At 32.6% G+C, this 121,644-nt stretch overlaps 5 protein-coding genes across 8 annotated transcripts; 3 read left to right on the top strand and 2 right to left on the bottom strand.

Annotated features, from left to right (window-relative positions):
- The first annotated feature begins 22,475 nt into the window (after positions 1 to 22,475).
- On the top strand, positions 22,476 to 25,191 carry LOC143054347 (uncharacterized). Its single transcript, XM_076227340.1, has 2 exons — positions 22,476 to 23,480; positions 24,087 to 25,191. The coding sequence occupies exons 1-2, from the start codon at positions 22,820 to 22,822 to the stop codon at positions 24,287 to 24,289; spliced, it is 864 nt and encodes a 287-aa protein (XP_076083455.1). The 5' UTR covers positions 22,476 to 22,819; the 3' UTR covers positions 24,290 to 25,191.
- Positions 25,192 to 28,952: 3,761 nt separating this feature from the next.
- On the top strand, positions 28,953 to 36,355 carry LOC143054348 (acireductone dioxygenase-like). Its single transcript, XM_076227342.1, has 4 exons — positions 28,953 to 29,115; positions 30,527 to 30,637; positions 32,971 to 33,150; positions 36,093 to 36,355. Exons 1-4 carry the CDS (start codon positions 28,996 to 28,998, stop codon positions 36,210 to 36,212), a joined length of 531 nt encoding a protein of 176 aa, XP_076083457.1. The 5' UTR covers positions 28,953 to 28,995; the 3' UTR covers positions 36,213 to 36,355.
- An 801-nt stretch (positions 36,356 to 37,156) lies between these two features.
- LOC143054346 (uncharacterized) lies at positions 37,157 to 72,058 on the bottom strand. 3 transcript variants are annotated; one of them, XM_076227337.1, is made up of 5 exons: positions 70,617 to 72,058; positions 51,043 to 51,109; positions 44,117 to 44,263; positions 39,921 to 40,172; positions 37,157 to 39,140 (listed from the first exon to the last, which is right to left on the bottom strand). In XM_076227337.1, exons 1-5 carry the CDS (start codon positions 70,692 to 70,694, stop codon positions 37,198 to 37,200), a joined length of 2,487 nt encoding a protein of 828 aa, XP_076083452.1. In that variant the 5' UTR covers positions 70,695 to 72,058; the 3' UTR covers positions 37,157 to 37,197. The 3 variants fall into 3 exon arrangements, with proteins under 3 accessions (XP_076083452.1, XP_076083454.1, XP_076083453.1); XM_076227339.1 differs by lacking the exon at positions 70,617 to 72,058 and adding an exon at positions 64,901 to 65,633; XM_076227338.1 differs by lacking the exon at positions 70,617 to 72,058 and adding an exon at positions 59,988 to 60,091.
- Positions 72,059 to 75,483: 3,425 nt separating this feature from the next.
- LOC143055589 (uncharacterized) lies at positions 75,484 to 83,546 on the top strand. The gene is made up of 5 exons (XM_076228747.1): positions 75,484 to 75,579; positions 76,061 to 76,767; positions 77,331 to 77,404; positions 82,759 to 82,978; positions 83,321 to 83,546. The coding sequence occupies exons 2-5, from the start codon at positions 76,068 to 76,070 to the stop codon at positions 83,503 to 83,505; spliced, it is 1,179 nt and encodes a 392-aa protein (XP_076084862.1). The 5' UTR covers positions 75,484 to 75,579; positions 76,061 to 76,067; the 3' UTR covers positions 83,506 to 83,546.
- Positions 83,547 to 92,519: 8,973 nt separating this feature from the next.
- LOC143054345 (uncharacterized) lies at positions 92,520 to 111,800 on the bottom strand. Of its 2 annotated transcripts, none has more exons than XM_076227335.1 (5): positions 111,672 to 111,800; positions 109,844 to 110,391; positions 102,461 to 102,619; positions 101,676 to 101,754; positions 92,520 to 94,008 (listed from the first exon to the last, which is right to left on the bottom strand). In XM_076227335.1, exons 2-5 carry the CDS (start codon positions 110,327 to 110,329, stop codon positions 92,654 to 92,656), a joined length of 2,079 nt encoding a protein of 692 aa, XP_076083450.1. In that variant the 5' UTR covers positions 110,330 to 110,391; positions 111,672 to 111,800; the 3' UTR covers positions 92,520 to 92,653. The 2 variants fall into 2 exon arrangements, with proteins under 2 accessions (XP_076083450.1, XP_076083451.1); XM_076227336.1 differs by lacking the exon at positions 92,520 to 94,008 and adding an exon at positions 98,891 to 100,270.
- Between the last annotated feature and the right edge of the window lie 9,844 nt (positions 111,801 to 121,644).

Raw genomic sequence — 121,644 nt, 5'->3', positions numbered from 1 at the left:
ATAGTATCTTAGAAACGGACTTGACAACAAAAGCTTCACCTTGATGACTGATGCATGACATGATTGGAGTGTTATGTCTCACTTTCTATGACTTAGGTCACAGGTGAGACAAAAATAAATGTTTTCTAACAGCTATAATGTCAGTGTGCCGTCTGTACAAACGGACTTGACAACGGAAGCTTTACCTTGATGACTGATGCATGACATGATTGGAGTGTTATGTCTCACTTTCTATGACTAAGGTCACAGGTTAGACAAAAATAAATGTTTTCTAACAGCTATTTTGTCAGTGTGTCGTCTACAAACGGACTTGACAACGGAAGCTTTACCTTGATGACTGATGCATGACATGATTGGAGTGTTATGTCTCACTTTCTATGACTAAGGTCACAGGTGAGACAAAAATAATTGTTTTCTAACAGCTATTATGTCAGCGTGTCGTCTGTACAATGGCTACCTTTTTTCTTGGGGAAATAATTCAAGCAAAGTAGAATATTGCTTGTAATTGCAAAGTACGAATAAACATGTATTATAGCATCGTATAGAAGACCATATATTTGATGGTACTTGCTATGATGTCATGTATTTCATATATATATTGGAAAGCTGCTAACGATATCGCTCCAAGTTATCTTTTATAGTGATTAATCTCATCAATACATTACAGTTAACTGCATGATGTCGTATAAAAAAAAACATGTTGTTATTCTGCAATTCCTAGAGTAATAGTAAACTAATGATGAAATAAAGTTTAAGAAAATTACCTTCTATCCCTAGTCCAGCAGTCACGCCTGAAGATTTCTCTGACATGACAGTCTGAAAAATTAGGAATATGCACTATGAATATATCTTTACTCATGTCACTTGTTGCACTATAAAAATTCTAAAATATATCAACCCCCCAAAATATACTTTATAAAACAAATGTTTCACATTATATACTATTTATATCGAACAAATTTTCATATTTTTCAGGAAAATGTGTGGCCTAGAGTAATAGATATATATATATAGTTTACAGTGTAAAGGTGGTTTTTGAATTTGGAACATTCCCTTGTAGACATAAACTTGCTTCATGTTGATTTCCAAATGCATTTTGAATGCACCTTTAAATGGAAAATTGTTCCATCTGTGGAATATTCTAATATTCCGCAGTGATCTCACACTTGTTATCATTTGTCTTGATACAATGTATCCAGTCAATTTTGGATAACCTCCATTTTAAGCATACGTAAAATCGAGTAAATCAAGTATCCATGATATGTACAATCGTATAAAAAAATGTCCTTCAAGGTACGTAGTATTTAGGGTATAAACAAGCTAGAGGCTCGACGTTGCCTTGATATCGCTCAAACTTTAACCTGAAGCGTGAAACAAATGGATGAACGAACGTACGGATGGACGTATGTACAGACGGACAAGGCTAAAACTTAAAGGGCAAAATAAAGTACAAAGTTGAAAAGTATGGAGGACCCAAAATTCCGAGAGTTTTTGCCAAATACAGCTAAAACTATATTCCTGTGGTAGAAAATTCTTAGTATTCATAAAAACTGAAGTTTTGTGAACAGTTAATTTGTAATTATGACCATAATCATAATATCAATAATAATTCATGTCAACACATGAGTGCTTGCTAATCACTTGGCTTCCGTCGTGATAAACTTACAGCTATACATAATCTACAAATATGTCAATATGACAAAAAGCAATAAACAACAGGAGTTATTGACCTTTAAAAATGACAAATTTTTACTTATAATTGTGTTTATCTGTCTGTGTGTCGGTTCGTTCGTTTGTCCATCCGTTCATTTGTCCATCTGTTCATTCGTCCATCCGTCCGTCAGTCCGTCCTTTGGTCCACCTGTACATCCCAAATTTGCTTTCCGGCCTCAACCAAATGTTATAAAACTTATACACAATGCTTATTATCACAAAATATATACAGATCAAGTTTGAATTTTGGAGGCATCACTTTAAGAGTTATACCCTTTACAAATGGAATAAAATGCTTCGCTGAGCGCAGCCTAATACGACCCCAGAGGTCAAAAACTGAACAATTGTTGCAAGTTTGGACACAATATTCAAGCTTGATATTGTCTGAATTTGGATTGTGATCAAATTTTTGACATAATATAGGTTTCTGACACAAAATAAATGTGGTGAATTATCTAAAAAAAATTAAATGGGTTAAAAAATTTGTATTAAATTTCAATTGAAGATATCTTTCTATTGCGCAATATTCTGCATAAGAAGATTTCTTGCTATTGCCCAATACTGTGTACAATTGAATATTTCTTGCAATTGCGGAATATTGTGCGATTCAATATTTCTTGCTACTGCCCAATACTGTGAAATTGAAGATTTCTTGCTATTGCGCAATAGTGTGCTATTGGATATTTTTTGCTATTGCGCAATACTGTGCAATTGAAGATTTTTTGCTATTGTGCAATACTGTGCAATTGAAGATTTCTTGCTATTGCGAAATACTGTGCAATTGAAAATTTCTTGCTATTGCACAATACTTAATACAATAATGTACACATACTGTTTGGTGTGTATCTTCTGCCATACCATTATTATTTGCTTTTATATATAAATCAGAAATAACCAACTTAAAATGGAAAATTTTTAAGAAAAAAAAAGAGGAAAAAAGGGGGAAAAAGTCCCCCCCTATTTTTTGAACCCCTTATGATTCATCACGCCAAAACTCAATCCCAACCTTCCCTTTGTGGTATGGTACCTTGCAGGACAATTTTAGAGAGATCCATACACTTGAACACAAGTTATTGTTTTGAAACTAGAAAAATCCTTATTTTTGCCCCTTTTGGGCCCTACTTCCTAACATTTTGAGGCAATTACCCCAAAATCAATCCCAGTCTTCCCTTTGTGGTATGGTACCTTGCAGTATAATTTCAGAGAGATCCATACACTTGAACACAAGTATTTGTCTGGAAACTAGAAAAATGCTTATTTTTAGCCCCCTTTTGGTCCCTTCTTCCTCAATGTTTCGGGCAACTACCCCCAAACTCAGTTCCAGCTTTACATTTGTAATATGGAACCTTGTAGTACAATTTCAGAAAGATCCATACACTTACACACAAGTTATTGTCATATAACTAGAAAAAAATCTTGTTTTTGGGACCCTAATTTCTAAAATTTTGATGCAATTACCCCCAAAATCAATCCCAGCATTCCCTTTGTGATATGGAACCTTGTGGTACAATGTCAGAGAGATCCATACACTAACACACAAGTTATTGTCTGGAAGTTACAAAAATGCTTATTTTTGGCCTCTTATTCCTTAACTGTTGGTACCATAACCCCTAAAACCAATCCGCATGGATTTTTCTAGCATTCCACTGAGTCCGGTATTCGGACCCATTCCCAATGGCAAAACCCCTATATTTTTCCCTATTTCAGGTGTAAAAATTCCCAAACGTAGTCAAAAAGTCCGGATTGAAATCTGCAATTTAACCTTTCCAAAACTACGCTCTTCATTTTAAAGGTAAAAAAAGCGGGAAATCCTTGTCACATGTGCGCTTTAAGAAGCCCCGAATTTTGATAATAAAATAAAATATTTTTTAACTTCTTTCCTTTTGTAAACATGTCGTCTCACAATAGTAAATACTATGTGAAGAAATTGAAAAACACCGACCGCAACAAATCCCGTAAAATCTTTTCTTTTTTTCAAACCAAGAGCTGTTATTGACGATGCCGCAACTGCATGTAATGAGTCAGAGGCAGCATTATCTGAGACTGAATCAATTGAAAATGTTACCGATGTTGTTGATGTTTCTTCCAATGACAATTTAATTTCAAATGATGATCAAAGTCAAACCAATACCGATTCGCTACTGATACAACCTGAGGAAACGATCCACGGTACCCGTAAAGCGAGTAGTTTCCCGAAGACTAGTGTTCTTGAAATTCGAAAAGAAAAAGGATTATGTTATAAATATTCTATAGGAGAAAGGAGAACAAAGAACGCAAAAAGGAGTAAGGAGAACAAAGAACGCAGAAAGAAGTACAGAGAAAGAATTACGGAGAAAGGAGAATCGATAAAGGAAAATGAAGAAAGGAGACAGGAGAATAGAGATGGAGCATTTAAAACGGAGAAAGGAGAACAAAGAACGGAGACAGGAGAATCGATAAAGGAAAATGGAGAAAGGAAACAGGAAAATGGAAATGGGGCATGCAGAACGGAGAAAGGAGAAAGAAGTACGCAGAATGGAGAACGTAGAAATATGGAACATTACGGAGCTTAATTTTGACATTGATTCTGAACAGTTAAATTTAAAATGAACTATATTGTTGCATTTTTTGTGTATATATTGTATATATGTTCTATGGTTAAAAATTGAGTGTTAAATAGCAAGTAAGTTAAAGTTAATGTTAAAAATAGATAGAATAGCAAATAAGTTTAAGTTAACTAAAAGTTAGAATAAATTAAATAATGAGTAGGTAAAAAACTAGAGGCTCTAAAGAGCCTGTGTCGCTCACCTTGGTCTATGTGCATATTAAACAAAGGACACAAATGGATTCATGACAAAATTGTATTTTGGTGATGGTGATGTGTTTGAAGTTCTTACTTTACTGAACGATTTTGCTTCTTACAATTATATCTATAATGAACTTTGCCCATTAGTAACAGAGAACTATATTTGGTAAAAATTTACATAAATTTACCAAATTAATGAAAATTGTTAAAAATTGACTATAAAGGGCAATAACTCCTAAACAGGTCAACTGACCATTTTGGTCATGTTGACTTATTTGTAGATCTTACTTTGCTGAACATTATTGCTGTTTACAGTTTATCTCTATCTATAATAATATTCAAGATAATAACCAAAAACAGCAAAATTTCCTCAAAATTACCAATTCAGGGGCAGCAACCCAACAACCGATTGACCGATTCATCTGAAAATTTCAGGGCAGATAGATCTTGACCTGATAAACATTTTTATCCCACGTCAGATTTCCTCAAAATGCTTTGGTTTTTGAGTTATAAGCCAAAAACTGCATTTTACCCCTTTGTTCTATTTTTAGCCGTGGCGGCCATCTTGGTTGGTTGACCAGGTCACGCCACACATTTTTTAAACTAGATACCCCAAAGATGATTGTGGCCAAGTTTGGATTAATTTGGCCCAGTAGTTTCAGAGGAGAAGATTTTTGTAAAAGATTACTTTAATTAACGAAAAATGGTTAAAAATTGACTATAAAGGGCAATAACTCCTAAACGGGTCAACTGACCATTTTGGTCATGTTGACTTATTTGTAGATCTTACTTTGCTGAACATTATTGCTGTTACAGTTTATCTCTATCTATAATAATATTCAAGATAATAACCAAAAACAGCAAAATTTCCTCAAAATTACCAATTCAGGGGCAGCAACCCAACAACCGATTGACCGATTCATCTGAAAATCTTAGAGCAGATAGATCTTGACCTGATAAAACAATTTTACTCCAATGTCAGATTTGCTCTAAATGCTTTGGTTACAGAGATATAAGCCAAAAACTGCATTTTACCCCTATGTTCTATTTTTAGCCTTGGCGGCCATCTTGGTCGGTTGACCGGGTCACGCCACACATTTTTTAAACTAGATACCCCAATGATGATTGTGGCCAAGTTTGGTTTGATTTGGCCCAGTAGTTTCAGAGGAGAAGATTTTTGTAAAAGTTAACGACGACGGACGACGGACGACGACGACGGACGCCGGACGCCAAGTGATGAGAAAAGCTCACTTGGCCCTTCGGGCCAGGTGAGCTAAAAAAAACATACTGCCCTTGAATGAAGGTTTTAGGGTGATTAACGTACTCGGTGAAAAAATATCAACCGCGACTTCGTCTTGGGTGATATTTTTTCCCCCTAGTTAGTTAATCTACCCCAACACCTTCATCCAAGGGCAGTATGTTTATAATATCAGAACGCATTTACAACAGAAAATTTAACCAGAAAGTGGACCACTTTGCAGGAATTCAAGATATGACTTCTATTTCCTCATTAAATTAAAAGCTTTCAAAATCTAATAAACATATTTTTTTGGTAAATTAAGTGATATAGTTTTATATTTTATCAATATGTCTGAAAAAGAAAATTGAAAAGTAAAAAAAAAATGGATATTTGTTCTGTATGTGATTAACCCCACCTAACCCAGGGGCGGGTTCAGGTGAGGGCGTAATGGGCGTACGTCCCCCTCCCCCTTCAAAAAACAACAAAAAACGATCGTAATCTACTAATATTGTAAAGAATATGGCAATTTATCAATTTTTAGCAAAAAAAAGTCCAATTTTTTTCATTCTAGAGGCCCCTCATGGGGGGTCCTAGTAATCACATAATCACCATTTTTTGCCAATATAATCACATAATCATTAAATATTTGCTTATTTTTAGTAATCAAATAATCATAAACTAAAAATACAGTCCTAGGTAATCAAATAATCATGAAATATTTGGCTTAATAATCAAATAATCATTAAAAAAACGGCCAAGTAATCACATAATCAAAAACCCCATGAGGGCCCTCATTCTACGCCCCCTCTTTCAAATATCTTAGAAACGCCCAGTGGTGTTACAGCTCAACATTATAGTAGAAACTGTAAACACCAGGTGGAAAGGGTTTGTCTTGTCCACACAGGATTTTATCGCATTACTGCGACAGTTAATTTCTTCTATCGCCTTTTTACAAGCCTTTTCATGATTTTTCATCTGGTCTTTCATCAGCAAAAGTGAATTACGACTTCCCTCATGTATCTCTTTCGAATAACTCTCTAATTTTTCCGACACTTCGACTTGCAATTCTGATATTTTGGCAATGTTTATATCCTCCAATTCGTGACCTTTATGGTTCTCAATTATGCATGTCTTACATGCGAGTGAATTACATTTCTCACAGTATAAAATATATCCCAGATTATGTTGGTCACACAAGTTTAATTTAACTTCCTCATGATCTACATTTTTAAAAGTATGATTTCGCGATATTTTCATCCTTAGGTGCATCAACTTGCAATGATTGCAAAATGTTTGTTCGCATTCCTCACAAAAATCAATACCCAATGCTTGGTTGCATATTTCGCATGTTTCTACAACAGATTGAGCCATCATTTCTGTACGTTTGTAAAGAGCAGTTTACCTTTAATTTATCAATACCTTTATCGTACAACGGATATACGTCAGTTCATGTGACCACATTATCTATAAGGTTTTAAGCGTAATTTTCGAATAAATACAAACATTAAGATAACTATATTTAAAAAGAATCTTTGGGCCATGCCAATGCCAAAATATCCTACATATGTCTAAGGACGTTATTAGTGATTGTCTTAGGACGCGTCTGAGACATGCCTTAAGATGTAAAAAGCAAAATAACAAAAATATCAAAGTCCGAGGAAAATGCTAAACGAAAAGTCCGTAGTCACGTGTACTTTGATTGGTCAATGAATATTAAACTTGTTTCCAATATAATATTTATTGTCCAATCAACTTTTTTTTTATATAATATACAAACTGTTACTCCGCCTCTCCGTTGAATTTAGGTGTCAATCTTAATTACAATGCATGAGCAAACAACCAAACAAAGTTGGTAAGCAAGGCATTTAAACTCTTGGATTGCATGCTTTAATATTTTAACTGTAAAAGTTCTGCAATATAGTTGCTTAATGATATGATTCGTGTTTATATCCAGTTTCTCCTATACCATTATTCTCATTGGTATTTATAACAACATTTCTATTGTTGCACATTTAAGTGGCTAGCTCAGTTATTTCAAAGTACAAATGTAGTTGTTTCCAAATCACAAATTGTGTGCAAAAACGATCCCATTTCTAGTTTAAACATATTTATTTATTGTGGATTGGGAAACACGTTTTGCAACTTATATTAATCCATTTCCCCTTTGCGGGTGCGAGTGCTGCCTTGTAGCGGCATTAGCATGCTCTTTTTCGAAATCTATAAGGGTGTCTTTAACGTGCAAGAGATATGGCTCTCTCTTAACATGGGTCAGCCATTTATTGTCCCCTTACGACGGACTATCATCTTTTCCTCCAGACCATACTCGCAAATGGTGTCAAGGGAGATTTCAGTCCCTGAAATGTTCATCCCGGAACGGGAATCGAACCAAGAACCTTTGTGTTAGTAGTCCGATGCCCTAACCACTACACCACGGCTGTCATATCTTTACTTAATGAATGTCGAAGCGGATTGTGTTAAATATGAAGAGTCAACAATTAATGTTATGGTTCAATAAATTATTGCCATTCATTATCAACGAATTTCTATCAAAAATAAGGCTTACAGAACTTTTCATATTGTTTATATTAACCATTACAACGTACATACATGTTGGCGTATGAATACACCATGTCAGAGTGAGAGTAAAAGTACGCGTGTCGCCATAAAATTGACAATATGGAAAATAAAAGTAATACTATTAACGAATCAGAAGTTAAAAAGGCCAAATAAAGTACGAAGTTGAAGAGCATTGTATTACAGTCTAAAAATAATTTTTTGTTATTTTGTTTATCAAATTATTTTTAAGTATTTATCCATTTGAACATTTTGCAAAATGCCAGTCATAATCTTGTCACAACAGGCAGTAAATGATTAAATTGAATTATGTTAATAAAAGTACTTGGTTCTTACTATATATTGAAGCATATCTGAAGAGCAAATCTTTCCGTCATTTTTTTATAACAAAATTGTAAAAAAAACAAACTCCGAGAAAAATTCAAAACTGAAAAAAGAGACAAAATGTACAGGTAAGTTTTCATAAGGCAAGCAGAATTTGTATCATAATCTGAAACCTGCCACAGGGACATTCACAACAATCCTCATTCTATACTAACCACCTGAATCAAAGTGATTTTTTGTTCAACTTGTACAGACATAATTCGCCTTTTCAGAATCTAAAGGACTATGGGTAATCTCATTGTTCGTACACCAAAATCAAAATAGTGATTAGATAACGCATTTGCATTTCAAGTATAGGAAAGACACAATCGTTTTGAAAGTGTTGTTCCTTTTAAAAGGTAGTGTATGCTTACTCTATGCTTTACAGAACAGTGTGAATGTTAACATTTCTGGACACTCAACTGCCTATAAAAATTAAGTTAAATGATCGGGCTGCTTTCAATGTGGAACACACATTATAAGAATTTATTTGCATGTGTAATAGAACTAGACGCATTTTTACAGTTTTTTTTTTTTAGATGTTTCATACTTGAGACTGTCGTACAAGTGAGAGGTTTAGCGCTATAAAACCAGGCTCAATCCCCCATTTTCTACATTTGAAAATGCCTGGACTTTTCCTCTGAGTTCAGTATTTTTTTCTCATACAGCTCCCAAGAGCATCCCAACTTTTTGTCTGAATTGTTTTCTCTCAAGACCATAGAGAAAGCTAGATCTCTTTGTAATGACATATGTGGAAGAATAAAGCTGGTGAAAAAATATTCAAATTTCTGTCTCTATGAAAGCCTTTTTGATATCTTGACTTATATTGTTTACATAAACTTTAAGTATATTGTGTTGTATAACGCAATAATAACTATCGAAAACAAAATACTAATATGTGGTTTAAATAATTAGCCAAATTGTATGATAGAAACATACGTTTTTGAATTTTTTTAAATACTAAGGCTTTTCTACCTCAGGCATAGATTACCTTAGCTGTCTTTGGCAAAACTTTTAGGAAGTTTGGTCCTCATTGCTCTTCAACTTCGTACTTTATTTGGCCTTTTTAACTTTTTTGGATTCGAGCGCACTGATGAGTCTTTTGTAGACGAAACGCGCGTCTGGCGTAATTTAGTCCTGGTATCTATGATGAGTTTTATTTATATACGTACAATAAATGTGGTCTGTTAATATTAGATTACTTGATTTATAATGATTTAAAAATACGAAAACGTCAGTAAAAACACATTGTGATTGTTTGCATTTTATTTAAATGGATATTATGAGAACACCGAACAATTATATGTTTTTGTCAGGATTGATTTATCAAATTTAAAGTTCACAGGTGAAATACTATAAATATCCATATCAGTAGTGACATAATCAGGAAGTTTAAGGTACAGGAGTATAATATATATAGCCGTATCAAAACGTTTTGGTTTATTTTTGTTATCCAGTGTGGTCTAAACCGCTAACATCGTCCAATGAACTGCCATCATTACATAAATTGTGTGAGCAATGTTTTAACGAATTTTGTCTACAGTTCGGAACAAGGACATTTTACAAAAGGATTTCGATTGTCTCGTGCGTAAAATAGTGTTCAAACCAAAGATGTTGAAGCTAAACTAGTACAAGGGTTCCATCGCTATTTGATAACTATATCATTGACACCGCGTTAACCATGGATAATGGCAATGATAAATCATTTCAATGCAATCCTTGCAAGAGACATGAACAAAAATCCGAGGCGAAATTCTGGTGTGAACAGTGTTCTGAGGCTTTTTGTGAGAAATGCAATTCAATGCATAGTTGGATGAAACTTCTAATGACTCATGATGTTGTTTCTATTGAGGACGTTGGGTGTAAAACAGATGGGTTAGATCTAAGGGAAGTTTCAGAATACTGCCGTATGCATCCATTGAAAATGGTCGAAGTTTTTTGTTTTCAACATAAAACTCCATGTTGCGGGTTATGTGCAGGCATTGATCATAGAAAATGCGATAATGTGAAGCAAATCGAAGAAATTGTTCACAGTAGCGAAATGTATACCGGTAACTCATTGCTTGGATCACTAAATGATATTAAAGAGTCAACGAAAACTGTTTTGCAGGCAAAAGAACAGGAAATGGCCAATATCAATGTAATAGCAGAAAACACAGAAGAGGATGCAACAAATTTTATCCATGGGATAAGATCTAAGTTGGATATTTGCTTTGAAGTATTTAAGAAACAATTAACAGTGTTTCGTGATGAACAAAATACTAGACTAAACAAGCGTATACGGTTACTAGAACAACTTATTCAAAGCATCGAACAATGGATTAAAGTTATCGAAGTTGTCCAAACATCGGGTAGCATAATACAACTTTTCGTACATGTGGAAACAGTTAAACAACAAATCGAGGCAAGCGTCAAAGAGATGGAACATCTATGCAGCAGTGACACCGACATTCTTGTTCATTTCAAGAAAAACGAGACACTTCAGAAGTTGGAGAGTGTTGATCAAATTGGTTCTTTCAGTATAGAAGAAAAGGAAATAGAGATTAATCAGCTTGGTGACGTTTTTAAAATGTGCTCAAAAATAGGGATATGCGTCCCCAAATTTGAAGACATAAGCATTCAGCATAGCAGAACAATGCACTTCCCTCGGTCAAAATTAACGTGTGGCGTATGTATCGCTGATAAATTCATTTTGTTGGGTGACGCTACTACCAACCAAAAAATGCTTCATTTGGTTGACAGAACAACAGGTTTGACCATAAGTAAAACAGGGATAACTGGAGATGTTAAACGACTATATTTCGATAAAGACCTCAATCGAATTTTTATATCATGCTATAGTAAGGGACTATTTTATGCTGATTTGAAAGGCGAAACCATTGCTAAGATAATTAAAATGTCGTTCAACACGGATTTTGTCGGAGCTTTATGTAGATTCGACAAGCATATCTATATAACGGTAAATAATGCAATAAAGAAATTCATTCCATCAGATTCACCCAAGGAAATGACGAAATGTTTTCTGACCAACACCAATTCAACAGAACTGAATGGTGTGACCATTTGGAAGGAGAAAGTATTTTACACTACAGTTGATAAAGAAATAAAATGTGCTTCCTTGGATGGCCGTGAAATATTCACATATAAGAGTGACAAGATGAGACAACCAGTTAGTATTGCTATGTTGTCTGCCGACGTGCTCTTAATTCTTGACAGAAATTGTACTTTACATGCTTTATCTAGCGATGGAAAGAAACATTCTATTCTATTGCAAAAATTCCAAAAGGTGGCTGATCCTTGTGATATGTGGATTAATATTGACGATAACACAGTGTATATAGCTGGGGGAGAGCATATAGATGTATATAAGATAGAACTAAATGTGAAATTCTAAAACAATAATTCGAACTTTTAAAAGAGTTTGTCCATTCTTTTGTCAAAGTTATCTGATTATAAGATGAGTTATCTGATTATAAGATGAGTTATCTGACTATAAGATGAGTTATCTGATTATAAGATGAGTTATCTGTTATTATAACCATTTGAGTCAAGTCTTTGAGATAGGATCTCTTGCTCTATAACTGTACAATATATATGTTACAGGTCTTTTCGTAATTTATGCACTTTGAAAACTGACTAAATTTTCGTCCAAAATTATAAAAATGCTGAACCTTTACAATCATTATTAAAATGTGTAAAATACCTTGTCATTACTTTCGTTTTAATGAAACTATATTACGAATTTCCCCATTGTATTACAGATAGTAATTGTATAATGATATAAATGACAGAAAGAATTGAAACAATATTCTTGAAAAGAACAAAATTGACAAACCAATTTTTCAAATATCAGATTAAAAATATAAGTGTGTAATATGAAGCAGAGATAGAAGACTTTCTTTTTTGTTTGACTTATTATTGATTGTTTACGTTTAGTATCGCAACATCATGCATAACTAGGACAGGAAAAAAATGATAACAAATCAAAAAGGAATATTCTGCAGTTGATCGACCCGGCTAAAGGACAGTAGTTTCAACCGTCGTTTGAATGAAGGTATGTAGGGTATGGATAGAAAGGTTACCTAGCGGCGGAGTTTTAGAAGCACACAACAATACGTACAGTAAAACTAAGTTTAAAAGACGTATTGTCTTAATTATATTGTAAAAGTAAATTTACAAAACAATTCCCAGTTTAAGTTTTAAAAAGGCAGTAAACATTGCACCAAGGTCATGACAATATCCAATAGATGCATACATTTGTGTGTAAAAGTACTTAAAACTAATGAACATTATGAACCTGATGTTCATTAGTTGTCGTTTGTGGATGTGGTTCATAAGCATTTCTCGTTGATATATATATATATATAATAGATCGTTGGTTTTCCCGTTGTAATGGATTTACACTAGTCATTTTGTGGACCTTTATTATAGCTTGCTGTTCGATGTGCGCCAAGGCTCCTTGCTGAAGACCGAAATTTGATCTATAATGGCTTTCTTTTACAAATTGTGACTTGGATTGAGAGTTGTCTAATTGGCATTCATGCGGTAGTCATACCACATCTTCTTATATATACTAAATATACAGCAAGAATATCTCTCATGAATTTAAAGTCAAATGGTACTTCAAATTTAAAAAAAAAAAGGAAGATGTTGTACATACTTGAAAGTCATTAGATACATTGGACAATTTTATTAAAAAGTAGATGTTTTTGTACGCTTAATAGTTATATGATACTTTAAATTTAAGGAGGATGACTATGTTTTAGATACTTGAATGGCTAAGTGTAACCATAAAACACGTGTACAACGACTTTCTTTTTAAAGAAACTTATTTTTCATCACAATCTTCAGAAATATACTGCTTTTGAATTGTTGTCTTCCGTACTCAAATTTACCAACAGATTCTTCGTATGCAGTGACCTTAACCATGATACCTTAGAAATTCGACCATCTCAGCGCAAGTGCGAAGGGGAAATGCAAAGGAAGAAAGAGTTAGTAATCGTAGAAGAAATTTAGTACTATCCGATAAGACAGAATTTAGAACAAGGACTTAACATTTGACCTTTACCTCATTTTCAAAGTAAGGACCCATGGACCTCTATTATAAATCCCCATGTCTATACGGCTTAACATACCGACAATTAAAGTAGTTAATTTAATTAATAAATTTTATTAAATATATTAAATATAGGATTAAGACTGGTATTATCCTTAAACTTTTAAAGGGGTTGGTAAAGGGTATACAAATATTGTTCTCACTGGTTTTTGTCTGCCGGTAGTATTGTATTCTAGAATGACAGCTTATGGTCAAACTAAATAAAAAAAAATCCATAGTTAGGTCTGTAATGACTTCTAATAAATAGAAAACACTAATAACACTATGAATTTAATTCGTTGATTATCTCGCTTTAAATAATATATGATTTTCTCTCAGTGGTTAATTGTATTGGTTCATAAAATTACATGCATAAGATTTAACGTCCCCATCAAAACTGATCATGATTATGTAGTTATACACCTGGAACAAACAAGTTGACGGTCTTCTTTCCCTTGGGGTTTACAATACAGAATACGAAGTATCATGAGAACCTGCAAGTTCATTAATCGGCTCTGAGTGTCCGTATTGTACAAAGAAGAGTTTGTAATCAGAGGTAAATAGACGCACCTTGTGAATCAATATTATGCAGATATCCAAACGGTTATTTAATTTATAATACGAATTTTTAATCAAAAGTGCTCTGGTGAATTTCTATAAATATCCATATATTAATAGTGGATGACACAAACAGGAAGTGATATGAACAAGCGTACAATGGCTTTATCAAAAAGTTCTGATTCATTTTCTTGTCCAGTCTGTTCAGAAACGTTAAAATCGCCAAAAATATTGCCATGCTTACATGTAAACAGTGCTATGAAGCTTTTTGTGAGAAATGCATTTCAATGCATAATAGGATGACACTTCTCATGACACACGATGTTGTTCCCATTGAAGACGTTGGGTGTAAAACAGGTTGGTTAGACCTTAGGGCAGTTTCAGAATACTGAAAATGGTCGAAGTGTTTTGTTTTCATCATAAAACTCCATGTTGCGGGTTATGTGCAGGCATCAATCATAGAAAATGCGATAATGTGAATTCAATCGAAAAAATTGTTCACAGCAGTGGAATTTATAAGACACTACTTGAAAAACTTAATGATATAAGGGAATCAACAACAACGCTTTTGCAGGCAAAACAACAGGAAAAGGCCAATATCAAAGTGATAGCAGAAAACACAGAAGAGAATGCTACAAATTTCATCCAAGGGATTAGATCTAAGTTAGATATTTGCTTCGAACCATTCAAGAAACGATTGACAGTGTTTCATGATGAACAAAATACCAGACTCAACATACGAATACGGTTATTAGAACAACTGATTCAAAGCATCGAACACTGGGCAAGAGTAACCGAAGTTGTTCAAACATCAGGAAGCATAACACAGCTTTTCTTACACGTGGAAACAGTTAAAAAACAAATCGAGAACAGCACCACAGAGCTAGAACAAATTTGCGGTAGTGATATCGACATTTACCTAAGTTTCAAGAAAAATGAGACACTTCAGAAGGTTGAGAGTGTTGATCAAATTGGATCTTTAAGTATTGAAGAAAGAGAGAAAGATACTAATCAGATGGGTGATCTATTCAAAATGTGTTCGAACTTTGAGATATGTATCCCGAGATTTGAAGGCATAAGAATTGAGTATATAAGAACAATGCACATGCCTGGGACAAATTTAATATGTGGCGTATGCATTGCTGATAAATACATTTTGCTGGGTGACACTTCTACTAACCCAAAAATACTTCATTTTGTTGACAAAACAACAGGGTTGACGATAAATAAAACAGTGATAACAGGAAATGAAAAACGGCTATATTTCGATAAAGACCTCAGTCGAATTTTTATATCCTGCTTTACTAAAGAACTATTTTCTGCTGATTTCAAAGACCCAATCCTTGCTCAGATAAATAGATTATCATTCAATACGGACTATGTCGGAGCTTTATGTAGATTCGATAAATATATCTATATAATAGTCGATGATTCAGTAAATAAATTCATTCCATCTGATCCGCCAATGGAAATGGCAAGAAGTTTTCCGACCAACACCAATTCCAGAGGACTGAATGGTATGACCATTTCCAAGGAGAAAATATTTTACACTACAGTTGATCAAGAAATAAAATGTTCCTCCCTTGATGGTCAACATATATTCACACACAAGAATGACAAGATAAGAGATCCAGTTAGTATTGCTATGTTGTCCGTCAATGTCCTCATAATTCTTGACAGGAACGGCGCTTTACATGCTTTATCTAACGATGGCAAAAAGCAAGCTACTCTGTTGAAAAAGTTCGAAAAAGTCGTTGATCCTTGGGACATGTGGGTTAGCACTGACGACAACACAGTGTATATAGCTGGAGGAGAGTATATTGATGTTTTTAAAATAAAATTTGACTAAAAGTGAATCTTTAAAACAATAATTCGAACTATTGTCAGAAAGTATCCAGTTTTCTGTCAAAGTGATCTGATAACAATATGAGTAATTATACGAGTCAAGTCTTTGAGATAAGATTTTCTACTCTAAAACTGTACAGTCTATGTGTACCTTTTGCAGGGGCGGTCCAGGTAAGGGCGTAATGGGCGTACGCCCCCCCCCCCTTTAAAAAAAAAAAAAAAAAAAAAAAAAAAATATCGTTATAATCTGCTAGTATTGTATTGAATGATGGCAATTTATCATATTCATTAATTAAACACATACTCTGATTTCTTTTTATATTTACCCAATTTGATGGGTGATCATCAACCGTAAAATTTCGTTTCTCGGAGTCCGGCGTGTTCGACTCTGCGATTAGTATCCATTGTTGTTGATGTGATAAAGAATTCGCAAAGATGTCGATGTCAAAAACAAAACGTCAAAAGACCTTAAAATCGTATCAAGGTGTCTGGGACACCTTTTTTAAACAACCAAAACGGTAAGTAAATCAGTATAATACATGAATTTAAAACCCGAACTTAATCAAAAATAGAGGGATTACTTCATAATTTGATGCTAAATTGTTGAAATTCAGGAGCTTCTGAGCTTCCCCATGGACCCTCAACCGTAATCACGCCTCTCGTTCATAAAATTCTGGCCTAGGTATTGAAATGTTAAGTTACTCCTTATACCCTTGAGTTTTGAATTTCTCGTTATTGGTCTACTGCTGTTAAGATCCATCCAATCATTTTAATATACCATAGACAATTAATGAAGAAAACTCGGCATAAAAAATGTCACACCCTGACTCTTTAACTATAAAATATACATGCTCCAAGTCAGGAACCGTTACATTAGTGCAATTCTCTATTATTTTATTTTTTTGAGCCAAAAAAGGTCCAAAAATTTTTTCGCATCGCTTCGCTCGGCGAATTATTTTATTCTACGCCCCCCCCCCTTTCAAATATCCTGGACACGCCCCTGTTTTGTAATTATTTGTACTCTGTAAAATAATTGAACTTTCGTGCAATTTATAAAATGCTTAACCTTGAAAAGCATTTATAAAATTATAAAAATACTAGTCACTGCTTCATTTCATATAGTTATTGCATGATATTCTTGTCATAATAACAGAAAAACGAAATGTTCTTGATTTTTACAAATTTACAACCCAAATTTTTCAAATATCTTGATTCGTAAGTTAAATGTATTATGAGGCAGAGATAGAGGATGACGTTGTTTTTTTTGTTGTTTTTTTTTGCTTAACATGTTGTTGTTTGTTTGCGTTCAGTCGTAAAAATGTCATGCATACTAAGAACTAGAAACAATTATAACATATCAAAAAGGTATGTTCTGCAATCGATTCACCCAGATAAAGGATATGAGTTTCAAATGCCGCTTGAATGTAGGTATGTTGGAAATGGATAGAAAGGTTGCCTTCCAACAAGCTTCCTACGGAACTGTCAAAGGGGTCTGACCGTGCAGTGACCGTGGCTGTCTCCTTTAGCGAGGCATTACATCTAGACAATAGAAGGTTTTTCACCATACAGAAGTTTTTCACTGACTCAAGAGAATTCTTTTGTTCATTTAATCTGATACATTAAGGCAATAGTAGTTATAAAATGGAGAATGTTTCAAAGAGACAGCAAACCAGACCAACAAACAGACACCAACCGAAGACAACCAATGAGTCTTTAACATAGCAAGAAAATTCCGCAACCGGAGGCGGCCTTTTGTAGTACCTAAACAACAATGTGTACTAGTGCAGTGAAAATGGATGTCAAATAAACTCCAAAACATAAATGAACTCAAACTTAAAATCATACAAGACTAACAAAGGAAAAAGGCTTCTGACTTGGGATAGGCACAACAATGTGGCTGGGTTAAACATGTTTACTGAGATTTCAACCCTCCCTCTATACCTCTAACCAATATAGTAAAACAAACACAAAGCAACACACACAGTAAAACTCAGTTTAAAATAATTCCGATTCCGATGTCAGAATATGTACCAAAAGAAACTTCTGTAAATTGAAAAATATTTTGATATGAGCGTCACTGATGAGCCTTCTCTATACGAAACGCGCGTCTGGCGTACTACAATATAATCCTGATACCTTTGATAACTATTCTTATTGCTATTTTGTAATTTTTTACTTAAATGCGGTTTTAATTTTTTCGACATTTAGAGACAATCCTGTTTGATTCATATAAAAATTATAACCCTGTCGCATTTTTCGCAATAATAAAACATTGTAATAATTTCTGCATTTACAGTAAGCAAAATGACTATGTTACTAATACATAACATAACTAATTAACAAAGGACAACTAGCAGTAAACTTTCAAAATATGGAGAACCGATTAAAGAAAATAAATCAAGGTATGATAATTATGTATGATGGTATCGCACTAACATTACACGAAAAAAGACCGGGTGTATAAACATGGAAAGTGCTTCATGCATTGTATGCACCATCCGCGTTACGTAGATCTGTGTCAGGCAACATGCATACATTCAAGCGGCGGAATGAACAAATATACAGCAATACGCACAGTAAATAGAACAGTAGTATACCGCTGTTCAATAGTAAAAAAAAATCCGGGTCAAAAACCAAAACTGAGTTTTAAACCGATTATAAAAATCTGGGAAATCGATCAAGAAAACACAAATCAAGGTGAAACTTTTGAGTGAACTTAAGAGAATATCATGAACTCCATGAGATCCAAGACCACGTGCGTTGAAAGGATTGGCGTCTCTTGCAATGCATGCATTGCTTGCCCTGCGAAGATCTGAATCAGGCATCATACCTTCAATTGAGCGGCGGAATAAACTAGCATACAGCAATAAACACTATAAAACTCTGTTTAAAAAAAGTATTGTGTTTATTTCATTGAAAACGTACATTTAAATTTGCAAAACAATTCTATATTTAAGTAAAAACAACACCAGTTAACATTGCAGCAAGGTCAGCGTAAGGACAGTATCCAATAGACGTATGTAAAAGTTTAAGTATTCAAATGTATAACAAGAATATTTTACATTCAATTTAGATTTAAAGTCATTAGATATTTAAAATTTCATATATAAAAGAGGAAAATGTTGTATATACTTGAAAGTAACTTGATATAAATTGAATTAAAAAAAAAGAAGGAATATGATACCTTAAATCAAAGAAGGATGAATATGTTTTAGATACTTATTAAACACTTGAACAAAATATTTTTCTGGAAAATCGGTAATTTTATCGAAATCTTTAGAAAAGAATTTGCTCTTGAATTATTGTCTTCCCGAATTCAAATTCACCAACAGGTTTTCCGAATGCAGTGTCCTTAACCATGCCACCTTAGAAATCTGAAGAACCTTTTGAATTTATACACATGGAAAAAAGTATTGCAACACCTTGATTTGTTAAAACTTGAAAAATCAGCCTCTTTTTTTGGATGAAATATCATAAAATATGTGTATAATATTATTGAAACATAGTTTATGATAACATTGGCATTGAAACGAACAAAAAATGTTTGAAAAAAAAAGATTTATATAACCACAATTTTAATAACAAAATGAAGTGTTTTTTGTACAAAAAAAATGCATTTTACAACTTTTACTGTAGTCGAACTTTACAATGTCAGACATTTCAAAATTAATTTTCAGATGACTGTTCACATCATGGTTGATCGTTATATGCCAAAGAATTAATACTTTGTGCGCAGCCTCCATTCAAACGGATAACCGCATCTTAACATCTTCTGATTCCTGCCATAAATCGTCTAATTTGTTGCTAAGGAAGCAGCAACCATTTATGATGAAGGGCATTGTTTATTTCATGATGTGTTTGAACTGGGGTGTCCTTTCGCGCACTTTCCGCCAAATAGTGGCCCATATAGGCTCGATATGGTTCAAAGTCGGGCTACGATCGGGCCAAGGAAGATGAACCAAATTCCATTTGAACATTGGATCTTCCTCCACGATGCTAATTTCCAACCTCTGCACTACATTAGATACGGAAAACTGTGTGTCTGTTCGTTAGCAAAGGTCTCCAAAATGGTCTTATCGCACGATAACCAGTAGCGATGAGTTGATCTCGAACAGGTCTTGTTAAAAGGCTCCTGTATGGCCACCACTCTTTTTTTTAGGATTGTCTTGTATGCAATGGGTTACCTTCTGACCAACATTATGCTTAATTTTCTCTAGCAAATGGTATAGGGGGTCTTCATTATCTCGGAAGGTCTTTAACAGCGTTTATTGCCTGATTTTTATTCTCAAAAAGACTTATAGTGGAATGGTGATGACCAACAATACGCGCAGTTGTTACAGCGACATCCCTGCTTCTCTTATGCTGATAATCTGCCATCTTGCTGCAGTTAAGAGTTGTCAGGGACTCATTACAAGGTGTCAATCACATAACTTTAAAAACTTGGTTATTTAAAGTGTTGAAAACGGATACATGTCCACTCGTACTTTCGGCAACTCGTACTCAGCCAACTCGTACTTTCGGCAACTCGTACTTCTACCAACTCGTACTTCTACTAAGTCGTACCCTATATTTTTTTAGCATTATAATACATGTTTTCTACGTTTATATCCGTAGATATGAATATTTTAACTCCCTGAAGCAGAGACATATATACACATATGTGTATATATGTCTCTGCCTGAAGTATCCCAATGCATCCTGAGGTAGATCCATATAGAATATGAAAAGGATATTTTTTAGTGAACATTGCGTTGAACATGTCTTAGTTTTTTCGTGTAAGTAGTAAATAATTATCTCTTCTTCCTGTTGTACTAGCTGATTATACAACTCTTTATAAATGCCTATAAGAATTAAAATGTATTGGTTTAATTTTTTATAATTATGATAGATAATTTTATTTCATAATTCAATTTACTTACAATTCTATGCAAAGGCACTTGACATCACGTATATTTAAACATTATTGATAATTTTTTAACCTATAAGAAATCACAAGTAATATGTGACACTTTAATAAACAAATTATGTATTGCAGTTCGCGTGCCGGTGATTCATTGATCATTGTTTCACACCTGAAGCATGTCGATTACCAGTAAATCGGCCCTTATTCACACACGAAGTGTGCCATTAATTAACCGTTATCAAAACAACTTCATGTCTGATCTAATCTTTCTGCATGAACGTTTGCACAATATTTTAATATGTATATTTCATCACAATACTACTATCATTTATATACGTATTGACATCAATTATACAGTAGCACATTTGGCTTGTAAAAGTATAAAAGTTAAAACAAAAATTAAGCCAATATTAAGAAGAATTATGAGAGACGTATTAAAAAAAAACTACTAGTATCACTAATATTTACACACACATTGTAAGAGTTTTATCATAAAACATTTTTACAAAGCTTTGTTGTTATATTAATAATAGTAATATGGGTTTCTCAAAACTTGGTTTTTTCAACGTTTAAGCCATGCATTTTCTTTTCGGTGAGGATGGTGATTGTTTAAGTATAACTCAACGGTCTTTGATGTTCATAGTGCCGCACTTATACCGATTTTTTGTTTTCATTTACTTCTCTCTGTTTATTCGACTTTTAACAAATCCATTCTATTTTTGTAAGTATGTTATCCACTAATGACCACTGATTAGCATATTGTGTAGTCATAATTATTTTAATGTGCATATCAAATAAATTGCCGTCCAAACAATTTCAAACAATCGATTTTAAGGAATACTAATGATTTTAACGATTAGCATTACATAAGCTTATTTAAAACAATTATAATTGCATTTTATTAACATTGAAAGTTGTTTATTCATTTGTATTTTGCTATATAATGATATACGAAAGAAAGTTACAATAACTATGCATATAAACTAGATAAATAATATCAAATAAAACATGGTTACGAGTTGGTAAAAATAGGGTACGAGTTGGTTGAGTACGACTTGCCGAAAGTACGAGTTGTCGTGTACCCTTGAAAACAATGAGGGTAAAAACATCTGTTTTGCTGTTTACGGGTACAGTAGCTGCATGTGCAGATAAAAACTTATCGAGTCGATATTTATTGATTAAACTCAGGTGATACTTAAATAATGTTTAACTAGTTCTATTTTACCAAATTATATCACAAAAAAATAAAGAGTGTTTTTTTAATTTCAATTTCAATTTGGTGTTGCAATACTTTTTTCCATGTGTATATATATTGCAAGACTTACTTTTCATTCCAAAATGTACAAACGATCAACTAGGATTTACGATCCTGAAAATAACTAAAAAAAAAAGCATTCAATTCTTGTAATCACATTTATGTTATATGCAATTAAAATTTATATCAAGCTTTTCTTCTATTATTACTAGACTCTTGTGCTAAAAAGAATTCATCTTATTGGAAATCTTTGAACATGTTTGTGTGGGTTTAATCCAATTCATTGAATGGTTAAAACGTTATCTTAAATAGGTAAAAAGATTCAATATACCACTATACATTTAAATTGTTTAAATGTGTAATGGCTTGATCGATAAAATCAATAGTATATTGTGTATAATTTGAGTACGTATAAACAAATTGGAAGGGAGATAACTATAAAAACTTTAAAAGGAGTTTTCTGTTTGTCAGACATATTCAATACAAACATGAAGCGTGTTAAAACTCTTCCATTTATTGTAAGCTCACAACCAATAAAAGTTGAAATTCGTTGTTGTGGATGCAAATCCTTTATCAATTCAGATCAACTCCGACTTGGTGTACGGGAATATAAATCTAGTTCCTGGTTTCATTATGTTTGTTTCTGGACAAATTGTTACTATAGAAACCATTTGCGGGGTGTTGATGGAAATACACTTGCTGAACTAGTGGACGGTTTCATTGGTATTTCTCCGAGTGATAAAAGTAGACTTCTCACCGATGCCAGCTCGGCACCCTCCATTGGTCGACGAAAATCTGGATCTAAATTAGAAATTCCTTATGAGGGTTCAGAAGCGGATGGTGATTATGAACTTGATGACAACACTTTCGATTTGACGAATTTAGTGTGTTGCTCTGTAACCAAAGTGCAGACGAACCTGCACGTGAGCATCCGGAAGTACTTTATTCCTAGAGGACGCACATGCGCGAAACCAACGAAGTACGGAATCAGTCTAAACTGTGAACAATGGAATAAATTAGAATTACAGGTAGCTGATATCAATAGTGCCATTGCTACTACACAGAAAACATTGAAAGATAAAGAAAAGGAGAAAGATAAAAAAGATTGCAAAGATAAAAATAAATTACCGGGAAAAGAAGAATTTCCAGGTAATGATTTTGTTTGTCGTGCTTACTTCTAATTGTACTGAATATGCTCACCCTTACTGCCTATAAGTTTTTAATTTAACAAAAAGTAAAATAAAAAACCTCAAAAAATAAAATATAAAATGCGAAAAAAACAAACAAACATTACTCAAAATTCAATGGAAGAACCATTCCAGTTCTAGGCAACAGAAGATGAATCAGTGACGCTTGAACCAAAAAAGTTTAAACGACCAAATTAAGTACGAATTAAGAGACTATTGAGAACCCAAAATTCCAAAAGGTTTTGCCAAATACAGCTAAGTTTCATCTATACCTTAGTATTTCGAAAAAATCGTAGTTTTGGATACAGATAATATATTATAATTATTGTAACTAATGATAATTCATGTCAACATTGAAGTATTTGTTGTCTTTTTACAGTTTTCTATATATTTAGTGTTTGTTGTCTTTTTACAGTTTTCTATATATTTAGTGTTTGTTGTCTTTTTACAGTTTTTTTTATATATTTAGTGTTTGTTGTCTTTTTACAGTCTAAATATTTCAAAGTAACGTTCATGGTTTAAAGTATATTTTCTCTGATTATAAAAGTTTCTTTTTTCTTTTTTGTAGACTGGATATTGTTTTCACTGTCATGGAAACGTCGTGTTGGTGTCTTCGCCTCCGGAGAAGTTGTGGTCGTTGATATTCGCGAGTTTTCGGAAGAAAAAGCCTTTTCCGAGTCGGACCGAGGTATTAGACTTAAACCAGATCAATGGAAACAACTACAGGAAAATATAAACAATATAAACAAGTCATTACGCAAGTTGTCTTGATGGTAAAAAACTTCGACACTATTTAAACGTAATTGATTAATGACGACTGATGCTATCGTCATCTGAATGTAAAGTGTGGATTTTATGCTTGAATCGGGAACTTTGTTTGTTTAGAAAGCCCAGGACAGCTTTGAATCGAGATACGCTATTAGCACTGTAGCTAAATGTCTTTACCAATAGACCACACTAACCGTTGGACCATCGAACCGTAGGACAAAAAAATCGTCGGACTATCGTCGGACTATTTAACCGTCGGACTATCGAACCGTTGGACCATTGAACCGTCATACTATTGAAACGTCGGACTACCACTACGTCCCACCATTATACAATGTACTTAACATTTATGACAGTCACGATCACCGTTACTTCGAATTCCTGGTAGTGTGACCGGATTCTTATAAGACAATGTATAAAAAAGAAGATGTGGTATGATTGCCAATGAGACAACTATCAACAAAAGACCAAAATGACACAGACATTAACAACTATAGGTCACCGTACGGCCTTCAACAATGAGCAAAGCCCGTACCGCATAGTCAGCTATAATAGGCCCCGATAAGACAAATTGAATGTAAAACAATTCAAACGAGAAAACTAACGGCCTTATTTATGTAACAAAATGAACGAAAAACAAATATGTAACACATAAACAAACGACAACCACTGAATTACAGGCTAATGACTTTGGACAGGCACATACATAAATAATGTGGCGGGGTTAAACATGTAAGCGGGATCCCAACCCTCCCCTAACCTGGGACAGTGATATACTGAACAGTACAACATAAGAACGAACTATAAAAATCAGTTGAAAAAGGCTTAACTCACCAGAGTGACAAACATATGTCGTTTCAAGAATCGTCATGTGTTGCTAAATATGAAATAAAATGTTGAAACTCGAGTCTGTTTCCCTTTAGTCTGTAGAAATGATATTTCTTGTAGTTTCTTTTACAAAACCGGTTTTATTAGAGCATTAAAAAGGAACAAAGCCTAATTAAAAAAAGAAAAGAAAAACTACAATCAATCCTCATTTTCAAAACACAGAAATTCGGTGCACTGGAATGTATAGGGTTCTTTCTCAAATGAAGGGTGGTCGGTATGTCATTTCGGGAGTTGTGGGTTTGATATGTTACAAATCTACCGTGACAGTTAAAACGTATTACTCTGTAATCTTTGTCAAATGAAACAATTTACACAAAGGTTTTCGATATCACAAACTGGTAAACCTATTTACAAAATTTCATCATACTTTATTTATTGTCCATTTGAAAATCGATTTCTCTCTTCGAGATATACTCTCGCTTATTTTTCTTAACATCTTATTTTGGTGTCAATGGTGTCTCCTGGAACACGTCGTTCGAGGATTTCATCAAAACAGAACTCAGTTCAGTTTAAATCTTGGGGAAAGGTGTTTTACTGTGATTTTCAGAGTCTTCAATATCAGTTTCGCTTATCATGTCACCCGAAGTTTCATCAAGAAACGAAACATGTTCTCCATTTTCAATGTGATTATCTTTCAAGACAACAGAAGATATCTGAAACTGTCCGCACATCAATAATGCATTTAAAGCATTATAAATGAGGAAATGACCACGTCCTGCTCTTGCAATTGGCTTTCCGGTTAACATATGCGAAACAGCGTTAGATGCGTAGACAGTTTCCATGAGCTCAGCTAGTCCAGATCCGCTCATAATGTTACCAATCGATCACAGGAATCTCACCTCGAGGTGAAAAACTCCTACTCTGGGAACTATAGATTTCAAATCGATAATCGTGAGTGCATGCTTTCCAGTAACGCGGTTGGTCAAATGTAAACATTGTATAGGAACTATTTAAAAAAAATCAGTTGTTGGCATGACACGGGTTATGTTCTTCTCATATATTTTTATGATAGTATTGATAGTATGATACTTTACCCCTAGCGGGAGGGATTGTGCCTGATATTCATATGATGAAGACATAATCTTTCAATCAGTTCAATTGAAGTCTAGATCTGGAGCTGGCATGTCAGTTTACTGCTAGTAGTATTTATGTATTATTGTCATTTTGTTTATTTTCTTTTGTTACATCTTCTGACATCGGACTCGGACTTCTCTTGAACTGAATTTTAATGTGCGTATTGTTATGCGTTTAGTTTTCTACATTGGCTAGAGGTATAGGGGGAGGGTTGAGATCTAATAAACATGTTTAACCCCGCCGCAATTTTGCGCCTGTCCCAAGTCATGAGCCTCTGACCTTTGTTAGTCTTGTATGATTTTGAATTTTAGTTTCTTGTGTATTGTTCGGTGTTTAGTATGATGTCCTTTATCACTGAACTAGTATACATATTTTTAAGGGGCCAACTGAAGGACGCCTCCGGGTGTGGGAGTTTCTCGCTACATTGAAGACCCATTGGTGACCTTCGACTGTTGTCTGCTCTATGGTCGGGTTGTTGTCGATTTAACACATTCCCCATAAATTTCCTTTCTCAATTTTATTGGATCAGCTCTGTACTCAAACACTTCTTTGCATACGAACTTCATGATCGAAAAGATACATGAAAGGTTTCCGGGATCAATTTCAAATATAGGCAAAAATGCAATTGTCAATTAACCAGGGTATGCTCCATCGTGCGCTTAATTACACATTGCTGACCACCTACTTTTTTTTTCTTTGGCCAAAGAGTACTACAGAGAAGACTGAGGTTATCGGGTAACGAATCCGAATGATTTGTTGCAAGTGATTCGAATTTTAAACTAAGTTTTGCTGTTCGGTAAAAGTATTGATGAAGATAGATTTTCCCTATTTGTTTTATATCGACATTCGTCAAGCGAAACATCCAATCTCTGAACAATACTTTTTGTGGTTATAACCAGGTGTGAATCGTGCTATTATCCCCATGACCGTCAAGTATTCTGATATTATAGTCGACATTATCTGTCACGTGTTGAATACATCGCCCTTTAAGTTCTAGAGGTGAATTATTACCCTGGAGAGCAGAGTTCACGACTGTTTTTGAACTTCCTTAACAGATGACGAAAAGCCAAGTTGGTATAAGGTTTTGAAGAGGAATTTTGATCCAAAATGGCGATGCATTTGAACTCCTATACCTAGCTGCAAAGGGGCAATCAGAAATCTTGGTCTTGTCGCTTGCATGATAGACTGGCCAATGGCAGCCACTTTATGATCGAAATCTTTTTTCAGAAAATATTCCACCAAGTAACTGTTTGAGACTTTCAGGTAAGTATGCGATGTTTAAATTTCCTCACACGATGCTATTGTAGCTGGTGATGAATACACCGACCTTGAAAATTCCATTGATTTGATATCAGATTTGATAAGTTTTGCTGCTGTTTTGATAATTTCTCTTTTTTCTGTTTCAGGATCGGAAGTTTTTTACTCTAATAAAATTCTTGCAGAAGAGCAGATGCAGTTTTACGAAGAGTGACCGTATTTGGTTTTCCACAGACGTACGCGTCGGTAATAAAAGCTTCATCACCAAAATGTGTTTCGATCTTTGAGTTCATATGTACTGTTGTGTATGCCAGATCTCCACACAAATATGTCATTTGAAGAACGAAGTCTTTCACGGTTAATTGGTCCTCTTCATTTTTCTTTCAAATAATCCCAGGTCTTCAGAAAAGCTATATTTGACTCATTGTGATTTAGTCTACCTTGATTTTTTTGTTTTTGATCTGGTTTTCCAAAAGGTATATTTCCCTGTCCTGAAGTTAACACTACATTTCTGATGATAAATAACATCTAGTGCAGGTAAGTCTTGTGCATACTCAAGTCTTGCAAAAACGTCAGCAGTCTATGAATCCTTTTGGTCTTTGCATATTGCCTCAATTTTCTGTTAGAATTCAAAATTTCGAACTGGATACTACTTCTATTCCATAGTTTCTATCAGACATTTGAGTTTACTGTCCCAAAATAAACAATGCTCTGTAAAATTAAATACTGTGATGACCGCGTGTCTCGATTAAATCTGTCGTTATCGGCATTTTCTTTACCAATTTTCTGAATCACTGTACATAACATTCATGATTTGTATATTTTTTTCAACATTCAAAATTTAAATCATTTTAGAAATGGTTTTCGATTTGACATGTTTAAGATGTCAGTCACCAGTACAAAAGATGTTGTTCGACGTTAGCCGAGACATTCACCTCAATGTGAATACGACTAAGAACTATAAAAAAAAATGTTTTTATCTCCATTATTTTTTTGTCGGCCCCCTCTAACATGTCTAAGGAGACAACTGCCTTCATGTCTCTCATAATTTGAAGCCCTGTATTTCCAGAAGAATAGAGGGTATTTGCTTTGACGATCAGCATCCCCAAGGAATTTTTACATCTGCTAGGACGATCAAATATCTGTTGACAATATTTGATTCAACTATACAAAGTACACGACACTTCATTTAAAAGTTATATATATAAGCATGCTATGTGTGCATGCACATCATTAAATCTATAAATATATTATGGTACTACATAAAACAGATAAGTTAATTCGTAAATTAAAATTAATTGCTTCTTCATATAAAACTTTCGGAGAATATTTCAAAACACTCTTGCAATATGGAAATAATATATTAATATCTTCAAAATAGTCCGGAAAGCTTGTTCGGCTCCGTGTTGACATACTATTTTATAAACTTGACCTATTTTATTAGATATACATATTGACCTAGATAAACAGCTGATTTACGAAAGGTAAACATGGTGCAAGCGTGGTTGATGGACTCCTCTGAAGAATATCAAAGAGCCCCTCATCACAGGGTCCCTCCGCAGTACCTCACACTAGATGACTTGAAAAGTTTAGGAGTTTTATATTGGAAGGTAAGTCGTAGTGAAAGTTTGACAATTGATGATTTCAAACTATTCAAAACATGATTGCCAATCAAGGACAATTTAATACAGTACACATTAGTTGTTACCTCAAAGTTGTATCCAAAACTTAGTTTATTTTTACACCTTCTGCAGGAAACGCAAAAAAATGTCCATTAAAAAAAATTAAAAAAATATCTTTCTTAAATGCAATATGCATATATATATAACCTTTATATATCTAGTAGATGTCAGGCCTTAATTAAGACTTTCCCAAATGGACAGGTAAGTTTGTCATGTTTGTAGTATTTGAGGTTTAAATATTGTATCATAGTATGTAAATATAACTTTGAGACTAAACAAATTGATAAAACGACCTTGACATTCTTGTACACACTATTATTATAACATGACTGATTTTGACATGCTATGCTTATTTTTTTAGCAATATATTTTCTAAATTGATGTTGAGAAAATTAAACTGAATTGGTCTTTTTTATGTTATTTGTGAATTTAACACCTTTGTTGTGTGTATTGACTTAAATTCGCTTACGTTGCCATGGTTGGCATTGGTTGCCGCCGGTGGAGTTTTTCGTTTGTTTGTCAAACAATGTCAAAGTGAATTTATCGCATAAAAAAAAGAAAGTTATAGAGGACACTTTACGACTTATTGCAGTGACGGATCTATAAATTTTCATAAGTGGGGGTCCACTGATGACTGCCCAGCTAAGAGGGGGGCCACTCCGGTCATGCTTCAGTGATTCTCTATTAATCAACCAATTTTTTCCCAGAGTCCCTTACCCTCCCCTCTAAATCCGCCTCTGTATTGTATAAACTATAGACGGTTGTTTGTTCGTTAGTCACTTTTAGAATGTGTTCATGTTGAGAGCTAATTTTCAGTGTTCTGTACTTATTCTGAATATTCAATTTGAATAAAATGAAGTTGGAAAAATTGCTCTCGAGATGTCAGCCTTTCCAGTTGCATACATTTAAACTTTGATAACCTTAAAAACTCTAAAGCGTAAAGGTCACCGATACGGTTTCTTGGTTGAGCGTTGTCGATTGATAGTTCAAATTCACAGGCACTTGTTTCAGAAAAAAATTCCTATTATATACCTTATTATAACAAGATATATAGGAATTTTTTTTCTGAGACAAGTGCCTGTGTTCAAATTCCGGTAAGACCAAACCAGACTATGTTAAGCATATATATGAAATTTGGTGTTGAAGGAAGGATGCTATAGTATGCTGAAAATATGACAGCATTGGGTCCCAGTCGGTTTGCTGCAGTACAGCAACTATGTGTGTTTCTAAATTAACCCCCAACTTAGTGCTGGATAGTAGGCGACTTGATAAGTTAAACATTTAACGTTAGAGTAATCGACCAAATTTAAAAAAAAAAAATTTTTATCTCATCTTTCAGATACCAGTTCAAAATGTTGACGAATTAGACAAATTCCGAAAAGAAAGAGGATACTCCTATGAAGATCTTATTGAGTGTAGCAGAGAAAAATTGCCGAACTATGACGAAAAGGTAGGAACAAAGAATTTTGACAACTTTAATACCTTACTCATGTGAAGCTGTTAATATTGAGTGTTGTCGAGAAGTGTTGCCGAACTACGTCGAAAAGGTAGGCATAAGTGAAATACAACGTAAACTAAAAGTTTGCGAAAAGAAAGAGGATACTCATATGAAGATCTTATTGAGTGTAGTAGAGAAAAATTGGCTAACTACGACGAAATGGTAGGAGAAAATGATTTTGACAACTTTAACTTACTAATCTGAAGATGCCGAACTCAGACTAAATGGTAGGGAAAAGAAACAAGAACTATCTTTAAAAAAGATATCCGACGTATTTAAATTTGAGTATTATGTTTAAAACTATCTTTTCGATAACCTTCAGAAGCACAAAGATACCATTTAAATAACGTTTTCTCTGATTGTGTTCAGTATTCTCGGTCCTCGTATCTCTCTGTTTACATTCACCAAAACCCCGCGGAAATCTCACATGCGTAGGTGCGTTCTAAAAGAAATGTACGTTCGCACAACAAAGTTTACATTAAAAATTATATAATTGTCCTGAATAAACAGCTGTCACGGATGCAAAGAGCTATTGGAGAAACAATTATTTTAATAAAAATATAAATCTTTGTAAGATCTAGTCAAATATTTATAGTTTTTCACTGGCTTTCCATCACGATATAATTAACGAGACGTTTTTTCAAACACAACCAAATCACCCACCGTGACAGCATTTTGTCCAATCACAGAAAGGATTTTCGAGCATGCTTATTCTGTTGCCATAGTTAAGCGTCCTTAAGTTCAAAGGGCACAAACCGAAACTATCAGTGGCGAATCCAGAAATTTTCATATGTGGGGGCCCACTGACTGACCTAAGAGGGGGCCCGCTCCAGTCACGCTTCAGTGATTCCCTATATAAGCAACAAAATTTTTTCCCAAAAAAGGGGGGATCCGGGCCCCCTGCCCCCCCCCCCTAAATCCGCCTCTGACTATACCGACTACGTCGGAAAAAACAACATTAACTTACTCATGTGAAGATGTTATTGTTGTCTAGAAAAGTTGCCGAACTACGACGAAAAGGTAGGCAAAAGTAAACTACAACGTAAACTAAAAGATTGGGAAAAGAAAAGACAAAACTAACTTACTAATGTGAAGATGTTATTTTAATATAATTGTCTAGAAAACTACGACGAAAAGGTAGGCAAAAAGAAGTTTAACAAATTTAATAACTTACTCATGTAAAGATGTAATTGAGGTTGTTTTTTTTTTTGATAAATTACAATTGCCGAACCACGATAAAACAGGTAGGCAAAAAGAAAAGATAACATTAATTTTCTGTATTGAAAATGTCGAGAAAAGTTGCCAAACTACAACGAAAGTATAAGCACAAGTAAAAGACAACATTAACTTACTCATGAGAAAATATTATTAAGTGTAGACGAGAAAAGTTGCCTAAGTTCGTCGGAAAGGTAGGCAAAAGTAAAATACAACACAACCCCACTCATCTGAAGATTTTATTTAGTGTTGTCAAGAAAAGTTGAAGAACTACGACGAAAAGGTAGGCAAAAGTAAAAGACGTTCCTAAGTGTAGACAAGAAAAATTCTTCGGAGAGGTACCCTAATATAACAGACTACGTTTTACTTACTATTGTGAAGCAATAACAGTTCTCTAACTGCGAATAAAAGGCAGACACAAAAATAGAAAACAAGCCCCGAAATGACAAATTTACAAAAAAAGAACGAAAAACAAATATAAAACACATCAACAAACGACAACCACTGATTTACAGGCTTTAATACCAATAAAAACAATATTCATCCCGTAAATGTTTTGTTTTTGTTGGGTTGCTGTCTCATTGGCTTAAACTCTACGTCTACTGTTATTCAAACAGACTGTCTTTAACTACTATATATCAGCAATCATAGTTTAAAATAGTTCTAATATTATAAAATGAAGTGCAAAATATAAGTGGCCATGTATTTAATAACTTTGTTCAATAGCACGACATATTTTTTAAGGGATGCTTAGGAGATATATCACTACATAACTTATATTCAGCGTTACATTACCTGATCTTGTTCAAGTTTTTCTACTTGAAGGAAACTTGGTCAATTTTTATAAGACTGGTATTTTATATAGTCTACTGTTTCAGTTGAAACACGCCATTTTTTTTTTTGACTGACGCACATTATGTTTTATATATATAAAAAAAAGAAGATGTGGTATAATTGCCAATGAGACAACTCCCCACAAGAGACCAAATGAAACAGAAATTAACAACTATAGGTCACCGTACGTTGTTGAATTTTCAGCCGAAAATCATTGTTTTGTTTTGATCTTTTAGTTGAAGGACTTCTTTCGGGAGCACCTCCATTCTGACGAAGAGATCCGATACATTGTAGACGGAAGTGGATATTTTGACGTCCGGAACAAAAAGGACGAGTGGATCCGAATTAGCTTGGCACCAGCAGATCTTCTCATATTACCTGCCGGTATTTACCACCGCTTTACACTTGATCAAAATGTAAGAAGACATAGGATAGTACCGAGTAATTTAAACTAATAGACAGAAGGGGGGGTTTAGGGGTTGTATAGGGAATCACTAAAGCCTGACTGTCTGGAGCGGGTACCTCTCAGGCAGCCGGGCAATGCATTTCTGGATCCGTAGCTGAAATGGGACTTCAGGAAGCCATAAACCCCAAATATTTGATGTGGTCTCTGTCTGCCAATTAATTGATTCTTCTTTGATTACTTAACCTTGAGTGGCGAACATGTCATGCATTTTCAGGACAATGACCGGGCTCTCCAGGGCCGTAACTACCTATGAGGCAGGAGAGGCAACTGCCTCCCCTGAATTTTCTACACCAAAATCTTTTTTGGAAGTAATAAAATAAAATATTGACAATATGTACACGAAGAACTTTAGTTTATATTATAAACAACACAATTTTACAGTTTTAACAGTGTTATCATGATACGTGATATGTCTGTCATTTTTCGGATTTTTGATCGAAAGTGAACTGTTTTAGTATTTGTTTTTTTGGTTTTTTTTCGTGTGGCCGTCCGTCTGTTATTCAGTATTGAGGGGGTCAGTATTCGTACGAGAACACATATGAAACGTTGCTTTCGATAATTTTGAATAAAAACTGTTCACATTTATTTGGGGGCTCAATTAAGCAGAGGAAGTTCCTTTTGTATTGTGAATCTTTTAAGATATCGGAAATTCGTTACCGGCTGAATTAGCTGTTGGATCGTTTTTTTAAGTCTCCCGATCGTACGAGAACATTATGGTCAATGCCTTAGTAGGTAAACACTCCCATTCGTTGTAGCAGGGACTTTCTATACTAAGTATATACTAGACTAATATAGAAAGTCCCTGGTTGTAGTTATATATGTCTGTTCAGCTTTCAACAATATTGAAATTCAAGATCCTCGATAAAAAAAAAAATATCTTGCGTTCTATAATCTTGCTTTATATATTTTTTTAACTTACCAGGTTCTAAAAAAATATCTTTAAATACAGATAATAATTGTTTGAATGAAAATTGCTCCAAGGATCCAGCAAAACTGATCTTTCTTAAAGTAAAGAAATCGAAGGAAAACGGGTAATTTTTAGCCATATCATTTGAGAAAAAAATCCGCGGTCACAATGTATAAAATGTTAACAATTATAGGTCAAAGTACGGCCTTCAAGACGGAGCCTTGGCTCACCCCGAACAACAATCTCAGCTTGTTTTTGCATAAAAGTTGCTTCCAGGTTCAAGCAATACTGATGTTTCTTAAGGAAATCGAAGGAAAACGGGTCATTTTTAGCCAATGACTGAGAGAACAAAATCGGCGGGGGGCTACGCCCCCCCAACCCCCTATCTTGGAGACCTCAATCGGTGGCCCACAAACCCCTGCCTCCCTTGAATTCGAACCCTAGTTACGGCCCTGCTCTCGGTGATGAAGTTTTCGTAATTATCGAAGAACCTTGATCGACTCATTCGGATAAGATGATAAAATAAATCATTCAATATCTAAAATTTCTACAAATCACGATGGGGTGGAATCCTATGACGAGAGTTGGTTACTTAACGTTGCTTTACATTATAATGATGGAGTTAAGTTTGAAAAGTAAATGCTTTGCCCAATATATCATGAATGTTAAAGAAACACGCCCTCATCCCTTAAAAAACTTTCATTTCTTTTTTGTAGAGTTCGAATGTTACTTTTAATATGGTAGATCATTGGCGGATCCAAAGGGGGGGGGTCCGGGGGTTGGACCCCCCACCTTTTTTTGTTTGGACGTACAATGCATTTGAATGGGAGTATATAGTTTGAACCCCCCCCCCTTTTTTGCTCGAGGTTGGGAAACCCCCTTTTTTAAAATGGCTGGATCCGCCCCTGTACATCTAGACAGGTTATATGTTCATTTTTCCTCAGACTGTTTTAGGTTTTAGTTACTAGTAATTAAAATAATCCTATTTAAACAGTTGAGTTTATAAAGTTTAAATAAAAAAATGGGGTATGATTGTCAATGAAATGACTCCTTCTGAGACCAACTGATATAGAAGTTAGCAACCTTCATAATTCGTTGTATCATGTTGTTCTCATCATGAATATACGTGTAATATTTGTCACTAGCCATGAACCAATGAAACAACATTAACATGATTAAATTCATATCATTGTTACTTGGCAAAAACATTAAGAGTTATTGCCCTTTTCCCAATTTTCCTTGTTTTAATTTCTTGTTTAAAGTCGTTTTTTTCCATCAGAAACCAAAACAGGTATTCAGGGAACCGTTTTCAGTAGCAATTCTTATACAGTCTTCAAAGGAACCAGCAGAACATATTTGATTTACCATGTCTTTCCGGAAGTCCTGATTTTAGTTGTTTTACTTCCGGAAAACTGATGTTACTATATCAAGGGCTATTCATCAAGATAGTGCTCGTGAATATTCGTCAGAATTTTTGTCATTTTTATCAACGAAAAACTGTTTGCCAATAACTGGGTTGCTATGACCTATTTTTTTTTGTGCCAGTTACTGTGTGTATGTTTTGTATTTCTAAGAAAAACCTGTTGTAATTTGACATGAAAACGGCAATTGTCAGTAATCTTTATAAGTCAATTCATTTGATATGACCTAGACCTCTACTGTGGATTCATTTATTTTCGTTGCTACAAATTTTCGTGGATTGAGGAAAACTTGCATATTCGTGTATATTTGTCGCTAGTAAAGAGTTTTCTCATTGGTAATCGTACCACATCTCATATTAACTCGACGACTGAAATAACCACACTTAATAGCTGAGGTACCGCAAATATATTACTACTAGTAAGCATATTTACGTCATGTGACAACATTTTCACTTTGTTGTTCTAGTGGCTCATCTTTTTCTTGTTCACTCCTCGTTCAAGGTCTGCATTTGTTTTGGAAATGAATTCGATTATAACTTTATTTTTTATTTCATAACGTTATAGAACTACATCAAGGCAAGACGATTTTTTGTTGGAGAGCCCGTGTGGACCCCTATTAATAGACCAGCAGACGAGCATCCTGCCAGGAAGGAGTATATGACCGCCTTGGCAGTTGAAGCATAGTACTGAAATCAATCATCCATGAAGTTATATTAATCATCCCCTAGAGAAACATTTCAGCTTTTTTTAAAAGCTGCCTTTTGTATTGAAATCGTTGTGATCATTGATTTAACTAAGGACATTGCAATAAAGATTTATGAAGTTGATTTATATTCTAATTTTACACGCTAGCATATCGCTGTGAATAATCAATAATCGATTAATCAGAAACAAATTTGGGTCTCAAACGAAAACGGAGAGTAGCACATAAACTGTTAGAGGAAAATAAGCCCGAACCAAAAACTAAAGAAGTAAAGGCAAACTTAAATTTTCTTAGCTAGAATGAGATATGAAATTGGGAACAGGTCTCGGACAGAAAACAATATTTATTATTAAGTACAGATTAAAATTGCTATATGGGTATTCAAGATTAACTCCGATACCCGGTAAAATGCTTAATCCCCCATCCCTGTTAATTTTTTTGTAAAATTCTTGTTCCTTTATTTTGGTGTGTGTACTTGTTGTGAACTGTGTTGTGCATTACTCATGATTTTTCTTTTAACCATTGTAAAGTGTGACTCTGCGACTTCTGGGTTTAGACGGTTCCATTGACATCTGTTTTCGTGTTGCTTATTCTTTAATTTTCTATGTTGTGTCATGTGTACTATTGTTTGTCTGTTTGTCTTTTTCATTTTTAGCCATGGCGTTGTCATTTTATTTTCGATTTATGAGTTTGTATGTCCCTCTAGTGTCTTCCGCAGGCCATTCATTAGGAGGGGGTACCCGGTACTTTTACCCTCCTATGCTATTGACAAGTACCGCCTAAATGTAGGAATTTTTATAAGAAACGTGGAAAGTACCAGTCAACATGAAAGATAATGAAACCCCTGCTTCCGTCCCTCTTTTTTCGTAACAACAAAAACTGCCGCGTTTTCAGAAATTGTTTTACGCAGCATTAAACAATTCACTTAAAAAACTTAACATTTTATTTCAGATAAATTAATGGCTATCATGTTCGTATAAGAGGTTTAGATGTGAACCTTGTAGATTGTGTTTGTCGTCTGCACGACAGACGCGCACCTTCCGGTATTTCTAAATTTATAATTGATTGTCTCTGTGGTACCTGTTGTGGCAACATGCTTCGAGAAAATTGTTTATGTGATGATACTTGTTTTGTCGACATGCTCTGAGAAAATTGAGGCGTTGTTGGCCTTCCATTTCCCAAATTTGTAAAATAGTCAATTCGCTCAAGCTTTCTCGATATTGAATTTAAAGTTATGCCATTTCCTTGGTTTATTTTACTCTTGTATCCTGACAGTACGCGTCCTAACGGTAAAACGCTTTTATAGCCATGATGATGATGTGCTAATCCCGGTCGTTCAATACTACGTGTATCTATAGTTACACTTTTTGCTAAATCGACAATTTTCATTTCCCCGCCGAAATTACTTCTCGGTGAATTTAAGTCATAGTTTTTCCCGTACACAATGTTTAATTTTTCGGCTTCTCTATACGTCATAGCAGTCTGTGGTCTTTTTAACAACATTCGTAAAGAGGTCTGTTGTGATGAAACTTTCGTGTTTGATGGCACAGCGTTTTTACTATTATATCTTGGGTTCATTTTTGGTTTAGGAGATTTCTGACTCTCTTCTTTTTCAACGTTCAAATCAAGACTTATATGCGTACAATAAAGTCCATTCGTGTTTGTGTTTTGTTGTTTTGTCTTTTGTTCTCGCACAAATCTCTCGTTAGCTGCTCTGATGTGTTCAACATTCATTCTAGGATCTGTGTTTTGTCTGACTAAAATGGCCTTTTGAATTTTCTTGAATGTTCTCAAACGTGTAGCAGATCTACTTCGCTCTAGAATTGGGACTGCCTTTTTGTGTTTTGATTTTAAAAGAGATAAATTCACTCGCGGAGTAATTTCATTTGGGTCATACTGACTAACTGATTCCAAATCTAAAGAATCCTCATCACTACTAAAGTCACGTGGTTCAATATTTTCTACCTTTCTTTCAATCCCCAATTCACAATATATTTGTTGTTCTTCCCTTTGCTTTAAAAACACTAGTTGCCTTTCAGTCAATGGAGAATCAAACTCACAGTCATCTGCGGTTGCACTTTCTTCGTCGGACTCGTTTTCGACATCAGCAATAGTGCTCCGAGAAGACCTGCGTCCTAATTGATCATTTCCGTTTGGAAAAAGTTCATTACTTAGTTCACTATCCTGAAAACTTTCTTCAGCAATACTTTTAGCTGTGGACGGCCTGCTAGAATAATGGCTTTTAGCAGACGATATTCGGCTTTTATCGTGTGTTAACCTGGATCTTGCCGATGTAGCTCGGGAACAAAATCCGTCGTCGGTAACGCTTTCTGATTTGTCATTTACATGTGACTGTATGTCTTCAGCATCCGTAGCATCAAATCCCGAATCCACACTTGTCATAGCTGAAAATGACTGTCTTCGTAATGCGGCATTAGGTTGATTCTGATTGGTTCTCGCGTGTTCGACAGTGTCTGTTTCTTTCACTGATTCTAAATAATTTACAGTGACTGATGTCACGGGTTTTGGTTCGGATGCAATTTCGCTGTCATTATCAACGTCCTTCTTGTCATCCTCTTCAACTATATCGGGTTTCTTTTCTTTTTTAATTTCCTTTATTATATCTGGTATTTTAGTTTCCACTGGTTTTTCGTATTTCTGAGAGGCAAATGCCCACAACAAACTTTTACGTTTCGTCACTTCTTTCTGCGCACGCATCTCCTCCTCCTCTTTTGTTAATTCCTCGGGCTTTTCCTCTTCTTTGGATTCCTCAGGTTTCACTTCATCAGCTTTATTGTCGTCTTCAACTTCAACTTCCGGTTCGACGTTTTCAGTTTCATCGTCAACATCTTCATTTCCTGGTTCGATGTCCTCTTCTAGTACTTCGCCAGTCAAGAAAAAACGAAAATCTGAAATAGTTTTAAAGTAAAATTATAACACTTCCATTGGTCTGGTTTAAAAAAAAACATGTTCGTTTAACCAAAGTGTAAAATTACCTTTTCTCGAGTGTTAGATTACATCACAGATTGCAGAATTTAGTCAAATTAAAAAGAAGCTACGTACCAGAAGTAGAGATGAAGAAGGGAAAGGGCATTATAGATCTAAATGTTGAACAGAGGACTTCTATATACGTTTAGACGGTATAAGTTTGTTTATCGTATTATTGCTAAATATTATTCTGATTTTACATGTGCTTTTTGCTATTTAATACAACGCTATTTTATAGTAAAATGATGTGCCTTTCCTGATTTTATAGTGATATTCTTATGTGTCCATATATCGTTATAAAAAAAAGTAAAAGGATGAAAATCTTTTTAAAAAATGCGCATATAAGGCAAACTCGATATTGGATGTCTGACTGCTGTCAAGTCAAGGAATTTGGAATAGATTGGTGATTTTATTATGTATATATCAAATTATCAAATATGTATATGTTTTCTGATCTTTGGTGGGGTTGTTGTCTCAATTGACACATTCCCCATTTCCATTCTCAATTTTATGTAGCCATTAATTACTGCTATAAATGTTTTCCGCACACCTGTGTCAAAGTACTGATTGTAATTGTCAAATGAGCATACTCCGATTCATGCTCCACCATCTGGCGTATTATCGAACACTCTATTATATGTAATGGTAAGCAACTCTTCTTTGTTTTAAAAGGAGGTTAAAAAAAACACCGGATGTATTACCTTTGTAACTAACTTCTCCATCTCCGTCAGCATCGGCCCCTTTGAGGAGTTCCGAAAGTTCGTCGTCTGTTAACATTTCACCAATACCCATCATAAGTTGGTACAAATCCTGAACCGATATGATACCATCACCGTCTACGTCAATCAATCTGAAGGCGGACCTAAAGTCATCGTCAAACTCCTCCCCTGTGGCACGCTTCCTTTGTTCCATTATCGTTTCATCAAATTCATTGATATTGATGTTTCCAAAACCTGTAAAAATAGCATTGTTTCGTGAATTTTATGTTAAAATCTTAATTAAACACTGACTTTTCTAGGTCAACTGTCGGAAAACAAATAGCTTGATATTTAATCGGTAGAATCTACATTAGCTAGTATGTTGTATTATAAAAGGGAGGGTTACCATAATTATTTAGGACGGACATTTTACCTCTGATTTGGCAGGTAAACTTAATTAAGAAATAATTGATGCAAGCTATACTTTATTGTAGTTTTAACATGGGTAGGCATTATATTCGTGATTATTTTTGCCCTAGCGATAGTGAGGGCTAAAATAACACGAATATAATGCCTACCCATGTTAAACGCTCGGGCAAAAATAATCACGAATATAATGCCTACCCATGTTAAAACTACAATAAAGTATAGCTTGCATCAATTATTTCGATTCTGAATAGGATAATTAAGGTAATTTCTATGTCCGATAAGTATAAGTGTAAAAGCGTTTGTGTAGGCTCTTCCATGAATCTCCCTTTTTTGTTTGTAAATAAGCAAACGGCTGGCACAGTGATTTTTTCAGAGGGAGGAGTTTGAACAACAAGCATGAACGGTTGTCGTATCTAGGTCAAATATGTCAATTTCGGAATGCAACACATTACAGTCATAATAAATGAATAAGTAACATCATGTGCACCATTAAAGAGTTTGAAAGTGTTTTAAAGTTAAGGAAATATATTAAGTGCATGATAATTTGATAAAATTCATTATTCTGAAGAAGTCAATATACGCATGTGCAAACAATTTTATTGGATTTAGAGCATGGGTTTGTTCACAAAGCGAAAGAAGCACGTCATATTAGAATTTTATTTCGTATAGGGATATATGCAATCTATAAACGTAGGGAACATAACATAGCAACTCGAAACTGCAAAAAGATAAGAAACAAATGCACATGAATGCAAAATCAATTACGGATTTAACATTTGATGTTTAGGTTGGGTATCTAGGGTGAAATTTGAAAGAAAAAGGCAGGACAGGAGTTTTGAATAAAATAAAGGCCGGATGAGCAACTTGGCAAAAACGGCAGGAGGACAATTTATCGGTTAAAAAATTCGACAGGATAAACTAATATAAAAAAGATAGAGGACCGAACTGAGTGAAAAATAAAAAGGCAGGACAGATATTACAACTAAAACAATATGCATGACACAAACCCCATCCCAATTAAAAATCAAATGGTATAGCTTTTTTATATTACAATGGCTATCTGTATTGTGGGAAAAAATATTCTATACACGCCTTAAATAGCAACCGAGGACACAGATCTTATTCACGATATATGAACATTGTCAGAAAATATTAATTCATTTGTACGAGCTTTAGAAACGTGAGAAAAAATGTCCAATACAAGAAGGGTTGTATAGACATACAGTAAGGAGCTAGCTGAAGTCCGCCTATGAATGTCAGATTTTCCCGCTGTGTTGAAGACCCATTGTCGTAGTTGGACACTGTTTTGCTCTTTGGTCGGATTGTTTTCTGTATGATGCATTGTAAAATTATTATGTTGATTTACATGTATGTATGCCTTCAACCCATATGGGTAAAAATGTGCATTTATATTCAATAAACATTATACATGTATATCTAAGTTATCTCTTTGACACATTCCCGTTTCCATTCTCAATTTTATATAGTGACACCTGTTGACCTATACATGCCGAATTGTAGATTATCTTTACCAAACATTCATTATAGTGGTCATTTATTAAATCCTAAATTCAATAGAGTAAATGAGAACTTAATCCATCAATGGGGGAGATTGTCTGTCCAGTTGAAATTTCAAATATTAATTATATTGGTCAGTATAAGAGAGAAATTTCAGATGTACTTAAACGCAAGTTTTATAATAGATTTGAATGCACTTAGATTTCTAATTTGCCTAATAGCCAATTTGTCAATATTATAAGATATACTTGTCAGACCTTTGTTCGGACGGAGCAAAAAAAGGAGGGAAGGGGTATTTGAGATCACCAAGAACTACAAAAATAACTTTTTACGCGTCGACTATGTATGAATAAATAGACTAATACATACAAAAAATAAAGTTTCATTAATTGTGACTCTGTTTCCTTCCTTGAAACTATCTATCTAATGATATCAGTCTGCTTATTGTACAGATATAACAGAAAATGGCTAAAAGAAGACGAAAATTAAATAAATTTCAATTTAAACAGCGGTTCCTTGTAGATGCCGGGTAAATCTTCTATTACATAACTTCTTAAATATTTAAACATATATCATCGCCCACGAAAAAAGACTTCTAAACACTTTGTGATTTAAAGTCTATTTGTTTACATTAACAACCAGTATGTGTGTACTTAGTCTTTACACGAATGAGAACTTAATTTGATTTAATTCAAAGCATCTCTTTAATTTTTATTCGCATATTTTTTTTTAATTTATATAAAATATTTAAATGCGCAGTCACTGTTCCTTTTTTATCCACAGAGTAAACTTCAGAAAGATATTATGCATTAGAAATAATATTACTTTAAATATGAGTAAGAGAAAACTGTTACCAAACAATGCAAGTCAACTACAACAAAATAATGAGCAGGAACCAAAGTCGTGTTTATCAATAACTAGCAAACATTCAAGACAAATTAATAAAAAAAACAATCATGCAACCAAAATTAGCTTTATTTGATGCAAACATCAAATTATCAACAGACAATATCAACGGGTGAGGGTTAACAGATCTTTAAAAAATGTGTTTAAGCCCAATGCATATTTATGTGCCTGTCCCATGTCCAGGACACTCCTCTGTGGCTGTCTTGTGAAACATCATGTTGGAGGGAAAAGAACATACAATCTCTGACCATGCCAATTTCTTATGCAAATATTTCCAATAGAGAATAAGCAAACAGAGAATAATTGATTGGTATAGAGGATAACGTAACGTCAAGTGACAAGTATTTCACGCTTATTCGATTTGGACGATGAAAACAATGAAATGATTCAGTTTAGCTTAACATATATATGTTGTAATTGATATTTATAAATTGAAAAATAAAGATAGAATAGTCTACACAGATTTTATACAGTAAGTGTTGTTACATTAGTAAAACTAGAGTTCTTTAAGAATTCGGCACTATTTTAACACGGTGTTTGGTTTAAACATGATTTGTAAGTCGGTACGCTTGTTGTGCACGTTTAGCGGAAGTACAAGTATGACCGTAAACACAAAAAATAGAAAACATTTTGACTTCAGGATATTAAGGTCATTTTATGAAAACCTTAGTAAATTTGTGGGCCATGGTAGTTTTAACGCCTTTTACTGCTCAGTTTTCAGTACAGGCTTACCATTACATGCCTTATTTTGACAAATCAAATTTATTTTATATCACTTTTTAGGTTTAAATAAACTTTTTCAATAAAATGATTTAAACTTCAGGAAGTGGTATATTAAAGATTACTCAAAAATAAACAAACTTAGATAATGTAAATATAAGTTATATTCAACCATTGTACGCGTTTGTCATTATACCGTGGTCTAATTGAGAAGAAAACCGCAAAAAAGTTAATAACAAGAAAAAAACAACTGCGAACTATGAAAGCATAAAATACAGGATATGTGTTTTTAAGACTTAATTTAACTCAATTTAGCCTATATTTTCCACAATATAGATTGGATGAATAGTATGCATCTTCAAAATAATATATCGATCTTCAAGAAGACTACATCTTCTGTTCAGAGTAAACACGGTCTTGCCTCCTTTGAGCTTCTAGAAATATCATTGGTTAAAAGAGAACACAGAGGGGGCAGGGGGCCCGGGCCCTCCTTTTTCGGGAAAAAAAATGGTTGCTTATATAGGGAATCACTGAACCGTGACTGAAGCGGCCCCCCTCTTAGGCAGTTAGTGGGCCCCCACGTATGAAAATTTCTGGATCCGCCAGTGATTTTAAATATTACTCACTCTCTATGCAGGCTTCGTGTACCATGTCAATGTAGGCCTCATCTTTGATGTCCAGTTCCAGTGCTTTCATCAGTGGAGTGACGTTATCAATATTCACGTTTATGTCACCATCATCACGTGCTGTAAGGCTGAACACGTTCTTCAGTGCTGCAAGACAAAACAATGTTATGCATTATGGGAAAATCATGTAAAAAGCAAAATGTATATTTGACATTAGATGCAATATGAAATTTATAATAATTTTTTTGTCTCAAAATTATTAGTAGCGTATGTCAGAGTAGACTGAAAAGGGGGGACTTCTGAAAGGTACACAACAGAAAAAGTGGAAAAGGGGGGATTGATAATTTAATTTCATTGTTTTGTGGTTTTTTTGTGTGTTGATTTTCACTTTTTATTCTAGGATTTACGAAATATAACACCAACCCTATAAAGAATATAAAGACAAAACCCGGAGTAGGAAGGGGGAGGGGGCAATGAGAATCTAAAAATTAACTAGCATTGCCTAATTACAATAGCAATAATTGATTGCCCTTACTTTGATGGAAGCTATTCCATTGCAAAGTTATTGTAATAAATTATTTCATGACCTCGCACAAACGTGATTTTTGTTATGTGAAATGATCTAATGATTTATTTATTGGTCATCTGATACAAACAACATTAAAAGGTACCATCAGGTATAAGGAGGGAATCTGTTGTCATTTTCTTATCAAGACCGAATTTCTCTTGTGCAAGCTAGAATTCGCTTGGATCCGCCTTTAATTTCTTTGGTCAAACCGTTTTCAACAGATTTTCAACGATTGGTTTAATGTTGTGCTGTTAAACCAGTGTTCCATGTCAGGGGATCATTGAGCTCTCACAAACATGTTCATCCACGGTACATTCTGTATGTACCTGCCCCTGTAATTCGGTAGTTTTCGTTGGTTGATGTCTGTTATATCTGTTTTCGTTTGTTGTTTGTTTAAAAATTTTGCCGTTGTTTTTTTTTCGTTTGAAAAATTTCACATGTTGGCATGTGAGTGACTTTGATAGTTGACTATCAGGCCGGTGTGGGTTTTGCTCATTGTTGAAGAATGTTTGATGACCTAAAGTTGCTTTAATCTACGTTATTGACCCTGTTGGTTAGTTTTGATAGATGTCTCATTGGCAATCATATTACACCTTTCATTTTAAGAATAATGCATGCATTTGGTGGAAATAAACTCATTGTGACTTTGAGATGAAAAACAACAATAAACGCGCACTATCATTGCTTTTTGTATAATTTTTGCTGCGCATTAACTGATTTTGCGTCATTGATGAATACCACATATATTTTGTTTTTCTATCAACATAGAAGACTCAGAGATTCACTTGTTGTCGAGTATCGAGTTGCGAGTTAAAAAAGTCGAGTTGCGAGTTACGAAAGTCGAGTTGCGAGTTAAGAAAGTCGAGTTGCGAGTTAAGAAAGTCGAGTTGCGAGTTAAGAAAGTCGAGTTGCGAGTTACAAAAGTCGAGTTGCGAGTTACAAAAGTCGAGTTGCGAGTTACGAAAGTCGAGTTGCGAGTTACAAAAGTCGAGTTGCGAGTTAAGAAAGTCGAGTTGCGAGTTACAAAAGTCGAGTTGCGAGTTACGAAAGTCGAGTTGCGAGTTACGAAAGTCGAGTTGCGAGTTACAAAAGTCGAGTTGCGAGTTACAAAAGTCGAGTTGCGAGTTAAGAAAGTCGAATTTCGTAAAAATGGAGAAACTAAAATATTTAATTTTTTGGTGTAACTGTATAACATTTTGGAATGATGATTAGTTATAGAATTGTACAAAGTGTTGTTGATTATTTTTGTGGTTTACACTATATCTGTGTCTCTTGTTAAAATAAAATGGACTAGATATTAACTACGTATAGTATTTTCTGAAGAAGCAGATAGCCTTTTGAAATACAGCAGATGGCTTGCAGTTTAATTATTTTTTTAAATTTCATACATAGCACCGCGTCGTATTAAACGTAAAGGGAGATAGCAACTAAACTATAGTACATATATGTAAAACACCCCTTCTGCAGATTTCGTTTAAAGTGGGCTTTTTGGGGCAGCTCCAGATCCGGACAATATTCGTAAGGGACAGCAAAATTTATTGTTCGTCAGTGACACTCAAAATTGAGGATGTTAAAATTATATATGTCTTATACATTGGCTAGAGATGATGGAGATATGATGGGCTAATGAGCGTGAATAAAACCAGTTTAAACTCGCCGCATTTTTGTGTCTTACCTATGCCAGGAATCTTTAGCTTTGTTGCTCTTGCATATGTTTTAGTTTGTTAAAGATTCATGTAGATACATTTCTTTAGAGAAACAAGTTTTTTTGTTTGAAATAAAAATCTAATTTACTACTCTTTGTATCTATTCTTTTTGTCTACCAAAATTTTACCAAACTATAACAAAAGTTTTGCTTAACTGACTTGATAACAAAGTCAAGCTTTACTTCCAAATTATGAATATTTCAGCTTTTTGAAAACAATAATGTATGTGTATGGATGTATTAAAGCATTCAATATTATTAGTGAACATGTTTTTGTTACACATAAAGGTATCATATAGTAAACCATCTTTCATATTTTTTTTTTTTTATTCTAAACCGATATTTCATATTAATTGATAATACAACTGAAAAATATAAAGGGAATACATCAAGCTCTCCTAGCACAGCTATAAAGTTAGAAGACTATTTGTTTAACCTAATTTTAAATTGGATTCATCTAAAAAAATCGTTCATATGTAAAGGTGCTGTAATAAATATTCACTTTCTTTCTGGCATGCTGCAGAGATAGTTTTGAACATTCCTGTAATTTCCCTGCCATTCATTAAAATAGGTTTTATTGTATGGTCGTATATATATATATATTGTTTTGATGTTTAGACGAGTTGTATACATATATATACAACTCGTCTAAACATCAACCTAACAATGTTAGATCTGTAAATTTGCTTTCGCAAATTTTTGGTTCTTCCCTCGCCGGGATTCAAACCCATGCTACTGTGATATCGTGACACCAAATTGCCTGCACTGCAGCCGTCCCGCTAGACCACACGACCACCTGGGCTCTATATATATATATATATGTTATAGAGTAAAATTACTTGGATTGTAAGATGATGAAGTTCGCAATTTAAATATTGCTTATAGTGATTTTTTGTATGACTCTCCCTTTCCATGCTTAAAAAGTCCGGCAATATACATATTAAACCTAGATACTTATAATTGTAAACACATTCTATTATATCTTTTTCGCAATACAAATATTCTTTTAAAAGTTTTCCATGACTGTTAATCATATTCACTTTGGTTTAGAATAGATTGACCTTTAAACACCATTTTACAGTTCAGGATAAACTATCAACTATCAAGCTGAAGGACGCCTCCGGGTGCGAGAATTTCTCGCTACATTGAAGACCTGTTGGTGACCTTCTGCTGTTGTTTTTTTATTTGGTCGGGTTGTTGTCTCTTTGACACATTCCCCATTTCCATTCTCAATTTTATCAAGTCGTTTTTGAAAGACTTGCCTTGGAACTAGACAAAAAATAATCCTCTGCATACACGAGGCAGTCAATTCTGCGGTCATTAATATCAACAGCATCTGGGGTTTCATTAAATGCATCCGGTAAAAAGTAAAATCATAAAAATACTGAACTTTATAGATGAAAATCAATTCGGAAAGTCCATAATCACATGGCAAAATCAAATAACAAAACGCATCAAAAACGAATGGACAAGAACTGTCATATTCCTGACTTGGTACAGGCATTTTCAAATGTAGACAAGAGGCTGTCACAACGACAGCAAACCGGATTTATTAATATTTATTTGTGTCCTGGCAATATCACAAGAACCATTACTGATGAATGGTGAAAGTGAAAATCGTCAATATCAAATTTGACCTCCATTTTGTCATCAGTATCAACATCTTAAAATTTGAAAAGCTTAGATTGAATGGTTCATGAGTAAATGCAACAACGTGAATGGAAACGCCATTTCACAATCTTTCAAGAACCACAACTCCTGAACGGTAAAAGTCAAAATCATCATTATTGAACTTGACCTCTAATTTGCCATCAGTAACAACATATAAAAATTTCAAACGCTTTGGTTGAATGGTTCATGAGAAAATGCACGGACACGACTGGAAACACCATTTTTCAATCTTTCAAGAACCATAACTCCTGAACGGTAAAAGTCAAAATCGTCATTATTGAACTTGACTTCTATTTTGTCATCAGTAACAACATATTTAAATTTGGGAAGCTTTGGTAAAACAGTTCATGCGTAAATGCATGGACACGACTGGAAACACCATTTTTCAATCTTTCAAGAACCATAACTCCTGAACGGTTAAAGTCAAAATTGTCATTATTGAACTTGACCTCCATTTTGTCATCAGTAACAACATATTAAAATTTGGGAAGCTTAGGTAGAACAGTTCATGCGTAAATGCACGGACACGACTGGAAACTCCATTTTTCAATCTTTCAAGAACCATAACTCCTGACCGGTAAAAGTCAAAATCGCCATTATTGAACTTGACCTCCATTTTGTCATCAGTAACAACATATTAAAATTTGGGAAGCTTAGGTAGAACAGTTCATGCGTAAATGCACGAAAACGACTGGAAACTCCATTTTTCAATCTTTCAAGAACCATAACTCCTGAGCGGTAAAAGTCAAAATCGCCATTATTGAACTTGACCTTCATTTAGTTGTCAGTAACAACATATTAAAATTTTAAAAGCTTTGGTTGAACGGTTCATGAGTTAATGCACGGATAACATTTGATTGCCGCCCGCCCGACCGACCGCCCGCCCGCCCGCCGTACATCCCCAAATCAATAACCGACATTTTTGTCACAAAAATCCGGTTAAAAATGGTGGATTAAACCTGGTTTTATGGCGCTAACCATCTCACTTTAATGACAGTCTCATCAATTTCCGTTATAATTCATTTATAAAAATCTTGAAAAGGTTGGGATTCAAAATATCCCCATAGTTTACTCCAATTACGGAATAGAAATTAGAAGTAAGCACGTTGTCTATTTTTGCACATAATTCACTTTTATTGTACATATATCTCTCACGGTTGCATGGAAATAAAAAAAAAATCAAATGTTAAACAAACCTGAAATTCAGTGTAAACAATATTTTTGTAACTCGCAACTCGACTTTCGTAACTCGCAACTCGACTTTTGTAACTCGCAACTCGACTTTTGTAACTCGCAACTCGACTTTTGTAACTCGCAACTCGACTTTTGTAACTCGCAACTCGACTTTCGTAACTCGCAACTCGACTTTCGTAACTCGCAACTCGACTTTCTTAACTCGCAACTCGACTTTCGTAACTCGCAACTCGACTTTTGTAACTCGCAACTCGACTTTTGTAACTCGCAACTCGACTTTTGTTACTCGCAACTCGACTTTTGTAACTCGCAACTCGACTTTCTTAACTCGCAACTCGACTTTTATAACTCGCAACTCGAATTTCTTAACTCGCAACTTGCAACTCGACGATAAGAAACCCTCGAAGACTCATCAGTGACGCTCGAACCAAAAAAAGTTTAACAGACAGGAAAAAATGAACGATCTGACTTGACACAGTTAGACCGCGCTGCTTTTCATATTTTACATAAGCTTAGTTTATTTCGTTCAAAAGACATTTACAGTAACATGTAACCCCCGTAATGATTAGCCTTATTGAATTATTGATATATTTTAACCTTTTATCAAAAATTCCTTTTCATCTATGTAAAAATTGAAAAGATCAGTATGTCAGTTATTAAATCCATTTATTAACATTTTAATATCAAAAAGACGTAAAATCGAGGCTTGCTCATAATAAATGATTTCTAGTCTTTGTTAAAGTGGTTGAATGTATATATACTTCTCAACGGCAAACCACACACGATAGAGTTACACTGTGTACTTAACAACAGAAATAATAATTAATATTTCTATTGTGAAAAGGCATTCCCCATTTTGGTACATTATGAAAGCTGTTTAGCAAGCAAATGGTACAATTAAACTCTATAAATGAGAAGGAATTAACGTTCAACCGAAGTTACTTTTATCAAGAGCAGTTATTAAAAGAATATCTCAAAACCAGATATTGTTTGCGAATAGAATGATTGAAACACAGTCAATGTAAATGTATTGATTAATTGAATGATTGAATGATTGATTGATTGATTGATTGATTGATTGATTGACTCAGGGAGTATCTAACTGATTAAAGAATATCATAATTAAATCAATGACTAGTTAATTTAGTAATTGAAAAATCAATTGATTTACATCTTGTGTTATGAATAATTAACTGACTAGCTTTGATTGCCTGATGAATAGTTAACCGACTATCTAAATTATGGTGTTCATTAGTAACTGTCTAGTTAAATAAACTGAAGAAATTGAGTAATTAACTGGCTTTCTTACTGTTGGATAACATATTTAACATCTTAGTAAATTATCTTAGTAAATTGCTTAATTGAATAATTAGCGGACTTTCTAATTGCTTAATTGAATAATTAGCGGACTTTCTAATTGCTTAATTGAATAATTAGCGGACTTTCTAATTGCCTAATTGAATAATTTTCTACTGTTCTAATTCTAATTAAATAATAAACTGACTGACAAGTTGACTAAATAATTTTCTGAATTTCTTATTCCTTTATTGAATAATTTATGACTTTCTTAGTTTTTGATTGAATAATAAATGAATGACCTATTCCCTAAATAAATGATTTACAGATTAATAAGTTGACTGATGTAATAATTATATGACTTTCTAATTACTTGATTGAAAGTCTAACTGATTGACTGCAGTAATGGATCCTTGACGTTCAGTTGCCAATATTACAAGCCTTACTCACCAAGACGAGAATAAAAACTATCAACATATAAAAGATACTTACTGTCATACACAAATGCTCTGAAGGCTTCCTTAGCAGATAATTTTGGAGCGTCATCTTTAACTTTCTCCTGCAAGAAATAACGAAAAGACATTCTAAAATCACGTCAGCTTGAACACTAACATGGACTTCATTAGAGACTCCTAAACCGGTGAAGTATCTTCGTTTTTAGACACTGCCTATATGCTCTGTTTAAATCCACTACGTTGAAGAGTATACCAATTGTATAAACTGTGTTGATCAATTTCATTAACTTTTATGTTGACATAACACACTTGACAAAAATCCATCTACTGCTGAACACAATATTTCAAAGTTAAATTCACGTGTTCATGTGCATTTCCAGCAGCTGAATGTCTCGTCAAAATGCATAATCAATGTACATTTCACTTCTTTTGTATAATTATTAAAATTAAGTAGTGCCATTGTCACGTTCAATTTAAACGTTGAGTAAACTACTATCGTCAAGAGACTACGTCAATCTTCTGCAAACATTTTTCTATTTAAAAGCTGTAAAAATCATTTGTATATAATTAGGTATACAAATGTTTCCTCTCCTTTATAATGTATTCATAAAATCAGTTTAAATTTCACACGTCAGGGAGAGCCCTACTTGTGAATGAATACTGTTTGAATCATTTTAATTCCTCAGTTTTTAAATTGTCCATTTTAAGGGCCTGTCATTTTTGCATTGATCGATATATAGGATGTATATTGTCAAATTTATAATAAAGATAAACTTTTCAATTGAATTCCTGATATATGTTCATCCAGTTATAATACGTTATTTAGGCCAAACAAATAAATATGACATTGTCAATGTGGCGGAATTGCTTCCCTTGAAGCGAATAAGTTTTTAGTCCAGACGGTTAGCGCGAAGAGTAGACCCCGGAGTAAAAAAGGGATTTTCTAAAAAGAACGTTGCATTCAGGTTACACAAAAAACGTCAAGGCAAACTCTTATCTTTCGTAAATCAAGTTTTGGAATTAAAATAAGGTATACTGATTGACTATTGGATAATTGGTGTTTAGTGCCACTTTCAAACCATTGGTTTTTGGCGGTCAGTTTTATATGAAGGGAGGCAGCCGGAGTTCCCAGAGAAACCCGCAAACCTTCGACACGAAAACTCAATCCTAGTCAATTCGGATTGATGTCGAACGCACCGCACCAACAACATTATAATAAAGTAGTTAGCACCATTTTATAGACTACGATGCTGTAAAATGCCAGGGAAAAAGGAACAGTAACAATCGCTTAACATCGTAAAGCTTTTTTTCAGAAGATGAAAAAGACATTCCTTCAGACAGTTCAAAGAACAAACAGTTTGAATAGGATTAGTCAATATGTACATATGATGTGTATGCCTACATCTCGGACTTACCTCAGCAAACAAAAGACATAGGCGGATCCAGGGGGTGGGGCTGGGGGGCCCGGGGCCCCCTTTCGTGGGAAAAATTTGGTTGATTATATAGGGAATCACTAAAGCATGACTGGAGCGGCCCCCCCTTTAGGTCAGTCAGCGCCCCCCCCCCCCCCCCCCCCTTTAGGAAAAGTTCTGGATCCGCCACTGAAAGATAAATATAAAATGGGAATTATTTCAGTGGCAAAAATAACGTGAATATGAGAGCGCTCAACAATTCTCCTAACTTGGTACACTACGAAAATGTTACAGCACAATATAAGAAATAAAAACATTATAGAAGTAAGAAAATAGGGGTCATAAACTTGAAATAATTTACTTGGCCTTCCATTTAAAACTCTATCATCTCAATGATCAACTTTGAATTAAAATCAAACTCATAATTTTGACATCAAATTTTTAAAAGTTAAATTTATTCATGTACTACGTAAACGATAAGTGAAGCGGTGTTCCCATTACAAATAGTTTTATTTCACTTCAATATCAATTTTTAAAAGTCTTTTTATTTCCATATTAAATCTCGCCACCTTTGTAAACTTTTGTACAAAAGATTTAATAGACGAAATCCGAGATTTTAATTTCAATTAAAAGGGAAGTTGGAACATTTGAAGTGAATGTGCACATTAAATAACATGAAATAACATTTATTCAAGAAAAAATAGAAAAATTTCTTGAGAAAATAAAAATTTGATAATTTATATATGCGTGCAATAATTAAAATTATCAGCATCGTAAATCTAATTCAAATCTAGTAATTTTTATAAAAAATATAAGAATGAGCAATATGGACCTTGGTTTCTAAAGCTATAAAATTATTTATGATCTAAAATTGAAATTCAAAGTGAAAAAAGGTGAGTGAGAGAACTGAAATGAAATAAAGAAAGATATTTGAAAAAAGACGAGACATCATGTAATGCAGCAGTAGTATTCACTTCCGAACGGATGATACGATCAGTTAAACGTTTATGAAATCGTTCTATAAATATGATAATAATAGTCTTTTATTCAAAAGCAATATATATATAGCTTAGAGAATGTAGAGAATGTAGATATACAAATATATGAAGAATGCGTCGAAAATTATATCGGATATGTTCCTTACGTCGTAACTACAATTCCCTTCCCTTTCATGAATGTGACCCATACCTAATTAGACTATTTACCGGATTGTTTATCACATAAGCAACACGACAAGTGCCACATGTGGAGCAGGATCTGTTTATTCTTCCGGAGCACCTGAGATCACCCCTAGTTTTTTTTGTGGGATTCGTGTTGCTTATTCTATGTTGTGTTATGTGTACTATTGTTTGTCTGTTTGTCTTTTTTTTTTTCCATTTTTAGCCATGACGTTGTCAGTTTATTTTCGATTTATGAGTTTGACTGTCCCTCTGGTATCTTTCGTCCCTCTTTTAAGCTGTTATTTCTCTCTAAAAAAAAACTGTCCACTAAATAGGCCATACAAAAAAAAAAAAAAAACCATTTTGAAGGGTAAAAAAAAATTGTCAATATTCTAATGAAAAAGTTAAATTATTATAAAACATTTGAATTTGTAGGAAAATATAACCACATTTGAATGGTACTTAAAGTGTCTGACAAGTTTACATTGTAAAATCAGAGATGAATATGGGGCACGTTAAGTCATCGACACCAGTTACACTTAATTAAAATTCAAAACACGGAATCTCTTTTGAATTAAAATAATGTTAACACATGGCAAGAGTAAAATCTCTTTGTTCTTACTGTGGTATAATCTGGATAATGCACAGCTAAGGTGTGCATTAACTACCTCAGATAACTGCACAGTTCAAATCTATTTTTACCTTTAGGGGCGGTTCTTTGATTTTGAATGGGGCGTTATTCTATCAAATTAAAAAAAAAATCCACGAGTGTAGCGAGACTAAAGACAATATTGACGTTTTGAAGCTAAAACACGATACTTTGTCAAATCCAAGGGTTAACGACCTGTTCGCCCCCCCCCCCCCCCCCCCACCCCCGAATCTGCCATCTGCCTTGAAATTACGACAAAGATAAACTTCGTACAAACATCGTAGTTTCAAAATAAAAAAAAGAAAGGTTTCTCCTATTTTATTATATTTTGTGTACAACGTAAATCTATATCAGTGTTTTAAAGTAAAAAAGAAAGTTAAAACAATTTTTGTTAATTTCTGCCCAAAAAGAATTGTATCTAAGAATATCCGAATATAAAGAAATCAATCTGATTTAGATTAGTTTCAGACTCAATGGAATTTATAACGACTTTTTGAATATCCGAATATAAAGGAACTATTTTTGGACCAAATTTAATGAGGACCATATTTCAGTTTGTTTTAAAACAGGGGGATTAGCTGGAGATCAATCAGACTTCATTTAGATGGACGTGTCTTAAAAAGTAATACAGAAGATAAAAAGAGATTGGGGGGGGGGGGGGGGGGGGGGGTGTTAAAGGTTTTGAAAGAGAAACGTATTTTCTGTTTATTTGATATTTTAGATTTAAATAATATAATATCTTCCTCGTTTCTTTTTCTCTCTAAGCATATCATTGAGGGAAAGAAATTCAAAAGCAATTATTCTGATTTAAACTCAATAACCCTTGCAGTTATTTTTTTTTATATTCATACACCGATTTGAAAGTACACAGTTTGTGAAAGTCTTAATCGTCACCAATTAAATAAAAATGGGAATAAATTTAACGGAAATATTTTAATCAACAAAACATTTTTTTTTTATCATTTACTCAAGCCTGAGGAAGCGATAAAAAAATATACCATTAAATCGCAATTTTAGAAATATGAAAAAAAATATTAATTTTAAACTTACCAAAGTCGTATTTTCGCCTTGCTTTACCCTACAAGAAACTTTCCTAGGATCCGTGGATTGCGGAATGACGTCAACATTTCTAAAACGTTCACGTAAATTGATTGCGTCATGTGTTAAAACAGTTATTGGCCAATCAAATCGGTATATGAAATTTAATTTGCACAGCACGAGATGACCCAATAACCCGAACTCCTACGTCGTTCGGGTTATTGTGTCATCTCGTGCTGTGCAGATTAAATCCCATATACCGACTTGCTTGGTCAATAACTATAACATAGTGTTTTTTCATCACCTGTTATTGTATCATAAAAATCTTAGCTTCACAAAAAGCTTGTCTGTAGAAGCAATAAAAAACACGAAATCTCTTTTGAATTAAAATTATGATAGCGCTTTTTCATCACTTGTTATTGTCATAAAAATCTTAGCTTCACAAAAAGTTTGTCTGTAGATCATTAACAAGCATCGCCCCGTAAAATAAATTCAGTCAACAAATTAATACAGCAATGAATAAGTCGTTACATACTATAGTATTAATGTATGGACTTTTTCATATATGCCCTGTAACATGCCCGAGGTATTAATAATGACCATGAACTGACGTAATTCATAGACATACGTGCATAAAATAATGCTAGCAAGTGAAACTTTCTGGGAATGCAACCCAACGACAAACAAAAACACGATATGTACAGGCAATAATGAATCATCTTCAATACCAGATACTTGATAGATATGAAGTTGTAGTTATACCAAATGAGTTAGTTCAGTTCTCTAATTCTGTACTAATCGAGAAAGAACTAGCCGAAGATGGACGCATCTCAATATCTCATAAAGGTTTAGGGAGCTACCATTTGATTTTTATGGGGGGGGGGGGGGGGGGGGGGCTAGGATGAAAAATTTTGTCCTGCATTTTTTTTTAGCTGTAATCTCTGTCCTGCCTTTTTATTTTTCACTCTGTTCGGTCCTGCCTTTTTTTTTTTTAGTTTATCCTGACTTTTTATTACCTAAATTGTCGTCCTGACTTTTTTTTTTTTTGCAAGTTTTTCAAATTTCATCCTAGCCCCCCCCCCCCCCCCATAAAAATCAAATGGTAGCTCCCTTATGAAATAACGAATAAGTATATATAATACACAGAATCAGTTTTGTAAATGCCTTTAATATAGTCTTCTAGGTTTTAAAATATATCGTTTAAATCAATTATGGTACAATGTATATACATTAGTCTTCTAGGGAAAAAATCTCACTGAAATCGACTTAATTTACAGAACATACGAAGTCCATTGACTACTAGTATATAATTTATATTCTGTATTTAGAATCTGGCTATTCAATAAATGTTATCTTCGCTGGGCTTTTAAAATGTTGTAAATTACAAATTTTTCAAGAAAAAAATATCTCACAAACAGGCTTTGAAAATTTTGACAAAATGAATGCTTCCAAAATGTCGTATGAAAACTTGAACATTTTTGTAAATAGCGGTGAAATAAGATTTTGACATTGCTGGATTATTCGAGAACTTCAATTATTTTCACATAAATAAAGAAATGTACAATTATTTTATTCCCAAAGCCATTATACAACGATTTCAAGTTTTCATACAACATTTTGGAAGCAAACTTTACAAACAACTGACATTGACAATTTTGTAATATGTCTTATTTAAAACATTTTGATTGGTCTAATTGTATGCTTTTTTGAAATACCAAAGATTTCCTCCAGCTCAGATCATTGGTGTCAAAAAGTATTTTTAGCCAAAAAAAGTCATATACGACATTTTGGAAGCCCAGCTACGTTATGGTATTTGTTAAATGTGGTCTCCTGATATCTTTTTATTTATTAAATAATACTTTCTTATTCATTATACAGTCATCTCGATTTGACATCTTTTTTATAATAGTGAAACAAGCCATTATGTAAACTAGTCTTATTCTTTATGCGATCTGAAAATATGTAAATTAGTTTCACATTATATAAAACAAATTTATTTCAGTCCTTCTTCCTCGTTGGAGCAATTTCCAATCATTTGAAAAACAAAAGACAACAAACAGCAAGCTATGAGTTTGTTTCTTATTTATAAGATGCATATCAAGCTGTTGTATTGTGTTGTATTAATGTCCTCTGCGAGGTCCGCGATCACGCAATGCCGATTGAAATAAAAATGAATGCTAAATAAAAGTCGTTACCGGAAAACTTTAGATACATGTTCAAGAGCTTTACAGAATATTTTAAAAAAGACTTTGACATATGAAAGTTTTTTTACATGACACTTACACTGATAGATTGGTTGTTTTTATATTTATTCATTGTTTGGTGCTTATGTTTAAGCTCACTTGTGAGGCAACAATCAATATTTTTCTTGTGAACTATTTACGTTGTATACTATCATGTTCTATCATTTTATTCTTTGTATCAATAATATATTAACAATGGTTTTAAAAGAAAAACATTGTCTTGTTTATCTGTCTATCAAAGCAACTGAATCGCATCATCCCGACTAAGAGGCTGTCAGTTTTTGCTCTTCTTCTTCTTTTTTCTATGGCTTATTCCTAAATACCACATGTCGCTACCTCATTGAGGAAACAACAAAAAGCAGTTTCAAAATATTTACTTTTGCAAAAAAGTTCCCTGGTCTGAGTGTAGAAAAATGTAGTTTGTAACAACAAGTTTTATGCGTCTTTCGATGTCAAAGCTATTAAATTATACCAATTATAAAGTTATTCTATATTTAAAAAAAAAAAAAACCAGAAGATTGTTGCCCACAGCAAAGAATGCGTAACATATAATAAACATGTTTATGCCAGTTTTTGCTCTTTTTCCTAAATGCCATTGCCATTTAACTTGTAGAGGAAGTATCAATTTCAGTTTCAACGTGTTCAGTTTGACAAAGTTCCTGCGTCTGTTTATCGAAAAATCATACCTGTTCCAAAATAATTTTATTCGGTGTCAAGATTATACCAATTATAAAGTTATACTAAATTAAAACAAAAAATAGAGTCTTCTGCTAAGAATACGTGAAATATGATACACATGTCTACTATGCCAGTTGTTGTCCTTTTCCTAAATCGTCATGTCGCTAACTTGTTGCAGAAGCGCCAAATCCAAGTTTTAAAGTGTTCAATTTAACAAACTTCCCGTGTCTAATTATCAAAAAATCATGCCTGTTCAAAAATAGTTGTATTCGATGTCAAAATCATTCAATTATACCAATTATAAAGTTATACTAAATTTAAAAAAATAAATAAAAAAGACTACTGGAGCCTCTGCGAAGAATTCGTAAATTAATATAAAAGTCTATATTTTTCATCTCATCTCACGCGACTTACTTTATCATATAATTTAAATGTAATCACATTTTTGTAATTAAATCTTAACTTTTAAATGTAGTTTAGAAGTTATAAATCAGATAAGTGACAACAAAGTGGTTTAATGATGTATGAAGAAGGATTTAAACATCTGTTGAAATGACGAAGCTAAAATCATATCTTAGTAGGCATCAAATGAAATAAAACTATCGCGGTAATTTCAGTTGAAGAGTACTAATACTACAGTTCTGTCTAAGTTCTACCAAAGTAGAAACTAGAAGATAACTTAATGATTGCTTTATAGTATTATATTTCAGTCTAAGTTCTACCGAAGTAGGAATTAGAAGAGTATCTTAGTTTTACCAAAGTAGGAACTAGTTTAGTACTTTATGTTTGGTTTATATAGTAATACAGTTCATGGCGGATCCAGCCATTTTAAAAAGATGGGGGGGGGGATCCCAACTATATGTCCCCATTCAAATGCATTGATCTTCCAAAAAGGGGAGTTCCAACCCCCGGAACCCTCCCACTGGATCCGCCAATGCAGTTTAGTCGAAGTTCTACCGAGGAAGGAACAAGAAGAGTACTATTTGTTTTTATTTATAGTGCTACAGCTAAGTCTAAATTCTACCGAAGTAGGAACTAATAGAGTACCTCATGTTTGGTTTTATAGCACTAGTATTACAGTCATATTAAGTTATACCAAGGTAGGAACTAGTCGATTACTAATATTTAGTTCATAGTACTATATTTCATTCTAAGTTCTAACGAAGTAGGAACTAGAAGAGTATTTAATGTTTTGTTTATAGTATTACAGTTCAGTGTCCTTCAGTCCCAGTTCTACCAAAGTACAAATTAGAATATTGTCTTAGTTCTAGCATGCAGACGGCAAGTTTAACATGTATATGTATTACAAAAAGAAGATATAAATATAAGATCGCATTCTTTAGAAAAACAAGAACTCTGTCGAAAGTGCGTCTTTCTAACAGGAAGCCGGAGATATGGTGAGATTGCCAAACATTCAACTATGCTATGCACTAACAGACCAAAGGACAAGGATTAAACTCCTAAAAGTCAGTGTAAGATATCTTATAAAAGTCATCAAAAATTATACCTTAAAGAAAGCAGTTTGAAGGCTTCGAAAACAAACAAAAACAAAAATGACGGTCTGGTGAAAGATTAGACTATCAAAAGTTAAATACTTATAACAGACATAAACTAGTAAAATGAACTAGTAGCAGTTATAAGACTACAGATGCCTGGCTTTTTAATTTTCAAAGATATTCTTTTCTTATGCTAGTTTCAATAACTTGCAGATTTTTCGCGTAATCAAAAACTTAACTTTTTTAAGGTTGTAAATTTTGCGCGGAGGGACCATTGTGAGCAAAATGGAATTATAGGTGTCTTACCTGCGCTGGTCCTTTTGTAGTTGATTTCAATTTAATTTTTGAATCCTTCCTTAAAATTTTATTTCTATGCATTCTTAGTGTAGTAAATATAATATAGCACGAGTCCGTCAGATTCCGTTCATTAGCGACGTAAAAACAAATTGTAAATGAATCTGCTTTTAATGTGCGTGTTGTATTTTATACAGATATTATTGGATGCAATATAACCATGAAAGATGTATTATTTGTTACACAATAGCTTCGATGTGAGTTGCGTAAAATTCAATGTTTATATTATATTATAATTGTGTTACGGAGTTTTTCGAAAAGGACTATTGATTAGAGATCTCGAAGGATACAAAATACAAACACTACATATAGTTTTTTGTTTAAAATCAATTTTTAACTAAAATCTCGTGTGTTTGTTTGTCAGTATAAGTACCGAGACTATTGTTACACCGTTTTATGTTAAAATGGGATTAAAAATTAATATTTCATGGAAGTATTTGGTCTCTATTAGTGCACTTATTAACGTATTGACTTACAACATGTTATAGTGTTGTAACATTGATGTATGCATGCTGTCATTTGAAATTACAGCTGATTGCATTGAGTGTGTAGGGAAAGGTCGAATCCTTGGTAAGCTTGCTTGCTAACTGAACTATGAATTCATTATTAGGTAAGGTATACTATCCTCCTTTCGAATTAGTCTAGTCCTATAGACAGATAGATTGGTCGGACTTGTCTACTTTCAAAGGAGGGTAGTTTATCTAACTTAATAATGACTTCACGGTTCAGCCAACATTACAAGCAAGCTAACCAATGATTTTACCTTTCCCTACACACTCAATGAAATCGGCTGTAAGTTATTTCAGAAGTTGATGAAGCGGTTTTAGTATATTATGTAATAATATATAATAAATAACCAAAGAGGGTATTTCTTTCAAGGAGAAAAACAATATTAAACTCAGCATATTTAGGAGCCGCCATTTTTTAGTTTATTTTTAGGAATCATTTTCAAACTTTAAAACAAAACTGAGAATTTGCAATTACCATTTTTCATCTGGAATAATATTCTCAGCTTTGCAATTGCTTTTAACAATTCATTATAAGTATACCATATGTGCATACAAATATATACTTAATTCTCATGCATCTAAATTACCTAACAATATGATAAATTTAAATCAATATTTTTTTTCACCAAAGAATGATTTTCTCCTACAAAATCTATGTAAAATGATAAAAGAACACAGTGCGATAGGAACTTCTTTGGCCTAGTTTTTCATTTAACTTTTTAACTTTTGGTCATCGATTTTACACATATATATATATATATATCTATTTCAAGGTTGGAATATTGGAAATTTAAGCTAGTAAGATGGTCAGTCTTTAACCTTTTCGAACTTTGTACTGGACAAGGTGGTATTTTTTTTTTACTTCAGATGGTACCAAACACCTTGACTAAAATTAATTTGGCTTATTAAATTTTCACAAAATTTTTACACAATATCTACGTTTACCCTTTGACAAAAATAAAAAAGTTATCTTCCTGTACTGTTATGTACCACCTTAAATTACCATGTATTGAGGGAAAAGGTTTTTCATATAGACAAACAGACAGACAGACAGAATAGTTTGTTATAATGTCACATACCAATACAGAACAATAGTATTTTTATCTCAAAATATTTACCCATTTAATTTGGTTTCTAGTAACTTTTAAAATTACGTATATTGTGATGTAATAGCCATTTTAAGCTAAACAACTATTAAATCACTGTAAATATGACTGTGACGTCAATGAATATACATTTCCTAGCGTTTGCGTGAAATTACGTTGATTTTGATCGGATTATAAATAGTTTTGGGAACTGCAAAGGTCAATATGTCGACACAGAAAGAAATATATAAAATAAAAGACGACAGACCGTCACGTGAGCGAGTTTCACCTACGTGTTTTCAACCAGTAAATTGTCAATATGAGCAAAACGTGAATCTGATATGCATATACATGTTCGCTTGAATAAGTATTGCTTGCGTAACGTCTAACTACAATTATATAATTTTATATATATATATATATAAATAAATTTTATATATATATACATAAATTGTCATCCTGACTCTTTTTTTTGCAAGTGTCTCATCCTGCCTTTTTTTTTACTCAAAACTCCTGTCCTGCCTATTTTTTTTCAAATTTCATCCTAGCCCCCCAAAAAAGATCAAATGGTAGCTCCCTTAGCATAGTCAGAAGCCACTATTTTTTAGTTTATCTTTTGGAATCATTTTCAAACTTTAAAACAAAACTGAGAATTTGCAATTACCATTTTTCATCTGGAACAATATTCTCAGCTTTGCAATTGCTTTTAACAATTCATTATAAGTATACCATATGTGCATACAAATATATACTTAATTCTCATGCATCTAAATTACCTAACAATATAAATTTAAATCAAATATTTTTTTTCACCAAAGAATGATTTTTTCCGAAAAAATCTATATAAAATGATAAAAGAACACAGTGCGATAGAACTTATTTGGCCTAGTTTTTTATTTAACTTTTTAACTTTTGGTCATCGATTTTACATATATATCTATTTCAAGGTTGAAATAATGGAAATTTAAGCTAGTAAGATGGTCAGTCTTTAACCTTCTCGAACTTTGTACTGGACAAGGTGGTATTTTTTCTTACTTCAGATGGTACCAAACACCTTGACTAAAATTAATTTGGCTTATTAAATTTTCACAAAATTTTTACACTATATTTACATTTACCCTTTGACAAAAATATAAAAGTTATCTTCCTGTACTGTTATGTACCACCTTAAATTACCATGTATTGAGGGAAAAGGTTTTTCATATAGACAAACAGACAGACAGACAGAATAGTTTGTTATAGTGTCACATACCAATACAGAACAATAGTATTTTTATCTCAAAATATTTACTCATTTGGTTTCTAGTAACTTAAAATTACGTATATTGTGATGTAATAGCCATTTTAAGCTAAACAACTATTAAATCACTGTAAATATGACTGTGACGTCAATGAATATACATTTCCTAGCGTTTGCGTGAAATTACGTTGATTTTGATCGGATTATAAATAGTTTTGGGAACTGCAAAGGTCAATATGTCGACACAGAAAGAAATATATAAAATAAAAGACGACAGACCGTCACGTGAGCGAGTTTCACCTACGTGTTTTCAACCAGTAAATTGTCAATATGAGCAAAACGTGAATCTGATATGCATATACATGTTCGCTTGAATAAGTATTGCTTGCGTAACGTCTAACTACAATTATATATATAAGTACAAATTTACTTGAAGGACATTTAAATATGTGCCATCTTTTCGACCTTAAAATCTCTGTGAAAATCATACTCATATTCTGTTTGAGACATAATCTTTCTGTGACCTTGCAGTTCAAACATAGAAAAAAAAGTGAATTTATCTTTTATTTAGTTTCCATTGAAATTGAGGGGGGGGTTGAAAAAAGGACAAAAGTTTTGAGTAAAAAAAATTGTAGGATGAGCAACTTAAGGGAGCTACCATTTGATTTTTATGGGGGGGGGGGGGGGGGCTAGGATGAAAAATTTTGTCCTGCCTTTTTATTTTTCACTCTGTTCGGTCCTGCCTTTTTTTTTTAGTTTATCCTGTCTTTTTTTTTTGCAAGTGTCTCATCCTGCCTTTTTTTTTACTCAAAACTCCTGTCCTGCCTATTTTTTTTTCAAATTTCATCCTACACCCCCCCCCCCCCCCCCATAAAAATCAAATGGTAGCTCCCTAAAAAACAATCACAAGGCTGGATGTCAAGGTACTAGAACAATTTGGTTGATTATTTATGGAATCACTGAAGCATGACTGGAGCGGGTTCCCTCTACGGCAGTCAGTAAACACCCCCCCTTTTTTTTCCCCAGTCCCTTTATGAGAATTTCGTAATCGGCCACTAGAGCTCATTTGTGTGTATTTATCAATTTAACGAGTCGGAAACAAAACACGCTGCTGGTCACAAGCCGACAAACATCGTAACTTATATGAACACCACTGATATCCGATCGAAAATGCTTTGAAATAATTGCGCTCGCTTTACCCGAATGTACATGTATTATAAATAGATGGGGCTGTTTGACATTCACATATCTATACATGACTATCAAATGACAGATATACCCTTGCACCTTATATAATAAGTTTAAACTTTCAATTTTTATGAAAGTCGTCCACATAAAAATAAGATCTGTTAAAATGATTTCCAATGACTATGAGTCCTCACAGATCGGTACGGCCTTCCAACAACGACAAAATTCTTACCGCATAGCAAGTTTTTTGTTTTACGAAATGCCAATCTGACAGAGCAACCAAGCAATCAAGGCGCCAAGTAGATTAAAGTAATGAAATTGATTATGTCATATATTTTGTAAGATCTGGCATACAACTTTATAATGATCAACTTTTGTATCGAAGAAATGTATATCATTATATTCCGTTGCAGGGGCGGATCAAGCCATTTTTGAAATGGCATCCGAAACCAACATAAAACGGGGGAGTTCCAACCATATGTCCCAACTCAAATGCATTGATCGTCACATAAAGGGGGTAACAACCCCCGGAACCCCCACTCCCACACTTTCTGGATCCGCAACTGCGTTGAATGAATATTTAAATGCCAGTATGCAAATTTGTTTTGAATAAACGTAAATTTGGGGAAATGTTCTTCGAGAAGTGCCTTACACATGTTTTAAAACATTCTCGTTTCTTTCTTATTTGTTTTTTAAATTGATACATTTTGATTTATATTTATTCGTTTTCGCTTATAAAAACCGTTGTAGTTTGTGATGCGATGCAAGAATTTTAAACAGAGGTTTTCACTAGAGCATCAAGCAAATACAATGCATCAAAGAATTGTAATAAAAGACACTCACCTTTCCCCTTCTTTTCAATATATAGTTAGACGACTGCGGAGGTTCAGAACAATCCGTTAAAACCATTTTATATTTGATTGCTCTCTTCAAAGTAAAACTTCAAGCAACTCTGATAGGAAATACATATGGTACGTTTGCTTTTTTTTTAAGCAGAACACTACAATTCAGCGTCAATGCATATTTGGTGATACAACAGGTTAAAATCCAGGAAATCGGTAAACTTTTGGTGAATATTTATATCCAATGGCACATTTAACAAAGCTTCTGGTTTGCACTTAATCGAAACTTCTGAGCTCGGAATACTTGGTAACCTTTTATACTACCCGAAAAACGCTTATAAAACTTTAACGTTCGGATCCAAGTCCGTCATCACTTTCGTTTACACAACGAAAATGAAAGGTAAACTTCAATCTTGTAAAGTAATAAATATCTAATAAATATCTTATTAACCAAATATAAACAAAGGAGACGGTAACAATTGTGTCAATATTGTATTCATAAAATATTAAGTTATGGAAAGCATAAATAGTTCCATTGTTTGCAGAAGGCGGCGCAAATTCAAAAACGTCGATCGTTCAATGTGTGCAAAACATTTCACTAATTTCTTGATGTTTGTAATTCTTTTCAGAAGTCTTCACTTGTATAAATCCAATAAAACTTCAGATGTGCAGTTTTGTCATTTTCCTTTGAAAAATTACGTTTTTTAGATGTTTAATCTTTAGTATAGGATCATTTGAATTCGAAAACAACACGTGGAATTTTGTAATAATCAAAATCAATCACAGAACGAAATTATCCGCATTTTCCCAATCCTTGAAGTGATTTTTTATTTTTTACACATGTATCCGGTCCCAAATTTAAAAAAAAATTCACTAAGCGCACAACGATTTCGGTTGCATAATTCTCCCTTTCCGTCTTACACTTTTAATGACGAGTTTATTTTCAATTAAAACTTCTTTGAAAACATCATATTACTAAGTTTCTATGGACATCAAGCAAACGTAAACAAATAAATAAAATAGAAAACACATTCCCCTAATTATTCAATTGTGTATAATTTTTATATAAACCCCGTTAACTGAATTTCGATCAATTACAATACAATGCAATACAATAATTTATTTACGTCTCACCATTTACAAACAAATATATAACAAATTACATAATGTTTCAAATCGAATTGAAAATAAAAGCTTTTAATTTCATTTGTATGTACTACATATTTACCTTTTAAACAAAGTTTTATACCCATTCATAAAGATAAGAAAATATTTAATTATTGAAAATGACGTTGTTTCTCGTTAAATCAGTGTTAATCCGATTTTATTTCAAAGAATTTTAAATCGTTTTGATATATGTCAAAAATTAAGGTGACATTTCGAAGACACTAATGCCTCGCAGTGGCGCACTACTAGTTCGCATGCTATTTTATGTCAACTTTGTTTGAGAAATAGAACAAAACGTTTTCGTTAATTTGTACGAAAGCGTATTAGAGCCACACATTTTTTTTTTATTTTTCTTTCTATGTTTGCGTTATTTAAGGAATGACTGTAATATTTTTTCTGTCTATGAAGAAATAACATTAAAAATTTGGTGCACACTAAATAACGCGCGTAGCGGGTTATTTAACAGTGTGCACCACATTTTTAATGTTATTTCGAATAGACAGAAAAAATATTACAGTCATTTCTTATAATTTAATTCTAAATTCCATTTTAAACCGTAGAAAACCATGAAAAAACGTTGATCACGTCACGGTCACATGACTAAATTATGTCTATGGGCTCATAACAAAATAACGTCAGCCAATCAGAAGACGCGTTACATCCAAAATTAAATTATAACGCCGCAAACCTTTGCGTTAAACGCAAACCAAACCTTTTGCGTTGTAACGCAAACCTTTGCGATATAACGCAAACCTTTGCGTTAAACGCAAACATTTGTTTTATCTTATTTCTTATTCAAGATCCAAAGGAAACCGTAGTTATTAATGGAGGAGGCTGTATATATTAAAATTTATCACCTTTGTAGTAATTGCAAAGTAAAATGCTTGAATAATTAGATCATATCAATGAATAATAATGAGCAGAAAAATATAAGAAGATGTGGTATGAGTGCCAATAAGAAAACTCTCCATCTAAGTCACTATTCGTAAAAGTAAACCATCATAGGCCGAATTACGGTCTTCAACACGGAGCATTGGCTCAAACTGAACAACAAACTATAAAGGTCCCCAAAAACGATATCCATGTTTCTACTAGTATATATATTACAAAGAAAATTGAGTAAATTGAGGTTATACTTAAGAAAAAAAATCAACCCTGGTAACATAGCTATAACCGAATATAAATATACTTCCAAAGTAAGCTCTCGTTTGAGAACTGTGTAAAGTAGGTTAGATTCAAACAAGCTACCCTTTGGCAATAAATGTATAGAATGAAGATGTTTTATTAATAAAATTATGTTCTCTCTATTCAAATTGCTACCCAAGCATCTTAAAAATACTTCATTATATTGAAATGAAAATTCAATGACTTTCTATCAAAGAATCTTGATCATATTCTGAGATTAAAAAAAATGTTTCCTTATTAATAATTCATTTAAAGCAAAAAGATCATTTTGTCTATTTGACTTGGAGGTTGGTTTCACAATTGTATGACATTATTTTTGATCTTTCAATTTTAATATGACTATATACTAAACTATATCTATTTTCTTGTTAAATTATATACTTTTCTGATGCACAAATCAGTCTTAATTTATGTATAATTGCACTTCAATTATTCCATTATTCCTATGCATATTTATTATAATAATTTGGCCTTGTATGTATGTTTCTTTTTTTATATACTAGTAAATCACATCCGAAATGAATGACAGACGGACATATATACAAAACTTAATGAATAATTGAAATCAAGATATTTGCGTTATAACGCAAATGTTTGCGTTGTAACGCAAAGGTTTGCGTTAAACGTAAAGGTTTGCGTTAAACGCAAAAGGTTTGCGTTAAAAACGCAAAGATTGCGTTTAACGCAAAAGGTTTGCGTTGTAACGCAAACATAGGAAGAAAAATAAAAAAAAAAATGTGTGGCGTTAATACGCTTCCGTAAATTTGTGCATGGACGCATGGAATAGATTTTCAGTTAACAGAGAAAAAAAGTCCCATCTTTTAAATTTGATATAGTACCCATTGTTATAATCCGCTAATATTTCAAAGAAATCGTTTTGATATATGTCAAAAATTAGGGGGACATTTCGATGACGCTAATACCTCGCACTTCTTGTCCGGATGCTACTTGCGCAATATTGTTTGAGAAATAGAACAAAACATTTTTAGTAATTAATGCATGGATACATAGAATAGGTTTCCTAGATATTGTCCAAAGACGAAAATTATATAAAGATGTTTCTATTTGTAATATTTTCAAATTGGAATTACAGCCGATTTCATTGAGTGTGAAGCCAAAGGTAATATCTTTGGTTAGCTTGCTTGTAAACTGAACCGTGAAGTCATTGTTAGGTCAGGTAAACTACCCTCCTTTAAGAGAAGACTAGTCCAGCAAGATAACCAATCTATCAGTCTGTTGGACTAGCCTACTTCTGACCTAACAATGACTTTACGGTTCAGCTAACAAGCAAGCTAACCAAAGATATTACCTTTGGCTTCACACTCAACGAAATCCGCTGCAATTAGTCGTTCTACTCCTGTTAAATTTAGACTGGTTCTGAAATGTATAGAGTGGATGATTTCCAAAACCAAGAATAGAGAAAACTGTGAAAAAAACAGACTGCCGAAAACTGTATCAGAAAAAAAAAATAGAGAAAATTGTACATAACAATAGAATAAAGAAAATAGTGCTTTAGAAAAAAATAACGAAAACTGTGCCAAAAACAAGAAATAGAGAAACTGTGTCAAAAAACAAAAGAATTTTCAAAAATAAAGAATACAGAAAATTCTGCCAAAAAAAAAGAAAGATTAGAGACTTAATTGAAATGAATAGAGAATAATGGACAACCTCAGAATTTAAATGGTCTAAAAATTGAGGAATACAATAACAAAGACCCCCTTTTTTGCCGATAATATCTATGGTTAAATGCATATATTCGAAATATTAAGATAAAAATACAAAATTCCATATATTAAAAAAAATCATCTATTTGAATTTCTCTCTCAGACACACCGCGTAAATAGCATTATGGTCAAAGTCAACTTGATACAACGTCCAAGCTCATAAACTCCGACAATTAACGATGGATTTCGGAAAAGTTCGGAAAGCCGGAATTGAGATGGATTAGGAGTTGTTTAAGTCATTGTGAATATGAACTTTTATGTATCTGTCTAATTTGTAACCAAAACAAAATGTACTTTCTTAATTCAATTTTAACGATAATCTTGTTAAACCTTTTTTAGGGTTAAATATAAATTTAATTATCAGAATTAAATACTGGATTAATCCTGTTTATTAACTTATTTTTTAATAACAGTCAAAAATAAGAACGAAAGAAACTTGAATAATTACGCTCAAGAGTTTATGATATCACTTAAATACGAAAACTCATCTAGAATCTAAAAAGATACAATCCTAAAATTGGAGAACACGAATCCCAGAAAGTCCAGTCGCGGATTAAAATCGTATCGCTATCATAAACTGCACAATTCGTCATCGCAAATTATAATTCGAAATCGCGGATTAAGGTCGTGATAAATAACAGTTATATACGGATGTAATTCGAGTCAAAGGATCAAATTCGTTATCGCATATTTTTATAAATTAATTTCATTTTTGGATAATAAATTTTCAAAATGAATCCGAAAATTTAAAGGTAAAGAACTGCTTATTCAACATACAAGAAAGTAATATATATTTCCTATATTAGATGGGTGCTACCACAGGATAACATTCCGAACAGTGTCTTCTTAACTAATACATATTTGTTTCAAAGCATATTTAATTTTAAAGGAGACTATTGCGTATAGCAACACCTTTTGCAACGTTCATTTTGATTAAATAACGCCAAAAATTCAGAACATCAATTGATTGCCCATTCAAGTAAATTTTATAAAGCTCCGAAAACCAACATGCAGCAGCAGAACTAACGACAAAATAGTGATGATACCATGCAACTCGATGGTTTTCGATCGAATCAAATCAAAGACTAGGTCATGTGTATCTGCTGGTTCTCCAATAAGCACCGATCATTTACAAGTTAGAGTAGTTTTGTTTAAAAGTTTCAATTGGTGATCTGAAATTATGCGCGCAAGATATGAACTTTTGGATATACTGTAATATGTCGCCAACGAAACTCAATTTGCGATCATCAAATCTCTAATCGATTCGCGCAAACCTTCAAACTAGAATACCTTTATCATCTGTTAAGTATACTTGATTGAAAACTAAAAATAAAAAAAAAATAGAAAGAAACCCAAGGCCATTAATGGGTCTTCAAAACAGCGAGAAAATCCACAATCCGGAGGCGGGCTTCAGCTGGCCCCTAAACAAAGATATGAACTATAGTTTTGCGAATTATTTAAAATAAATGAGCAAAAAATATATATACCAGACTATATCACAGTCCAGAGGATCCTGAATTGGAACAGGCGCTAAAATGCGGCGGGGTTAAACATGATATATTAACCCCTCCCCCTCCCCATCCAAGACATCTGTGATAAATAAAGATCACGTGACTGAATAACTAAAAGACATCTACTTACAACAGCTTTTTTCTTCGCCACTGGCTTCTTCGACACCGCTTTCTTGACATTTTTCAGTGCTTTCCATGGACCGGACATACTGATTTTATAACGATATACCTATATTTATTGCAGACAAGTTTGTATATCGATATACGTATATTTACTGTAGACAAGTTTGTTTATCGATAAACGTATTTTTACTGTACACAAGTTTGTATATCGATATGCGTATATTCACTGCATAAAAATTTGTATATCGATATACGTATATTTACTGCAGACAAGTTGGTATATCGATATACGTATGTTTACAGCAGAAAAGTTTCAAAAATTATGAAATGAACAAACTCTCAAAATAGTCAAATTCTGATATCCAAGGGACTGTTATATGTTGTTTAAATTGCCTAGTTTCTATAAACGGTAGTCATATGTAGATCATCAAACGAATGGCTTAACTATAAACGAACTGGTCAGAGTATGATCGATCCACATGCAGCTACTTTCCACCCGAGATAAAAATATTCCTTTATACCACTCTGAGGCTACGTATCCTTACTTGTATGATTTTTTTATACTCTTTCTCTTCTGTAATTTGTTTTGTTTGGTTTTATTTGTATCATTTCAATTATCAGAGACAACTGAATTGTATGCAATCTTTTATCTCAGAATGTTTTCACTTTATATCCCTTTTCACTTTATATCACTTTTCACTTTATATCCGTTTTCACTAACGAAAGTATAAACACATATGAGCTTTCTCTGTTTCGATCAATGCCTATCATACTGTTTTGATACATACAAAAATCAATTTGGCATTAAATAGGATTTGTTTCAGTAAAAATCAAGTTGATCCTCAAAGCCCAGATCAAAGAAAAAGATTTAACTTCAAACAGTTGAAGATGGCATAATAAATAGAAAATTGCTTTGTTTCCATGGAAATATTCATCAAATACGATAGTTTCCAACACTGAATCTATAACAAATTCATATCCAAAAATTTTATAAATCGTATTTGGATATCCAAAATATTGAAAATTCGTGCACATCCGTTGTTATTCCGTTGATAACTTCTTGAAAGAAAAACGTAGCTTATGGAATTCAAACCCGTATATTGATCGATTCCGTTACGGAGTTATTTCTTTTCTTTCATCGTAGAGTAGAGTAGTATGCGGATGGGAGCTAGAACTGCCGGATAGCTTAACATAAAGCTGTGTTCTGTACAGAAGAATAAAATTAAAGTACCACAAATTGGCGCCAGTCTATGATATCCTAAAGCTTCAACCACAATCTGTAACCCTTTAAGATTTGATATACGGTGCTTTTGAATTGGTCAGTGTTTTAGTGATGATACACATGCGTCACAATTCCAATTTGTTCTTTTGAACTCGAAATCTAAGTAGCATAATATTCCATGTAATTGATTTCTTCAAGTTTAACTTATATAATTGATTAACTGGAAAATCTGTTCACTATTCAAATTCAATTCCCGTATCATTTATAATTTCGACTCCAATCTCTTTAAATATAGCTCCCCCACCGACTAGATAGTTGATAATTAGTTCTAATAATATTTAATTGCTGTAAACATTGCATGTCAACTCCAAAACGTCCTTCTAGCAAAAAATCACTATGCAGGAAAAGTATGATTTAAATTTAAATAAAAAATTAAATTAATCTGTAAAGAGCATTACATAAAAGTACATGGTTTCATTAAGAATGTGTATTCAATATTTTTTTGACTTTTGACCTCCGAGGAACTTAAGTTCGGTCTCTGATTATTTTTTGGCAAAGGCAAGAAAAAGAAGATTTACCCTAGGAATAAAGACTTAAATATCCTAACTGAAACACTTTTAAAAAGATAAAACAACATTTACAAGATTTAATTTTCACTGTTAAATCTTTGGAAATTTTAATCAAATATAGATCGATTTATTGATTTAAACTATCTTTCGTTATTAAAAGATTCGTTTTCTTGTCACCGAGTGTCCAAAACGAAGGATTAACTATTCACTGTTTGAAACTTTATGTCAAATGAATGAGTTAGCTTTACTGGGATTTGAATTTGCGAAAGAACATGCATTAAAACTTTGTCAACAGAAATAAAGTATCAAGGAAATGAAATGGACAAGAAGACAAGCGAAATTGACAACAGCTACTTCTATTCGGAAGAGGTTCCATCCTGATTCTCCATAAGGGTCTTGGGTTGATATACAAAAGATCTTAGTGAAGATTTGTTCCGAACGAACATGTACAATAAAGTGGTTTTATCTATAGCAGCCCTGGCTGTCAATCTAATTAAAATATAGATCTCCGATTTCGTTATACTACGTTACTACATATGTAGTAACGTAGTATAACGACATTGGAGATCTATATTTTATATGTAGTAACGTAGTATAACGACATTGGAGATCTATATTTTATATGTAGTAACGTAGTATAACGACATTGGAGATCTATATTTTATATGTAGTAACGTAGTATAACGACATTGGAGATCTATATTTTATATGTAGTAACGTAGTATAACGACATTGGAGATCTATATTTTATATGTAGTAACGTAGTATAACGAAATTGGAGATCTATATTTTATATGTAGTAACGTAGTATAACGACATTGGAGATCTATATTTTATATGTAGTAACGTAGTATAACGACATTGGAGATCTATATTTTATATGTAGTAACGTAGTATAACGAAATCGGAGATCTATATTTTAATTAGATTGACCTGGCTGTATTACAGAAATACTACATATATCCCGCTCGCAGCTGTAGATAATGAAATGAATTCGATAGATGATCTGCATTAGAAAAAAATATAATCCGAATCTACAATCTACAATTAATTCGACCGTAAACATTTTCGTCTTGCTCTGCTAATCGTTATTTATTCTTTTTTTCGGCAATTGTGTTCTATCTATAAAATAAATCCTAGATCCGACTCTGATTATACTCTGTAATTCCCTTTTTCGGTATCTAGAGCATGTTTACACTGGAATAATTTAGATTGAAAAGGCGAACTCTGTGACTGTCGGACTATCGACATTTTGAAAGTATCAAATCTTCAAACTGTAATGCAATGAATATATTTTCTTTCTCTTTATTTTAATATTCGGTTATAAATAAATTTGGTGTTTTTACTGTCTTCTATATACGCATGTGTGAACAAAGATTTTACATAATCCGCTTCGCAGCTTATTCAATGTGAAGAGTCAAAAATTAGTTTTATGGTTCAATAAAATCAAAATAGATAATAGCCATTCACTAAATGGTAAGTCAACGGTCAGGGGTGTTTGGTAAGCATAAGTGCATCTCATTTCTATGTAGATAATTTTTTTTTTTGCACATTCAGTCATGGTTTATTGACTTTAAATGTTTTGCAAAGTTTACAGTTTAAGGTAATGCCAATTTCATTTCAAACAGCAATCAAAATTACTACAGGCGAGAGTTATATCTATGTCAACAGTTTGTTTAGTAATTATCAATTTCTTTGAATAATAATAACGATTTAGCGATATATATAATGATTTTATAATATGTTAAAACTGACTTTGAAATATTGAAATTAAAAGAAATTGGTCTATTCAAATATTTGTTTCTAAAGCTAAAGGGTATTAATTTATTTATAAAAACATATTTTTTTACAAGTAAGCGTGAAAAGATGGTAAGATTAATTTAGTTTTCACTGAACTGTGAGATATATAAAGTTACATTACAAATATGATACATTGGTACCTACAACCACTAGATCTCTTACTTCCATAAAATATTGGTATTTGATTTGATAAAAGCTAGCGTCAAAGTCAAACTAACAAACAACAATCAAACACAATCAATTTTAGCATCGGGAAAACAGAAGTCCGCTTTCGATTTTTTTTCAGTCTGGAACACGTGATGAGGGTCAGTAGGGGATTCTCCATTTCTGTATTCTTTATTTTTTAATGTCAGTTAATGTCAGTTTTCGAAACGCGCGTCTGGCGTATATATAAAATTTAGTCCTGGTATCTATGATGAGTTTATTTCCTTATTCTTAAAGCAATTATACATACTTGTAACTCTAAAAACCGACATTTTAGTAACATGTCAGCTGTTAACCGGAGAGTCGTTGAGGAATCCCTTACAGCACAATTTCATGAAAACAAAAACCATAAAGTGAAATATGTGACTAACTTCCTATTCCCGAGATAAATACTCACAACATGTATCATGCTCAGCAGTGGTAACTGTTTAAAAAAAATCCAATAGAGAGAAGGAAAAATTTCCCGAGCCGTTAGGCGAAGGAATTTCCTCTGAAACCTGGCATTACCTGAAAATACGCTTACTGAAAACATGCTCTATCTGCTATATATGTTGAAGTATACCGAATACAAATAGACATATTGTTATTCCTTGTCAAATGATGAATCATCTCATTGTTGAAGGTTGTACGGTTGTCTTTTATTGCTTACATCCACTTCATTTGAACTTTGGTGGATAGTTGTATCATTGACAGTTATATCACATCTCCTTATTGTTACATATATATATATATACGTTTTGGCAAACACCACGACAAAGAAGGTAACAAAGTCATATCCTTGTGTTTATGCTCCGGCAATGATGAAATATGATTAATAAACATATTTGAGAAGAAAATACATGAAAAATACACCAGCTATTAAAACTAATGAAAATCCAGTAAAAAAAAGGAAAAATGAACGGGTTAAACATTAATAATCCATGGAATTCCCGACTGCGCCGAAGACCAACATCATCGACGCCCAATTGGAACTACTCGGCCTTTCTGGTTGGGCGAAGAATTTATTATACTGCGTAGCGAGACTGACCGAGTAGTAACAATGGCATCGACGTCATACATATCTCCGTAGACAACGTTAACGTCGAGCCGATACAGCTCAGCAAAATACGTTTTCATCAACACACGTTGATTCTATGCAGCTTTATAAAAATTGAAGTAAACGGAAATTTCTTGTGGTAAGTTAACTTTAGTTGTTGATATATTTTTCAATATAAATGGAATATAACTCTGGTAAATATGATAGTATCATTTATCTTGTTTTTCATTCGGCGATATATATAGTATATTTCTATACGTATGGAATTGTAGTTGTCCTATAGAAATTAAATGATAATAGAACTTCAAATTTACATGCAATCCACATTTTTCTAATGCATAATTTTTATTTTACTCAATATTTCTTTGATTTACAAAATATTTTTATCATCCATATTTCATACATATATTTCATATTTGAACTGAAACTGAACAAGTAATTTGTCGAATTTCATAAGAAATTTCAGGCAATTTTCGGCATTTTAGAAATTGCCTAAAATTTAGTTATTTTTCAAAAAAGGACTTAACTAAGAAAATGTATGTAACATTTATATTATCAATTATTATTGATCTATAAGTCACGGAGATTTTTTTTACCTCAAAATGTTGTTTTTTTAATAGACTAAATATGGAGATGCCACCAAAAGAAGAAGAGAACGCCCCAAGAGAAAGAAAGAGAACGCATCAAGAGAAGAAGAGAACGTGCCAAGAGAAGAAGAAGAGAACACGCAAAGAAAAAAAGAAGAGAATGCGCCAAGAGAAGAAGAGAACGCTCCCAGAGAACGCACCAAGAGAAGAAGAGAACGCACCAAAAGAAAAAGAGAACGCGCCAAGAGAAGAAGAGAATGCACCAAGTGAAGAAGAGAAGGCGCCAAGAGAAGAAGAGAACGCACCAAGAGAAGAAGTGAACGCACCAAGAAAAGAAGAGATCACGCCAAGAGAAGAAGAGAACGTGCCAAGGAAAGAAGAGAACATGCCAAGAGAAGAACAGAATGAACCAAGAAAAGAACAGAACGCAACAAGAGAAGAACAGAACGCACCAAGAGAAAAAGAGAACGCACCAAGAGAAGAAGAGAACGCGCCAGGAGAAGAAGAGAAGGCGCCAAAAGAAGAAGAGAACGAGCCAAGAGAAGAAGGTAACGCGCCAATTGAAGAAGAGAACGCACCAAGAGTAGAAGAGAACGCACCAAGAGAAGAAGAGAACACGCCAAGAGAAGAAGAGAACGACCAGCAGACCCATTCTGAGTATTGTGATGCAATTCTAAGTGAAACAATAATCGCGATCACCCATGACGAATATAAAAATAAAGCTTTAAAAAGGAAACTTGGTATGTATACGACAAAAATGAATTATAACATTCTCGTGTAAATTGTTTTACATTTGTAATTTCAAAGTCTTTTAAGGGTTACTAAGCGGTATGGGTTTTCTCATTGTTGAAGGCCGTATGGTAGCTTTATAAATATCAACTTTTACGTCATTTGGTTTCGGGTGGAAGGTTGTCTCATCGGCAATCATACTTCATCTTCTTATTTTTAATCATAACCAGAATATACATTTGGTTTGTTTATGTTGTTTTTATGTGATTGACAAATTGATGTCTAAGCGGCCACGTGATTCATTGCTTTGTAGCAGCCACAGATAGAAAATATTTCAGTCAAATTAGATCATTATATAAAAACTCAGCCTTCCTTATCATAAAAGTGCGAAAAGTCTTCAAGCTGGATGTCACGTATGAAACATTTGCCACTGGACATTAGGCAACAAACAATTATTCAATCAATGGATATTAAAACAATAATAGAAATCGGTCAATCGATAATTGTATTATTAAATAAGCGATTTACAATAAATTATATACGTTACGTTCAAGTCCTTTTTTTAATTTTTCAGGAGGACCAGTAGTTAAAAAGACATTTGAGCAAAAAAAGGCAGAAAATTCACTTAATGAAGCTGTCGGATATAAGGTAAAATACACAAGAGGGTTAAGAGGGGTGTCCTTCATTTCTTTACTCTTTATTTTTTTTCAACCCTTTTTCTCCTATTTTCTATTTATTTTGACCATTATTCTCCATTCTTTAACCTATTTTCACACCATTTTTCTCTATTCTTTAACCTATTTTCACACTTTTATTCTCTATTCTTTAACCTATTTTCACACCATTATTCTCTATTCTTTAACCTATTTTCACACCATTTTTCTCTATTCTTTAACCTATTTTCACACTACTATTCTCTATTCTTTAACCTATTTTCACACCATTTTTCTCTATTCTTTAACCTATTTTCACACTATTATTCTCTATTCTTTTACCTATTTTCACACTATTATTCTCTATTCTTTAACCTATTTTCACACCATTATTCTCTATTCTTTAACCTATTTTCACACTATTATTCTCTATTCTTTAACCTATTTTCACACTACTATTCTCTATTCTTTAACCTATTTTCACACTACTATTCTCTATTCTTTAACCTATTTTCACACTATTATTCTCTATTCTTTAACCTATTTTCACACTACTATTCTCTATTCTTTAACCTATTTTCACACCATTATTCTCTATTCTTTAACCTATTTTCACACCATTTTTCTCTATTCTTTAACCTATTTTCACACTACTATTCTCTATTCTTTAACCTATTTTCACACCATTTTTCTCTATTCTTTAACCTATTTTCACACTATTATTCTCTATTCTTTTACCTATTTTCACACTATTATTCTCTATTCTTTAACCTATTTTCACACCATTATTCTCTATTCTTTAACCTATTTTCACACTATTATTCTCTATTCTTTAACCTATTTTCACACTACTATTCTCTATTCTTTAACCTATTTTCACACTACTATTCTCTATTCTTTAACCTATTTTCACACTATTATTCTCTATTCTTTAACCTATTTTCACACTACTATTCTCTATTCTTTAACCTATTTTCACACTACTATTCTCTATTCTTTAACCTATTTTCACACTATTATTCTCTATTCTTTAACCTATTTTCACACTACTATTCTCTATTCTTTAACCTATTTTCACACCATTATTCTCTATTCTTTAACCTATTTTCACACCATTTTTCTCTATTCTTTAACCTATTTTCACACTACTATTCTCTATTCTTTAACCTATTTTCACACCATTTTTCTCTATTCTTTAACCTATTTTCACACTATTATTCTCTATTCTTTTACCTATTTTCACACTATTATTCTCTATTCTTTAACCTATTTTCACACCATTATTCTCTATTCTTTAACCTATTTTCACACTATTATTCTCTATTCTTTAACCTATTTTCACACTACTATTCTCTATTCTTTAACCTATTTTCACACTACTATTCTCTATTCTTTAACCTATTTTCACACTACTATTCTCTATTCTTTAACCTATTTTCACACTATTATTCTCTATTCTTTAACCTATTTTCACACTACTATTCTCTATTCTTTAACCTATTTTCACACTATTATTCTCTATTCTTTAACCTATTTTCACACTACTATTCTCTATTCTTTAACCTATTTTCACACTACTATTCTCTATTCTTTAACCTATTTTCACACTACTATTCTCTATTCTTTAACCTATTTTCACACTATTATTCTCTATTCTTTAACCTATTTTCACACTACTATTCTCTATTCTTTAACCTATTTTCACACTACTATTCTCTATTCTTTAACCTATTTTCACACTATTATTCTCTATTCTTTAACCTATTTTCACACTACTATTCTCTATTCTTTAACCTATTTTCACACTACTATTCTCTATTCTTTAACCTATTTTCACACTATTATTCTCTATTCTTTAACCTATTTTCACACTACTATTCTCTATTCTTTAACCTATTTTCACACCATTATTCTCTATTCTTTAACCTATTTTCACACCATTTTTCTCTATTCTTTAACCTATTTTCACACTACTATTCTCTATTCTTTAACCTATTTTCACACCATTTTTCTCTATTCTTTAACCTATTTTCACACTATTATTCTCTATTCTTTTACCTATTTTCACACTATTATTCTCTATTCTTTAACCTATTTTCACACCATTATTCTCTATTCTTTAACCTATTTTCACACTATTATTCTCTATTCTTTAACCTATTTTCACACTACTATTCTCTATTCTTTAACCTATTTTCACACTACTATTCTCTATTCTTTAACCTATTTTCACACTACTATTCTCTATTCTTTAACCTATTTTCACACTATTATTCTCTATTCTTTAACCTATTTTCACACTACTATTCTCTATTCTTTAACCTATTTTCACACTATTATTCTCTATTCTTTAACCTATTTTCACACTACTATTCTCTATTCTTTAACCTATTTTCACACTACTATTCTCTATTCTTTAACCTATTTTCACACTACTATTCTCTATTCTTTAACCTATTTTCACACCATTTTTCTCTATTCTTTAACCTATTTTCACACTATTATTCTCTATTCTTTTACCTATTTTCACACTATTATTCTCTATTCTTTAACCTATTTTCACACCATTATTCTCTATTCTTTAACCTATTTTCACACTATTATTCTCTATTCTTTAACCTATTTTCACACTACTATTCTCTATTCTTTAACCTATTTTCACACTACTATTCTCTATTCTTTAACCTATTTTCACACTACTATTCTCTATTCTTTAACCTATTTTCACACTATTATTCTCTATTCTTTAACCTATTTTCACACTACTATTCTCTATTCTTTAACCTATTTTCACACTATTTTCCTCTATTCTAATCTTTAAGCCTATTTTTCTCTATCCTTTATTCACGATTCTATAGATCCTCTCAAGACCCTCATACAAGCATTGACACTAAACTTTGATAACTGAAAGCATGCAAAATATTTCCGACAAATCAAAGGTGATATGACATACAGCACAATGAGAAAAACTTACATATTGTGCATTATTTCACAGTAATCATGAAAGGGTCAAATGCAGATTGCCACCGACTTCCGCGATTGTGTCACATTTTCAGTAATTCGTATTAATTAATCTTAAGATGTCTATGTTCTATTTTGTCGACTGATTTTGTTTTTCATTGTTGTCTGTTTTTGTCTTGAAGTTGTCTGTTTTGTCTTGCTGTTGTCCGTTTTATTTTGGTGTTGTCTGTTTTGTCTTGTTGTTGTCTGTTTTATTTCGGTGTTGTCTGTTTTGTCTTGCTGTTGTCTGTTTTATTTCGGTGTTGTCTGATTTGTCTTGCTGTTGTCTGTTTTATTTTGGTGTTGTCTGATTTGTCTTGGTGTTGTCTGTTTTATTTCGGTGTTGTCTGTTTTGTCTTCTGTTGTCTGTTTTTCCTTGGTGATGTCTGTTTTTTCTTGCTGTTGTCTGTTTTATTTTGGATTTGTCTGTTTTGTCTTGCTGTTGTCCCTTTTATTTCGGTGTTGTCTGTTTTGTCTTATTGTCTTATTGTTTTGTCTTGCTGTTGTCTGTTTTATTTCGGTGTTGTCTGTTTTGTCTTATTGTTGTTTGTTTTCCTTGGTGTTGTCTGATTTGTCTTGCTGTTGTCTGTTTTATTTTGGTGTTGTCTGTTTTGTCTTATTGTTGTTGTTTTTTCCTTGGTGTTGTCCGTTTTGTCTTGGTGTTGTCTGTTTTGTCTTGCTGTTGTCCGTTTCATTTCCGTGTTTTCTGATTTGTCTTGCTGTTGTCTGTTTTATTTTGGTGTTGTCTGTTTTGTCTTATTGTTTTTGTTTTCCTTGGTGTTGTCTGATTTGTCTTCCTGTTGTCTGTTTTATTTTGGTGTTTTCTGTTTGTCTTGTTGTTGTCTGTTTTGTCTTATTATTGTTTGTTTTGTCTTGCTTTTGTCCGTTTTGTCTTGCTGTTGTCTGGTTTGTCTTGTTGTTGTCCGTTTTATTTTGGTGTTGTCTGTTTGTCTTCCGTTTTGTCTTGGTGTTGTCTGTTTTGTCTGGCTGTTGTCCGTTTTGTCTTGCTGTTGTCTTTTTTATTTTGGTGTTGTCTGTTTTGTCTTATTGTTGTTTTTTAGTTTGGTGTTGTCCGTTTTGTCTTGGTGTTGTCTGTTTTGTCTTGCTGTTGTCCGTTTTATTTTGGTGTTGTCTGTTTGTCTTGCTGTTGTCTGTTTTGTCTTATTGTTGCTTGCATTTGTTTTGTCTTGCTTTTGTCCGTTTTGTCTTGCTGTTGTCTGTTTTGTCTTGCTGTTGTCCGTTTTATTTTGGTGTTGTCTGTTTGTCTTGCTGTTGTCTGTTTTGTCTTATTGTTGTTTGTTTTGTCTTGCTTTTGTCCGTTTTGTCTTGCTGTTGTCTGGTTTGTCTTGTTGTTGTCCGTTTTATTTTGGTGTTGTCTGTTTGTCTTCCGTTTTGTCTTGGTGTTGTCTGTTTTGTCTGGCTGTTGTCCGTTTCGTCTTGCTGTTGTCTTTTTTATTTTGGTGTTGTCTGTTTTGTCTTATTGTTGTTTTTTTCCCTTGGTGTTGTCCGTTTTGTCTTGGTGTTGTCTGTTTTGTCTTGCTGTTGTCCGTTTTATTTTGGTGTTGTCTGTTTGTCTTGCTGTTGTCTGTTTTGTCTTATTGTTGCTTGCATTTGTTTTGTCTTGCTTTTGTCCGTTTTGTCTTGCTGTTGTCTGTTTTGTCTTGCTGTTGTCCGTTTTATTTTGGTGTTGTCTGTTTGTCTTGCTGTTGTCTGTTTTGTCTTATTGTTGTTTGTTTTGTCTTGCTTTTGTCCGTTTTGTCTTCGTGTTGTCTGTTTTATGTTGGTGTTGTCTGTTTTGTCTTGCTGTTGTCCGTTTTGTCTTGCTGTTGTCTGTTTTATTTGGTGTTGTCCGTTTAGTCTTATTATTGTTTATTTTCCTTGGTGTTGTCTGTTTTCCTTGGTGTTGTCCGTTTTGTCTTGCTGTTGTCTGTTTTGTCTTATAGTTGTCTGTTTTCCTTGGTGTTGTCTGTTTTGTCTTGCTGTTGTCTGTTTTGTCTTGTCTGTTTTCCTTGGTGTTGTCTTTTTTGTCTTGCTGTTGTCTGTTTTGTCTTGCTGTTATCCGTTTTGTCTTCCTCCTGTTTTTTCTTGATGTTGTCTGTTTTATAATAATATTGTTTTGTCTGTTTCATTTGACAAATGGTTGGTGTCTTTTCCTTCTATTTTATCTAATGGCGTTATACATACTCGTGAGCTGTTTCTCGCTTGTAATAATTCATTGTTGTGAAACTGTTTCCCCGAAGCTCGTAAATATTTGCTCCATATTCATTTCTTTTTAGCAGTAATATTTGTTTATAATAAGCTTTAAACTTTATTCATTTGACATACGAAATACCTAAATTTTATTTGTAGAATCCTGTCCAGAGTTCTGAACGGGATACGATAGTCAGTGTTGTGAAAACGAGACAGAAAAATGCCAGAAAAGAAAAGATGATAAATAAAAATTACACAGCAATAGACGAAATAATGAAAAGATATACTAAGGATTTAAAAATACAGCGAGAAAAGGAACTAAAGTGGAAAAAACAGATGACAAAGATTGAGAGGAAAGAGAAACAGAAATTAGAAAAAGGTATTAACTTGTCATTTTTTCTTTGTTTTTCCTTGCATTTTTTGTGTTGATGACAGATCTGTCTTATTATCTGCTTCTTTATAACCTCACCATTGGAGACTTCATGCCAACGAGAGCATGATATATTGTAGGAGTGGATCCAACACTGTATTTTATCGACACTTATCTATTTTCAAAGGCTGTATATTGATTGCCCTTTTTTGTTTTGATATCTAATGATTTTGCAAGTGCTGTCGGCACAGTTATACCCGAAAGGATGGTCAGTAACCCCCACCCCGGGGTATGATATACTAAATATGTTAATCAATCAAATCAACATGATATTTTCATATATATTTACAGAGATGAAGAAAAAAGAAAAGATCATGATGGAAAACTTGAAAGTTTTTGATATTGAAAAGAAGGATGAACAAGACTGTGACAAAAATGGTGAAAACGAAGAAGAAAATAAGGACACAGTTGGTTTTAGGATTTATAATTTCTTCCGAAATCTCTCTTGTTTAACAGGACATAAAACAGACGTTTAGTGATGAACCATCAATTACTGTTTAATAAATGTTTACATTTAGATATGTGTTTTTCTATAATTTTGCATGTTTTCTTCTCAATAAGAAAAAAAATATCAGAACATCCAGATCTTACACCATGCAGGCAATTACTCCCTGTAGGGTAAAAAAAATACCAAAAGAAAGAACCCTTCGTGTTTGATCGTAGAAGATTTGAGATTATTATGGAACTATTGTTTAAGAATAATGGTTCAATATTATTCAGTGTTGATATCTATAATAGTAGTATTAGCACATTGTATTTATGATAAACATGGCAGTTTATTCAAACCTGGAACTATTATAATAGATTAGTCTCGATTCAAACAATAGTCATTTGGTTTGTTAAAGACTGTGACCAGAGGCGGATTTAGGCGGGAGGGGCTTTTGAGAAAACAATTTGGTTGCTTATATAATGAATCACTGAAGGGTGACGAAATCGGGCCCCTCTTAGGCAGCCAGTGGCCCCTACTTATGAAAATTCCTGGATCCGCCACTGGTGACGTTATATCAGGGTATCCTTCTATCTAGCAGGTTCCCTCAGGAAAATCCGATTTAAGTTGGCAACATTTGGTCCAGTTGTTTCAGAGAAGATTTTATTGTTTAAGTTTATGATGCTAGATGGGCGGACGACGTACCCCAATTGATGTCAAGAACATTTTTTTTGTTGGTAAGTCTTCTTCTCTTTTTAAGGCAGTTTTTCACTAATCTTTATTTCTAATCCAGTACATTTTTGGTGTTTTGGTGAGGTGAGGTATTTATCTTTTGGTGGAATTTCATTGCTGAATTAAGCTAAAACTTTGATGCAAGTACTGTTAAATACATAAATTATGGTGCACATTTATCATTGCAGTTTTGCCATTTTTTGCAATTTACTGAGAAAAATTTAATAAGTGTTTAAATTATTGCGATTACAACTCTGTCACATGTTTTGCGATAATAAAACATTCTAATAATTTCCGATTTTTCAGTAAGTCAAATGAAGTATTTCTTTTTAGTTTTTAAGGGGGTAGACCTTGGTTCATAGAGATAACTCTTTAAATCAGTTAAGCGTTTGTAAAAGTCAAGTTCATCAATGTATTTTAAGCATTTACCTGTAACAGATTGAAAATAATCTATATAACCTAGAAGCTTAGAATATATTTTTGAAAATGGTTGACACAAACGTACTGATGATTTTAAGAGTTATTTCCCTTAACCTAGGTCTACCTCCTTAATACTCAAGAAGATGCATGGCTTAACATTTTGTGCAGACCATGTCTATTACTTTACAAGACCATATGTTGTTATAGTTTTCCTCTACAAACCTAAATACGGGGCATTTATGTCATATGTTATATAGCTGGTTAATTGTTTTATACTCCATATATTGCCTTTTAAATAATTTTCTCTTCTACTTTAGAAAAAGCCTGTTCCAAGTCAGTAATATGACAGTTGTTGTCTATTCGTTTTATGTGTTTAGGCTTTTGATTTTGCCATTTGATTAGGGACTTTCCCTTTTGAATTTCCCTCAGAGTTCAGTATTTTGGTGATTTTTCTTTTTACTCAACTTTTACACCTCTTCACTTAAATTTACTTAAGGCAGTGATCTCCATTATGGTATTTAGATGTTATATTGCTAGATTGTAGCAGAGACTTTCTATACTAACATAGAAAGTCCCTGATTGTAGTGCTATCTCAGAAATATTTGTTCTTTTAAATAAGTGTAATAGATGTGATGCAATCAACAATCTTCGGGTTAATCTGCTTCTCTTCTTGTATGACGGGTATGGAATCGGCAGAGTTGTGACAAATGGGGATGTGATGCTACAATTTCTAGAAACAAGATGGTATTCCATAATTTCTTGTTTAACAGGATGATATAAGTAAAAGAACTCTAACTTCAAGGGAGGGGTTATGATTTTTTATTCCAAACAAAAATTCTGATCACTAATTTGATGAAAATAATATTGCGGTCTAGATGATGACAAAAAATTATTCTGAATCCAGATTTTTCCGACAACATATAGTGTTACAATTTGGAAAGCTTTTTTTATTGAAAGTGTTGAAAAAACTAAATATAATTATTTATCCTTTGGGCCAAAAAGAAAACCCATAATCCCCCTTGAAGGTAAAAGGTTGCTCCCTAAGAAATTTCTGAGGAGAACACTGTTTATACTTATATAAAATATAAAATCATTTGCATCAGTAAATGAAACACCAAATTAATTAGTTGGCCCTTTATTTTACTCAACAAGCAACTTTAACAATGATCATCTATTTAATTTAGGTCAACAAAATTACAAATCAATTCAGAAATTTTGTCAAATTCATCAACTTGACAATAACATAATTTAACCATCATAACTTTCATCACAAGTACATGTATCTCCATTAAAAGATGTAGTCCTGAATCAAAATATTAATATTTCGCTCTGGTGTTCAGGTTGATATTTGGCAAGGTGATAAATAAAGCTTTTCTTTATTAAAAAAAAGATTTGCTAAAATTTGAGTCAGGAGAGGGGGGGTAGGTATTCTTTAATTTTACTGCCATTTTTTCTATCCTTTTTTTTGCTGTTATTCTAGATTCCACATTTTTAAACACCCCATCTTGCTCTATTATTTTGTTTTGTCTATGTTTTCATAATTCTTTAATATGTTTTACCCTTTATTCTCTTATTCTGTTAATCCCATAAAGAGCCTCATATATTGTTATCAATTATTTGGCTGATTTAAAAATTAAAATTTTACAACTAAATTTTAACCATTAGACTCCAAACAAAAAATTGAACAGAAGCAAAAACTGCAATTTTTTCTGCTTTTAAATTACATTTTTACAGTTAAATTCATTAAAAACAACTACAGACTTGCAAGAGTTACTTCCCTTATGTATTGGCATTTGCCAGTTTCAAAATTTGCATTGAACTTCTAAATTCACCAAAAATTAAATACACCACATACAAATTTACATGTTATTGCATTTAACATGATAACAACAACAAATTTTCAATGTATATGTACGAATTAATCCTGTAAGTAAACATGGTAAATATCTGTCGTCTGCTCCTCAGGGCACCCTCAGGGTTTATACAATATTTTCATTGTGGATTTATCATGATAGTTTACTATTGAATATCTAGTTGGAATATTTCACGAAGACATAGTTTTTTTTTATCACATAGGGAAATCAATCATCAGATCACCATTAACTACAGAAGCTATATAGAGGATTTAGACTTTCAAAAATGGGGGGCTTGAAAAAAAAGGGGGGGCATTTATTTTCTTGGGGAACAGCAATCACCCAAATGTTTTCAAAATTATGGATCAATGTCCTTAATATAAGTAAAATGTAGCAATCATTTTAGTATGCTTTAAGAAGTAAACATACAGAAAAGGCTTTCATTTAAAACCAAATGTCATATAAACAATTTGCAAAATGCCTGAACAGTCTGACAGAAGAATAGTTGACCCTGATACATTCCTTGTATTGCTTATAAATGGCAATGGGCACATGAATTCAATATAGTGTCACTATTCTTTCTTCATATTAAAAACAAATCAAAAATCACAACTTACAAAGAATATAATCGTGTAACAATATCTTAACAAAAACAAACAATTTAATATAACACAATAAAATAATTATTAAATACAATTCTGTAAACACAGAAATATTCCAATCTGCTTTGCGGAAAACAGCAATGCAATGAACTTTGCTAAAATATGTACATATGTAGTTTATCATTTTTCTCAGCACTTTGGGTTATCAAGTACATTTGTATCTATATATCTTAATGTGAGCAAATAATTTGACAAAGATTTACATGTACATGCATAATGGTTCGGTAATCTGACCTGAAAATAACCAAGGCAAGATACAACAGTATAGTTTAGATACAGAAAACTCTAAATTCAATGCAATACCAGGAAAGGACCCCAACTCGCACCATCATTCTTTAATGTCAGTGGACCGTGAAATAGTGGTCAAAACTCTTAATTTGGCCTTAAAATTAGAAAGACCATAGCATAGGAAACATGTGTACTAGGTTTCAAGTTGATTAAACTTCAACTTTTTCAAAAGTTACCTTGACCTTGTAGCATGACAGACGGATGAACAGACGAATGGAGGCTGACATAGAAAAAATCACTGACATCAAAGGAGAAATTGCCAAACAAATACATGTTACATGTATCATAAAGAAATTAGCAAATGAAAAGATATAAAAAAAGAAGATGTGGTATGATTGCCAATGAGGCAACTATCCACAAAAGACCAAAATGACACAGACATTAACAACTATAGGTCACCGTACGGCCTTCAACAATGAGCAAAGCCCATACCGCATAGTCAGCTATAAAAGGCCCCGATAAGACAATGTAAAACAATTCAAACAAAAAAACTAACGATGTTGTTCATTTGTATGGAGCAGAGTTGATGAAGGAGCAGTAATATCACAAATATAAGGGGAACAACTCCACTAGGTTAAAGCAGAAATTGTGCATCCCTGTTTAATTTGTAACAAAAGTATCAAGTGAAAATATCTACATTATTTTTTCAAATATACATACGATAATAATTTATATGCAAGTGAAAGTATATTGACATTTTATCACATTTTTGAAGAAAAACACATCTCATAATATTTTCTAAAATAATTACAGATGTTGATATAAAATTTACAATTATAAGAATGAAGGCATTATCTCTTTATTGTGAATTATTGCATTATTGAATTATTATGGTGTCAGACGTCTGATCCATGAGTGTTAATGTCATTTAGAAATGTCAAACATAAATAATGCAAATTCTAACTTTGAATTAATGTTTTACATGTCTACAGATATTTTTTTACAAAATCATTACAATACATGTATTCCTAAAATTTAGGAATTTATCAAATCTAGATTATCACATTACCATAGCAAGAGAGATAACTCTAAATATTTCCTTACATGATCGAATTTTTCCTTTACATTTACTACATGTATGAAATCTAACAGCTTTTTTGGGGACTTGCAAAAGTTGTGGTACCATGTCTGAGCAAATCTCCAAAAATGGCCTTCAGATGTAACGGATTTCTTGGATAATCTGACTCTTAATTCAGGTGGGTTTTGTCATTTTATCTAGTTAAAGGTGGGTTTGGTAAAATTCAATAATAACCTTACATTGAACTCTCGACTATTTGTCCTCCATTAATGAACATCACAAAGGTTCCCCAATTTTTTTTTATATCACAATAGAAAAAGTACAAAACCACAAAGGAGCCATCTTCCCTAGCCAAAGTTATGATCCAGTCACCTTCTCTCTACCCTTAGCGAAATTAAGATAGAATTTCGAACACAGGATGTATGAATTCTATTGGTCGCAGTACTAGTTGTGACTGGCTGCATCTAATCAAAAGACATCTTTAAGATGGTCACATTTAAGTGTTTGATGTCGCAACAGAAAAAATCAAACACAACAAAGGAGTAGGTTAAAAAATCTGGCTGCTTTTTAATGAAAATCTTGATCAACAACATGAGAATTAAAGGTATGGAAGATCTTCTCATTGTAATCATGCCCATATTGTTACAAGTACAGACTTAACAAAAGAATTTAAAATCCTCTTATCAACCTTGTATTAAACATTAGTACATTTATAACAAAACTAGTTCACATTAACTTTTTTCTCTCTTGTATTATGTGTATATAGCATACTCTTATGAACACAAAAATCTGACAAGACTTTTAAAATATTTTGTTGGTTTACAGATTTCCATTAACTATGTCAGGAATATGATAAAAAAAAAAATAACCTAAGGCTTCAAAAAGTCCCAAAGGTAAACATTTGGTTGTTAGTTTTCTCAATTAAATTGTTTTGTATTTTTTTTATGTCAGTGCCTTTTATAGCAGACTATAAGGTATGGATTTTTTTCTCAATGTTGAAAGCCGTACAATTACCTATATTGCTTATATACACTCCATTTGAACTTTGGTGGATATTTTTGACATTGGCAATAATACCACACCTTGATTCTTCTTTTATTTGTAAAATAAAGAATCATTTCATTCACTGAATGAGATAAAACATTGTAGATTGAGTCCATACTGCTAGTTTAATCCACCATACAATAAAATAGTATTCCTTATTATTTATCTCCCCTTTTTTAATCTTTTATTGAGGATAGGAATAAACACAATTTCATCCTTATTTACTAATACCAAAAGTCTCGATGAAAACCACTGCCCTGGGTAGGTAATTTGAGAAATGAAAAGTAACCCATACATTTTTCATTCTGGTTATACATAAAGGTAGTATAATAAAAATATATATTAAAAATAATAAATAAAAAAAACAGGTACTATTTTTATTCCAAAATTTCAGTGACTGTATCTGTAAACCGACAAAGATAAAAAGACCCAGAAGCACTAACAACAATACGGAATGATTTGAAGCAATATAAACAAAGCACTCAAACAATGTAATGATAAAACAAAATTATTAATTACACCACATTTAAAAATAGCATTGAAATCGAATATCTGAGTCCAGATTAAAAATTAAATATTTTGAGCTCAGGTTCACATCAAAGCAAAATTATTTTCATTATATATAATTTATATCTCGATTCTGAGTTCTAGTACTTAATTTCAACTGACCTCAAATCTGTGTCAATTGACCTCATGAAGTTTGCATAAATATCACTTTTGGACTGTGACATGAAACATTTTCCATCAGTGGTCAAGCAAACACTTGAAAACATGTCTATTGAAAGGTGGTCTAGTCTGATCTTCAATTAATAACTATAACTTATTGCCAATTCATAATCTGATGCATGATATACATTATTGCTTTCTGATTAGTACACTGAAATGTTGATGTTGGTGAAAATTTTCCTTATTTTAAAATCCTTAACTCATGGACTTTCAACCAATGATCATGAAGATGTGATCTTATTTTTTCTTTTTAGGGAAAAAAAAGGAAATCACCGAGTATCTTTAAAATTTTAAATGAGGGAAATTCATCAGCACATGTTCAATCAAATAATCATAAAGGAATGGTATACAGGGAGTAATATGTAATCCGCTAATTCACATTCAATGGTATTTTTAAATGTAGTATAAGAAAACAAATATAGCTACTAAATGATATAAACATATATTGATAACAAAAATCATCAACAACATCAATTTAAAAATATTATATTTAAGTGCCAGTCTGCCTAAGAATCAGGCAGTGGTGAAAACATGACCAACAAAAACCCACCCTATTTGACATTGATTTCAGTTCATAATATGTAGTTATGCACAAAAATAACATTCATTTCCATTTTCTGTTCTGGTAATAGAAGATACAATTTGGTTGAAATGCACTAGAAATTAACGAATAAGGGGAGATAACTCTGTAATTTGCTATCATTCTAACCAATTTTCTAACCAAGTTATTTGATATTACCAGACACACACAAATGAAAGACTAATACTTTTTCACTCAGGATGATGGTTAGTATTAAATAGCATGATTAGCTCGGTGGTTTTGTTCTAATCATGTTTTAATTTTTACCTAAATTGCCTGATTCTTACAAAGACTGGCACTTAATTATCAACCCATAAAAAACATTTTCAAAATTCAGCAACAAATCATTTGGTTATATTACAGTGTTTAAACAATAGACCTGAATTTAAAATAATAAAACTGCCAATCAATTGCAAGTACACCTAAAAATTAACTGCTTCCCTTTTAGAATTAATTTATCAATTGAATTCGCAAAGCTCTTTTAAAAATTGTAACTAAAAATTATAATTATTGCTCTTAGGAAATGTGCACATAACAAGACCCAGGTCACTCACTCAGGACAGCAAACTATACAGTTTTTTACTGATCTGATTCTTGGTTTTGAAAATTCTTTAAGGTCACATGTTCTTTTAAATGAGAGGTTGGATTGTAAGCTTGCCTACCTAGCCCCCAAAATCACAGGTCTTATTAGACCATCTTGAAGCCGCCTTAGTGTATAAATTAAGGTTTGAAAAATAAATGACAGCAGTTTTTTCAATCATAACCAACATGATCAACAGTTTGAATATTCATTGCAAACAATTTCATCAATAAAATAGTAATAACAAATATAAATATGCACAAACAAAACTGATATAAAAATACATTAGTATTCAAATTACAACAGGTCAACAGATCAACCAGTGAAAGACAACTTGTTTTATTTTTCGCAAATTATTGGCATATCAAATGTAATGAAATATTTCTATAAAGCTCTATCAAATCAAAATTTTGTTTGTATTATTTGCAACAAAATAAATATACATACATTCTATATATCGTAGGAACAAAATGCATGCAATTCAATTATTTTTCTCAAGATTATGAATTATACTTCATTTGTACTTGTATCTGAAATATTCCTTTTTCATTTAAATTTTGGATTAATTTCCATGTTTTCCAAAAAATTTACTACACTTTTTCATTATAAAAAAACAAATTATTTTCTGAAACTGTAAAGTTTAAAAAGAAACATGCTAAGACTATTTTAATTCTCAAATACGTTATTATTTTATAACACATCAAAACGGTTGTTGTGTACACATACACACACAAAACATAACAAACAGAAACTTAAAAAACATGATAACAATTCAGTAGTTTTTTAACATAGGTTAAAACAATAATTGCCAAATCTAAAATAAATTTGATGTCTTTTATCATTTTTGAAAGACGCAACTTGGTTGAAATCTCATTCTTTGACAATCAAGATCACAGTATTCTAAACATGCATTCATACTTTAATTTATAGATGCAGACATTAAGGGAGCAACCACTTAACTTAAAAAGGGGGGGGTATAGTTTTTGTCCCCCCTTTTTTTTTAAGCTATTCGTCAACAATTTTTTTTCAAAACATACAAATATAAGGTACAATTTATGGGGGAAATGTAAGTTCAGAATAATTTTTTTGGTCATCTACTTGACCACAATGGTTTTTTTTCTCTCATTAAACTGTGGATCAGAATATTTTTTTAGGAAAAAAACATAACCCCCATCCCGTTGAAGATAAATGGTTGTTCCCCTATTTAAAAATCAATAGTAAAACATTTTCACTGCTTATTGTAAATACAGTTCAAAATTTTCACTGTAAAATGTGAAAAGAATTTAAAATGTTTTCACTGTGAAATAGAGTACCCATCTGGATCCCTCTTTATGACTATAGACAAACTTTGACCTTTGGAACTTTCAAGGCCATTAGTTTCATTTTCACATTTCGTACCATTTTCCTCTTTTTTAAATGCACTTTGACCTTTGGAACTTGCGAGTCCATCAGTTCCATTTTCATATTGAACATCAGTTTCCTCTTTGATTAATGCACTTTGACCTGTGACTTCTTCTTGTTTGATGCTGACCTCTTGACCTTTACTCTCGTCCATATTGTTATTATCTCCCATGACGAAAGCGCCCTGTAACTGTTGCATACCTTTATAAACGTCACTGATAAATGAAGTATCCATGGCCGTTTCATTTTGGTTTTGAGAAAAGCTAGTGTCCGTAGATCCCTCATTACCATTTTGACCTACAGTAAAACCCCAATGCATCTGTTTCATGTGTTTATTGAGCTCGTACTTCCTAACAAAATCTTTTCCACACAATGAGCAGATGTGAGGACGATCCTGAGTGTGAATGCTTTGAACGTGTCTTTTCAGGTGGTCTGAGCGACTGAATCTCTTATGACAAATCTCACATTCGTGGGGTTTAATACCTGTATGAATGGATAAGTGGCGTTTAAGGTGGATATTTTTGGCAAATCCAACACCACATGTCTCACAGGCAAATGGTTTTTCGCCAGTATGGGACCTAATATGAACTTTGAGTACAGCTGGACTTGTAAACGACTTATTGCAGTATGTACATAGGACAGATTTGTCGCCATTGTGTTTTTTCATGTGAGTTTGTAAATTGCCCCTTGTAGAGTATGACTTTCCACAGATATTGCAAATAAAACTCGAGTGACTTTCCATGTGACTGCCTAACTCATCAGTACTTGGGCAAGTTTTGCCACAAACAGGGCAAATAAATTTAAGTTCTCGTCCATCTCCAGTGGTACTGGTCACAGTGATCGTAACTTGCTTCTGTGGCACACCTGGACTTTTTGTAGATTCCCGTTCCCTTTTCAATCCTCCAAATGATGGAGTATCAAGCCCCCTAGCCTTCATGTAAGTATCAAAATAACTGTTCCCAGACTTAGAATCATCTGATGTACTATTTTTAGAATCGTTAAACATTTGGTTATATGAGTTTACATCAAATGGTAATTTATTTTTCTCAATACTTGGCAAGTCCTTTCCATACATAGAGGCAAGATGAGTTTGAACATGTTTTTTCAATTCTTCTGCACTGTCAAAGACCTCGGCACATTCAAAGCACATGAGGGGATCAACATTATCTATTTTTGACAAGTCAGAAGTTTTGGGGTTTTCATTACTTGATTGGCTATTTGATGCTTCCTCCATCATTTCTGCCAAATCTACAATAGAAAATCAACATGTGTAATAAAACATAAATAAGGTATGATTGCCTAGGATACACCTATCCACCCAGTGGTGGGTCCTAGGGGAGGGTTCCGGGGGTTGGAACCCCCCCCCCCATTTTTTGGACGATCAATGCATTTAAATGGGGACATTTAGTTGGAACCCCCCTCTTTGTCCTGGGTTGGGAACCCCCCTTTTTAAAATGGCTGGATCCGCCCCTGCAACCAAGGATCTAATGGAGGTACCTTTCAAATTTTTTAGGGGGACTAGGACAGAAAATGTTGTCCTGCATTTGTTTTTAGTTTTAATCTTTGTCCTGCCTTTTTATTTTACACTCTTATTCTGTCCTCTTTAGTTTATCCCAAATTATTTTCACATAAATTGTCATCCTGCCTTTAATTTTGTTCAAAGTGTCTGATCCTACATTGTCCTATATACCTTTTTGTTTACTCAAAACTTTTGTTCTGCCTTTTTTTCAAATTTCTTCTCCCCCTTAAAATCAAATGGTAGCTCCCTAACGTAAGAACATGTCAGGAACTTGTTATTATGTGGTTATTGTTTGTTGCTGTGTTACATATTTGTTTTTAATTCATTATTAAGTACATAAATTAGGCTGTTTTCTTGTTTGGAATGTTTTTAATTTCTCATTTTCATAGGGTCATTGACAATATTGTATATACATGTATATGTAGTATGGGCTTTGCTCATTGTTGAAAGCCGTAGTTATATATAGTTCTCAATGGCAATCCTACCACATCTTCTTTGGATATATTTCGTTTTGGCCAGGAGAATGAATCATGAAAATTTATTACTGGTCCAAGAAATGAGGTCGAGATTATGTAAACCATAAACCAAATATTCATGTGCTAGTTGCTATTTCAAAATTTCTAGCCAAGAAACTACGTGACCATCCAGGCATTATTTTATTCATTTTGTTTATTTTTTAAAATGTATGGTAGGTTGGGTTGATGGCAGAATATGTTTTTCTTTTGCCATGCAAAGAATCTGCTATTCAGTAGTTGTTGTTTGTTGATGTGGTTCATAAGTGTTTCTCATTTCTTGTTTGTATATAGATTAGATATTAGACCGTTGGTTTTCCTGTTTGAATGGTTTCAGTCCTCATTTTGTACTAGTCATGTTTGGGGCATTAATATCTTGCTGGTTGGTGTGAGCCAAGGCTCTGTGTTGAAATGTACTTTGACCTATAATGGTTTTTTTTGTATAAATTGTTACTTGGATGGATAGTTGTCTCATTGGCACTCATACCACACATCTTTTTATATCTATATATAGCTGCAAATAGCTACAGTTAATAAATGGAGAATGTTTCCAATAACTGTCCATGAGACACAGATGATGCCCCTGATTGCATATAACGTTATAAACATGAAAAAGGGAACTGTTACGGTGACACTGCCTAAATTCAAACTTGGTCTGTGTTTTGTGGTAATAAGCAATTGTGTAAAAGTTTTATAACATTTAGTTGAGCAAAAATAAAGTAAAGGTTGGAAATGGAAACTAATTCAGGGATCAACAGACTGACATGAGATCACTTAATGCCCCCGCCATTGTGGTGGGGGCATAAAAAAAAAAAAACAAAAAAAACAAAAAAAAATTTATACCAATATTGTTTATTTTATTTTAATTTTTTATTTAGTATCTTTTATTCATTGAAGCAATGACATACATGTACAATGTATTTGTGATACATAATATCTAAAGGAACACTAACATAATTCATTGACAACAAGAACATTAAAAGAATAACCATGATTCAAGTACAAATCTAATAACAAAATGTCTAAAGAATCAGTCTGTAACCTTGTCTCACCATCTACAAATGTTTCACAGCAAATCACTCAACATTCAACATAAAGAATGATCTTTATCTCAACATTTTTGAACTGTTGTAAATTTTGCATGAATGTCTAATGTAAAAGTGATTAAGTTAGAAAAATAGATGAAGGAGGTGTCTGTGGGACACAGGTAATCGCTTGCATATAGCATTATAAAGGGACAAAAATAGTAAAAAGTTAGGTAACCCAAATTCGAAGTAATATGTGTTTTGTGGTAATAAGCAATTGTGTATAAGATTTGTAACATTTAATTAATTTAAGTTAGAGAATGCAAAAATTTTGGAATGTACATATGGACGGATAAGGTGGACAATCAAAGTGTTACTGACGATTTACAATGTTTGAATCCTATTTGGTATATATCTAATATGGAATTAGGTTATTAATTTAATTTAATTTTAAATCAGAATATTAATTGTCTAAGCTGAGAAAAGTAATTAAATAATGCAGACAGTTGTTATGAACTTTTAATTTCTTTAAAATATTAGTTCTGAGCTCGTGATCAATAAAAAATTTAATTAAAAACACAGGTAAAGAGATTAGCGATCATTAGCCAATATTTCCCGGAGGCATTACTATAGTTATTAGGAGGGCCCTCAGGATTATAACACTTTACTGGAGTGGCAGTTTTATTACAGGAAAAGATAACAACAAAAAATAAGTTCAAAATGGCGATTTAGACAATGTTAGAAACTCGATCTCAACGAAATGACATTGAATGACCGAAATTATTTCTGTAAAAAAATAACATTTGTCCTAAATCCCAATTACTCATTTAGGACAAACTACTTTCAGTTTAGGTCAAGACTGGCATATATGACCGTTTCCGGACCCTTGAATTAAAGACCACACACACAACCACATGGATTCACTGGATGAAATCACCACAAAGAGTGATTTTTAAATGACTCTTTTATGCTTCCTAAATCTTGTAGATTACAGCTCAATCTAACCTTCAATACTGTGAATTCATTATTAGACTCTTGTATCATGTGTATGTTCCCTACATCTTGTAGATTACAGCTCAATCTAACCTTCGATACTGTGAATTCATTATTTTGTGTTGTATACCAATTTCCATTGATTTTGTGAGTACAGGGGAACCACAAATTTAAATGTTCAATGAATAACAAATTTCCCATAGGAATTCGGACAGACTTTGCCAAAACTAAAAATTTATATATATCTACAACAAGAGTGCACACGCTGAAATGTCTCGCCTTCTATACTATAATTATTGATATTATGTTGATAGTCCTAAGTATACAGCTAAGCTTTATTACAACTGTCACATAAACTTAACATTAACCAAGATAACTAAACAAAGACCAATGAACCTTGAAAATGAGGTCAAGGTCAGATAAACCATACCAGGCAGACATGTACAGCTAACAATGCTTCTATACAACATATATAGTTGACCCATTACTTATAGTTTAAGAAAAATAGACCAAAACACAAAAACTTAACACTGTGCAATGAACCGTGAAAATGAGGTCACGGTCTAATAAAACCTGCGCGACTGACATAAAGATCATGAAATGTTTCCATACACCAAATATAGTTGACCTATGGCATATAGTATTAGATTAAAAGACCAAAACTAAAAAATTTAACTATAACCACTGAACCATGAAAATGGGGTCAAGGTCACATGACTATGCTCGCTAGACATGTACACCTTACAATCATTCCATACAACAAATATAGAAGACCTATTGCATATAGTATGAGAAAAACAGACCAAAACACAAAAATTAACTATAACCACTGAACCATGAAAATGAGGTCAAGTTCAGATGACACCTGCCAGTTGGACATGTACACCTTACAGTCCTTCCAAACACCGAATATACTAGCCCTATTGCTTATAGTATCTGAGATATGGACTTGACCACCAAAACTTAACCTTGTTCACTGATCCATGAAATGAGGTCGAGGTCAAGTGAAAACTGTCTGACAGACATGAGGACCTTGCAAGGTACGCACATATCAAATATAGTTATCCTATTACTTATAATAAGAGAGAATTCAACATTGCAAAAAATTTGAACTTTTTTTTCAAGTGGTCACTGAACCATGAAAATGAGGTCAAGGACATTGGACATGTGACTGACGGAAACTTCGTAACATGAGGCATCTATATACAAAGTATGACGCATCCAGGTCTTTCACCTTCTAAAATATAAAGCTTTTAAGAAGTGAGCTAACACCGCCGCCGCCGGATCACTATCCCTATGTCGAGCTTTCTGCAACAAAAGTTGCAGGCTCGACAAAAACTCAAGTTTTCCTCAATCCACGAAAATTAGTACATGTAACCACAAAAATTAAAGAAACTTCAGTAATGTGAAAATATTAAAAACAAAGTTTAACTCAACATGTACAACAAGTATTGTGGTGTGTGTATGTGGCCAAGACAAATAATGGAAGAAAAAAAAATGACAAAGTCCACTTTTTTAATTTGTATCAACATGATCAATGGAGTGGACACTTTAAACACTTAAAATATTTGCCTATTTATGTCAACTCCTATCATCATATCCATTGGACACTTGAAAAAATAAATTGTAGTGTTATACTATCTAAATTGTTATTTAACAGCAATTAACTACAACAAATTGATACTGCAAACCAACTTATTTTACATTGATTAGGCCATAAAAAAAATAGGTTTGTTTGCCCAAACCCTACCTACCCAGAAAAAAGCTGCCTACTCAAATTCTTTTATTGTCCTGATTTGGAGAAGTTTTTTTTAATCAAATAGACATGAAGACTAATAAACATCTGATACGTTAATTTCTTTAAAAAAAAAAAGAAAATGCCTACCTACATGTACCTACCCACTGTCTCAACCTTGGGTAGGCTTTGGGCTAACCAAAATATTTTTAATTGTTGCCTTACTTTTAGCATGTTTAGGTTTCTATCATTGATGAAATTTTCATGCAAGTTTAACAAAATTGTAGCTATTTTTTCTACTCAACATACATTATAGTCACATAAATGAATCTTTCAATAAAATCAGTTGGTTTAAAGAATTTTTTAATATCAAAATTTCTAAGAATACTTCAAAGATACCCTAATGATTTGCTTTATTCAACTTTGCCTTAAACATTTGTATCATTCATTGCAACAATTTTACACAAGTCATGCACAACATTAGAATTATTCAACATAACCTTTACAACATTTGTTTTATTCAAGTTTTCCTAAAAATTGTATTATTCAACTTTGCCTACAATGTTTGTACTATTTTTGCCTATTACTTTATCCGCCTGACCTTCTGAATAATTTAAAATGCCCTGTTCAATGTCACTAACACTGTAACTAAATTGTGGAAATTCAGGCTGCACTGATATGGAGTCTGGCAAAATGCCATCACTTATATACATTTGCGGCTGTACATGTACTTCAGGGCTTGACGTCTGCTTCTGCCAAATCCCTTCACCATGTGGATTACATTTTTCAATATGTTTTATAAGGTGGTCATGGCGATTGAAAGTCTTGCCACAACTTTTACAAGTTTGGATTTCAAGTTTTTCCGGATCATGAGAGTTCCTTAAATGTCTTTTTAGACTCTGTGCATAGTTTGTTTTAAAATCGCAGTACTCGCAATGAAAACCGTTCCGTTCGTGTACTTTGATATGTTCCTTATAATGGTGTTTTCTTTTGAACACTTTATTACAAATGTCACATTCGAAAGAACTTTTATGAGCACGTAAATGTGAGTTCAAATAATCTTTACAGGGAAATATTTTCCCACAAATGTCACATGGAAACTGTTGATTTTTGTGTTGAGATTCATGGACTCGGCGGCCATGCTGGGACCTCAAAACAGCCCCACATATAGAACACTTCCAAAAGTTTCCTGCATGCTGATTCATATGATCTTCGAATTCACAAGTCCTATTAAACCCCTTTCCACATTGTATGCAGTTATAAGGGAATACATTGTTATGTTTGTTCAAATGAAATTTCAGTCCGGTTTTGGAGAAGAACTTTTTTGGACATCCTTCCCATGAGCACTCAAATTTTAGACGACTCCCATCGTCTTTTGCTTTTCGACCTAAAACAACAGTCTGGTCAGGGCTTCCAGCAGCAAAAAGCTGAAAACTTCCCCTTTCTTTTAATGACATAAATTTGTCAGCATACATTTGCACCGACTCATCAAAATCCATAGATTCATCCTTGGTGGAATTATTTGTACTATTCAAAGAGTTATCTCCCTCATACAGACCCAGGCCTTTTTCATGATTTATCTTGCTTTGATTATTTGATGTGAAATCTTGATCTTCAACTGGTTCCTCTTTGATATGATTAAATTCAAGATTTTCACCAATTTCTATGGTTTGCTTTATTCTTTCTGTAAATTCACTGTCTTTTTCTTGCATGCTCTTTGTTATTCCTGTTAACAAGAAAAATTACAAAATAATAATGAAATCTGGTATATTTAAAATCCTAAACTTTATCAAAATTCTGCACATTTGTTTGAAATCATTTACACTGAACAGAGCATTTTATACAAATTTATTACTATTTTTCACGGAGTTGAAGTAATACAATATTTAACGATATCAACAGGTTTTTAACAGTCATGATTTTCTTTTTTCATTCGCCTTATGAAAATCGTTCTAATTAAATTTTTCAAAAGGATTTAATTTAAAATTGAAATATTTTTATATTTGTATAAATATCCCACATCATCTTTCACCTCATTGGTAAATCTTGCAAAAACTAACCCAAATAAATATAAACTTACCAAAAATAACAGTCCAATGACAGCTAACAAAATAAACTGACAAGGTCCCATGGCACTCATCTAATCAGCCAATCAAAACAGCCGATACAAAACTAAAATATCTTTTCCAACAAAAAAGTTTAAATACTGGAATTTGGTATAAACTTGAAAACTAAAGGTTATCTTTTTCTTTGGTTGCATTGTTACTCTGTCTTTCATGTTTTAACAATTAACATTGCATTGCAAGACTGACCAATGAGATTGAAGAAATGTTCATGTAATTTACACTGCAAACAAATATCATGTACATTGTATCGACACAACAATTATAACAATAATTATAGTTCATTTTAAATGGAAAACATAGGTTCTCTACTTTCAATATTGCAGTTAAGGTGGTACCCAACACCTTAACTAAAATTAATTTGGCTCGTTTAATTTTCTTAAAATTTTTACAAAGTATTATCTTTGACACTTTGACAAAAATATAAAAAAATTCAAAAATTTGAACCAACCGTTTAATCAGAAAAATTACACTGGTTATATAGCAGTTTGACAAACACTAATTTTGATCATTGAGAAGCTTAATATTCCCTTAACAACACAACGTCATTAAAACGTTCTGCTGATTTTACAGAGTTATCTCCCTGTAGTGTTAGGTACCACCTTAAGTGCATTTTCTAATCTTACTATGGTTTCACAATAGTTACTAAATCACTACACATAGCAATGAACTAATTGACCTTTTTCATCCGAGTCTAAGGTTTAAATGTCGATTTTTTTAATAATAGACAGGCATACCTCAAATATCTTTCGGTAAAAGGCTAAATTTCTGACCCAATTTCACCAAACAATGCAATCAGATAGACAAGTTTCCTTTTTTCAGGAGCAGTGCTTCTATCAAGCTGTTTATCTACATGTGAATGATCACTGTAAGTGGCATGGAACTTGATCATTGTGATTTGTTTAAGGAATAGAATTTAATTACAAATTTTGATTGGTAACAAAGGGCAGCAACCCTTTTCCGTTCTAATTTTCCTCTGCAATGTTATAATTCAATTAGTACACATACCCTCTTCTTGTGGGACCTGGTATTCAGCTGGCAAAAATTTCTCTAATTCTTCCTTCAATTTTGGGAATTCTTGAAGTAACTGAAAACAAATACAAAACATCATTTGTATGAAAAATGTAAAAATATCTGTCGTCTCTATTGGCATGCGAGTACCTGCTAGTAGTTCCTTGTTAATTTATGTAGCATTGTCATTTTGCTTAGTTTCTACTGTTACCCATTCTGACATCAGACTCAGACTTCTTTTAAGCTGGGTTTTAGTGTGTGAATTATGGTGTGTTTGTTTATTTTACATTGGCTAGAGGTATTAGGGCGGTTGGGTTGAGATCTCACAAAATATGGTTAACCCTGCAATATTTTTGCACCTTTTTCAAGTCAGGAGCCTCTTTGTTAGTCTTGTATGTTTTTTTTTTTTTTATTTTAGTTCATTTATATATGCTTCAGATTTTAGCACTGCATTAATCTCTATTATTTTTTTATCTTTTTCACCACTTTGCTCAATTCTATATTTTTAGGCCTATTATTCTCCATTTTGTAAATCCTATACAGACCCTAGTATACCAAGTAAGTTATCTGATGATTAAACAGTTATTACACTTTCATTCATGACACTGCCTTACAATATCTATTTCAGTATTTCAGAAGTGATTCAAAAACAGTCACCATCAACAGCAATTTTTGACTCTATTAAAGAATTTCAGAGTGATTTAAAAACAATCACCATCAAGAGCAATTTTTGACTGACTCATGTGTATGGACTGTATCATGACAACCATTTTATTAAGTACCTTATATCCTAGAAGCTGTCTATCATCTACACTGTAGATAACCCAACACTTGACCCCCTGTAAGATTTTCTCATCCTCTATTTCCATATCATTCAGTCGTTTCAGATGACCGATCATTTCTCTGACTGGAAGCTCCAAAAATATCTCTTCTTCCAAAATCTGCAAAAGAAAATATTGGCATAGAAATCATTCATGATATAAACAGAACAAGTTCTGCTTTTTTTGGAAACTTAAAATTCAAGTATTATTTTTTGCTTTACAAAAATATACCAAATGAAGTGATAGAAATAACGATAGATCTGGTTGCCATGGCAACTGATTTCTTATCTTTTGTTTCAAAGAAGTTTCGTTCTACAAATATTAAGAATGGAAGCTAAGGCCTTCTTATTCACCATGTATTTTTTCTTAAGACTTTAGAAAATTTGTTCATAATTGTAGATGTCTGATGGTCACTGTTAAATCCACTCATAACTTATCTGCTTACCCTTCCAGAGTACCTGATGTCACCGCTGATTCTTAATGGGTTTCATGTTGCTTAGTGTTTAGTTTTCTATGCTGTGTTTTGTGTGCTATTGTTTTGTTACTTAAAGATTTTTGTATTTGCTTTCTCTTTATTTGAGTTTCCCTTTGAAATCTTTGCATCTCTTTCCAAAACTACATGTATGTAAGATCCATTTAATGTTGTAGATGATATAACCAGACGGTTTTTGGCTCTGTGTTTCTGACACTTTTACATTGATTCAACAAATAATGATTCATGAAGTATACTATTCTATCTACATGTAACTATTTTGCTTTAATTATGATATTTAGAAAAAATTACAATTTATAAGTCAAGTACCTGTCTTTGTAAAAATCATGCAGAAGGTGATTCATGACATGTCACAGAAGTAATTTTTTTTGCCCTATATCATAAGAACTTTGGTAGATAAGTAAAATTCTGTCTTTATTTTCCCTGTATTATGCCCGTTGCCATGGTAACCATCAAATCAACATTTTGCTTGAATATGTGAAAAAAGACCGTTTTTGAAAATATAAAATAACGGAATTTAAAGTCCCATAGAAATATTGTTAATCAATACAAACAATATGTATATTTACAGTATTGACAAACAAAACCCCAAACTATACAAAAACATTAAAATTGTGAATTTACTAAATAGTTTGTTTCCATAGCAACCATTTAAAAATGTGTTAAATTTCGAAAATGAAAAATTTCAAAAACTCCTAAATTTTAAATCTGTTTATCTCCCAAGACCAACAATACCATGAAATGTCATTGACAAATTTTGAAAGACCACATTCTATATATTCATAAAATAAAAAGAAAGTCGTGCGTTTTTTTTTCTTTAAAAAAAAAATTTTAGTCAAAAATTGTCAATTTTCACCAAAATTCAGATTAACAATCAGATGAATAATCAAACATTTAGTAACTTAAAAAGCTAAAATATTCCATTTATATGTGCAATTCTGACACGCATTTGTTAATTTTAAACAAAAATATATAGTAAATGAAGATAGACTTGCACAAAATGAAAAATCATCACTCTGGGTATGGTCCACCCCCCTTTTTTCGATTTTTTTTTTTTTTTTTTTTCAAAATTATAAAATTTGTTGAAAAAAAACGTGGTATCTCATTTAGTTTACTTGTGAACTAAGTATTTTAAGAATTTAAGCATAACATAACTTCTAAAGTTGAGGGCAGCATATGTACCCCCTCCCTTCAATCTTATATATGTAAGATTTCTCAGAAGTTTAAAAAAAATTGGTAATACGCATAACCCGTTGTCGTATCTAAGACTGATGTCAGTGAAAAAGAATAATGTTGAATCCAAAACTTAATTACTAGTAAGTCTATGTATAAAAATAAGACGATGTGTTGTAATTGTCAATGAGACAATTAACTCTCCACCAGAGAGCAAAGACATAGAAATAAACAACCACAGGTCACCGTATATCCTTCAACAATGAGCATAACATGATTATCTAGAAAAACAAATCTTAATGAACATTTTAAAAAAAATAGCTCAGGATATTTTGTCTTTCAAAATGGCTATAAAAAGTTACAGGAACAATTTAATGCAACTCATTGTTGGTTTTTGAAACAGATTGATGCTTTAAAAACTTTAAACCTAGACTAAGATCTGCTAAGCAAGAAGGTTCACCCTGAAATGTCTGGTTGGTTTTATTTATCATTGAATTACTTTTGAAACTCTGTAAGTGTTATGTAAAGATTTTGATACAAGTATCATATTAACTTAACATTATCAATGTTCTAAGAAAATGAGGTCAGTGTAAGATGAACTATGTCAGCATTTTTTCCAATTTATAAGGGGCATAACTTATTGACAGTACATGTTAAACCAATAACATTCTAACTGTTCTGAATTGGAAATATGGAAATAACATTGTGTATAAGTTTCAAAACATTTGGTTGTGGCAAACTTCATGAACTTAAGTTAGAGAACGGAAACAAAAAAGTCAGCACTTTTTTTCCATTTATATAATAGTATAATTCTGGAACGAACGTACTTACGGGCAAGGGTACAACTTAATGCCCCCTTTGCTACGGTGGGGGCATACAAATTCTACATGTTCTATCTGAGGAAAAATATACCAACGATCTACATTAAATTGTGCAAGAATTTGTCAATGTTTCTATTGTATATGGTGGAAAAGGACAGCTTGTCTATTATTATTATTTTTAAAAACCTAACTGATTATTATTTGTATACGGCAGAATAATCGATTTTTTTTTATGGTTCTCAAAACATATTTTCCTTGTGGCCTTGAGGACAATTTGCTGGTCCTAACTATTATATACTGTTTTGATTCTCAAACCTTTATGACAACCATGTGCAATGACCATTCATTAAATTTTGCCTAATTTAATCAATTGTTATATTTACACATTTTTATGCCCCCGCAGTGGCGGAGGGGGCATTAAGGTCTACCATTGTCCGTCCTTCAGTACGTCCCAAAGTTGGTTTCTGTTCTCTATCTTTAGTTTGCCTCAAACAAATGTTATGAAACTTAATCACATTGCTTATTACCATAACACACAGACTTAGTTTGAATTTTGGTGGTTTCACTTAAACCGTCCAAGAGTTATGCCCCTTTACAGATAGAAAAATTGCTGAATTTTCCGTTTATGTTCTCTAACTTTAGTTTGTCTTTACCAGATGTTATTAAAATTATACACAATGCTTAAAACCACCAAATACAGATCAACTTTGAATTTTGGGGGTGTCACTTTCACTGTTCTATGCAATGCCTCTTTATAGAGGAAAAAAGTTGCTGAATTTTTTGTTTTGTATTTCTTTCTTTAGTTTGCCTCAACAAAATGTTATGAAACTTTTACACAATACTTATCACCATAAAAGTTAGTACACAATTGGTAAGTGTCACTTTTACTGTTCTTCAGTTATGTCCGTTTATAACTTTTATGATATGCAAGCGGGAGCATCATCTGTGTCCAATGGACACATTCCGCATGTATTTCAAATCTTTTACATAAGTTAGATTAATTTATTATATATTAGAATAGAAAGAAAGGTTCTGTAGTTCTTCTTCAATTTCAATTTTAACCCAGTTAACCCAACAAATAAGTGTTTGCATAAAGGTTTTGATGTACATGTCGATTTACATTGGAGGTAAATAGTAACAGCCATTATGTGTACATAATCTGACTCTGCGCAATAGTATACTAGTCCACAAAAGAAACGATACAAGGCAATGTATTTTCCATAGATAATGAAATTGGATACACTGTACCAAGCTTAAAACTGTCCATTGGTCTAATCTTTACAGAGTGTTATTTTCTTATCAAAACCACTGTTTTAAGACAAAAAAAATAAAATATTTTTCTATTTTTGTTATATCAAAAATAGTATTTTTATAAATAAAAAATTCGAAATTAAGTTCTATAATGATGGACAATGGACTTTTTTTAAAGAGTTATGACCCTTAAAAATATTAAAACTTATGGAAAGTGGCCTCGTTAGCGCTCTCGATGGTACAAGTTTTTAATTTTTTATTTTCAGTTTATTTCTAATAGGACGGACGTAGTTTTTTTTAGCTCACCGTTTCAAAGGAACTGTGAAATTTGCCATCACTTGGCGTCCGTCGTCGTCTGTTCGGTGTTAAATATTTGAAACATTTCCACTGAAACTACTGAACCAATTCCAGTAAAACTTAAACTGAATGATCCTTAGGATATCTAGAATAAAGTTTGTGTTTTATTTTCGATTTTGTAAAAAAACATGGCCGCCATGGAATAAAAATAGAACATAGGGGTAAGATGCAGTGTGTAGCTTATATCTCAAACACTAAAGCCTTGAGAGCAAATTTTCAGATGAATCTAACAACCCATTGTTGGGTTGCAGCCACTAAATTGTTAATTGTACGGAAATTTTGCAGTTTTTGGTTATTATCTTGAATATTATTAATGACAAAGATAAACTGTAAACAGCACAACTTTCAGCAAAGTAAGATCTACAAATAAGTTTATATGACCAAAATTGTCAATTGAATCCTTCTGGAGTTATAGCCCTTTAAAGAATTTTTTCACAATTTGTTCATCTAGTTTGCTTACTTTAAAAAAAAGTCTTCTTCTGAATATGCTAAATCGATTTCGGCCCAACTTGGGAGTATCTTGTATAAACTTTGTATTTTATTTCCTTGTACTTCAAGAAACTTAGCCACTATGGCTAAAATGGAACATAGGGGTAAAATGCATTTTTTTGCTTTTGAAGAAAAAACGACAGATACAAAGAACATTTAAATGGAATTTTTAAGCCACTCATTGATATATATTGAAAGACACAAATAATCATTGATGCAAAATTTATGAAACTAGGACAGAGTCAATTTTAAAGACCATGAAATAGCACTTAAAGATTTTAAATTTCAATTTGCACAAAACAAGTGTAATTAGGGACGCAGCTATCCTTCATTCAGTTTTCAGCCTTTCGGCTATTTTCTGTTGATTGCTTGGGTTGTTGTCTCTTTGACACATTCCCCATTTCTAAAAAAAGATCTTAATATATAACCAGGTGCTCCGCAGGGCGCAGCTTTATACGACCCCAGTGGTTGAACCCTGAACAGTTAGGGCAAATTTGGTCACAATATTCAAGCTTGATTCTGTCTGAATTTGGATTGTGATCAAATTTTTGAAATAATATAGGTTTTTGTCACAAAATTAATGTGGTCAAAGATCTAACAAATCTATTGCACAATACTGTGCAATTGAAGATTTCTACTTGAAACGTTTCAAAATTCGAAATTTGAAAAATTTTGAAAAAAAAGGAAGCCCTTCAAAAATCGTAAACAAAAAATCCCCCCCCCCCCCAATTTTTTTAAACCCCCTTAGAGCAATAACCCTTAAACTCAATTCCATGTTTTCCATTGCAGTATTGAACATTTTAGTACAATTTCAGAGAGATCCATACAATTACACATAAGTTATTGTCTTGAAACTAGAAAAATGCTTGTTTTGACCCCTTTTTGGCCCTTAATTCCTAAACTTTGGCCCCATTACCCCTAAAATGAATCCAAACCTTCTACTTGTGGTTTTAAACATTGCGATATGATTTCAGAGCAATTGAAATACTTCTACACAAGTTATTATCCTGAAACTAAAAAAAATGCTTGTTTTGGGCCCCTTTGGGCCCCTAATTCCTAATCGGGACCATCATCCCCAAAATCAATTCCAACCTTCCTTTTGTGGTATTGAACCTTCTGAAAAAGTTTCATGAAGATCTATTCACTTAAACTAAAGTTATTATCTGGAAACCAATGTGTCTTCGGGCGACGACGACGCAGACGACGTAGACGACACAGACGACGACATCATACCATTATAGATCCCAAAATTTTTTTGGGGTCGTATAAAAATGGTGTAGGGGGTTTCTATTATTGCTCTCACCCTTTGAAGAAATTTCTTGTTTTAATGCTCAAAATGTTCACAATTGAATTCCATCTTTTAAATTTTTAATAATTTTTTGAATTTTGAAAAAAGGGGGGGGGGGGGTGGCACCATGCCCAGAGAGAAAAAAATTCCTTCTCTACCAAAATATCTCTATCAATCATATATTCTCATTTATAATTACCAAATTTGTGTCAGAAATGCACGTATAAATGGAATGTTTTAGCTTTTTCAGTTCAAAATGTTTCAGTATTCATCTGTTTGGTAATCTGAATTTTGGTGAAAATTGACAATTTTTGACTAAAATTATTTTTTTAAAAAAAAAAAAAACACACGACTTTCTTTTTATTTTATCAATATATAGAATGTGGTCTTTCAAAATTTGTCAATGACATTTCATGGTATTGTTGGTCTTGGGAGATAAACAGATTTAAAATTAAAGATTTTTTGAAATTTTTCATTTTCGAATTTTAACACATTTTTAAATGGTTGCTATGGAAACAAAATATTTAGTAAATTCAAAATTTTAACGTTTTTGTATAGTTAGGGGTTTTGTTTGTCAATACTGTTAATATACATATTTTTTGTATTGATTAACTTTATTTCTATGGGACTTTAAAACCCCTTATATTTCAATTTTCAAAGGCTACTTATGAACGTATTTAGGCAAAATTTTGTAAGGAAGGTTTCCATGGCAACCAAGGTTCAAAAGAAAAAAATTAATACATGAAACTTATTTTCATACGATACCCTCCTCATAAACAAAATATAAAGACATTTGAAGATGGGTCATGAATCGCCTATCAACAGGAACCTGCATGATTCTTACAAAGACCGGTACTTAATAGTCTAGTGACAAAAAAAAACATTCATACACATTATGTCACATTCTATACTTTTAATACATGTAAAAAATATTTCAAGCTCTCTCAAAAAACTATTTTGATCAATCTTGAAATCAAATGTATTAACAATAACATGTGTAACAACAATATTGGATTATAAAATTTTGTTTCAATAATAAACAAAGGGAGAGAATTCAATCTCAAATTTATAGCCAGCTGATCAAGTCGGGAATATGACAGTTGTTGTCCATTCGTTATATGTGTTTTATTTTTCCCCTGAGTTCAGTATTTTTGTGATTTTACTTTTTGCTCACATTTCCATATACATGTATATAGGTACAAATTATTACATGTGTAAATCCTTGCTATTTATTGTTTTTTTTTGTTTTTTTTTGGTTGGGTTGTGAAGAATCTAAGTAAAAAGTAAGATTTCAAATCATTTCATGCCATCAGACTTTCTATGATACTCATTATAGCAACATGAAAATAAGACCAGAAGTTTAATTTATTTTTTATCAATTTCTCCATAGAGCCTTGGGGAAACAGTTTTATCTAGTGTCTCCTTAAAGACTAGACCCTATGCCATTACAAATTTATACTACATGTATGTACCTGATCAAAGTTAGTTTTAATGTACTCAGTGCTCTCTTTCAGCAATCCTGAACACAAACATTTGGCAGCCACTCTGTGAATACGTAAACAGTTTTCTAGCTGTAACTGGGACGAAAGAAAATCACAACATAAGTTCTGGATTTCCTCGACTTGTAATAAACATGCCGCTGGTAGCAGAGTCCACACTGTCACATCGTCCACAGACACGGCAGACGTGTAGAAAAATTCAATTATATTCTGTACAGCATGACCATCTAAACCGTCAATTCTTAATTCTCGAAGACTAGTGTCGGTTTTGTATTTATTTTCAACTAAACTTTTAAAATATGGTGTGCTGACAGACAAAATAAGTTTGTGAGCTGGAATCATTGTGTTTCCACAGTTTAATATGATGTCACAAAGTTCTTGTCGTTTTCGTAATTGATTGATTGCACCGATTAGAAGATGGGCATGGTTGACAGACGTGTAGTGCAATGAGTTCTCCATGGTTGCTATGGTTCTGGGTGGTGACAGGAAGTTTACAAATCTGATGGTTCTACATTTTCATTCTGAGAAAAAAGAATTATACATATTATAGTATAATGAACTGCCATCTTAAAACTATTATTTAACAAATATATCATCAGTTTTCATTTGTTGCCCAGTTATTTTGAAAATTTTCTATTGGCTAGAATGAGCTGTAGAATTGGGAGCATATACTGACCAGAAAAAGATAGTGAGTACGGCAATTTTCAAAAGTATTCAAAATCTCATCCTATACTTGATTAACATATGATTATTTCATTGTGCATTTTGAAGAAAATATTATGTGTTCTAGATACTAGGATTTTAAGAAAATTGCAATTCACATGATTCCCGTCACTTGTTGGTTTCAATCATATTTTTCAGAAAATAATGTTCTCAACAGTTCTCTTGTCAAATGCGAGTTGAAGTACATGTACATATATATTTGTTTGTAGATAATGCAATAACTCAATAATATAAGATATTATAAAAATAATATTGGTCTTCCCTATTCACATCATAATACAGACTTATATGACAGTTTATTTATTGTTGGTTTTTTTTTCTTTATTTTGTTAGCCCTTGTAATTGTGTTTTGTCACTTAATTCAATCACTCAAGCCCAGTTTTTATAAAAAAAAATCTGAACTAGAGTAGTTAAAACATGGTTGAAAGTTTTAGAACATTCCCCCTTTTTAAAGCCAGACATCTAGGCATTCTTAGGTAGATAAATTGTCAACCCTTAATCATACCTATTGAGAGGAGTAAATGTTTATATTAACAGAGGTAAAAAAGGTTTATGAATACATTTATTAAATTCCCTTTCTGTTGAACATGGTACACAGGTAAAATGTCACAAACAAATTAAATCACTTTTTTTTCATAAATATTAACTTTTCATTATAAATAAATCATAAATTGTGTGTTTTGTTTTAATCAAAACTGGAAAATATTTTCCTGACAGTCAGGGTCATGTGGAACAGACCAGGGGTTAATTAATAGCACATTGATTGTCAAATATCAATCAATTAGTATTGATTAATTAGATTACAACAACCTGTTGTTTATTACACCTGTCACAATCAGCTGTTAAAGGTCTCATGTGACGTAACAGGTGTGAATTGCAATGTTACAATACGAAAACTTCTCCCCAAACAGCTTTTCGTCCCCAAAATGGAAGAGATCAAATATTTCCCTTCGTAATCAATATTTCCCCGTTCAAAAGGACAAAGAGGGACGCGTGTATGCAAAAATTACGATTTATTATCTTTTTTTATTTGTTTCGGTATATTTTAAAACGTCCATTTTTATGAACTGTAACTTACCAACGTGTCAAAACTTCAGACATGGCGGATCATAAGTGGGAAAAGAGAACACAAAAACCCACCCACCTGCAATGGGAGGGAACTTTACCGGAAATGCCTCGTTGTATGGAGGATATCCTATTTGTGAACTACGTCACCAATAAGTGTGCAATGCGGACAATACAACTGAGGAATATCTTATCTAAAACTTTGAATTGAAAAATTGAATATAAAAGTAATAATCCCAAAAATGTTTTCAAAACCTTGAACAAAAAGCTAATTAAATGATCACGATAAGGTTATTGACATAAACCATTATTTTATTTTATTTAGTCAAAATGAAAGTAGTAAAACCGAAAGTAGATAATTCGTTTTCACGAGCACCTGTTTCTCCGACAAAATTGCGCAAACATTGAAAAAGGGGAATATCTAGTGTATTTTTGATTCCTACTTTTTCTTAAAAGATTATTTGTTCTTTGCCGAAAGACTTTTGTCATTGAACTAGACCGAATAATCTGTCTCTTGTGTGGGTACATTTGTCATTTCATATTTTCTTTTCATTATTTGGCTATTTATTATTGTCCACACGGACACAAAAAAAAATATAAATAGCCAAATAATGAAAAGAAAATATGAAATGACAAATGTACCCACACAAGAGACAGATTATTCGGTCTACCATTGAACCTAATTGAACCTAACTTAAGTTTTTGGGGCCTATAATTATAGCTAGCTGTTCGATGTGAGTGTTAATTATGAATGGATTGAGGACACTTTTAGAAATAATTAGAAATTAGAATAAAATAGAGCTTATATATTTCTAATTTATTAAGTCAGTACAAATACAAATACAAATACAAATATTTTTATTGGCACAAACTCATTAACAATAAATGGTTAAGACCTATGGCATTACATACAACTATAATAATTGACATGGTAGAATGAAAGGTTCCATGATAACATATCATGCTAAATTATGAAAAGTTACAAAATGATGTATCATATAAGTTCACTATTTCTTATATTTAGACACTCTGATATGAAAGAGGAAGACAGTCTAAGTAATAATGCTGAGCTATTATTGACCAATAGAGATATTTTTTCATCAGCAGTAATGTTACGCTGTATTTGAAATATAACATTTATTTTATTTTCTAATATTTCTCGCTTTGTGGTATATCTATTACATTTTAATAAGAAATGTTGTTCATCCTCAATTTCCCCATTTTTACAGACAGGACAGTATCTTTCCTCTCTAGGAATATTAAGATGTCTTCCCCTTTCAATCATTAAAGGATGTGCACTTATGCGTATTTTGCATATTGCTGCTCTATCATTTAAATTGTTTAGTGAATCAACATATGATGGTCTTTGGCCCATTTTGTAGACTTGACGAAAGAAACTGAGCTTAGAAGACTCCTGTATGTTTGCATTTTGATTTTGCAAGCACTGATCATAAATTCTCTGTTTTACTTGTCCCAAGTGCTGCTTTGTTAGACAACTTTTTTCAACAAGATATGAATATCCTAATTTTTGTAAAATGCACTGAGTTTTTAGGATCCAGGGGTTTGAAAATCTTGCTGCATAGAAAATTTGATTTACAAGTGTATTTTCTGATGAAAGTATATGCTCTAGAAAATTTATGCTTGAAAAAACAATTTTATTTTTTAGTGGAATTCTACCAAGCTCAGCACGACAAGCATCATTTGAAGCCTTGCAATGAACACCAAGTGCTTCTTTAATAAATTTAATGTGTAATTTTTCAAAGGGTTCAGAGTCCCTTAATGATGAGTTAACACCCCAAATTTCAGAACAGTACATCAGTATAGGTGATATTAATGTATCGAACAATTTTTCAAGTAGTCTACATGGATTATTCAGACCAACAGTTTTCTTAATTTTGAAATAGGCCTTTCTTGCCTTTTCCATAAGAGTATTAATGGCTAAATTGAAATTACCATTACATTTTATTACAATAACAAAATAAGAATAATGACTAACAGTTTCAATACAAGAATCATTGTAAGTAAATTCGTCCAAAAATGTTTTACCATTCGAATTAAATACAATAACTTCATGAACTTTGGACCGGCGTTTTGCATTTGCGCCGATCTGCATTTCATTTGCGCCGATTTTTTCTTTCATTTGCGCCGATTTTTGTTTTCATTTGCGCCGATTTTTTACAGGTAATTTACAGGTTAATTAGATGTGAATAGATATAAGAAGATGTGGTATGAGTGCAAATGAGACAACTCTCCATCCAAGTCATGTTATTTTTCATTTATCATTATAGACCTCTTCCGTCATCCAGTTGTACACTATATTCACATACTTTAAAATCAAGAAGTAAAAACCTTAGATAAAAGCACTCTGGTTTATACTAAAATGACGAATTGAAAATCTATTTACAGCATTCAAATCCATAAAAACGGAATACATTAAAATCATAAATCTGTTCTTGCTGAGTATTTATAGGCAACACATCTAATATATTCCTTTCTTGTGATTTCGTCTCTTCTATATTTGTTGTAATTGTCAATAACAAAGTCCATCTTTTCTTTGTCTGGTTTACGTACTTATGTGTATGGCCGTCGATGGTTAAAGAATTGACTCCTCGGCTCGTTGCAGTGTGCAATATGTCCATCAATTTACAGCAAAGTTCAGAACAATATGAATCAAAATTAACTAAAACCTAGGTTAATAACCAGATTTTACCAATATACCTTCACGGTATAGTACATGTACAAGTATTCTCTTACCTGTAAATCCAATTAGGAGCAAATATAAAATCGGCGCAAATGAAAAAATGAAATCGGCGCAAATGAAAGAATGAAAATTTAAAAAATCGGCGCAAATGTCATACGCCCCTTTGGACTTATCTGTGTTAACTTGTAGTTTCCAACAATCACAATAATCATATAAAGCATTAAGACTATTTTGTAGTCCTTTTTTACTTTGAGACAATAAAACAATATCATCTGCATAAAGAAGAATATTTAAAGAAAAGTCCCCAATTACAACTGGATCAGAATTACAATTGACTAAAGCATTAGTGAGGTCATTAATATAATAATTAAAAAGTACAGGGCTCAGTACATCTCCTTGTTTTACTACTCGCTCAGATAAAAATGCTGAACTGAGTCCATTTGAAAACTTGATTCTGCATACTGAGTCATGATCAGTATACATTGAATGAACAATTCTAAAAATTCTATTTGGAATATCATGTATCAAAAGTTTATAAAATAGTCCTATTCGCCAAATTGTATCAAAGGCTTTTTTAAGATCAATAAAAGCTGCAAATACCTTTTTATTTTGTTGTTTATAATGATCAATTACTGATTTTAGTGTAAATATGTGATCAGCAGTGCGACTATTTTCTTTAAAACCAATTTGATTTTTGTTGATTAAGTTTTTACTATTTATGAAGTCTATAAGTCTGTTATAGATAACTTTATTAAACAGCTTGCCAAGGTTGGAGCAGTTAAAAGTAAAAGAGAATATAAATGTCAAATAATTCATTGGCATAAGAAAATATAACAAGAAGAAAATACAAAATATTTTATTATATAATTCAAGAAATATAATATATCAATTTGATTCTTTATTCAATAGCATAGATTATATAAAATATTAACAGAATTTGTTTGTATTCGGATATAACATTATAATAAATAATACCATGAGGTTATTCACTCCACAAACAATAAATAGGATGATCATAAGTAAGTCAAAAAGCAGATGTTTCATACATACTGCACAGATGCATATAAATAGCATAGTTAATTGACGTAGAATTCACGAATCAACTTCAGCAATTTACGAAACAGGAATACTTGTACTTTGTCAAGAGATCATATTATTTATTGTTATTGTGTATAATTAATGTATTGTAAACTGTTTTGATCAAAAAGAAAGGAAAAGAAAGTATAATTAAAAACATCATTTTCCTACCAGCAAAACTGAGTTCTCGTTGTTTATTCTTTTAAAAAGGGTCGTTAGGCAGATTCCAAACTAGCACTACTGAGCTTTTCCCCAGAACATCAAAAAGGTATGCTGCAGCATAGTGGTATTTGTCAATGGCAGTCTGAAGGGTTGTTTGGACGAAGGGCAATTAGTTCCATCGTTTGTTGCATGGGATTGGTCAAATGGATAGGTTGGAGAGTTGTTGGAACGAGGGACACTAAGTTCCGTTACAACATGAGCCAATTAAAGCTCTAGCCGTCTGTTGAATGAATGAATGAATGAATTGCCGATATCTTTATTTTCATAACCATAGCAGATACAGAGATACAGAGAGGGTGCAAAATATGTACATGAATATTGCATCTATTTACAAAACCTAAGATTACTATAACACATAGTAATCTCAAACAAAACACAATACAGTGGTTTCAAAATAATATACATTTTAGCCAGGAGGATACTGGGCGACGTGTTTATTTATAAATGCACTTTATAAACTTACATAATCTGTTTAGCTCTGACTTTTTGTTTAATTTGCTCATCAATTATCGAGCAAAATAGTACTTATCAAAGTATAATTTTCTACTGTCGTTAAAAAACGGACATTCTAGCAGATTATAGAATCGTCTCCAATCCTACCAATATTGCACTTGCTCTCATTTCTATAAACATTATTCCACCTCCCTGTCTCTATTGGGAGTCTGTGGTTTGTGGTTCTATATCTACATAAAATAATACTTTTGTGCATATCTACGATATCGAAATATATTTCAAAATTTAATTCTAACTTAAAAATTCTATTATTTACAGACTCTTGTAATTGTCAGTGTATTCCACAACTGTTTGTATTGGTCTTGTAAACGTGACTTTAGTGTATTTTATTTAACCATATATCATTACCTTAACATTGAGGAATCCAAATATTTAAAAAAAAAAAAAACACATTCATCGCGATATATTTTTTCAGTTTCAAAGAAGTTTACAGAATTTCAGATGGATTCTTTCTATAAATTCAACATTACCATGCCCCAAATTTCACATCCATACTAAATAAACTCATCATAGATACCAGGACTAAATTTAGTATATACGCCAGACGCGCGTTTCGTCTACAAAAGACTCATCAGTGACGCTCGAATCCAAAAAAGTTAAAAAGGCCAAATAAAGTACGAAGTTGAAGAGCATTGAGAACCAAAATTCCTAAAAGTTTTGCCAAATACAGCTAAGGTAATCTATTCCTGAGGTAGAAAAGCCTTAGTATTTCAAAAAATTCAAAAATTGTAAACAGTAAATTTATAAATATAACCATATCAATGACAATTCATGTCAGCACAAAAAGTGCTGGCTACTGGGCTTGTGATACCCTCGGGGAAATTAAATCTCCACCAGCAGCTGTGGCATCGACCCAGTGGTTGTAAATAAACTCATCATAGATACCAGGACTAAATTTAGTATATACGCCAGACGCGCGTTTCGTCTACAAAAAACTCATCAGTGACGCTCGAATTCAAAAAAGTTAAAAAGGCCAAATAAAGTACGAAGTTGAAGAGCATATTGAAAACCAAAATTCCTAAAAGTTTTGCCAAATACAGCTAAGGTATCTGTTATCTGTAAACAGTTAATTTATAAATATAACCATATCAATGACAATTCATGTCAGCACTAAAGTATGGGTTTCATACGGAAGCGTATTTGGGACATAGAAAAAATAAAATTGGCAGTGAACTTTTTCTTCAAAGTCGAAATTTTGACTTTTCAAATCTCGAAATTTTGACTTTAACTTGAAATTTTGACTTTTCAAATCCCAAAATTTTGACTTAAACTTGAAATATTGACTTTCTAAAATCTTGAAATTTCGACTTTTTGAAAAGTAGAATTTTTGACTTTTTTGCAATTTGAAATTTCGACTTATAAAAAGTCGAAATTTCCTCTTTAAACTCGAAATTTCGACTTTTTAAAACTCATAATTTCGACTTATTTAAAACTAGAAATTTCAGCTTATTTTAAACTCAAAATTTCGACGTTTTTAAAACTCGAAATTTCGACTTATTTTAAACTCGAAATTTCAACTTATTTTAAACTTAAAATTTCGACTTTTTGTAAACACAAAATTTCGACTTTTTTTTTAAATCGAAATTTCGACTTTGATCTTAAAATTTCGACTGTTGAAATCTCGAAATTTTGACTTTTTCTAAGTACTTTTTAAACTTTGATGTTAGTATTCAAACACAGTTATTACAATTTTAGAAGGAGTAGACATGGACGCAAATTATCAAAGCGTCATCCACACAAAAATAAGATTTTCTATCTAAAATAACCTCTTTAAAATGGTTATTTTTAGCTCACCTGGCCCAAAGGGCCAAGTGAGCTTTTCACATCACTTTGCGTCCGTCGTCGTCGTCCGTCGTCCGTCATCCGTCGTCGTTAACTTTTACAAAAATCTTCTCCTCTGAAACTACTGGGCCAAATAAAACCAAACTTGGCCACAATCATCATTGGGGTATCTAGTTTAAAAAATGTGTCCGGTGACCCAGCCAACCAACCAAGATGGCCGCAATGGCTAAAAATAGAACATAGGGGTAAAATGCAGTTTTTGGCTTATAACTCAAAAACCAAAGCATTTAGAGCAAATCTGACAGGGGTAAAATCGTTTATCAGGTCAAGATCTATCTGCCCTGAAATTTTCAGATGAATCAGACATTTCTTTGTTGGGTTGCTGCCCCTGAATTGGTAATTTTAAGGAAATTTTGCTGTTTTTGGTTATTATCTTGAATATTATTATAGATAGAGATAAACTGTAAACAGCAATAATGTTCAGCAAAGTAAGATCTACAAATAAGTCAACATGACCGAAATGGTCAGTTGACCCCTTAAGGCGTTATTGCCCTTTATAGTCAATTTTTAACCATTTTTCGTAAATCTTAGTAATCCTTTACAAAAGTCTTCTCCTCTGAAACTACTGGGCCAAATTAAAACAAACTTTTTTTTATAATTACATTTTTTAGCCAGATCATGAAAACACGAATTTTATAATTTATTTTTTTTTTAACTTTTGATTTTTTTATTTCCAACAATTACAACATACACATGACATACATACAATATAATACATATAAGATAAATACAATGCCATTTTTATAAATAAATCTTAATTGGAAATATTATACATTTTCTATTGAAAAGATAAAGAAAAAAAAAATAATTAAAAAATTAAAAATAAATAAATAAAGATGGAAAAACAAAACACAAAAAACAAAAACAAAACACAAAAGGATTATCCAGTTACATCCCTTTCTATATTTTAAATATCAAATAATAATGTTGAAAAAAAAAATTGAAAATTTACGAGACATTTCTTTCGTAACAGCCATCAACACCGATCAAGTACATAACATGACAATAATATTTTCTTTAAAAAAGATTATAATTAAGTAGTTATAATTTATTTCAACAACAACAAAAAAGACATTAGCTGGTATTCAATAACAGTTTTTCAAAAACATTCCATACATTGTCAAATTCAGTTATCTTTTTATTTTTTACAGCTATCATACTCTCTAATTTATGCATATCTTTCAGTTTTATTATAATTGCTTGCAATGAGAGATTCTTTTTAAAGCATCTAGAATTATACACATATTGTTTAATATAAAGAAAAATCATGTTATATGGGTTGTTGGGAAATATCTTGGATAAGTCTCCAAAAAGAAAGTTTAATTTATTCATTGAGAGACTTATTCCACCGGAAAGGAACAACATCCTGTAGAAAATCTTGTACAGTATTGCAATTCCAAAATAGGTGTTCTATAGACTCATTATCTGATTTACAAAATGTACATAAAGGATCATCAGTCAATTTTATTTTAACTAAATACTGATTTGTGGCAATAATGCAATGGTTAATCCTATATTGCAACCACTGTAATTTACTATTTTTAGTAACAGCAAAAGGCAGTCTGAAAATCTTTTTCCAGTTCAGATTCTGTTCACCTAAAATTTTAACCCACTTAAGCTGTCCAGTAGGAATAACATTATTTCTTGTCAGTACAGAATACATATCTTTTGATCCTTTACAATGTTTTAAAAATATTTGTAGACATGATGGTATAAAAGGACAAACTAATTTGTAAGATCCTTTATGGAAAGATTTTGATGCCTCTTTCACTGCCGAAATAACACTGTAAAATTTAAGAAAATCTGTGTTAATGTTATATTTTTGCTTAAATTGGTCAAATGAAATATACGATCCATTTTCGTCAACTATATCATTTACAAATCTAATACCACTTTTGAACCATTCTTGATAAATTACTGATTTATTTCACGGATATACTTGTAGCGGAATGTTACCAGTGCACTACAACAGATTTGCTAATGCTGCTAAAATAGGACATATCAACAAACAAAAACAGCAATACATGTTTCAAAGATACAAAAATCATATTGAACAGCAATACAATGAAAGTATTGAGTCAGCAGTACTAGAAGAAATTGGAATGTACGATGAATTGACAGGAATTAACATAATAACAGATGCTCGACATGGCTGGCGTAAAAATGCAAAAGACAGCAGTGTTGTTGCCATAGGAGAAAAAATCCACAAAGTTCTCAAATGTGAACATGTTACAAAATCTGATGATTCTGTATCACAGCGCCATGAAAAATTGGGAACACAACGAATCTACCATTACTTGGAAGAGCAAGACGTTCAAGTTAATGTACATTCTCATGACCGAAATTTGAGTATTAACAAGCTGGTAAAAGACACAGGAATTATTACAAATCAGAACGATCCATGGCATGCCATCAAAAAGGTTAAAGTTGCAATGAAAAGAGTATCTGCGGGACCAAAATATTTAAAAGAAAAGTCCTGGTCTGCTCAACTAGAGGACAAGGTGGAATCAGTTGCCACACATTTTCATTGGGCTGTTAGAAACTGTGAAGAAAATCCAAAGGAATTAAAGGATGTATTACTAAATATTGTGGAACATTATAAGAACAACCACCAGAAGTGTCATCCTGATTCACGATGTAAGCGTGATACAAATTACGAACCTAAGCGGATAATTATTTCAATACCAATTGCTGAAAAACTTCTCCTAGGTGTTATTCGGAAATCTACAATTTACACCCACCCTGAGGATTATGTGTTAGCCAAAGATACATGTTATGTTGAGAGCTTTAACAATACTATGAACATGTTCCAAGATAAAAGAATTGCTTTTAGTAATGACAATTACCAAGCTAGAAGTCAGTTGGCAGTTTGTCATTGGAATGAAAATGTTGATCGCGATTTCACATCAATCTGGAACCCAAACCGTAGAAATGCTCCAAGAAGTAACATTGGCAAAAAGAACTATAAGCCTCCAACTTATAATTACAGACAAAGTATTTGGGCTAGGCAAATAAATTCATTTTATTAGAGAAAAAATAGAGAGAAATTAATATTCATTCATCATCTTTATTATGAAGTAAATATTTTTATCTAAATATCAATTCATGGGATGCAACTTTAAATTTTTGTCTCATTTATAAAACATTTAATATTTCTTATTGGATACAGTGACATTGTGTTTCTATCTTGTATATATAAATTAATTGGATTTTCATGAGATAAAATCTGTGTGTAAGTTTTATAGTTTTTTCATATTTTCTCTTATCACAACATGCAGTCAGTAACATGTGCTTCTATTTACACAACAAGAAAATTCACTAAAAATAATCTGTTTCTTATCTTAGCACTGCCTATATCCAAATAGGCTTAATTGCTGTAGGGGTGTAAAATTTTCTAGGTCATCCCCGGTCTTTAATATTATTATTCAGCCATAGTGGATTTGATAAAAATGAATCATAAGTAAAATTTCTTTCTTTTTGAATAATCATTTCCCAGGATCTTAGTACATCTTTCCAAAAATGGTTGTTAACTGTCATATACAGTTGTCTAATTTAATCAACACCACAACTAAACAACTTTCTTTTATCTATATTTGACATGAAAATATTTTACCATTTACTATCTCTCTGC

Source organism: Mytilus galloprovincialis, chromosome 12 (assembly GCF_965363235.1).
Source record: "Mytilus galloprovincialis chromosome 12, xbMytGall1.hap1.1, whole genome shotgun sequence".
Lineage (NCBI taxonomy): Eukaryota > Metazoa > Mollusca > Bivalvia > Mytilida > Mytilidae > Mytilus > Mytilus galloprovincialis.
This window is presented reverse-complemented; position numbering and strand designations above follow the sequence as displayed.

Bases quoted from the DNA above. Each gene is read 5' to 3' on its own strand.
- LOC143054347 (XM_076227340.1), top strand. From the start codon at position 22,820: ATGAAGCGTGTTAAAACTCTTCCATTTATTGTAAGCTCACAACCAATA. The intron at 23,481-24,086 runs GTAATGATTTTG...TCTTTTTTGTAG, and splicing joins GGGAAAAGAAGAATTTCCAG to ACTGGATATTGTTTTCACTG.
- LOC143054348 (XM_076227342.1), top strand. From the start codon at position 28,996: ATGGTGCAAGCGTGGTTGATGGACTCCTCTGAAGAATATCAAAGAGCC. The intron at 29,116-30,526 runs GTAAGTCGTAGT...CTCATCTTTCAG, and splicing joins TAGGAGTTTTATATTGGAAG to ATACCAGTTCAAAATGTTGA. The intron at 33,151-36,092 runs GTAAGAAGACAT...ATAACGTTATAG, and splicing joins GCTTTACACTTGATCAAAAT to AACTACATCAAGGCAAGACG.
- LOC143054346 (XM_076227337.1), bottom strand. From the start codon at position 70,694: ATGTCCGGTCCATGGAAAGCACTGAAAAATGTCAAGAAAGCGGTGTCG. The intron at 44,264-51,042 runs GTAAGTATCTTT...TTTGTCTTGCAG, and splicing joins CAGAGCATTTGTGTATGACA to CACTGAAGAACGTGTTCAGC. The intron at 39,141-39,920 runs GTAATACATCCG...AAACTATTTCAG, and splicing joins TGGAGAAGTTAGTTACAAAG to ATTTTCGTTTTTTCTTGACT.
- LOC143055589 (XM_076228747.1), top strand. From the start codon at position 76,068: ATGGAGATGCCACCAAAAGAAGAAGAGAACGCCCCAAGAGAAAGAAAG. The intron at 76,768-77,330 runs GTATGTATACGA...TTAATTTTTCAG, and splicing joins AGCTTTAAAAAGGAAACTTG to GAGGACCAGTAGTTAAAAAG. The intron at 77,405-82,758 runs GTAAAATACACA...TTTTATTTGTAG, and splicing joins ATGAAGCTGTCGGATATAAG to AATCCTGTCCAGAGTTCTGA.
- LOC143054345 (XM_076227335.1), bottom strand. From the start codon at position 110,329: ATGGAGAACTCATTGCACTACACGTCTGTCAACCATGCCCATCTTCTA. The intron at 102,620-109,843 runs GTACATACATGT...TTTCTTTTGCAG, and splicing joins TTAAAACTAACTTTGATCAG to ATTTTGGAAGAAGAGATATT. The intron at 101,755-102,460 runs GTACTTAATAAA...ATTTGTTTTCAG, and splicing joins GACAGCTTCTAGGATATAAG to TTACTTCAAGAATTCCCAAA.